This window comes from Mesoplodon mirus (genome assembly GCF_964341445.2).
Source record: "Mesoplodon mirus genome assembly, chromosome: 15".
In the NCBI taxonomy this organism is placed as follows: Eukaryota; Metazoa; Chordata; class Mammalia; order Artiodactyla; family Ziphiidae; genus Mesoplodon; species Mesoplodon mirus.
This window is the reverse complement of record NC_138991.1, coordinates 36,960,939-37,063,914: the sequence shown is the minus strand read 5'-3', so window position 1 is coordinate 37,063,914 and position 102,976 is coordinate 36,960,939. Positions and strand designations below refer to the sequence as shown.

At 48.4% G+C, this 102,976-nt stretch overlaps 3 protein-coding genes across 5 annotated transcripts; 1 reads left to right on the top strand and 2 right to left on the bottom strand.

The window, feature by feature from the left end:
• Nucleotides 1–27,953: 27,953 nt before the first annotated feature.
• RFC2 (replication factor C subunit 2) lies at nucleotides 27,954–49,237 on the top strand (the record flags this gene model as incomplete). The annotated part of the gene is given in 12 exon segments (XM_082645100.1): nucleotides 27,954–27,989; nucleotides 27,991–28,109; nucleotides 30,759–30,828; nucleotides 33,506–33,547; nucleotides 33,858–33,964; nucleotides 37,547–37,648; nucleotides 39,276–39,376; nucleotides 44,348–44,505; nucleotides 44,750–44,815; nucleotides 45,541–45,621; nucleotides 46,832–46,945; nucleotides 48,523–49,237. Coding segments are annotated over 12 exon segments (1,107 nt in total). The 3' UTR covers nucleotides 48,634–49,237.
• Nucleotides 49,238–50,720: 1,483 nt separating this feature from the next.
• Nucleotides 50,721–65,561, bottom strand: LAT2 (linker for activation of T cells family member 2). 2 transcript variants are annotated; one of them, XM_082645102.1, is made up of 13 exons: nucleotides 65,410–65,561; nucleotides 60,936–61,061; nucleotides 60,434–60,473; nucleotides 56,821–56,864; nucleotides 56,585–56,645; nucleotides 56,320–56,357; nucleotides 56,002–56,037; nucleotides 55,891–55,921; nucleotides 55,275–55,330; nucleotides 54,164–54,226; nucleotides 53,803–53,874; nucleotides 53,224–53,344; nucleotides 50,721–50,992 (listed from the first exon to the last, which is right to left on the bottom strand). In XM_082645102.1, exons 2-12 carry the CDS (start codon nucleotides 61,030–61,032, stop codon nucleotides 53,241–53,243), a joined length of 642 nt encoding a protein of 213 aa, XP_082501228.1. In that variant the 5' UTR covers nucleotides 61,033–61,061; nucleotides 65,410–65,561; the 3' UTR covers nucleotides 50,721–50,992; nucleotides 53,224–53,240. The 2 variants fall into 2 exon arrangements, with proteins under 2 accessions (XP_082501228.1, XP_082501227.1); XM_082645101.1 differs by lacking the exons at nucleotides 56,320–56,357; nucleotides 56,585–56,645; nucleotides 56,821–56,864; ... (1 more) ...; nucleotides 60,936–61,061; nucleotides 65,410–65,561 and having other exon boundaries at nucleotides 55,553–55,921; nucleotides 56,002–56,313.
• Nucleotides 65,562–72,100: 6,539 nt separating this feature from the next.
• EIF4H (eukaryotic translation initiation factor 4H) lies at nucleotides 72,101–98,956 on the bottom strand. Of its 2 annotated transcripts, XM_082645098.1 has the most exons (7): nucleotides 98,819–98,955; nucleotides 81,220–81,407; nucleotides 79,120–79,184; nucleotides 78,939–79,035; nucleotides 78,564–78,623; nucleotides 74,123–74,260; nucleotides 72,101–74,032 (listed from the first exon to the last, which is right to left on the bottom strand). In XM_082645098.1, exons 1-7 carry the CDS (start codon nucleotides 98,875–98,877, stop codon nucleotides 73,893–73,895), a joined length of 747 nt encoding a protein of 248 aa, XP_082501224.1. In that variant the 5' UTR covers nucleotides 98,878–98,955; the 3' UTR covers nucleotides 72,101–73,892. The 2 variants fall into 2 exon arrangements, with proteins under 2 accessions (XP_082501224.1, XP_082501225.1); XM_082645099.1 differs by lacking the exon at nucleotides 78,564–78,623 and having other exon boundaries at nucleotides 98,819–98,956.
• Nucleotides 98,957–102,976: the final 4,020 nt, after the last annotated feature.

Sequence of the window (102,976 nt, the reverse complement as noted above, 5' to 3'; positions counted from 1 at the left end):
AGAAATGAATGAGCCTTTTTTTTTTTTTAATTTTTGGCCACACTGCGTGGCATGCAAGATCTTAGTTCCCCGACCAGGGATGGAACCCATGCCCCCTGCAGTGGAAGCGTGGAGTGTTAACAGCTGGACCGCCAGGGAAGTCCTCTTCACCTCTTGAACTGAGTTTCCCCACTGATAAATTGGAGATCGTGTTTCACTTCAGTTCAGCAAATGGGTCATGATATTGATGATGGAGGGTGGGCACTGGACCAGCCCTGAGGAGGTCTCCGCTGGTCAGGGGAGCCAGACCTGGAGACCAAGGTAGGAGGAGGGTGCGGAGTGAGCCCAGTGGAGAGCAGGCTTCTGGAGGAGGTGTCAACAGGGTGGGAAGGGAGTGGAGAGGGCTGAGCTCAGAAAACATGGAGTGAATTGTTCCATGTGGCTGGGATGTACGGTCTTGATACTGAGACATAAGACCCGAGGCAAAGTGCAGTGGTAAGAATCCAGCTCCATCACCTACCAGCTCATGGGCAATCCTCTCTGGGCCTCAGTTTTCCCCATCTATAAAATGGAGCTAGTGACACACTTACCTCCTAGGGCTGTTATCAAGGTTGAATACGTTAATCTAGGTGAAGTGCTAAGAACAAATAGTGCCTGCATTCACGAAATGTGAACTTTGTTTCAAATGGCTAGGTTAGAAAAGAACTTGAGTGCCTATTAGGAGTTTGGATTTTCTCCTGTGAGCAATGAGTTCTAACAGGGACTTCTCTCACCATGGAGAGGAGGAAACACAAAGAGTAAAAGGGCAGGGCTTCTGCAGGTTACTCTCCTCTGAATATTCTGCCTGGGAATTAGTGTGGGGTAGGAAGAGAGCTCAGGATGGTTACAAAGGCCAGGGGGGTCCTGATGACAGAAAGCAGATAGGACTCAGTCGGAAACTACTCAGAAAGTTCTGGGACTTCCCTGGTGGTCCAGTGGTTAAGATTCTGCACTTCCACTACAGGGGCGCAGGTTCGATTCCTGGTCGGGGAAGTTCCACACGCCTTGAGGTGTGGCCAAAAAAAAAAATTATTAAAAAAAAAAAAAAAGGAAAGTTCTCCTGGCAGCCTGTGGGAGCAGGCTGAAGCCCTAAGAGACCAGCTGGGAGGCTGGGAGGCTCCAGGCTAGAGCTGGGGGTCTGGGATTCTGTTGGGGAGGGGAGACAGCACAGAAAACAAAGGGAGAGGCCCAGGCCAGGGGTTCTTATAAGTTTTTAGGGCCACACATGCCTTGGAAACTCTAAAATCCATGGGGACTCTCCCCAGACACATGCAATATGCGTACACACATACACACATGCACACATGTATGCGCACACGTGTGCATGCACACACACACACACACACACACACACGGAGTTTTGCAGACAGCTTCAGGCAGTTCACAGATCCCTGAAGCCCACCTGGTCTGTACACCCAGGTTCTAGGGCAGGAGAGAGAGCTCAGAACAGACAGGGGGTAAGTGGGGTGTAGCAGAAAGTGTGATTTGCCCAAACTGGGGCAGGGCCGGGGAGGGGGGTTGACCCAGATCAAATGGCACCTGGGCCCTGTGGGCACCTCTCCCTTCTTCGACACCTGAGGCTTCTGGAACCAGGAAATTGGATAAAGTTCCCAGGACACCAGCCCATCAGGGATGAACTAAGAAGCTTCCTTGTTGGAAACAAAACCACCATTTAGTACTGGCCCCTCCTTGTACAGGTGGGGAAACTGAGGTCTAAAGAGAGATAGGGATTTACCCAGGTGCTGCTGTGATGCACCTGAGCTCACCTGTGCCACCTGGCAGTTTCAGTCACCCCTCTCCTGCCCTCCTCCCACCCCGGCCCCCACCGGCCCCCCTCCCTCACTGACAGGCCTCCCCCCCGCCAGTTATTCAGAGCAGCAGGGAACACCACAGAGTCCTAGCATCCCCTCACCTGAACGGTGGGCAGAGCTGCAAAGGGGCAACTCACCTGAGAGGTTCTGCCCTTGTTACTGCCAGGCTTTTTCTACGTGAGAGAAGATCCGCTTCTACCTTGCTGAAGCTTGGATTGGGGTTTTCTGCTGTAGATGTGGAGGGTGGAACTGGGCACGAGGCCCTGGGCATCAGGCCTGGGGATGGGGGGGAAGGGGGAGGACTGGGGGAAGGGGCTGTCCCCATAGACCTCTCACCCAGCTCTTTTGTCTCCACAGAAAGTGCTGATTTGGCCATCTTCTTGCTGACACTGGCCATGACTGGCAGCCTCACGGGAGGGGGAGTTTCATGGGAAGAGCATGTTGGGAATAGCTGGGGGGCCACGGCAGCGCTCTCGCGGGGGCCTGCGGTGGGGCGAGAGGCCTGGCTGCCCTGCAGGTTGCTGTCTCCCTGGGATACTTTTTATTGTATAATTGTTTAGGACCAATAGCACATTCACATGATAGAATATTTTATAGCTTCTGAATTGCTATTTACAAGGAATTTGTAATAAATAACACAGGAAACACTCCTGGATTTATGTCAAATGAAAAAAACTGTGCATATGGTACAATCTCAGCCTTGTAAACCGTCAAGGGGGAAAAATGTAACCGTGGTAGCCTTTGGGTGGGGGGAGCCAATGGGATTTTTCTCTTCCCTTTTCTGTGTTTTCCTACAAGCATGTGTTACTTTTAGAACTAACAAAAGAAATGTAAACCCAAACCCGTGTCTGTTCAAATGGTTGTTTGGATGTTGTGTTTCTGTTAAAAACACACAAAACATTGTTTGGATGTTGTTGTGGCCTTGAGCTGGGAGTGACATCACCATGGAGACAGGAGCTGAGGCCACATCACTCTGAAGGCCACACCCTTACTTTCAAACGCAAGGAAGATGCCTGAGCCCAGTTCTTCCTTCCTCAAGAGGAAGCCGTGCCCCCTCCCTCCGCTTGGTACAGGCTTGATACAGCCCGTACCCAGGCTCGCTGAGTGACCCAAAGCTGGCATTTCTGACTACTTATTACAGAGTAGTTATGTGGATTATGGAAATCCACAAAGACCACCCAGCGGAGAACCAGCCAAGGCTGTTTTTTCAGCGCTTTCTCTAGCGAGGGAGTCAGATGCATCACTCGCATTTGGCAAAGACTCACAGGCCAGGAGTGGGAGGGCTTCAGAGAGGACCAGAGGGAAGGTTCGGATGTAGGCTTTGTTTTGTTTTTTTAATAAATTTATTTATTTGTTTTTGGCTGCGTTGGGTCTTCGTTGCTGCACACGGGCTTTCTCTAGTTGTGGCACGCTGGGGCTACTCTTTGTTGCAGTGTGCAGGCTTCTCATTGCGGTGGCTTCTCTTGTTGTGGAGCACGGGCTCTAGGCGCACGGGCTGAGTAGTTGTGGCTCGCGGACTCTAGAGCGCAGGCTCAGTAGTTGTGGCGCACGGGCTTAGTTGCTCTGCGGCATGTGGGATCCTCCCGGACCAGGGCTCGAACCCGTGTCCCCTGCATTGGCAGGCAGATTCTCAACCACTGCACCACCAGGGAAGTCCTCGGGTGTGTTTTGATTGGAGGCTGTTGGCTGGGGAGGCTGGAGGCTGGAGGTTGGGTAACTAGAAAGGGATGAATATCGCCGCTGTGATTGGTGAGGGGAGCACATTTGGCTTTCGGGGATTGGCCCTAAGCAGGAAGGAGAGGCAAAAACTCAGGAAGCTGGCAGTTCTTGATCGAGCCTTGGCCATTCGGGGCCCATTGCTCCGGGGGTTACCATTTGCATTCCTGGACTGGAGGTTTCAGGCTGTGAGTCAGTTGGTTTTTTTTTTTGCGGTATGCGGGCCCCTCACTGCTGTGGCCTCTCCTGTTGCAGAGCACAGGCTCTGGACGCGCAGGCTCAGCAGCCATGGCTCACGGGCCCAGCCGCTCCGCGGCATGTGGGATCTTCCTGGACCGGGGCATGAACCCGTGTCCCCTGCATCTGCAAGCGGACTCTCAACCACTGCGCCACCAGGGAAGCCCAGTCAGTTTTTATATATGGTCTGGCCGTTGTCCATTTGTCTACGCAGTCTGTCAGTATTAACTCCTGTGATCCTCACCAAATATTCTACAGCTGGTGGGCTTACTATATCATTTTATTTTTTATTTTTTTTTTTCTATTCTTTTTGCGGTATGCGGGCCTCTCACTGTTGTGGCCTCTCCCGTTGCGGAGCACAGGCTCCGGATGCGCAGGCCCAGCGGCCGTGGCTCACGGGCCCAGCCGCTCCGCGGCATATGGGATCCTCCCAGACCGGGGCACGAACCCGTATCCCCTGCATCGGCAGGCGGACTCTCAACCACTGCGCCACCAGGGAGGCCCTTACTATATCATTTTAGAGAAAAGGAAACCGAGTCACAGAGAGGTTATGAGACGTGCCCAAGGTCACACAGCTTGTGAGTGCGTGGTTAGCCAGGCCCCTGGGGTTCAGAGCCAGGCTCCCTCCGGCCTGTAAGGAAAGAGCAGGGAGATAGATGCCACCTTAAACTCCAACCTGAGCTCTGTTTGCTGAGCTCCCCGGCTTTATGACCCTGGGCAGGTAACACAGGAATCCTGCCTGCTCCACAGGGCTGCTCGCAAAGTGCCAATTCCAGGCGTACACTTTGAGTGCCTATTGTATATGCTGCATTGATGATTCACTGCATGCCAGGCACCCTTCTAAGCACCTGAGATTCCGTAAGCTCACGTAATCCTCAGGACGCCCCAGGAAGAGGGGCTGTACCTGCCCCATTTACAGGTGAGGTTCTGAATCTCGGCCAGGCTCACAGGCAGGTAGGCAGAAGCACCCTGTGGGATCCAGGCGGCCCAGGGCCAGAGTCCATGTTTTAATCCCTGCATTTCCTGCCTCTCAGATGAAGCAGTGGCTGTGAATACGCATGGGGGGGGGGCACCTGTGACCCTGGGGTGGCACAAGTCCTCCTCTGAGGCCTGATTGGCGGGGGGAGGCACTTCTCCTTGGGCGATTCCTGAATGGGCTCCTTCAACGGGGGGCCTTGGAAATGGGGGACTGTGGAGGGAAGAAGCCACCCCCTGCATGGGTGGACAACACCCACAGTCACTGAGAATTGGGTGACGTGCAGCTAAGGACTTTGCTGCTGCCGTGGTTCCTGCTGGGGTGGAAATCTGCCTCTGTGGGTAGAGGCCTTAGTTACCTGTGCCTGCCACACCCCTGGGGTTACTTCCTCTCTGGGTCCCCAGCTGGGCCACAAGAACCCAGCCTCCTCTCGCCAAGGGAAGCCTCTAGAAGGTGCTGCCTACAGGGCCCCTCTGCAGTCCCTTGCTTTCCAACCAAGGGAAAGAGCCTTCCTTCCCAGCTGCTATTCCTCATCCCTCTCTCCACGTCCCCAAGTTTGCACATCTGTGCATTGCATCATTCGGCCGAGGTGGTAACACACCCTGGAATCATGTTTATTCTGTTTCTGTGAGCCTCTTGCCCGGGGAGACTGCCAGTGTCCTTCTCCCCAGGACGCTGGCTGCTGGCCCCTGCTCCCTCCAGGGCCGCCTGCCCCTCACAGGCTGCACCTTCTCCACAGCCCCCACCTGAGGGGTCATTTCTTTTGGTTTCGGTCTTTTGGGTCCTTCTGAGAAGTCACACCAATCACCAGTCACCCCACCCCACCCCACCAGAAACACAAAACTTGAAACTGACAGAAGGTTACCAGTTTGTGATTTTACCATAAAAAGACGCTGGAAAAAAACAACTGGGCTATCACCATCATTGCCGCGAGAAAGGACATTTTAGCACCAGAAAAAGGTAAGAACGTCATTTTGGAATAAAAGACAACCCTTTGAATTAAGTAAACCTGGCTTTCTGGAAAACTTTCTTCACTTTGCGGCAGATGGAGGTCAAAGTTGGCAGCTATTCCTGGAATGTTTGGGAACCAGTGTCCTAAGGAGGCTCACGCTGGCCCAGGGCAGTGACGTTCCTGGTCCCACCCCTCCTGGGGCTCTCGGCCACCTTGGTTGCCTGACAGAATTGCGCTGCTGCCTAATCTGGCTTTTCTTAGACCAACCCACACACCCTTCCATCCTCCCCACCCTACCTTCTGGCACCCTCTGAGCTTTGGTGTCATTCCACCCCCAGTGTCTGTGAGCCAGATGTTTGGGGAGAAGCTAGGAGGTTATTTGTTCAACCCCTGTTGCTTTTCAGCAGGAAAGATAAAGTGCATTAGACAAAGCATCATTAGGAAAACCACCAGCAGCCTCCTTACTCTACAGCTCACCCCTGCAGCTTCATCATTCTCAAACTGTCCCCTCATCCCACAGATGTGGTCCAGGTGTGCATAACATACAACAGTTAGAGCTCATATTCAAAATGCTAGTGTCCCAGCAACAAAACCCCTCTTACTGCTTTTAAATACTTTCACCACTTTTCTGCCCAGTGTGTGGCTACAAAATTGCTTTGAAAAGATGCAGACACAGTTTCTCAGTATAAAGTGATAAGAGCTCTGATGAAGTTGTGGGCAGAGTGCTTTGGGCCACATCTAATTCTCAATGCATGGAGCCAAGGGCAGCTTCCTGGAGGAGGTGATAGCCCAAATGTGTCTGGAAGGATAAGTGTGGTGCGCAAGCAGAGGGGGCAGCTCAAAAGTGATGTTGGGAGGAAACTTGAAGAGCTCAGCCCACAGAGCACCAGGGAACTGGGACTGAGGTGAGGGTGGAGGGGCAGCCTCAGTCTCCTTGTCTGCAAAATGGGAATGACAGGCTCCACCTCCACCTGCATGGACAGACAGACAGACAGACAGGGTTCAAAGCCTAAGTGCTCTGACGGAGTCATGGTCAGGGTGCTTGGGGCCACGTCTACCTCTCAGTTGCGGAGCTAAGAAGACAGGGAATTTAGGGCAGTGGGGCCATGTCTGTAAAGTATTGCCACGCCTGTCTTTTCCTGTTGGTTGGGCAAGAAGAGGCAGAAGCAGCGATGCTGGTGCAGAGTGGGCAGCTCTGATCAAGATTTAGCAGGGAAGAGAGGAGGAGGGGACCAAAATGAGCATTTTCCGTCTTTGGCAGGAGGGAGGGTGTCTGTGAATGTCATCAGCAAGCTGGTTCCTCTCCTCCTCCAGCATGGAGAGCTGAAAGCAGCTCCTGCACAAACCCTCCATGGGGCTCTGAGAAAGACACCTAAAAGCTTCCTGCCTCAGTTTCCCCACCACACACTGCTGCTGTTTTTTCTCACGGCCAAGCTCCCCCAGCCCTCGCCACAAGGTCCCAGGGCTGGTGCCAGTGCAGGGAGGAGCCCAGGTCCTGCAGCCCCTCCGACGTGCTCCTTTTTCTCTCTGCAACTCCGTCCTCCCACCCAGCGCCCCCAGCTGAAGTGTCCAGAGGCCCCAGGGCAAGTCAGAGGGGCTGTCAGAAGTCAAGAGGGTATCATTTACCAAAGGCTCCCCAGAATTATCCACCAAAGGGCCTCCAACTATCAAATCAGGGGGTGCCCGCCTGCCCACACCCAGCCTGCAGCTGCAGTCTCCCCAAGTTTCTTGTCCACAAGGGTCTCTGTCTGAGGCCCAGTGTGTTGCTCGAGGCCACCCCTCCCCCTCTTGTGCCTGCCAGCTCCCTGCAGATGAGGGTGCACTGGGGACAGATCACCCTCTAGCCCCTTTGCCCCGGGTTTGGGATCAGCACACTGACCCTGGTCTCCTCCCTGGAGCCTCGTGGAAACACAGAGATCAGAGTCACAGCAAGGCCCCTAGACCGGGGTAGGGGTGAGGGGTGGAGGTGGGACTGTCTCTAGATCAGGGTGGGAGTAGGGTGGAGGGTCTCTAGGTAAGCGTGGAGGTGGGGTGAGAGCATCTCTAGATCAGGGTGCAGATGGGTGGGTGGAAAACAATAGAAAAAATATATTGGTCTCTGTCCCTCAGCCCCTGGCACAGAGCTCCTAAAATTCTTGCAATTTCCTAAGTGATAAGAGCACCAGGGGCATCTTTTGTGCTGTTCTTTGGTATTTGACCCCAGTTCCTGACACAGGGCTCCTGAAACCCTTGGAGTTTCCTGGGTGACAAGAGCATCTTCTGTTCTAATGAGCCAGCTCTGGGTGGGCTCCTGGATGGGGGGGCTGGTCACCAGGAAGAACAAACCATGATTAAAGGCTTAGAACTTTCAGCCCCACCCCTGTAATCCTCTAAGAAGGGGAGAGAGGCTGGAAATGGAGTTAATGATCGATGGTGCCTACATGATGAAGCCTCCATAAAAATCCCCGAAGTTCACGGAGCTTCTGGGTGGGCAAACCCATCCACATGCCAGGAGGGTGATGCACCCCAGCTCCATGAGGACAGAAGATTCTGCACTTGCAACCCCTCTGGACCTCGGCTATATGTGTCTCTTCAACTGGTGATTCATCTTTATCTTTTATCATATCCTCTATTATATAATAAACCAGTAAACATAAGTGTTTCCCTGAGTTCTGTGAGCTGTTCCAGCAAATGACTGAACCCAAGGAGGGGTCTTGGGAACGTCAAATTTACAGCCAGTTGATCAAAAGCACAGGTGACAACCTGGACTTGTGACTAGCATCTCGGGGTGGGGGGGGACAGTCTCATGGGTCTCAGCCCTTAACTTATGGGCCCCATGTTTGGGGAGAAGCTAGGAGTGCTAACTCCAGGTAGAGAGCGTCAGAATTGAGTTAAATTGTAGGACCCCCAGGAATTCCCTGGTGGTCCAGTGGTTAGGATTCTGCACTTTCACTGACGAGGGCCCGGGTTCAATCCCTGGCCAGGGAACTAAGATCCTGCAAGCCACGCGGTGTGGAAAAAAAAAAATTTGCAGGACCCCCAGCTGGTGTAGCAGAGAAAATTGCTTGGTGTGGGGATCCCACACATCTGGTATCAGGAGTGCAGTGAAGTATCGGATGGGAATAAAGGAGACACATAGGGTGTTTTGCCTAGAGTAGGGAGTGTGTAGGTCAGGGTGGGGCTGGGGGGGGGTGTCTTTAGATCAGGGTGGGGCTGTAATCTTGCACTCTGCTCCCAACTCCCTGTGTGATTTGGGGGCAGAGTTCTTTTTTTTTTAAATAAATTTATTTATTTTTGGCTACGTTGGGTCTTCGTTGCTGCGAGCCGGCTTTCTTTAGTTGCAGCGAGCAGGGGCTACTCTTCTGTTGCGGTGTGCGGGCTTCTCATTGCGGTGGCTTCTCTTGTTGCCGAGCACAGGCTCTAGGCACACGGGCTTCAGTAGTTGTGGCATACGGGCTCAGTAGTTGCAGCTCACGGGCTCTAGAAGTGCAGGTTCAGTAGTTGTGGCGCATGGGCTTAGTTGCTTCATGGCATGTGGGATCTTCCCGGGCCAGGGCTCGAACCTGTGTCCCCTGTATTGGCAGGCGGATTCTCAGCCACTGCGCCACCAGGGAAGCCCGGGGTCAGATTTCTGCCCCTACCATCCTGGTCCTTGGTTCATAAGATGGGAATAGGGGTGGAGAGGTGGGTGATAAATTGCTTTTGGTTTTGATCATAAAATATCATGCATATAAAGCACACTTGTAGGCATGGCTTAAATATAATAAAAAGAACAGCTATGTTAGGAACCCCTGGCTTAAGAAAGTAATGTTTCCTGGACCTTTGAACCCCCTACACCCGCCTCTCCAGCCCATCCCCTCCCCAAAGGTACCTGCTTTCTTGAATTTGGATTTTCTCCCATTGCTTTTCTTTTCTTTTTATGTATATGCCCCTCAAATGATGCTGTGTTCATTGTTTTTGTTTATTTGTTTGATCATTTATTTGTTTTGCTGCTTTCAGCTCATGTGTAAAAAGAACCATGATGTAGGTATTCGTTTGCGATTTCCCTCGTGCAGCTCAAAACAGTGTTTGGGATCCGTCCACGTGGATGAGGGTGGCCACTGTCCCTCAACACACTCACCTGTTCCCCGGCTGACGGACCATTAGGTTGTGTCCAGTTTGGGGTCTTGTTTAGTTTTGTTCTGGTTTTGCTCATTTGTCCCTGTCTCATGGCATGTGCATTCAGGAGGGAAATTTACAAATTCTTGGAGGACATGTGCCCTCACATTCATACGATGATGTCGGATTGTTTTCCCAATTCGTTGTACCAATTTACATCCTCACAGCAGAATATAAGTTTCTTTGGTCTGGTATTCATGATGACATTTTGTACTGTCAGACCTTTTAGATTTTGCTGTCTTGTAGTTGTAAAAGAAAAAACAAAACCACAAATAAACACAAACAAACGAAAGCTGATTACAGGTGGGGTTGGGCATCTCTCAAAAGTTGGTGGACTGTGTGAGTCTCCTTTTCTGTGAAATAGTTATCCACGCAAATGTCCATTTTCTATGGGATGGTGTGTCATTTATCGTAATGATTTGTAGGATTATTTACACTATTCCTTTATCAGTTGGAAGAATTGTCAAAACCTCTGGTAGTTTGTTGCTTTTCATTTAACTCTGTTTATAATGTCTGTGAATGGATGGAAGTTTTAAATATGAATGTAGTCAGATTTATCATCTTTTTTCTTCATGGTTTAAGTCTCTGGGGGCCTTCTTTAAATCAGAGATTTTCAATTTACGTTTTAGCAACACGCCTCTTTGTTCTACAGAAGCCACATATGGGTCCCAACACTGAATGCCCATCCCCTTCCAGGGCCAACTCTTTCTTTTTCTTTTTTTTTCTTTTTTTTTTTTTTTTTGTGGTAAGCGGGCCTCTCACTGTTGTGGCCTCTCCCGTTGCGGAGCACAGACTCTGGATGCGCAGGCTCAGCGGCCATGGCCCACGGGCCCAGCCGCTCCGCGGCATGTGGGATCTTCCCGGACCGGGGCACGAACCCATGTCCCCTGCATCGGCAGGAGGACTCTCAACCACTGCGCCACCAGGGAAGCCCCTCAACTCTTTCTTTAAAGAAAATTTCTTGGGCAAACTATCATACATCAAAGATCTAATTGCCATGGAGAGTAATGTTACATTTACTCAATAGTTTGTTAACATTTTTCAATAGTTAACAAAATAAACATGTAATGCTCAGTGTCTACATGAATGAATCTTTATAACGACAACAATAACAAAACTCAGAAAGGTAAAGATGAAAGAAATCAATGACACCACTGCAAACACGGCCCAAGGTAGCCCAGGGCATGCTAGCCACCTGGCCACCTACATGCCAAGGTCAGGCTCCAGGATGACTCTCTCCTTCTGCCATTTTTATTTTTTTCCAGATAAAATTAAGTTAATTCATTTTACAAAATTATTCTTTGCTGTGCAAAGTCATTTCAGAGAGTTGGTAAGTAAGGACATTCTCCTGGAGATCTTGAGATGCAAAAAGCCCAGAGCTAGCCTCCAAAAGATGAAGAGCTTCCAGGAAGCAGGAGGGCAGGGGCCGTAAACGAAGCCTCTCCACTCAGATGGGCTTCTCAGACCTGAACGGCTGCATGTCGGGGTGTGGGGGGCTGCAAAACTGATCCCCGCCTTGCTGGCGGGTAGTGCCAGTTCAGCCTGGGACCTGGGCTCCAGCGCCCCTAGCAGGGAGGTGAGGGACCCTGCCAGCCCCACCTGGTCTTCCCTTCCACCTGGGCCCTGTTCCAGCTGTCTGTTAAAATCTAACTATGGCCATTTGTCCTCCAGCTGGATGGTTCAGCCCCCGGTGGTACTGAGGCAGGTGGGCTGGGGTGGAGAGGGCATCGCCCTGGTGCGGGGCCCGCTTTTTGGCCTGGAGGCCCTAACTCAAGGAGCCTGGAACTGGGAAAGAATCCATGGATCCTGTTTCCCCTCCCATGGCTGCAGCCCATTCTCTGGTATATTCCTTCCTACCATCTAACTGGACTGAGGCCACAAACATCTGGGGCCCCTCATCCTCGCTCCCCCCTTTTTGCCTCAGAGAGGAGATCAGATGACACCTTGGACCTAGGTCCCGGGTACTTCCTGGGAAAGGGGACACAGAGGCGGTCCAAGGTGTTTAGACAGAGGCTGCGGGCAGAGGGGTAGGAGGGATGTCCGGGGAGCAACAGCCTCTCTTCAGATCCCAGTCCAGTCACTGACTGTGTGACCCTGGATGATGACCTTCACTGCTCCGTGCCTCAGTTTGCCTCTCTGGGAGAGCAAAATAAGACAGCATTTTCTCCAGGGCTCTGCACACAGCGCCTGGCTCTGGCACCGCTGCAGGTCCTCTGGAAGGGGTAGTAATTATGCTCTCAAGCAGCAGGGGTGCCAGCGATTTGTACCAGCGGCCCAGGAACCCCAGTGGGAGAGAATGACTCCAGTGCCTTGCAAGGGCCCACCCAGCTCCAGCCAGGCAGGCTCTCCACACACCCCCGAGGTTGATTCATCCCCCCACCAGCCCTGGTGTCTGCCCCCACCCACACACTCGCTCCACCCCTCCCCACGGCACTACCTCCCCATTGGCTGGAGGGCTTCCGGTGCTCCTGCCTTTCCCGCTTCTCTCCCGCGCCTGGTGCTTCAGCTCAGATGTGGCCACCCCCTCCCTGACTCCCACCCTCGTGGGAGGGCAGATCCGGCCAAGGGCTGTTTGCAGACTCGAGCCCCTCTCCTCTCCTCTGAGCCCAGGGTGAAGCGCTGCACAGCCTGGCCTCCGGCAGGACTAATTCTAGTAGATTCCCAGATGGTCCATTTAAGCCAGGAATGCTTGACTTCCTGTTTTGTTTTCTGTCAGCAGTTCTAAACCAGAACTTTCTTTCCCACAAGTAGTATTTCCTCAGGTTACTAACATTGTCACCCCACTCTGAAAACGGGGGAAATTTGAGGGACGTTTTATTTGGATCCGAATTAAAATTAAGGCCGTCCAAGGAAGCAGTGAAGGTTTAAAGCCCAGATCTGGACCTTTGACCTGGGTTCAAACCCCACCCCCGCCTGGAGGCACTTGCTGGCTGCCTGGCTTTGGGCTAATTGATCAGGGACTTATTCAGTTCTCTCCTGTATAAAAATAGGAAGGATTTCTCTGCTACAGACTTGTAGAGATTAAATAAAATGTTGAAGGAGATTGATTCTAGCACAGAGCCTGGCGTAGGAAAAACACTCCATGTCCAAAGAAACAAAACTTCTCCCCGACCCACTCCCAACTCAGGTTTTATAGAGAAGTCGGAACCGAGAAAAAGACCACGTGAGAGGCAAAAATTCACGACAAGAAAGGCTGGCAAATAAATTTTTTTTAAAGAGAAGGTATCTGAAAGGCAAGGGAGAAAAATTGCTGAGGCTCAGAGAAGCAAGTCCAGGCACCAACCTGAATCCGTCTCTCTAATTAAGGAAGAATTTTGCATCATTTTCCATGAATTTCCACATCTTTGGAAGGAGCAAAGAATGTGAAATATTCAATCAAACTATAAGATCTCTATTACTCATGAGGAAGTTTCTTTGGGTATTAAAAATATATGTATATATACTGCATATTGCCAAGTGAAAGAACCAGTCTGAAAAGGCTACATACTGTATGATTGCAACTACATGACATTCTGGAAAAGGCAAAACCACCGCGAAAGCAAAAATATTAGTGGTTGCCTGGGACTGGGAGGGAGAGGAAGGGAGGAGGATTGAATAGGTGGAGCACAGGTGATTTTTAGGTACTGAAACTATTCTGTTAGATACTGTAATCGTGAATACATGCATGACATTATGCCTTTGTCAAAATCCATAAAACTGATGAACATAAAGAGTGAACCTTGGGAATTCCCTGGCGGGTTCAGTGTTAGGACTTCATGCTTTCACCGCCCAGGGCCTGGGTTTGATCCCTGGTCAGGGAACTAAGATCCCACAAGCTGTGCAGCACGGTCAAAAAAAAAAAAAAAAAAAAAAATCAAAAACCAAAAACCAAACAAACAAAAAAGAGTGAACCTTAATGTACACTGTGAGCTTTACATAATAATAATGTATCAATGTTGGTTCACTAATTATAAGTAATGCACCACATTAATTCAAGATGTTAATAATAGGGGAAGCTGTGTGCCAGGGAATAGGGTATAGGGGAACTTCTCTTTATTATCTACTTAACTTTCTGTAAATCTGAAACTGTTCTGAAGAATACTGTATTAATGTAAATTTTTTGTACTTGCCGGAAGTGTGATTATCACTGATTCGTTGAATGGCCCTGAGCAAGCTCCTTGCCCTCTGATCCTGTTTCCTCATCTTTAAAATGAGGGCTTTGGGCTAGATTATCTCTAAACAACCCCCTCTGGCTATAACATGCTCAGACTTTAGCATTTCTGAAGGATAAACAAGCGAAAGTCTTGAGTTTCTCAGGGAACAGCCTTATGAAAAAAGTTCGGGTATGTGCACTGAAAGTAGTTTAGTTCCAGGAACCCTCAGACAGTATAGAAACAGCCAAATCTCCCGCCCCGGGTCACCTTGACCGTCCAATTCAAATTGCCTCCAAATACCACGCGGGAGGCGACAGCAACCGAAATGCTAAACTGCCTCTGGTCCCTACCAGCTGGCGGGGGTTCTTCCCTCCTTGGCTCGGCCTGGAAACTCATATTTTATTCATGAAAACTGAGGCCCTGGGAGGCCTCGGCATAAAAAGGATGTAAATATTTGCGGGTGGTTGTGGAGAGGTGGTATTTGATCGGGGACTGTCCAAAGTGGGGACCTCCTGGACAATGCTTACTTGGGACCCGCCCACCACCACCCCACCCCACCACCCCCCCGCCGTCTCCTCTATAGGTTGGGAGTGGGGGGCATGTGCAGGCTCCACCCCTTGATTGGAGACCGGGTTTGGGACTCCAGTGCCCTCCAAGTGAGTCGGGATGCCGCTTAACCTTATGGTGCATCCGGTTCCCCTAGTCCCTGGGTCCCTTCATCCACTCTTCCTCGGTTTGAGACAGGATTGACTTGCTGGCACTCGCAGAAGTGCCTGGCCTCCTCTCCAGCCCCTCACCTGCCCTTCCTGCAGCTGGGCATCCTTTGTCTCAGCTACTTAAGAGTGTCCCTAACAACCGCCCCTCACCTCCCCCGTCATTCCCCAAACTGTACCTTCTCAGGGTTCTGTCCCTTTGTTTTTTCCAATTGCTCCACCTGGTGCGATCTCACCTCTGTGAGCTTCAACTGGTCTCTAAGACACCCCCTCCAGATGTTTGCATGGACTGCACCCTTTCCTGGAACCCAGGGCACCCCATCTCTTGGGCTCCCCCAGGAGGATAACTCCCTCTCAACTATCAGGTCCTGATGCTTCCCCTCCAAATCTGGATTCAGAGTCCCCCTCCCGGCATCCATGGCCTGGGATTTCCCTTATTGTAGCACCTGCAATGCTCAGCTAAAGCTTTTCCTCATCCGTATCCCACACTCTGATAGGGCCCAGACTTTTTGTTCCTGGTTCACTAAATAAATACTTGCTGAATGAATGGATGGATAGATGGATGGATGGCTGAAGAGAACTCAATTACCACCTGTGTCTGTGGCCATCTCTTCTTTTTTTAAAAAAAATAAATTTATTTATTATTTTGGCTGCATTGGGTCTTTGTTGCTGCACGTGGCTCTCTCCAGTTGTGGCGAGTGGGGGCTACTCTTTGTTGCGGTGCGCGGGCTTCTCATTGCGGTGGCTTCTCTTGTTGCAGAGCTCGGGCTCTAGGTGTGCGAGCTTCAGTAGTTGTGGCTCATGGGCTCTAGAGCGCAGGCTCAGTAGTTGTGACGCACGGGCTTAGTTGCTCCACGGCACGTGAGATCTTCCCGGACCAGGGCTTGAACCTGTGTCCCCTGCATTGGCAGGCAGATTCTTAACCACTGCGCCACCAGAGAAGCCCTGTGGCCATTTCTTCTTGCTACCACCCTCAGATGGAACCCTTCACTCCCACGCATCTGCTCCATGGATGTCAGACCCTACTCTTTTAGGGCCTTACACTGTGCACCAGCTTTTCTTGCTGTGTCTCCTCACCGCCTCACCCTTCAGCCTGTGTACTACACATCCCTGCACCCAGGACACTTCCTGGAGCATAAGAAGTTATAGTCTTGGTGGAATCAGGGTACAGAGGACTTTCGCAGTTACACCCTGCACCCAATGGCCTCAGGTATGAAGAAAACATTTCCACCTATGAGACACATCCTTCATGGAACTGACGCCCTTGGGGCTTCCCAAGGAATGTGGTGTGCTTGTGTGAGCATGAGTGGTGGGCATGCTGGGACTAAGCTTTGTTTAAAATGTACATGATGCCTTCTTCAGATGAGACCCATGCTTGGCTATTTCTGGGATTAGGGGAAACATAAAATATACCCCCCAAATTGGAGCACCAGCCAGCTAGACTGGACCAACATGAACCATTCACAGTGGATGTGGTATTGAAATGGTGGACATGACCTCAGATTGAGAAATAATGTCCTGGGGAGACTGTTACTGAAAGAAATGTGAAACTGCTTAGATGATGTTTTTTGAATGCAGTTAATCAACCCCTAACTGATCCTGTGAGGACACACAGTTTTCTTCAGTATAGGCCTTCTTTTTTTTTTTTTTTCCTATTAAAACAATTTTTGGGGGGGCCAGGTGGCTTGTGGGATCTTAGTTCCCTGACCAGGGATTGAACCCGAGCCCTAGGCAGTGAAAGCACAGAGTCCTAACCACTGGATCACCAGGGAATTCCCAGGACTTCTTAAGTGGGTTTCCTGATCTGGCAGTCCAAATATCCCATGCCACAGAGTACCCAACAGGAGGCAAAAAAAAAAAAAAAAAAAAAAAAATACCCCACAGATCAGCCTAAAGAGCCTGCCCTGGTTCTCACGTTCCTGCTGGGAGAATCCCCCCACCCCTACTCACACTGCTTCCCCCTCATTTATTGACGCCTTAGCAGAGGTTCAGCCCAACTGCATGCCCAGGCCCCCAGACCTACTACATCAGAACCTCTGGGGCCTCTGCATTTGTGTAAAACTCTCTAGGTGATTCTCTGCAGCCAGGCTTGAGCAAAAACATGCTGTCTCATTAATCATCCTCATACGTTAAAATGTAGTAATTTTAACATTACCGATAGGCACAGAGTAAAGGGACAGAGTAGGTGATTAAATAGTTAATCCCACTAGGGGATTACAAGTAAAGAAAAAATTATGGGCGACCCTGTAAGTTAATGATCACTCAAGAAAGCAGGTTTGCTTAACCACAAAACCAAGCAGGCTTTCTTAGCAACAAAACCATGCAACAGAAGCATAAGACATTCCCCCAAACAGTAAATGGTGGAATGAGACCCACATCCTGCCCTGTGAGCTCAAGTTAATGTTTTCTAGAACATGCTTCTCGGTGCCCAAGAAAAACAAAAAATATAAGGAAAAGGTGACATTATACTGAAACCTGAGATGATTTACCATATTTTAATATATGTTACTGTCTTTTGGCTCTTTTCCATTGCACCATGACAGTCCCGGCTTGACCACGTAGGGACAAAAAAACTCCCCCACCTGACGTGGAGGCGGAGCTGATGATGGAAGCTTGACGTCTACTCAAGAATGAGGGAGAGGGCTTCCCTGGTGGCGCAGTGGTTGAGAATTCGCCTGCCGATGCAGGGGACATAGGTTCGTGCCCCGGTACAGGGAGATCCCACATGCCGCGGAGCGGCTGGGCCCGTGAGCCATGGCCGTTGGGCCTGCGCGTCCGGAGCCTGTGCTCCGCAACGGGAGAGGCCACAACAGTGAGAGGCCCACGTACCGCAAAAAAAAAAAAAAAAAAAAAAAAAAAAATGAGGGAGAAGGTGGTCTTCTTCCCCTCCCCACTTTTCCTTTGATTATAAAACTACAGCCCACTAAGTTCTCAAGGTGGCACTCCCTGGCCCACCTGCTTGTATCTCTCACAAGTGTCTTATACTAATAAACTCTTCCCTTACTTGTCACTCTGCCTCTCGCTGAATTCTTTCTGCCCTGAGACAGAAGAGCCCACACTCTACTGAGTACTGAGACGCGTTCTGCCGCTTTCGTTACTGGTGGAGAGATTTCTGAGAGCCTGCATTTCTAAACTGCTCTCAGCTGGTGCCCATGATGCTGGACCCTGGACCACACCTGATGTGGCAAGACTTTAGACAGAATAATTTTCATTTGAAATAAGATATTTCAGAAACAAATAGCTCACAGGTAACTCTTGTTGTAGAAGATTACAACTAACAGAAGTCCATGAGAGAAAGAGTTCCTTCTCCAATTCACCAGAAACCCGTCCACACCACTGTCCTCCCCAGAGGGAAACACAGCTAACGTTGGTTGTTTCAGGCTGAGATATAGTTTCTTTTAAAATGCATTGGTTTATGTTTTTCCTGTGAGTTTGTTTTTGGGGGGCGGCACACGGAGATCTTTCCATTTCAGCATACGTAAATGGCCTTCATTTTTAAGTGACTGTACAGCATGAATATACCATAATTTACCTACTCATTCAACTACAGATGGACATTTCTATCATTTTCTGTTTGTTTCCATTCTAAACTGCTGCAATGAGGGAATTCCCCGGCAGTCCACTGGTTAGGGCTCCATGCTCTCACTGCCAATGGCCCGGGTTCAATCCCTGGTCAGAGAACTAAAATCCCATAAGCTGCTCAGTGCGGCCCCAAAAAACAAAACAAAACAAACAAACAAAAAACCGCTGCAATGAATAGCCTAGTGCACATATCTTTGCGAATATGTGTATTTCCTTCAGACAAGTTTCTAGAAGTAAATTCTGGGTCAAAAAAAATGTATAGTTCTAAAGCATCGGGACTTCCCTCGTGGCGCAGTGGTTAAGAATCAGCCTACCAGTGTAGGGGACACAGGTTGGATCCCTGGTCTGGGAAGATCCCACATGCCGCGGAGCCACTAAGCCTGTGAGCCACAACTACTGAGCCTGCACTCTAGAGCCCTAGAGCCACAACTACTGAGCCTGTGTGCCACAACTACTGAAGCCCACGTGCCTAGAGCCCGTGCTCTGCAACAAGAGAAGCCACCACAATGAGAAGCCCACGCACCGCAACGAAGAGTAGCCCCTGCTCGCTGCAACTAGAGAAAGCCCGTGTGCAGCAATGAAGACCCAACGCAGCCAAAATAATAATAATAATAATAATAATAGAAATAAAAAACAAAGCATCCCTAGAAACTGACACATTGCTCTCCAAAAGGGCCTTATAATTTGTACAGAACAGAAAAATGGACAGACAAGTCACAGAAGAGGAAATGTCAAAGGTCAACACACATATTAAAAGGAGCTTATCGGGCCTCCCTGGTGGCGCAGTGGTTGAGAGTCCGCCCGCCGATGCAGGGGATGCGGGTTCGTGCCCCGGTCTGGGAGGATCCCATATGCCGCGGAGCGGCTGGGCCCATGAGCCATGGCCGCTGGGCCTGCGCGTCCAGAGCCTGTGCTCCGCAACGGGAGAGGCCACAACAGTGAGAGGCCCGCATACCGCAAAAAGAAAAAAAAAAAAAAAAAAAAGGAGCTTATCAAGGAACTGAAAACTAGGGAGTTTTCTTGCAGTTCAGTTGTTAGGACTCCACGCTTCCACTGCGGGGGGCTGGGGGCACGGGTTGGATCCTTGGTGGGGGTATCCTGCATGCCTAGCGGCGTGGCCAAAAAAAAAGAAAAGAAAATTAAAATTAAAACAGCAATTATACATACACATATGTTATCATTTACAGATAATATGTATATTACATGTAATATACGTTTGTGTATCTGTATATATATATATATATATATATATATATATATATGCACACCAGATTGGCAAAAAAACAAAAGTACTCTCTCTCATCTCTCATTTGCATAATGTTAAAATGTAGTAATTTTAACATTATTGGTGGAGGGATAGCCGGGATGTAACTGAACGAACTTCATGTTCTGGTCCCCCATCCACTAGCAGATTGAGATGTAGCCACACGGAGGCCAGGGCAGACAGACTGAGAACAGGAAGAAAGGAGAGCTTGGATAAATAAACAAACAGAACAAAATGAGAAGTAAAAAATCCAAAGAGACTAATGATCCGGGCTGTCAAGTATGAGGACAAGTGGTCCAGCACACCCCCCCGCCCCGGGGTCAGCCCCCCAGCACAGCACACAAGTCATGCAGCCTCTGTAGTGAAAACTCTAAGGCACCAGGAAACATTCATCCGCTTTTATTTTAAGAAGGCAAGGAAGTGTGTAAAGCAGTTTTCAAAATTTCCTGATTGTTAAAATGTAACGAAACAGTTAAAATGAAAAATTTACATACAGAAGGCACTGAACTGGAACCACATTTTTTTAGACTAGCTGGTTCTCTGGGAGGGTTTTTAAAGGATTGTTACTCGGGATTTGCCTAAAGCAGGGTGGGCTCTCTGAAATCCCCAGTCCCACCCCCTCTAAAATGCCATTTTTCCTTGTGAGGAAAAATGAAGGTCTTTTAAAGGGTGCATCTTAGGGTCCTGTGTAGCATCTTCCCCCTGCCCCTCAAAATGGAGGTGTCTGGGGGCCTAGGACCCAAGATTTTCCTCTGAGAGGTGTAGACGTTTAAAAATCAGGCCTCCTCTGGACACTCTTGCTCAGGAGCATCGATTTAAACTTGAGCTGTGCTTCCTTTGAAGGCTGAGCTCACAGGTCATCTCCCCGTGGGGCCTGGGCCACTCCAGCCGCAAGTGCTCTCCAGGTGCGAGGACATTCCCATCATGAACTTCTTGTCGGGCTTATTTTTGCATCTCCCACTGTGGTCAGAACAGTGCTCCCAGAACAGAGCTCACACAGGGCCGGTCCTTTGTGGACTGACCATGTGAGACTCACATTCTGGCTCAATAGCTAGGACTGTCCTGGAAAAATGGGCTGCCTTCTCTGGGACGCCTGTGGAGAGAGCTGGCTAGAGGTCACTCCGTGACCTTGTTATCCGGAATGACAGGAGCAGCTCGCAAATTCAGAGACACCAGATTCAGGGAGAGACTCCAGGAGAGACAGAGACAGGCACGGAGGGAGGGACTTTCAGGTGGCCAGTGCACCTTCTCTGCGGGTAGATTGACCTTAATTAACCCCAGGCCATCGAGGCCCCCAGGATGTCACGATGTCCTCAGAGAGGCAGACTGAATCTCAGTGACCCTTGGTTCTCTCATCTGTACTAAAAATAGTACTCAAGCATTGATTAGCACTTAACAAAAATTACCTCCTGGTACTGCGGTAAGAGCTATGCTGGTACACACTGCAGGATACAGTGACAACACCCAGGGGAAATGGGGGTTTTCTGGTGGGCCCTGAGACAACTTCTGTGCACTGAAATTTTATTTGCAAAGTTACTCAAGTTTTTTTTTTTTTTTTTTGGCTGCGTCGGGTCTTCGTTGCTGCGAGCGGGCTTTCTCTAGTTGCGGAGAGTGGGGGCTACTTTTCATTGCAGTGTGTGGGCTTCTCATTGCTGTGGCTTGTCTTTGTGCAGGCTTCAGTAGTTGTGGCACGTGGGCTCAGTAGTTGCGGCTCACCGGCGCTAGAGCTCAGGCTCAGGAGTTGTGGCGCACGGACTCAGTTTCTTTGTGGCATGTGGGATCTTCCCGGACCAGGGCTCGAACCCGTGTTCCCTGTATTGGCAGGCCGATTCTTAACCAGTGTGCCACCAGAGAAGCCCTCTAGCTCTTTTTGACAGTGACTTTTAAAGGTCTTTATAGATACAATATATTTTATCTGTCAAACATTTGGAACTACATTTATAAATTCAACGTATTTGATTCCCTTCTTAAGTATCTCAGTTATCTGACAAACCTTCCAAGTATTTAAATATATCTCATAAATCTAACAATTTAAACCTGCAATATGTGGAATCTCAAGTTCTCTTTTTTTTTAAATTTTATTTATTTATTTATGGCTGTGTTGGGTCTTCGTTTCTGTGTGAGGGCTTCCTCTAGTTGCGGCAAGTGGGGGCCACTCCTCATCACGGTGCGCGGGCCTCTCATTATCGCGGCCTCTCCTGTTGCGGAGCACAGGCTCCAGACGCGCAGGCTCAGTAATTGTGGCTCACGGGGCTAGCTGCTCCGCGGCATGTGGGATCTTCCCAGACCGGGGCTCGAACCCGTGTCCCCTGCATTGGCAGGCAGATTCTCAACCACTGCACCACCAGGGAAGCCCTCAAGTTCTCTTAAATGTCCCAATACTATTTATAAATTTAGTAAGACTTCAACTTAAAATCACGAGTTCAATTTTACCTTTTAGAGTCATAAAGTTCCCCTGTTAGACACTAGTATTCCAAGTTCTCTTAAACTATCAAATATGTAACAATGACGTGCTAGTGCTACAGAAAAGTACTAATGCAAAATTCTCATTGACTTCATCACGTCTGTACTTCTGAAACTCCCTGGGATTATTCATTCATTGGAAACAAAGTGCCAATGTCTGCCAAGCACCACTGGAGGCACTGGTAACAGCAGTGACTGAGATGGAGAGAAATCCTTGCCATCACTAAACATTCTAATGGGGGAAGGGGGTTGCACACACCATACATACATAATACCTATTTACCACCTAGAGTTAGGTTATAGAGAAAAAAGAAAAGCAGGGTAGGGAGGAAAAAAATTGGTGGGAGGAGGGGGGCAGGGAAGCCTTGGTGAGTAGATGACACAGAGCAGAGACCAGAAGGAACCAAGGAAGCAAGTGGACATTGGAGGCAATAGCAAGTGCAAAGGTCCTGAGGTGGATGTGCTTGGCCCTCTTCATCAAGAACTAGGTGGCAAGGGCTTCCCTGGTGGCGCAGTGGTTGAGAGTCCGCCTGCCGATGCAGGGGACACGGGTTCGTGCCCCGGTCCGGGAAGATCCCACATGCCGCGGAGCGGCTGGGCCTGTGAGCCATGGCTGCTGAGCCTGTGCATCCAGAGCCTGTGCTCCACAACGGGAGAGGCCACAGTAGTGAGAGGCCCATGTACCGCAAAAAAAAAAAAAAAAAAAAAAGAACTAGGAGGCCCATGTGTCTGGAATTGAGTATATGAGGGAAGAGTGGTAGAAAGGGAAGTCAGAGAAATGGCTGCATGGAGGTAAGACATATGGGGCCCTACAGGGCTTGGGTTTTTTCTCTAAATATTCTGTGAGGTTTTATCTGGAGGCCTTCTCCAGAAAGTCATTCTAATGACTCTTGTTAAATTAAAGATGCCCTTACCCGGGACCCAGTAGTTCCATTTCTAGGTATCCACCCTAGAGAAACTGTCTCAGAATGGAATACTCTGTGGCAGGAAACAAATTAATTCATTCAGCAAGTTTTCCTGAGCACCTACTCTGTTCCAGGCAGTGAAAAAAAAAAGAGACAACAATTCCACTCTCGGGGAGTTTACATCCTAGAAGAGGAAACAGATCTGTCTAGATAAAGCTCAGAAACATAACGCTAAGTGAGAAAAACAAATTGCAAAGTTATACACAGCATGATACAATTAATGGAATATTTTAAAGCCCCCCAAACAATAGTACATCATGTTAACAGAGAATCTATGCCTTAACCAAGTTTAAAAGCATATAAAACATCCAGGCCCTGGGCTCAGACCACCTGGTCTATAGACTAGATCCAGACTCTACCCACTCCTCATGGAGAGACCTTGGGAACCACAGCTTGACCTCTCTGTGCCTCAGTTTCCTCTTCTGTAAAGTGAAGGTGGAAAAGGGAAGAGGAGAGAACAGGATGGAGTGCTTTGGCTGTATCCATAAGATTTTCTTTCTTTTTTTTTTTAAAAGAAGGCAAAAAAAATTTTTTTATACAAGGTCATTTTATTTTATTTTATTTATTTATTTTTAATAAATTTATGTATTTGTTTGTTTTTCTTTGGGGCTGTGTTGGGTCTTCGTTGCTGTGCGTGGCTTTCTGTAGTTGCAGCGAGCAGGGGCTGCTCTCCATTGCGGTGCGTGGGCTTCTCATTGCAGTGGCTTCTCTTGTCGCAGAGCATGGGCTCTAGGCGTGAAGGCTCCAGTAGTTGTGGCACACGGGCTTAGTAGCTCCGCAGCATGTGGGATCTTCCCGGACCAGGGATTGAACCCGTGTCCCCTGCATTGGCAGGCAGATTCTTAACCACTGTGCCACCAGGGAAGCCCAAGGCAAAATTTTAACATCTGTCTTGGTGGCGAGTACATGAATGTGGATATTATTTTCAGTCTATTTGAAATGTTTTACACTTTAAAATTTAGAAATTGGGACTTCCCTCGTGGCCCAGTGGTTAAGACTCCACGCTTCCACTGCAGGGGGTGCGGGTTCGATCCCTGGTCAGGGAACAAAGATCCTGCAAGCTGCTCAGTGCGGCCAAAAATAAAAAAGTATCATCATTAGAAATTAAAAGATCACAAAAAAACACAAACAGTTCTGCACGCATTTCCTCCACATGCACACTTGCCTCCTTCCAGACCACCTGAGGCACGGTAACCAGAGTGATCGAAACATAAACTGGGTCATGTGGCTTTTACCCAGCCTCCTCCAGGGGCTCCCCACTCTTGTCCTGCATGCTCCGGTCCCTGCAGGCCTCATCTCTCTCCAACCCCAACACCCGCTCATCCCAGATCCATCTGTCCGTCACTCATCTCTCCAGGACAAATGGAGCACCTATGCTGGGCCAGCACAACAGGCAATGGGGAGAAATGATGACCAGGACAGACAGAGTTCCTGTTCTTAACAAGCTGTCATTCTAGGAGGGGAAACAAACAATAAACAAGGCAATAAACCCAGATAACCATGGGTAAGTACAATAAAGAAATAAACAGAATGAGAGGGAAGACAGTCATGGGAGAGAAGGAGGGGGTTAGGAGGTGCCTGCCAGGTAAAGCCAACAGAGATTCAGGGTTCAGATCTCAGGTTAAATGCCTCCTCCACAGCAAAGCCCTTCCTGACCTCCCAGGTGAGGTGGTACCCTAGGACTGACATCCTAACAACCAGTCAGTGCTTTTTCTAACACATAATAATTACAGCTAAGTAAACATATGATTGGCTGCCTGGTGTCCCTTTCCCTCCCTACAAGCTCCTTAGGGACTGAAGCTTGCCCTGTTCATACATCCAGTGCCCATAACAGCGGCTGTAGGCTTTCAATCAATATTGTTAGACAGAAACCAAGAGTCAGGCTAAATGGTTTCCAGCTTCCAAATCCCGCAAATCTAATCAGAGCAATTCCCTAGAACAAATCCTTATACTGTAGATTTGTTTAGGATGTATGCTTTTTCACTACATAATGAGCGTTAGTTCTAATATTGAAAATGCTAATGAGAATGTTAGAAAAACTCTACCGGTGATGGAAGACTGCGGTGCCTGAGGGCAAACAATTATTTCAGTGATAGTATCACTATTAGCTAAAATTCATAAGGAAATCCACTAGAAAACAACAAATGAATTTTTAAAACTTCAGTGTAAACAAAGCAAACAGCATCAAGTAGGTTCAACATTCTGGGCCAATGGAGGCTACTAGTGGGTGGAAAGCTGGGATATCTGGCAGTCCTGGTCCTGAGATGCCACCAGATTTCCAACCCCCCATCCTGCAATGTCACATGAGAAGTGAGCTGTACTTTAATGGTCAAAGTCAAGGTGTCATCTTAACCAAGACTTGCTGCCTGTCCCATTTGATAAATTTGACTGAAAGCTCCTGGCTTTAGGTAAAGGATTTTTTTTCAATTTTATTTCCTTTTGACATCTTTCCTCTTTTCTCTAATTGCCCTCTTGTGATAAGAGTCTGGGAGCTTAGCCTATATGTGAATTCAATTTCCTGGGATTTCACAGATTTGTCAGGAGAGGAGTGGAAGATTTGCTTGGACTTCTCTTGCCCTTTTACAAGAGCCTGTGGTTTCCCCAACACTCCTTGGTCCCCCCATGTGGCTGCTGTGTGGCCCTAGGGGAGTGGCTGGAGCTTTTAAGATCTAAGCTCTGTCTGGGCCCAAGTCCAACAAATCACAGAAGGCTCAGACTAGAAAAAAAGAAAAAAAATGTCCTGATGGTGCAGTTCTGCCTTAAAGGTCATCTCCTTCTGATTCTCCTGGTATTCCAAGCACATCAATGAATGTGGGGTCCTGGGAGCACCAACAAGCCTCTTCTAGAGTGGGGTTTTTGGAGAACCAGGAAAGAGGAAAGAATTATACACCATTTTCTGCATTTACTGAAAATGTTTAGTTTCTAAACTGGGTATGTGGTGGTTGGGACATGTGTGTGTGAGTGACAGATGACTCTAAGGAAAATATGAATATTACCACATGGGAACAATCCCAAGGGAAAAACCACAAAGAGACATTTCAAAAAATGTTTATATTTCAAGAAAATTTGTATTTTCTCCTCCAGAGAAATAAAGGACCTGTGAATAGTGACTCTAAAAATACACAGGATGGCTCTGTTAGTTTAAAGGGGAAAGGATGAGATATAGCCAACTTCAAGTATTTTTTTCCCAAATCATATAAAAGGGGAGAAGAAAAACACTGAGTTAGTTTTGAACCTGGAGACTTAAATAATTACCATCATTAAAACAAACTGCTTCAGAATCTGAGTCATTTGAGGTTCCTGCCCAACGGGCAATAACTTGAAAAGAATGAGGAAGCACATGTTTTCTCCCCAGCTCATAGAACACAATTGTAAATTGTGCCCACTGCCTTGAACTTGCTAGCCTGGCTGCATAACTGGAAGAAGCAATTGGCAGACATCAATTCCATGCCGCTTATATACAAGGGAAGAAAATAGGAATCAAGGGGCAGGTCCCATGTCCTCAAGGAGCTAAATAAACACTCAGGTTGGAAAGATGAAGCACAGAATTTACACATGAAAAATGAATAGAACAGCAATACTGTCTTCCCCAATAAATTTCCATAATGGGCTGGGTTTCCTGAGGGAAAGAAAATTGAAAAATAAGGATAAAAAGAGAAAACAATTACTTGCAGTATATATTCTGTAGTACATATTTATTTGAAAGGCCGATCAACTGCCTAGAAGAGAAGTCTTCTCCCTGTAATATATACATATTTTAACTGATGATGGAAGGAAAACATTCATGGGCTTTAATCAGTTCTCTGATGAAAGCAACCCAGTTCCTCACAGCTGACCCAAGCTGTTCTGGAAACATGGATCCCTACTGTTTTGTTTTTTTGTTTTTTTGGCAGCTTGCAAGATCTTAGTTCCCTGACCAGGGATTGAACCTGGGCCCTCGGCAGTGAAATCACAGAATCCTAACCATTAAAGTCAGATTTCATCCCGAAATTATGATGCAATACGGTATGTGCAATAAAACAGAATTTTATATGAACTGTTTTGGCAACATGGTGGGTTGGCTCCATCACTTACAGCCCAAATGACACTGGACAAATTAGTCATTCTCAAGCCTGTTTCTTCATCTGTAAAAAGAGGATAATGTGAGTATCCACCTCGGGTCTAGTGCATAGTAGAGGATAGTAAATATAGTCACCATTCGTTATTTTTATTAGTTGTTATTATTATGTTAATTAGGCAATGGGAGGAAAGATTAGTTCAACAGGTAGAAAACCAGCCCAAAAGAATACTCAAAGCACTTGTGAATATGCAGTATCTATTTTTCTGGAATGAAACTGAGTCACATTTTACAGAGGGCCAGTTCCTCCTCTGCAAAATGAGAGTAATTCCCATTTTGTAGCATTATGAGAATTTCCTGATAATAAACGTCAAGTTCCAGGGTGCAGGAGCCCACCCAATGGGAGCTAGTGTTCCGCATGGGGACATTCTGAGCAATCGAGAAAAGTGGGCAAGGGCAGGTCCCAGACGTCGGCTCCGGCCTTCCGCCGTCCAGGACCGCTGGACATCAGTCCCTGTCCGTGTCCGCCGTCGGGTCCTGCGTTTGGGCGGAATGTCCACAGGCTCCGGCTTCTCCCTGCACCGGGCAGGATGCTCCTACCCTGCCAGGCCTGCCCGGCGTGCGGCCCCGCCTCCGTGCAGCGGTTCCCCACGGGCCGCACAGAGAGCGCCTCCCGACAAATATCACAAAGACGAAAACCAACGAACGTCCCTTCTTGGAGCGACCAGCCTTCTCGGAAGGCGATGCGGTCCGGTCTCGCCTTCCACTCACTACCCAGACCGGACACCAGGTCTCCCATAGCAACTGCCGTCAATAGCAACTAGCGCCCCCGCCAGGCCAGTGCCCTCTGCGCAGGCGCAGAAAGGGGCGGACAGAAGGCTTCCGCTCGCGCCCAGAGTCCCTCGCAAGCAAGGGGCGGTGCCTGCGTGATGGCGTCATGGGGTGAGGTCTCGGGCGGCGGGAAGAGGCGGCGGGAGAATGGAGGCGCCGGAGAGCGGCGTTGGCAGCGGCGAGTGCGGGGCCCAGGACCCTGACCCGGCCCCCAGCAAGGCCCCCTGCAGTGCTGGCCAGTACGAGCTGCCGTGGTGAGGATCCAGGCCATCAACGATGGGTTCTCTGGACATGTGGGTGGGCGAGTGGTGGGCCGTGTGCCCCGGGGTAACCAGGGGCGGGAGCTCATTTCGGGGTCACCTGAGCGGAGCAGGAGGCCTCGGGGTGGTGTCCAGTAGATTACTATTTGAAGAAGGCAAGGGATGTGGGTGTCTAAGCCCACCTGGGGTGGAGAGTGACCAGTCTGAACTCTGGAAGCTGGGTCTTGGTCAGAACAATGCTAATTGTGATAATAGCCGCCCGCTGCGACCACCCACTGTGCACCAGGCGCTGTGCCAGCCGCGACTCCGATGGTCGCTCGGCGGGAAGTGTCGGACGCAGGTTCGGAATCGGGACGGTGTGAAGGCACCCGCCTGTTTTCCGTGGCTTGCTCACTTTAAATAGCAGCATCCTGGGCAGCTGGGAGGAAAGGTGACTTGGGAAGTCACCTGCCAACTGGCGCAGGTGTAGGGCAGGCTCTCCACTCGGTTTCCACTCCCTGTGCGCACCTCTCGGAACGCTCCACTGGGCGTGGGAATGGTTTCCTCCCTGTCCGCTGCGTATTCCCATCCCTCCAGCCCACCCCTCTTCTTGGCGAGAGCAGATACCTAAATGAAGGGCCGTATAGCTTACTGGAATATCTACGCTGCGCTATCCAGTCCCCCCGCCACTAGCCACATGAGTCTGATGCTAGTCCGAACTGAGATGGGCTTGTAAGTGTACAATACACACCGTATTTCAAGGACTTAGTTTTAAAAAATCTCATTAGTAATTTTTATATTGATTACATGTTGAAAATGATAATATTTTGAATATATTAGGTTCTCTATATTAGTAAAATAACTTCACCCATTTTCTTTTTACCTTTTTAAAGGTGACTACGAGAAAGTTTAAGATTAAATATGTGGTTTGCATTATAATTTTCACACATGACCCTATTTTAGATGCTTAAGATACTTCAGTGTGCAAAACAAATTGTGTTGTTACAGAGCTTACATTTGATAGAGAAAGACAAAGTAAAAAATAAACAAGTAGACATATAATATATTTGATGGTGACAGCTTCTGTGGAGTAAATCGCTATGGTGGTCAGGGAAGGCCTCTGATGAGATGATATTTGAGTAAAGACCAGAATTCAGGGAAGAAGCCACGTGGCCATGGAGGCAGAGAGAGCTTTCAGTCAGGGAGCAGCTATGAAGGTCCTGAAGGAGGAGTATGTTTGCCTTGTTCAAAGTCTAGCTGAGAGGGACTTCCCTGGTGGCGCAGTGGTTAAGAATCTGCCTGCCAATACGGGGGACACGGGTTCGAGCCCTGGTCCAGGAAGAACCCACATGCCGCGGAGCAACTAATCCCGTGCGCCACGACTACTGAGCTTGTGCCCTAGGGCTTGCGAGCCACAACTACTGAGGCCACGTGCCACAACAACTGAAGTCCTGGTGCCTAGAGCCTGTGCTCTGCAACAAGAGAAGCCACCGCAATGAGAAGCCCATGGACCACGACGAAGAGTAGCTCCCGCTCACCGCAACTCTCGAGAAAGCCCGTGCAACGAAGACCCAATGCAGCCAAAAATAAATGAATAAAATAAATTTATTAAAACAGAACAAAATCTAGCTGAGATTTCAGCTCCAAACATTCCCAGGTGGCGATTCCTCCCTCCTCTGGGCTTCCACAGCCCGTGGTTTTCATAAGCAGTTTAGCATTGTAGTGGGATTTGCCAAGCTGTATCTCCCCTCTAGTGGGAAAGCCCTTGAGAGCAAGAACTATGTTTTGCTCACATCTGCACCTTCTACCTTCTTCCTGTTGAGTGTGCTAACTCCTTACACACCGCTTGGCACCTGGAGGGGGCTGAGTATGAAGAATAAATGAGGAGGAACAAGCATGCTCCATCTGCGGACCTTGGAAGAGAGCTGTCTCTTTGTTTTCTGCAGTATGTGGCAAAAAAGCTTTGCATGCATCTCCTTCTGGTGCAAAACCAGTACCTGGAGGGAGTACAATATAAGAGTAAATCAGGGAGTATAATAAAGGCAGAGGAAGTCCTGATGGTCAAATCATTGCAAATCTACTTCCACTACTATTCTCAGAGCCAGAGAAAGTCACTTTCTCTCATAGCATAGCTTGCTTAGTAGAAGAAGTATTGGTCTGAAAAGGCCACCAGGCTGTCAGTCCACACAGCCTAATAGGATCACAGGATAGGCCTGCGGTTTCTGTCTAGCCAGCCATCTGGGCACCTGGCACAAGTCTGCAGACACTAACAGGTAAAGGATGAGAAGGGGCCCAGTTGCATCCATGTCTGTCAGAGCAAATGATGTCAGTGCCGCATGCGCTGGACCTCTGTTGTGATGGGCAGACTGTGTGGCCACACAGTGTCACATTTCTCCAGATGGCCTGCTCTGGCCCTTCTCCAGCACCAGCAGGTGTTTCTCTGCTGTGGCGGGTTTGAAGTCTTTTGTGCACAATTCTCATGCGCTTGACTTTTCACATGGCACTCGGGCATCTCTTTAAATTTAAAACCTGCAACCATTTGATGTATTTTTATTGAATGTATATCATCTTCTGACAAAGCTCCTAGAATTGCCCTTTAGTGCTTTCTTTTGGGTAGCGTGAAAATAGCCGTGTCAACATCTTTATGCATTTTCTTAAAAACAGGGTTGAAAAATATAGACCAGTAAAGCTGAATGAAATTGTCGGGAATGAAGACACAGTGAGCAGGCTGGAGGTGAGTTTTTAAAAGAGGATCTTACATCTCATTATTGTGACTTTGATAAGCTCGAGGCATTTGGAGGAAGACAGCCAACGTAGCGAGCTGGGGGCTGGCCACAAATCCAGAAGAATTAAGGGAATGGGAGACATTCAGTTTGGAGAGGAATCTAGAAGACAGGGTGGGTAACTTCAGCTGTTTGAAGGACTGGCTCATTGGAGAGGGCTTATCAGACTTGTCTTGTATTCTTCAAGAGCAGAGGTCGCAAACTTTGTCTGTAAAAGCCGATGAATAGATATTTTAGGCTTTGCAAACCACATAAAGTCTGTCAAATATTCTCTGTATTTTTTTTTGGCCGTGCCGCGTGTGCAGCTCGTGGGATCTTAGTTCCCCGACCAGGGATTGAACCCGCGCCCCCTGCAGTGGAAGTGCAGTCTTAACTACTGGACCCCCAGGGGAAGTCTATTTTTATTTTTTTTATTTTATTTTTTATTTTATTTTATTTTTTTATTTATTTTATTTTATTTATTTATTTATTTTTTATTTTATTATTTTATTTATTTATTTTTTTTGCGGTACGCGGGCCTCTCACTGTGGTGGCCTCTCCTGTTACGGAGCACAGGCTCCGGACGCGCAGGCTCAGCGGCCATGGCTCACGGGCCCATCCTCTCCGTGGCATGTGGGATCTTCCTGGACCGGGGCACGAACCCGTGTCCCCTGCATCGGCAGACGGACTCTCAGCCACTGCGCCACCAGGGAAGCCCCTGTTTATTCTTTAAACAACCCTTTAAAAATGTGAAAACCGGGCTTCCCTGGTGGCGCAGTGGTTGAGAGTTCGCCTGCCGATGCAGGGGACCCGGGTTCGTATCCCGGTCCGGGAGGATCCCACATGCCGCGGAGCGGCTGGGCCCGTGGGCCATGGCCGCTGGGCCTGCGCGTCCGGGGCCTGTGCTCCGCGACGGGAGAGGCCGCAGCGGTGGGAGGCCCGTGTACCGCAAAAAAAAAAAAAAAAAAAAAAAAGTGAAAACCATTCTTAGCTAGGGAGCTTATAAAAACGGGTCTCAGGGTGGACTACCCCCGCTCCCCCCACCTTCCTCTCCATCATAATTGCTAAACCTTGCCTAAAGTGACTAAGTGACAAGGCAGCAGACTTCAGGATGACATGAACCGGGAGCAAGCAGAAACATTCCGCAGTAGAGGAAGCTTTGAATTCCCAGCCCTAGAGGTCTTTAGGCAGAATCTAGAAGCCCAGCTATTTGAGACATGACAGAGGCGGTCTCTGCAGTAATTGGGGCTTAGACTTCAATAGCTACCAAGGAATTTATTTATTTTACAGACTTATTCATTTGGCAAATATTTGAATATCTTCTCTGGGCTAGTCACGGTGTGGTTTTAGGAACCGTTGATATAATGGTGAACAGACTAGACCTGAGCCCAGCTCTGCGTGGGATTTACAGTCGAACCGGGGTAGCATTAGAGTCGGCAGGCCATGTGATAAGCACTCTGCCAGGGGACGTACAGGGGCTGTGGGGGCATGTGGGTTAGTTCAGGGAAGAGTTAACCTGCTTACAGAGTCCTAATTCCCAAATGGAAGAAGTGACACCAAAGCTAAGTGAGTGGGAGTCAGCCAGACTTGGGGGGTCGGGGGTGGGGAGAGGGGAGGCAGCAGGGACAGCATGTGCAAAGGCCCGGAGATGAGAGAGCACGGCTTATTCTGCGGCGGGGGTGGGGGTGGGGAGTGCCATCTGAGTGGAATACAGAGTAGTGCTTTCCCGACGTGGATGGCATACGAATCGCCTGGGGATGCTGTCAAAATGCAGGTTCTGATCTGGTAGTTCTGGAGTGGGGTCAGAGAGTCTGCATTTCTGACAAGCTCGCAGGAGATGCCGACGCTGCTGGTCTGTGGAGCCCACCAAGTAACGAGGCTGTAGAGCACGTGTACTGGGGGGTGGGAGGGGTGAGCTGGTGAGGTGGGCAGGGCCTCGCGAGCCAGGTTTAAGGGTTTGGGTCATCCAAGAGTTCCAGTCAGGTAAAAATGTTTTCAGAGATGTGTATTTTAGAAAATTGGTTATGTTACCATATGGGAAATGGATTGGAGTGGGGCAGGATTAGAGGCAAGGAGACCAGCCAATGGCCTGTTGAAAGCAATGCAGGCAAGAGGTAATGGGCTAAGAAGAATCTAAAAAAGAGTAGATATATGTATATATATAACTGATTCACTTTGCTGTACACCTGAAACTAACACAACATTGTAAATCAACTATACTCCAATAAAAATGTAAAAAAAAAATAATAATTTTTAAAAAAGAGGTCATGGGCTAAGAAAGTGGCAGTGGGCTGAAGAGAAGGAAGTGGTCACCAGATAAAGGAAAAAGAGGGGCCCAGCCTTTGTCACTGAGGGGCTGCATGGGGTGAGGTAGAAGGCCAGTCAAGGATGACGGTGACGTCCAGGTTCCTGGTGCGGGCGGGAGGGTTGATGCCGTTGACAGTCCATGGAAGGGGAAACATGGGGGGACCTCAGGTTTATAGGGGAAAGTGTTGAATTCAGTTTTGAATGTGTTGACCTGAGTGTTCCACGGGGCATCCACATGGAACAGTTTGTAGCCATGTTTGCTACACGGGCCTGTGTGGTTGGGGAGACCTGGCTCCTCAAGTTTGCGGATGAACCAGTTTTAACGAGCATTTCTTCCTTCAGGTCTTTGCAAGAGAAGGGAATGTGCCCAATATCATCATTGCTGTGAGTACTGGGTCCTGGCCCTGTCGCACATCTTGGAGTCTGGTTTTTGCCCCCTCTTAAGCGCTTTCTCATGTACAGAGCTTCCTCCTCAGAGAAGCCCATGACCACCAGAGCCCATACCATTCCCACCTCCCACTGGTCACGCCTACGGGTTGGTTGCTGTATTGATTTGGTGTGTGCTGTGGGTTGGGGTCGGGTTGGGAGGGCTCTAGGGGGGCGCTGAGCGCAAACAGTGGTGAGCAGTAAATCGGGAGTTCTCGTTACGTTCATTCTGTCAGCTTGAAGCACTTACTGGAGATCTCATTCCTAGGGCCCCCCAGGAACCGGCAAAACTACCAGCATCCTGTGTTTGGCACGAGCCCTGCTGGGCCCGGCCTTCAAGGATGCTGTTTTGGAGCTCAATGCCTCAAATGACAGGTACACCTGGGAGTTAGGCCTGAAGGGTGGCGAGTGTTTTACATTTTGAGCTGTCATAGAAACAACCTTTTTTCAGGTCTCTGTAGCACTTATAGAGCTTGTTTTGCTGGCTTTGTGTTTTCCTTTAATCTTTCCAATGAAAGAGAATGGGGATTGCTGGCTTACTGATGTGGCATCATAAGCACTTGACTAATTGGTTTAGTTTTTTTTTTTTTAATGGAGATTTAAAAATTACTTTTACTTGTGCTGAAATACACATCGCATAAAACTTACTATCTTGGGACTTCCCTGGCAGCGCAGTGGCTAAGAATCCGCCTGCCAATGCAGGGGACACGGGTTCAAGCCCTGGTCCGGGAAGATCCCACATGCCGCTGAGCAACTAAGCCTGTGTGCCACAACTACTGAGTTTGCGCTCTAGAGCCCGCGAGCCACAACTACTGAGCCCACGTGCCACAACTACTGAAACCCGCGCTCCTAGAGCCCGTGCTCTGCAACAAGAGAAGCCACCACAATGAGTAGCCCGTGCACCGCAATGAGAACCCTGCCTGCCGCAACGAAGAGTAGCCCCCGTTCGTTGCAACTAGAGAAAGCCCATGCACAGTGATGAAGATCCAACACAGCCAAAAATAAATAAGTAAAATAAACAAATTTATTTAAAAAAAATTTACCATCTTAGCTATCTTTAAGTGTACAGTTCAGTGGCGTTGGGTACATTCACATTATTGTGCAACAGATCTCCAGAACTGTTTTCTTCTTCCCAAACAGAAACTCTACACCCATTAAACAACAACTCCCCATTCCCCTCCCCCAGCCCTTGGCACCCACCGTGTGACTTTCTGTCTCTATGAATTGACTATTCTAGGAACCGCACACAAGTAGAATCATACAGCATTTGTGCTTTTGTGACTGGCTTATTTCACGCATATTTCAGGTTCCTCCATGTTGTAGCACGTGTCAGAATGTCCCTCCTTTTTCAGGCTGAGTGGTATATACCACCATGTTCTGTTTATCCATTCAGCTGACGATGGATACTTGCGTTGCTTTTATCTTTTGAATGTTATGAACTGTGAATAATACTGCCATGAGCAGGGGTGCACAAATATCTCTTTGAGACCCCGCTTTCAATTCTTTCAGATATAGACTCAGAAATGGAATCACTGGATTATTTGGTAATTCTATGTTTCAATTTTTGAGGGACCACTGTACTGTTTTCCATAGTGGCTGCACCATTTTACATTCCCATCGACAGCACACAAGGGCTCCCTTTTCTTCACATCCTCACCAACACTTGTTATTTTCTGTTGTTGTTAGTAACCATCCTAATGGAGGTGGGCTGCTGGTTTACTTTTTTTTTTTAAATTTATTTTTGGCTGCGTTGGATCTTCATCGCTACACGCCGGCTTTCTCTAGTCACGTCAAGCGGAGGCTACTCTTCGTTGAGGTGCGTGGGCTTCTCACTGCCATGGCTTCTCTTGTTGCAGAGCATGGGCTCTAGAGCGCAGGCTCAGTAGTTGTGGCGCACGGGCTTAGTTGCTCCGCGGCACGTGGGATCTTCCCGGACCAGGGATCGAACCTGTGTCCCCTGCATTGGCAGGCGGATTCTTAACCACTGCGCCACGAGAGAAGTCCCTACTACTTTTATTTTTTTTTAACATTAAATTTACCATCTTAACCTTTTTGTTTTAATTAATTAATTAATTTATTTATTTATTTTCGGCTGCACAGCGTGGCTTGTGGGATTTTATTTCCCCGACCAGGGATTGAACCCCCGCCCATGGCAGTGAGAGAGCCGAGTCCTAACCACTGGACTGCCAGGGAACTCCCCCAGTTTACTTTTTAGACATGGGATAGTAGAGGATTATAAAATGAGGACCTGTTGAATAAAATGTCTGCAAAGTCTGCCTTTGGTTATTCCCTGAGGACGTGGTTCTCTACTCTGCAACGTTTTCCTGGTTTTGATTATGTATACAGACCTGAAACGGGCTCTGTCGTGTGAATGCAACTAACAGCTCATTGGCTGCCATGAACACTCCTGCAGTCGAGCTGTTTTGTAAATGCCGATTCCAGATAGCAGATACCAACAGAAAACTTTGGTGGCTCTTAACTTTGTTGAAGAGAGAATGGCCCAGAATTGCAAATACTTTCAATTTTAGATTTATTAGAGGGATCCATACAATGGCTTTTTTTGGTTCCTTTATCATCTGTTTCCTTCCAGGAACCTTATTATACACACCTGCCTTCAGCTTTTGATCACTTACAAACTGTACCCTGTAAATGTGGGTGTTTGAATATCAAAGATGAATGAATACTGTCACATGTTCTTTTTTTTTTTAATACAGTTATTTATTTATTTATTTATTTATTGACTGTGTTGGGTCTTCGTTGCTGCTCTCGGGCTTTCTCTAGTTGCGGCGAGCGGGGGCTACTCTTCATTGTGGCACTTGGGCTTCTCATTGCAGTGGCTTCTCTTATGGAGCACGGGCTCTAGGCTCACGGGCTTCAGCAGTTGTGGCACGCAGGCTCAGTAGTTGTGTCTTGAGGGCTTAGTTGCTCCACGACTTGTGGGATCTTCCCAGACCAGAGCTCGAACCCGTGTCCCCTGCATTGGCAGGCAGATTCTTAACCATTGCGCCACCAGGGAAGTCCTGTCACATGTTCTTTTAGCAAAACAGGATGGTCCAAGTTCTTGTCACAAGACATTGGGGAGCTAAGTCCTTCCTGTTGAGTGACTAACTGGGTGAAAATATGTTTAGTTTTAGAAATATGTTCACACCTTGATTCTTAAGTTTGAGAAAATTCATGGAGGATTTTGGCATCTGAAGACTCGTAGTCTGAAATTTTGTTTATGTGATCTATTTCACCATCATCATCAGAGTCTAGAATCCTCCTGTCTCTCTGCATCATTTTCTGACTTGTCTTATAATGATGAAACATCTTCCACCATCATTTCTTTTCTCTGTGACATTATGGGTAGAAAATGAAAAATTTTGAATTTTTGGCTGTGGTCAACGAAAGCGTTCAGATGGTGTATCTGAACTACTTTTGTATCTTCCAGAAAGAGAATGTAGTACCTCACGAAACAATAAAGCACCGAAGGATGAGGCAGTCGTAGCGGTGTTTCCGAATATTGCATCGATCTTCTAAGCATTTCCATCATTCTTTCATTTTATTATTTTAGGCTTTGTTAGCATAGTTGGGAATAATTGATGAGTAATGATGAAATAAGTACTAGGATGATGAAGTAGCAAACATTTTAAGATATAAGAAGCGTAAGATTACTGAGACCCCCAAAATGTATCTTAGATTATAAAGAGTCCAATGGACCCGTATGATAATTGCAAGATAAAATGAGTTTCATTCTGTTTTTAAAAAGTAAGTAAATTTTTTCCTTTGTTCTTCTGAAGACCTCCAAGAAGGAATAAAAGTAATGAATGACAATCCTTGTAAATAGTTAGATTGCCCAAAAAGAAACTTAAAAACTAAAGTTGGGTCCATGATGGTGTCCTGAGGGTTAAAAGTCCCCGTGAAGGTGAGTGAATTGGTCTCAGAAGGTGACAGTAATACTGTGGCTCATTGTTGCAGGGGCATTGACGTTGTGAGGAACAAAATCAAAATGTTTGCCCAGCAGAAAGTCACCCTTCCCAAAGGGCGACACAAGATCATCATCCTGGATGAAGCAGACAGGTAGAGTGCTTTGCCAAGAATTTTTTACCTTGACCTCTAAGTCTTTTATCTGGATGTATTAAATCAGGAGGAAAAGCTCTCACCTTCGCACTTCTGTGACAGATTTGCTTATCACATCTTCAAAAGAGATTTAATAGAGGCCTGAGCATTAAACCTGATCTTAATTAAGTAATTTACAAACATTTGTCTAAGACAGTTAATGTGTTTGTTCCAGCATCACTTACATGCATAATTTAAATGTTTTTTTAAATTGTGGTGAAATATATCTAACAGAAAATTTACCATTTCAACCATTTTAAAGTGTACCATTCAGGGCTTCCCTGGTGGCACAGTGGTTGAGAATCTGCCTGCCAATGCAGGGGACACAGGTTCGAGCCCTGGTCTGGGAGGATCCCACATGCCGCGGAGCAACTAGGCCCGTGAGCCACAACTACTGAGCCTGCGCGTCTGGAGCCTGTGCTCCGCAACAAGAGAGGCCGCGATAGTGAGAGGCCCGCGCACCGTGATGAAGAGTGGCCCCCGCTTGCCACAACTAGAGAAAGCCCTCGCACAGAAACGAAGACCCAACACAGCCAAAAATAAATAAATAAATACATTAAAAAAAAATAAAATAAAATAAAGTGCACCATTCAGCGGCATTTAGTACATTCACAACGTTGTGCAATCATTATCAGTATAAATGAAAAAATGTTAAGTGCCATTTAGAAAAGTAACAGTAATTCATGTTCTTTGAAGAAATTTTTAAAGATATTGGTAATTTCTTGCTTTATTTTATCTCCTGTTTTTCTACACTGCGCATTTTTACATAGTTGAGATGATAATAATTATAATTTTTGTATCCTGGTTTTGCCTTTTAACGTGAAAAGCAGAGTTCCATGTTATTATAATCTTGTGAACATAGGTTTGGTTTTTTTTTTTTTTTTTTTTTTTTTTTTGTGGTACTCAGGCCTCTCACTGTTGTGGCCTCTCCCGTTGTGGAGCACAGGCTCCGGATGCGCAGGCTCAGCGGCCATGGCTCACGGACCCAGCCGCTCCACGGCATGTGGGATCTTCCCGGACCGGGGCACGAACCCGCGTCCCCTGCATCAGCAGGCGGACTCTCAACCACTGCGCCACCAGGGAAGCCCTGAACATAGGTTTTACTTGCTGTATTCTGTTCCCTTCTGTTCCGTAGTGGGAATACACCGTAACCATTGCACTGTACCATTAGTTGCAGCAGTAATAGCCGCTGACATTTATCCAGCACGTACGTGTAAGCATTTGTATTATGCTAGGTGCTGTGCTACACACTTTACGTGTTACTGTTTTATTTAATTGTCATAACAACCCTGTGAGGTGGGCAGTAGCATTATCTCCTTATAGGCGATGACATTGAGGCTCAGGTAATTTGCCTAAAGGTCCCACAGGAGTGGATGAAGGAGCTTTGAGGTGAGCCCAGGCAGCCTGCCTGCAGGGCCTCTGCTCTGTCCTTGTGCAGCCTGTCTGCGTGAGACCCTCACGGGGTCCCGGAGAGAGACTGAGCATGCCCAATCAGGAGTGTAGGCTTCCTAGGGTCTGTAGGAGGGGATTTGTGTCCCGTGGACCTTGGGTCCCAGCTGCAAACCACCCCTTGTGTTTTTCTTCTCAGCATGACTGATGGAGCCCAGCAAGCCTTGAGGAGAACCATGGAAATCTACTCCAAAACGACCCGCTTCGCTCTTGCTTGTAATGCTTCAGATAAAATCATAGGTGAGGGTCAGCTCTGCATGGCTCAGGGTCCACGTGCCGTTCACGTTGGCTCTTTAGCAGCAGAAGAGAAGGGGCTTTTTGATCGCCTGCCGTGGGCTGAGCACTGTATAATCCTCTTTCTCATTTAACCTTATATAATTCTATGAAGAGGTATTATTAGCTCCACCTTAGAGATGAAAAAAGCACGGAGCTCAGAGAGGTTGAATAGTTTGCCCAAAGTCTCACAGCAAGCCGAAGAGCTGTGATTGGAACCCCAGGTCTGTCTGACTCTTGCATCACAGGCATGTGTGATGTTTTGGTATCCTGTGCACAGTGTCATGGTCATGGCCCCTGTGCAGATATGCTCTTGTGCTTTCTGTGTGTCCGGAGCACTTGGCATACAGTGTGTCTGCACGCTGGGTTTTGTCGTTACCAGGAGTTGCCTCCCCTGTGAAACCTCACACACTCATCTTCCTGACCTGGTCTTGGTCCTTCCAGCCCCCTCCCTCCCTCCCTCCTTCCCTCCCAGCAGTCTGTCTTCTTCCTCACTGCTTTGAGCCCTCCCGCCTCAGTGTCTCAACTTCCTGCTGGTTTCACATCCTTCCCTTTCTGATACAGACTGTGAGCACGGTCCAGCTTTTTTTCACTCTCTCTCTGACCATTTCTCACAGCTTTCTTGTCCCTCTGTCCTTGCCTCACATCCACCCCGCTAACCCCCAGCCTGTGTAAGCTCAGCCATCCGGCTCCTCCACCCAGACAAGTATGGTACCAACCATGATGCCCCCACAAAGTCATTGTCTCCAGCCCCAGTGGGCTCGTGGCCCTTGACCTTCCCCAGGTCATGAATCTATTCCACAAACATCTACTCTGTTCCTAGTAGGTGTCAGGCACTGGGCTAGTGCAGAGCAGACAGAGTTTAACAAGAAACGTTCTCTACCTTCAAGATGCCTATGGTGCAGTGGAGGAAACTGTGCTAAAAGGTCTTGATTTATGGCCGTGTATGTTGCTTTTCTCCTTACCAGTGGTAGGACAGGTCTGGGAGGGCAGGAGCCGTGTTATATTTAAAGAACTGCCCCCACCCCCCAATGCATTTTTTTTAATTTAAATTTTTATTATAAATTTTACTGTAAAAGTGAAATGAACAATATCCTAGAAGTCAAAATTCTATCTACAGGTAATGGCAAGAGTAGGGAAACTACAGAGTCCAGATCAGCAGCTTAACTGGAAACAACATGAACTTTGTAAGCAAACAGATCTCAAATCAAATTCCTGCTCCCCTAACTAAAAACTTAGTGGTATCAAACAAGGTAGCTGTGCTATCTTTTTTTTTGTTTTCCGGTATGCGGGCCTCTCACTGTTGTGGCCTCTCCCGTTGCGGAGCACAGGCTCCGGACGCGCAGGCTCAGCGGCCATGGCTCACGGGCCCAGCCGCTCCGTGGTATGTGGGATCTTCCCGGACCGGGGCACGAACCCGCGTCCCCTGCATCGGCAGGCGGACTCTAAACCACTGCGCCACCAGGGAAGCCCTATCTTTTTTTTTTTAAACATCTTTATTGGAGTATATAATTGCTTTACAATGCTGTGTTACTTTCTGCTGTATAACAAAGTGAATCAGCTATATGTATACATATATCCCCATATCCCCTCCCTCTTGCATCTCCCTCCCACCCTCCCTATCTCACCTCTCTAGGTGGTCACAAAGCACAGAGCTGATCTCCCTGTGCTATGCAGCTGCTTCCCACTAGCTATGTGTTTTACATTTGGTAGTGTATACATGTCCATGCCACTCTCTCACTTTGTCCCAGCTTACCCCTCCCCCTCCCCGTGTCCTCAAGTCCATTCTCTACGTCTGCATCTTTATTCCTGTCCTGCCCCTAGGTTCGTCAGAACCTTTTTTTTTTTTTTTTTTTTTTTTTTTGCGGTACGCGGGCTTCTCACTGCTGTGGCCTCTCCCGTTGCGGAGCACAGGCTCTGGATGCGCAGGCTCAGCGGCCATGGCTCACGGGCCCAGCCGCTCCGCGGCATGTGGGATCTTCCCAGACCGGGGCACGAACCCACGTCCCCTGCATCGGCAGGCGGACTCGCAACCACTGCGCCACCAGGGAAGCCCCCATTTTTTTTTTTTTTAGATTCCATATATATGTGTTAGCATATGGTATTTGTTTTTCTCTTTCTGACTTACTTCACTCTGTATGACAGACCCTAGGTCCATCCATCTTACTGCAAATAACTCAATTTCGTTTCTTTTTATGGCTGAGTAATATTCCATTGTATATATGTGCCACATCTTTATCCATTCGTCTGTCGATGGACACTTAGGTAGCTTCCATGTCCTGGCTATTGTAAATAGAGCTGCAGTGAACACTGTGGTACACGACTCTTTTTGAATTATGGTTTTCTCAGGGTATATGCCCAGTAGTGGGATTGCTGGGTCGTATGGTAGTTCTATTTTTAGTTTTTTTAGGAACCTCCATACTGTTCTCCGTAGTGGCTGTATCAATTTACATTCCCACCAACAGTGCAAGATGGTTCCCTTTTCTCCACACCCTCTCCAGCGTTTATTGTTTGTAGATTTTTTGATGATAGCCATTCTGACCGGTGTGAGGTGATACCTCATTGTAGTTTTGATTTGCATTTCTCCAATGATTAGTGATGTAGAGCACCCTTTCATGTGTCTGTTGGCAATCTTTATATCTTCTTTGGAGAAAGGTCTATTTAGGTCTTCTGCCCCTTTTTGGATTGGGTTGTTTGTCTTTTTGATATTGAGCTGCATGAGCTACTTGTATATTTTGGAGATTAATCCTTTGTCAGTTGCTTCATTTGCAAATATTTTCTCCCATTCTGAGGGTTGTCTTTTTGTCTTGTTTATGGTTTCCTTTGCTGTGCAAAAGCTTTTAAGTTTCATTAGGTCCCATTTGTTTCTTTTTGTTTTTATTTCCATTTCTCTAGAAGATGGGTCAAAAAGGATCTTGCTGTGATTTATGCCACAGATTGTTCTGCCTATGTTTTCCTCTAAGAGTTTTATAGTGTCTGGCCTTACATTTAGGTCTTTAATCCATTTTGAGTTTATTTTTGTGTATGGTGTTAGGGAGTGTTCTAATTTCATTCTTTTACATGTAGCTGTCCAGTTTCCCAGTGCCACTTACTGAAGAGGCTGTCTTTTCTCCATTGTATATTCTTGCCTCCTTTATCAAAGATAAGGTGACCATATGTGCATGGGTTTATCTCTGGGCTTTCTATCCTGTTCCATTGATCTATATTTCTGTTTTTGTGCCAGTACCATACTGTCTTGATTACTGTAGCTTTGTAGAATAGTCTGAAGTCCAGGAGCCTGATTCCTCCAGCTCCATTTTTCTTTCTCAAGATTGCTTTGGCTATTTGGGGTCTTTTGTGTTTCCATACAAATTGTGAAATTTTTTGTTCTAGTTCTGTGAAAAATGCCATTGGTAGTTTGATAGGGATTGCACTGAATCTGTAGATTGCTTTGGGTAGTATAGTCATTTTCACAATGTTGATTCTTCCAATCCAAGAACATGGTATATCTTTCCATCTGTTTGTATTATCATTAATTTCTTTCATCAGTGTCTTATAGTTTTCTGCATACAGGTCTTTTGTCTCCTTAGGTAGGTTAATTCCTAGGTATTTTATTCTTTTTGTTGCAGTGGTAAATGGGAGTGTTTCCTTAATTTCTCTTTCTGATTTTTCATCATTAGTGTGTAGGAATGCAAGAGATTTCTGTTCATTAATTTTGTATCCTGCTACTCTACCAAATTCTCTTTGGAGAAGTACCAAAAGCTACGAATTCAGATACGTGTCAGAATAAAGCAGCCATAGCCTTCCTCCAAAAAAGCAGAGCTCTCCCTTAACTGGTATAACTCCTGGAGCCGTTCCTACAAACCTCTTCCGTGGCCCTGTCCCAGGGTGTGGGAACGTCCCTGTTGATGCTCACTCCTCTATCCCGGCAAACCTAAGCTCCTTGGAGCCAGGGCCTGGTCGTGGTATTCGTCCACTGCATCCCCGGGGGAGGCAACTGGTTTCTTTAATGCAAATAAACTAACAGGAACATGTTCCTTGAAAGTGTATGTGAGAGCAAAGGAGGGGCGGTCACTTCAGTCTGGGGTGGTCTGGGCCGGCTCCACGAGGAGGAGGGTGGGAGAAGAGCTTTTTCAGTGACGGTTGTGATTTAAGTGGGAAGAAGCTGGGAAAGGACATCCTTGGTGGGAAGAGCTGCCGGGAGAGCACAGGTCGATTTTTCCATGGGAGGCACGCGGGCTTAGGAGAGGAGAGACAGGTGAGGTTTGCGGAAGATTTTATGTAGGAGGGTCAGAGGTGGTCTGTACTGTGACCTTGGTGGGCAGTTGAAGGGTTTGCCTGGGCAGGCAGAGGTGACAGATCAACACATTTTGAGGAAGGCCAGTGGGGCAGCAGAGCAGGATGGATCAGAGAGAGACCCACTCGGGGCGTGGAGATCAAGGAGATGCTGTTGTCGTAGTCTGAACTGAAGGTCAGGGAGAGCATCCAGAATTCGGCATTCATCCATCTGCTGGTTCTCATGTGCGTCAGAATCTCCCGTGGAAGCTTAAAGAAGCCGCGCAGGTGCCCTGTTCTCACCCCAGACTGGCTGGGTCGTGACCTGCCCAGAAGGGCCCAGACGTACCTCGTACACGGTGGTTCAGGAGTCCACCTGGGCGCGCACTGACTCTCCTGTGGGCTGTGGCACGTGGCTGTCTCTATCCTGGAGGATCTTTTCCCCTTCTGGAAGCCCTGGCCAGCCAAGGTCAGCCTGGGCAGTCCTAGCTGAGGCCACTATTGGTTGATATTTTGAAATTGAGCTCTGTTTGCCAAGTCCCTCTTGAGCACTGCTGGGCAGGGGTTGTGGTGCCAGCATGGCCGGGCCACATGGCTCGTGCGGCTGCTTCCGAGTAACTGAAGGACTGACGGGGTCATGCCGTGCTTTGCTGGGGAGCCTGACTCTCCTCCTGTCTCGTCCAGAGCCCATTCAGTCCCGGTGCGCAGTCCTCCGCTACACCAAGCTGACCGACGCCCAGATTCTTGCCAGGCTGCTGAGCGTCATCGAGAAGGAGAAGGTGCTGTACACGGATGATGGCCTGGAAGCCATCCTCTTCACCGCCCAGGGTGACATGAGGCAGGTGCGTGCGCCACCGCTTGGGCGCCGGCCTCCCGGGCTTGCTGCACCCCTCGTTTGGTGGGGGGGTGACCGCTGCCTGGGGATGAGCGTAGCCAGACTGGGGAACGTTGACCCGATACACTGGTGGGGCCTCGGGCCAGTGGGGAGCAGGCCTGCAGGTAGGGGGGTAAGCTCGGATCCCAAGAGGGGAGATGGGGCGGGCAGAGACTGAAAATCACCCTGGCCTTGTTTCTGTTCCTTGGCAGGCATTGAACAACTTGCAGTCCACTTTCTTGGGATTCGGCTTCATCAACAGTGAGAATGTGTTCAAGGTAAAAGCTGGCGTGGGCATCACAGTCGACAGAGCATTGTGTACCTGCCGGGGCCAGCAGAGGAGGGTGGGTGGGCGGTGTTGGGAGGAGGGGCACAGACTCGCCCCTGCGGAGAGCAGGAGGGGCTTGGCTGTGGCATGGTGTGGGTGGCGGACGTGCTCCGCGGCTGCAGCAGGCCCGGGGCTTCCACGTGTGTCCTGTTTGGTCCTCACACATCCCTGCATGCAGATGTTCTCATCATCTTGGGGCTGAGGAAACAGGCCCGAGATCACACTGAGGCTGGGGGCCGTGTCCAGGGCAAGCCTGTTCCTATTCCAGGTGGGAGATTGGCCCCAAAGACCTCCCAGTTCTTAAGTGGGTTCAGAGAGTCCACTGGGCAGGTCATCTTCCCAGTGATGTAAGACAGGTGACTCGTGGCTTTGAAGTTGCCCCTTGAGCGTACATTCCTTATTGGCTCTTGTGAATTCATCTTGTGTGAGAAATCTGTAATGATGATGTCAGAGGCTTTTCCGCACCGCACTAGGTCGACACCGAACTCTATTTGGTGACGACTCTGGTGGTGAGAGAGGCATTCCCAAACCTGGCTCTGTTTGCTGGAGAATTTAATGTAAACAGCAAGTGAAGACGGTGGTTGCCCCTAGGTTGCCCAGACGTGGGTCTGCCAGGGCTCCTCCTCGGATGGTCCCCCTCAGCCCCAGACCGGCCTCTCTTTTCTGTTTGGTCAGGTCTGTGACGAGCCCCACCCCTTGCTGGTGAAGGAGATGATCCAGCACTGTGTGAGCGCCAGTATCGATGAGGCCTACAAGGTGGGTCTCCTCCCCCTTTCCTGACTCGGGGAACCTCTCGCTTCTTGAGCCGGGCGGAGAGGGCGCTCCCTGTGCTGGGGACTTCGCTCCACCTCATTCTTAACTGATGCTAGGAGTTGGGCACCCTCTACAGGTGAGAAAACTGGCTCAGAGTCTAAACTTGTTGCTCTAAATCACACTGCTTAAAAGTAATAGACCTGGAATTCAAAGCCATGCCTTTCTACTCGAATTATATTCTCTGCAAGAGGAATTTGTCCTCCTAGGACATGAGGAAAGAACAGCCCAATTCCTTGCTTTGTAGAGAAAAGCCATCTTTCTCTTTGTGGAGGGGGAGCTGTCCCCCTCTATCTTCCTGAAGAGCCTGGGAATGGGCATCCTGGGACCCAGAGCCTGGTCCTATGAGCAGATTTCAGTGGGCCTCGTTGGGGTGTAGGTGACCCTCAAGTCCACATGGGGGGCACTGGTGTGATCTGAGGCCATCGCTCTGATTGCAGCCGGTTTCCCTCCCCGTGCTGCCACCAAACTAAGCTACAAGCTGAGTGGGTTTAGGGCAGAGCTCGACCTCTCGTGAAACGGGTGTGCAAGGCAGGGAGACCCAGGCACGTGGCCTGAAGGACGCCGTCAGATTTATGGACACGGGGCTTCCCCACCCGCTGCGTTTGCCCCAGGGAGTCAAGGACTCCAGACCCTGCAGTTGGGGTGGGGTGAGCGTTGGAACTGGGGCCTGGCATTGAGAAGGCAGGAGGCTGAGACCACTGTGGTCATCTCTGCCCTGGTCAGGATTTGTTCAGGCCTAATCGTGCTGGGGGTGTTCATTAATAAGAGTGTATTAATGAGAGTGGCAGCTCAGAGAGCATAGCAGACACTCTGGGGTGCTTACTGGGACGACTAAAAAGGCTTTTTAAGAGCCTTGGATAAAGACGTTACAGGGTATGGTGGTAGCCCGTCTTGCAGTATGGTTTAAAACATTTGCGATACTATCTCTCTGCCTGCTGGGAAGATCGATCACCCCACATGACCTAAGGGGTGCGGCCCACCAGCAGGGCCGCTGCGTTGGGCCGAGTCTCAGAAGCACTTGTGCCGTCTCAGATGGCCTGTCTGCTCCCAGCTCTGTGACGGGCCTGAGACTGGTGTGGGTTTGACCTCACTTCCCCCAGTATCCTTGCTGTTCACAGAGTTACACGGCCTCTGTGTGTTTTCTTTTGTCTAGATCCTTGCTCACCTGTGGCATCTTGGCTATTCCCCGGAAGACATCATTGGCAACATTTTTCGAGTGTGTAAAACCTTCCAAATGGCAGAATACTTGAAACTGGAGTTTATTAAGGTTAGTGAGTAGAGCAATGCTTCTCTCGTCAAGAGTGTGGGCCACGCTGAGGTTTTGTTTTACTCACAGGCCAGGTGCCTGGAAGATGCTCAGTCAATGACCGGTCATCCTGGGGGCTGGGGGTCTGTTTAAGTCAGTCCTGCCAGGCACTGACCTAGTGTTCCTTGGAATGACTCTCTTTATGAGAGAGGTATTTATTTGTTTGTTGTTTAAGTGAGATTAACTGAGGTGTAATTTAAATAGAGTAAAATTCAGCCTCTTGGGTGCATTCTGTTGACAAAAGCATTCAGTCTCGTAAACACCACTACAATCAAGATATGAACAGCTCTGTAATCTCCCCAAATGTATGGGCCGCTTTGTAGTCAGCTCGTCCCCCTAGCACCTGGAAACCACTGATGTATTTTCTATTTGGGGGACAGAATTTTCCAGAAGGTCATAATCAAGTGGAATCAAGCAGAACGTAACCTTTTATGTCTGGCTTCTCTCACTTCACTTAATGCATTTTGGATTTGTTCACGCTGTTGCCTATGTTGGTGGGTCCTTTTCATTGCTGAGTCGTGTTCCCTTGTGTGGACATCCCACTGTTGTTCACCAGTTGAAGGACATTTGAGTTTCCAGATTTTGATGACAATGAATAGAACCACTATAAACATTTGTGTGTGTGAACTGGTGTGAGCATGAACCCCAGTTTTCATTTCTCTTGGGTAACTTCCCAGGAGTGAGATTCATTGGTTGAATGGTAATTGAAGGGTTAACTTTATAGGAAACTTCCAAACTTTTCCAAAGTGGCTATAGAATTTTGCCTTTGTATCAGCAATATGTGAGCATTCCAGACGATCCCCCTTCTGGTCTTGAGCACTTGGAATGCTCAGTTGGTCTTTTTTAAGCCATTCTAACAGGTGTATAGTGGTATCTCATTATGGCTTTAATTTGCATTTCCCAATAACTAATGATGTTGAGTACTTTTTCATGTGCTCATTTGACATCCATGATCTTCTTTAAGGAAGTGTCTAAGTCTACCCATTTATTTATTTTTTTTTTTTTGCGATACGCTGGCCTCTCACTGTCGTGGCCTCTCCCATTGTGGAGCACAGGCTCCGGACGCGCAGGCTCAGCGGCCATGGCTCACGGGCCCAGCCGCTCCGTGGCATGTGGGATCCTCCCGGACCGGGGCACGAACCCATGTCCCCTGCATCGGCAGGCGGACTCTCAACCACTGCGCCACTAGGGAAGCCCTACCCATTTTTAAATTGGGTTGTTTGTGTTCTTATTACTGCGTTTTGAGAGTTCTTTATATATTCTGGTTGCAAGTCCTCTGTCAGATATGTGTGTTACAAATGTTTTCTCCCAGTCTGGATTTTTTTTTTTTCTTTTTCATTTTCTTAGCAGTACCTGTCAAAGAAATATCAGCATCCTTTTAGGAAATAAATTGAAGTTCTCAGAGTTCATTTTCCAGCTGGAGTTTGAGTTCACTGCATCAATTTTGAGCAAACCGTTCATTTAGATGTTCAGATTTTAAAAACTAAACTTCTTCCCTCACTATTAACCAGATTTAAATTTGATTTTTTTTTTTTCAGGAAATTGGATACACTCATATGAAAATAGCGGAAGGTGTGAACTCCCTTCTGCAGATGGCAGGGCTCCTGGCTAGGCTGTGTCAGAAGACAATGGCCCCGGTGGCCAGTTAGAGCAGAGAACTCATTCGCTGGGTTATGAGTCCTCGTCACTGAGAGGCAGGAGTCACAGCCTTCTGATTTGGAAAAAGTGCTGCCTTGGCCGGCCCTGGAGTGCATCTTCCTGGCCATCACCTTGCTTCCAGTACGTCTCCCCTGCTCCTGGAGTGTTTACCCTCAGCCTCAGACTCGTGGTGGGGTGACAGCATGGAAAGGCCCCAGAGACCCTCCAGGGCCTAGTACCTGATCTGTGCACGTGTTGGCATTTTAGTAATAAAACCGTACAGCTTTGTCAGCAGAAAGGTGGCAGTGCAGGGCCACAAGGAAAGCTGGCTTCCTGTCTCAGTGTATACGCCCCTAGCATCCTACAGGTAGAAAGGTGATTTCGATAATAGACTGGACAGGCTAATCTCCATTTTTCTAGAAGCCTAGAGGATAGTCCCACAGGGTGAGGCAGGGTTTGGTGTAATTTATCAGCTTCTCAGAACAGCCTGGGGCCCTGAGCCCTTCAGAAAGGACTTGGCAAGAATCACAGAGGAGGATGGTGCAGACAGGCATAGGGGACCCTCCCACCAGGTCGCCTTTTCTGTGCAAACAGCTGTACTCATTTGCTTTAGAATCTCCCAGTGAATTTTGCATTAATTTGTAGAATTGCTTTTTCTTTCTTGGCAAGGTGTTATTTTTTTCCATGTTTAAAAATTATGAAAAATATCAATTGTACATAAAACAGAGAATGATACAGTGAACTTCCACATACTCATCATCCATCTTAGCAATTTTACCAACACGTGGCCAGTCTTGTTTCCTCTGTACCCTACCCCAGCACCAGCATCCTACCCCACTCCCAGATTGTTCTGAAGCAAATCCCAGGCAGGGTTAGACACGTGTCCAGACCATGTGGTTGAATGGATACAGGAAAGGCTCCAAGGTCACTGGTTCTTTGCGGTTAGGGTTTTGATTAAGAGGGGGGAAAAAAAATTAAGGTCCTCAGAAACTGCAGGGTGAAGTTTTACAAAAATACTTTGGCACTTTCTCAATTTTTTTTTTTTTTGGCACACAGCTTGCGGGATCTTAGATCCCCAACCAGGAATCTAAACCAGGCCCCTGCAGTGAACGCGCCGAGTCCTAACCACTGGACCACCAGGGGAATTCCCTACCTTCTCAATCTTATTTTTTGTCTGGAGCCTTGGGATCCTTATGAGGCGAAGGGATGCTTGTACCCATTGTGCAAAGTGAGACCCCAGCTTCCCACACTCAGCGACGGCGGGGCAGGGCCCCCTCCCGCTGGAGCCTCACTGCAGCCCCACCACACCTGTGCTCAGGCCTAAGCTGTCCTCTCCACGTCGTGAGGCCAGGACTGCGGGGTGTGAAGGGACAAGTGGCCAACAGCTGTGTTCTAGATGTTTTTTCTTCTAATTTCCTAACTTGCAGCATTAACTTCGTCTCATAGAATCGGTGCAGCATCTGGAAAGAGGGTTGGACTCAGGGACCAAGTTCTTGTCCCCAGCCTTCTTTCTCTCTAGGCCTCAGGGTCCCTTTCTGAAACAAGAAGCCTGACTTTCATTGCCTTAGAAGGTTCTACGTGAAGCAGGGAAAGCAAACAGGAGAATCACTGCCCTTAAACTGGAACGGTTTATTGAGATGTTTCGGTTGGAGGAGGCATTTTGTTTCCCTGACTCTGGCTTCTCTGACTCAGAAGGTCCCTTGGACCCTGTCCTTCCCATGAGACGGTCAGCTGAGGCTCCAGGCCACTCTACTCCGCCTGCCCCTTCCCCAGAACCGTGACGTGCTCTGTCCACAGCAGACGCTCCTGCTGAAGGGTCATGAAGGTGGCCGTGGCCTCATCTCTGATTCAGTCAACGGAGGCCCAAAGAAAGGAGCGCCAGGGCTCCCTCTAACTCTGCTGAAGTTAAGTACATGTAATGCTTACAGGAGACAAGATAGATACAACCTCTACTCTGAAACGCAGAATATTAAATACAACTCCACCTATATAAATTAACTGTACAAGCTTATCCATCACACACAAAAATCCCAGCAACCAACATTAGTAAGCAATTTGGGATCAAAATCCAAAGCAAAAAAGGACACGAACACCCATGTAGTATGATGTTTTAAATGTGGTTAAGGGGATGAGACTGCCCTGAGTCCTGGGCATCTGACCACAGCGGGAGCTGCCCTCGGCCCCAGGCTCCTGCCTTGCCCGTGGGAGCCGGTCAGAGGGCGGCTCCATGCGTAACTGTCCTTTCCCGGGCTGGGTACCCCGTGGCCAGCTGGCTGGTCCTCAGGGTGCATTGGTGCCCCTCCCAGGAGTAGCTGTAGGGGGTCTAGAAGTTGAGCAGCTCTGGGGAGGCAGTATATGGTTCCCTGGCTCCTGCAATGAAAAGGAAAAATATTTGTTAAAGAGGAAAAGGTTTGCCTGGCCTGACGCTTTGTCCCCTCAGCCCCGGAGCAGCCAGCACGGGTCGAGGAGGATGCACAGTGATGGTCGGTGTCCAGTGAGCAGAGAACCCGCCGTCAAGCAGCCTTAAGCATGTTTCTTATTCCAGGAGCGTCTGCTTTTTGTTTGAAATCCTGACTGCTCGGTTCTGGCTGAGGCCCGAGTTACTCTGACATGCCTTGGGTGCAGGAACACCCTCTGCACAGTAGCTGGCAGCTTTCTGCTGCACGTGTCCTGGGACCAGTACCATTAAGCTGCGTCCTCTCCCCTCGAACCCAGAAAGGACCTGACAGGGATACCGGGCCCTAACTCCACTCTGCCTTCCCCCTTGCCTGGCGGCCCTTCCACCTGCTAGAATATAGGGATTGGGCCTCTGCAGTCTTGTCGAGCTGCTGTGGGCCCCAGCCTGTGGAGTTCAGTCCGTTCTGTGTGTGGGGTCCCGGGTGTAAATTCCAGCCAGCCGTAGCCGACCTAGACTCGAACCTCCAGTATCGTTTGTCAGCGTACAACATACTCTTAGTTTCTTTCGTCTGAAGAACCTGCACAGCCTCTCCACTCCTGCCTCTCCCTGAATCCAGGCGCAGATCTCTAACTGCCCATTTCATACATCCTCCTGCACGGCATCTCCAACTAAACAGGCCCAGAAATAAACCGGCCTTGCCCACAAAACCCGCCCTGCCTGTAGCCTCCCTGATCTCAGTTGCTGGCAGCGACGCCTTCTCATTGCTCAGGCAAACCCCTGCAGGCCTCCTCAAGTCCTCGCTCTACTGGGCAGCCGACACGCCGCGCATCAGTGAGCCCCATCGCTCCGCAAACACTCGCTGGATTCCTGCCTGAGCGCACCGGTCTCCCTGCCTCCACCGCGTCCCTTGTATTCATGTCTCTACGCGGCGGCCCGCGAGCCTTCAGAAACAAGTCATTCTTCTGTTCCAGACCTTCCCCTGCCCCATCTCAGGAAAACCCAGGTGCTGGCCCTGCACGCCTCCCACCGCAGCCCTCCACCTCTGCCGACGCTCCCCCATCATTCTGCCCACACGTCGTCAGACGCAGATTCCTGCTGGGGGTCTTTGCCAGTCCCTCTGCCTGGGTGTCCTTCCCGTCCCCCGAGGGGCGAGGAGGGGAGCTCAGAAAGGTTGCGCTGCCTCCCGGCTTGAATCACGGCACCGCCTCTCCCCGCCCCACGTTGCTCCCCGCCCCTTCCCACCCCTGCAATCCTAACGTGCTGCATTTCTCTCCTCTTCTCTTCCAGCTGGTTATCTGTTTTCTCTCTCCCACCAGGACGGAAGTTCTAAGCGGACAGGGATTGTGTGTCTTCTGTTCATGCCGTGTCCCCAGCCCCCAAGGCAGGACTTGCCCCTGGCAGGGGCCCTCTCGGTACTGGGTGAATGAATGAACCCTGGGCTCTGCCCGTTGGGCTTCAACTGCTGCCACTGATCCTGCTGCTGGTTCTCAATCGGCCCAGGCCGGCCGCCCACTGAGAGGACTGCCCGTGTCCCCCAGATCGGGACTTTGGGCAGCCTTCCGGGGCCCTCGGGTTGACCTGCTCCCCGTGAGGCAGGGCCTGGGCTCCAACATCCGAGCACCTGGGGGACCGTTCCCTCCTCTACTCACTCTAAGTGGGACCTTGGGCAGGTGGCTTGTCCGCTCTGAGCCTTGGGGGCGCCAAGAGATGGTGTGTGTGAGCGCTTGGCACCATTTCCTCCCGATCCCGCCCCGTCCCTGAGTCCAACTGGTCCTGCTTTCCGTGCAGTGCCTTGTGTGTGTTGTCTAAGACACAGGTCCCAGTAGCTCCAGGTTGCAAGCGAGGAAATGGGTCGAGGGAGCTTAAGTCTCTCGCCCAAGGTTGCAGAGGCCCACCCAGAGCCCACCTTCTCATCCCATGACTCACCAGCCTGCCCTGCCTGACACCCCCTGGGCCTGAGACCTGGTGTCCGCCGTGGATCTGTCACCTCCCCACACCAGCCACAGGAGTGGGGGGTAGGCAGGGACTGCTCGGGAGGCCCAGCACCCAGGGCGGCGTCCCAGTGCCCCGAGGAGCCACCCCGTTTCAGCATCCATGGGTGCTGCCCCACGGTCCCTGCTGTGGCTCCTCCAGCCCCAGCTCTCTGCTTCTCCCTTGGAGTGCAGCCCCTTAGCCCTGTGCGGCCCCCCACCCTGGACCGTACCTTCCTCCAGGGCTTCTCTAGGCTTTGGTGGCTGCCACTTCCCCGTTCACATAATCGGGCTCCCCGCCGTCCTCATCTGGACTTCCTACTGGGGAGGGAGGTGCTTCCCTCCGGACCGGCTCTGCGACCCGCAGGCAGATGGTCAGAGGGTTCACACGCACATGCCCAGCCCTGTTCCCACCACCACACAGCCCGCAGGAAAGGCTACACTGGATGGTGTGTCTGTCCCGTCCTCTCTGGGATTTGCCAGAGGTGTGTCCTGCCCAGGAGTAGGGCGAGTGCCATGCTGTCCGTGCAGCTGGATGGGCAGCCGGCCAGGAGGACCAACCTCAGGAGGCCATGGTGCTGCTGAGGGGGGATCCTGGCACAGTTCGAGCCTCTGCAGCCGCTGATGTGCGAGAAGCTTCTCTGTGGAATCAGCTGGACTGGCCGTAGGGGAGCCCACCCGGCCTTGCCCTCCCAGGCCAGATCCCCTAAGCTCCCCTCTCTCCCCCTCCCCTCGACTGTCTGTCCCAGGCCTGGCCCCTCTGAGTCCGCTGAAGGTGACCATTTGGGAGCACCGGGGCCCCGGCCGCATACCCACGACTCTCCTGGACTCCCGCCACTGCTGGATGTACGCCGAGTTCTGATAATCCTCAGACCCCTCGTCCCCTGCAGGGAGAACACCGGGAGAGGGGCTGGCAGAGGGTCAGCCACCATGGCCAGTCCTTAGGCCAGAGATGTGCCACGTCCACCCCTCCAGAGGGGCAGCCTGCGTCCTCGTGCTGGGCAGCCCCCTCGAGGGAGGGAGGGAGAGCCCAGGACTGATGGAGACTCCTCCCGGGACACAGGGTCTGATAATGGTGAACCGTGCCGCGGGGGACTTCAGAGCTCAGCGGGGCAGGCGGGCCTGGCCTAGGAGGCCCGCCTTCCTGCCCTGCTCCGGGGAGGGCAGCCTCACCTGATTCGGTTTTCTTTGGCTCACAGATGAGCACGTTCTCATAGGAATTGGTGTCATCATCATCTGCCAGGGAGAGAGGAGAGGGCACAGGATGCTGGTGGTCCCTGCCCGACAGGCCTGGCCCTTCCTCTCTCCCTGTGTCTCATCAAGCCCCCAGCCCTCTGGGTTCCCCGGGGCCTCGAGCATTCTCCTGGACAAGCTTCTTAAGGGGCGCTGGCCTGGCTCCAGCAGCCTCCACCCTGGGCTCCTTCTCTGTCTTCCCCTGAATGCCCTGGGGAGGGGAGATTCGGGGGTGGGGCTTCAATCAGGCCCACGAGGGACAGTCAGAGAAGGGAGGCCCATCTCTATGGGGCAAAGAGGGGCAGGGAGAGCCGCTGGGGGCCCAGAAGACAGGAAACTGCCTAACCCTTCAGGCAGTGGGGTGGGCTGAGGATCCTTTGTCCGGGGCCTAGGCTGATTGTGGCATATCAGAGCCTGGTACCCCGGCATTCCCCCCCACCCCCCAACGGGGAAGCTGAGCTCTAAACACCACCCCACCCTGCGTCCATCTGTGTCGAAGAGGCTCTGAGAAGTGAGGGCCTCTCCCCAGTTTAGAAATGCAGTGGGGAGAAAAGGACACCCCCTCTCATCCCAGCCCGGCCCCGGCAGGAGCCCAGCCCTGTGCACCTCTCAGCAGGCACTGCCCACCCTCAGTTCTCAGTTTCTGTAGAGGAAAGGTGTTAGGAGCACCTTTGCTCTTAACAAAGGGTGCCAGCATCCTCGGAGCCTGCAGGGCTCAGCGTTTGTCAACAAGGCTGACCGGTCCAGGGCCTTCCTTCAAGGTCCCCTGTGTGCCCAGCCTTGAGAGGGACCTGGATGACAAGGGGACCAGCCTGCCCCCTGCTCCTGCCCTCAGCTCCCCTTCTGGCCCCCCTACCCCTTCTTCCCGCCCATCCCTTCCCTCCTCTGCACCTTGGCTCCTGCGCACAGGGCCAGCCTCCCCCAGGTCCCCCCACCCAGCCTCCTCCAGCCACCTAAACCTCCACCTCTGGCCCCGCCCCAGGGGTGTGACTTCTGAAGCTGCGCTCCCAGGCCACCTCCTCCCTCTCGCCTTCATCGACCTTTGCCTCACCTTCCGGGGGCTTCTGGAACTGCCCATAATCGAAATAGTCCGTGGCGAAGGGGTGTCTGGCAAGAAAACATAGACACAGCACCAACTGCTGGGCAGGCCCATGGTCGGGCCAGGAGCTTCATGAGCGGGCAGCGAGGCCAGGGCTGCTCCGGCCGTCACTGCCCCTGGAGCCTGCGGGGGCCCTGCCAACGTCTCCCCCGATCCTCCCACCCTGCTTCCCTGCACCCCTGAGCCGCCCTGGCTCCAGCCACCTCACCGTGTGGCCTTATGCAAGTTACCTCCTGCCCTGGGCCTCAGTTTGCCCAACTGTGAGATGAGGAGACGTCCTGGGGGCCCTTCCTATCTGAGGGTCGGTGGAACTCGTCTTTGACTGGGTGGTGCAGGATGAGGTCCCCCGATGGCCTCCCACACCCCCAAACAGAGCAGGGCTCCTTCCTGTCCCTGTCCTCAGCCCCCGCAAAGCTACGGTCATGAGGGAAACAGTGCTATGGAGAGCCTGCCTGGGCCAGCGGGTTCCAGGGCAGGAGGGCTTTCTCACGTAAGGAGGCTGCGGGCAGGGCAGGCAGGGCGGGCCGTGGGGCGAGGGGGTGGCCAGGGCCCGGAGAAGCCCGCTCACATGTAGGCTGCATCTGATCTGCATCTACTTCCTGCAGGAGGAGGCAAGAATCAGGCCTGAGCGCGGGCTGTATGCCCCACTGCGGCCCCCTCCTCCGCGGAGCCCACCTACCTTTGCTGAAGTTCTGGTACCTGGAGGATGAAGAATCTGGAAGAAAGGCCAGGCCCGTTGGCTCAATGCTGGTTCCCCAGGCCCCGCCCCCTCCCAGCTGTGACCACCGGAAGAAACCTAGGTGTTTCCAATCTTCACACACTCACACCTGCTCTCCGTCCCCTCTCGCTGCTGGGCCAGCCCCGTCAGGCCTCCCAGCCCAGCTCACAGCGTCTCTCCTCTGGGAAGGCCTCCTGCTCAGTACCTGTCCCACCAGGTACTCACCTGTCTCGGTCCCACCTCGCCCCTGCCCCCAACCCTGTGTCCCAGGGCACTCACCCTCGAGGCTGGGGGAGAACTGCAGCAGCTTGTCCTTCCTGCACGGGAGTGGGGCAGGGGCTGAGGAGGGGCTGGGAGAAGGCCCCGGGTTTCCTGGGGGTCTGGAGGCCACAGTCCCACAGCCCCCCGGTAGGGCCCTCAGAATCAGAACTGGGGCTCTGAGGTCCGAGGAAGGAGCAAGGTCTTGGCCTGGGCTCAGCCAGGTGGGGACCCCGGGGCCCACCTCATCGCCTCCCGTGGGGCTGGGATAGGAGCTCCTTCCTACCTTGCTGATGCCGCGTTGGAGGCCGTGTCCACCAGGGGCCCTGGCCAGGCCTCCCTGACCACTGCAAAGGTTGACGGGGTGTTGGCTGGGCCCCCAGGCCAGCTGGCCAGCACAGCCCCATCACCCCACTAGATCAGGCCTGGCCACAGCCTCAGAACAATGGGGACGAAAGGGACTTTGATGTGGACACTCCCAATCCCGAGCCCAGCCCTGGACCCTTCTGTCTGGGGACTCACAGGTATAGGTCCGGGCCACTGCAAAGTTCTGCTGATTTTCTTGCCTGGAAACACATGAAGCTGCGCTGAGCCAGGGCCTGGCCTCCCACAGCCCCAGGGACAGAGGGGCAGGACAGACGGACAGGGAGGGACAGACCAGGGCGAGAGTGAGGAGGGGCTGCCAGCCCCCCAGGACTCAGATCCAGGGCTTCCTGATGTACCCCTTCTCTAGAGTGCTTCCCTGCCTGCCCACCGCGTGCCCACACTTCTCACATGGCCCTGGGCTGGAGCCAGCTGCCAGCCAGACATATGCCCCCACAGAGCCTCCCCAGGACCCCCGGAGATGCCCAGAAGAGTCTGTGGGCAGGGCTGGGGCAGCTGCTCAGGGACCTGGCAGTGACCAGCCAGGAGCAACAAAGAGGCGGCTCCCAACACCTACCATCCCAGGCGGGTTTAACATTCCTAACAGAGCGAGGTCCTCTTGAGTTGTTCACACACGCCATTTACTCCCCAGTAACTGATGAGGCAACTTCAAGGCTTAGCAGACACAGCCAGGTATCTAACCATCACCTTCTTTCTTTGAAACAGAACCCTGATTTTTATTTAGACAGCCACATGCCCATCCAAAGGACTGTATTTCCCAATAAATGGGACTACATCAAACTAGAAACCTTCTGCTCAACAAAGGAAATCATCGACAAAACAAAAAGACAACCTACCGATTGGGAGAAGGTATTTGCAAATGATATATCCAATACAGGGTTAATATCCCTTATAATATAATACATAATTAACTCAACTCAACAACAAAAAAACAACCTGATTAAAAAATGGGCAGAGGAACTGAATAGACACTTTTCCAAAGAAGACAAACAGATGGCCAACAGACACATGAAAAGCTGTTCAACATCACTAATTATGAGGGAAATAAATGCAAATCAAAACCATGTTGAAGTAACACCTCACACCTGTTAGAATGACTATTATCAAAAAGACAAGAAGTAACAAGGGTTGGCGAGGATGTGGAGAAAAGGAAACCCTTGGGCACTGTTGAGGGGAATGTAAATTGGTGCAGCCACTATAAACACAGTATAGAGAGAGATTCCTCAAAAAACTAAGAATAGAGCTACCATATGAGCCAGCAATCCCACTTCTGGGTATTTATCTAAAGAATACAAAATAACTAATTTGAAAAGATATATGCACCCGTAGGTTCATTGCAGCACTATTTACAATAGCCAAGACATGGAAACCACCTAAGTGCCCATCAACAGATGAATGGATAAAGAGGATGTGGTATATATACACACTGGAATACTATTCAGCCATAAAAAAGATGAAACCTTGCCATTTGTGACAACATGGATGGACCTTGAGGGAATTATGCTAAGTAAAATAAGTCAAACAGAGAAAGAAAAATTCTGTATGATTTCATTCATATGTGGAATATAAAAAACAAACAAAAAACCCAAAATAAATGAACAAACCAAACAAAAACAAACACATAGATACAGAGAACAGAATAGTGGTTATCTGTGGTTACCAGGGGTGGGGGAGAGCAAAATGGGTAAAGGGGATCAACTGCATGATGATAGATTGAAACTAAATTTTTGTTGGTGAGCTCGATGTAGGGTATACAGAAGTAGAAATATAATGTCGTACACATGAAACTTATATAATGTTATAAACTAGTGTTACCTCAATTTTTTTAAAAAGGCTATATTTCCCAGCCTCCCTTGCATTTATGTGTGACCATATAATTCTGGTTAATGAAATGCAAAGCCAAGGTTGTTGGGCTTTCAGGAAAACTCCTTTAAGGAGGCACTGCTAACTGGGATGCCCCATTTCTGTCCTTCTCCTTCATTCTTACTACTGCCTGGAAGGCAGAGATGAGGGCTGGAGCTCTAGCTGCCACTTTGGACCATGAAATGACCTTGGGAATGAAAGCCACTGCTAAGGATAGTGGATCAGATTAGCTAATCATTAAACCATTTTGGGTTCCTCCCCTGGACCAGAATGGTGACATGCCCCAGCCTTCCAGCCTTGGGGGCTGGGGGTCAGAGTGATCTGATTTAGGAATGATGCCCTAAATCCACAGAAGAGAGTCAGGCATGGCTTCCCAGAGGAAATGATGCAGGAGCTGGGCCTGGCACACACGGGCTGATAGAACTGAACCCAAGTGAGGTGGGGAGAGCCCAAGTCTCCCCTCCCACCTCCTCCCACTTAGGCCTAGTTTTCCCACCTCCCACGTGAGGAGGTTTAACTTGCGCCTCTGACTATCTTCAGTTCTAAGATTAATCAGAGGCCTGGAGTGGGCAGGGACTAAGGGAGGAGGGTAGAGGGAAGATACTGAGGAACTTGCCCTGGGGCAGGGGTGTGGGTGGGCACTAGGGGAGCCCAGCCCAGCCCTGGTGGAGGTTATGGGCTGGCGAGCCAGAGGACCAAGTGGCCCCAAAAGCCTGGGAAGGTCCAGCCCTGGCCCCAGGAGTAGGCATGGATGGGAAAATTCTATTTTCAAATCTCACTGTGGTTTTTCAGTTGCAAAAGGAAATGAGAGAGGGTGTGTGTGTGAGTTTGTATGTGAGTGCTTGCCCAGGCGTGCAAGCAAGTGCCATGAGTGTGAGAAGTGCACGCATGAGCGAGTGCTGGGGGAGCCTGTGGGTGCAAGTGGGCGTGCAGGCCCGTGCACGTGTGTGCACGCAGGTCTCAGAGCCCTCCACCAGGCACTGTAAGGACACCACTGGCTGCTGCTCTCCTGCCTCGAGTTGTTCTTGGGTCGCCCCCCGATCCACAGCGCCCAGCACTGCTGACCCTCCCAGGGCTCACAGAACGGCCAGCCTGTCCCCAAGGTGCCTGGAACTCCCTCCTGCCCAGGTCCTGCAACTCTGCCTGGGGTCAGTGGCCCCGTTTCATCTCACCCCCACTGCCCTGCTTCCAGCTCTCCCGTGGCTCCCTTTGGCCCTTAGGACAAAGGCCAAGGCCTCTCTCCACAGTCAAGACTCTTCTTCCTCCGCATTCAGCTGATCTCTCTCAAGACACACTCACAGCAACCACCTCATCCCCAAGACAGTGTCCACCCCGGCCCGACATCGGCAAATGCCCACACCATTCCCTCTCTCTCTGGATGTCCCCTTTCGCCTTCTTTCTCTCTTAAAATCCCTCTCGCCTCCTCCAGGAGGCCTTCCCTGGTCCCCCAAATTTCACACCCATATCCTCCCCAGAGGTCCTTTAGTGTTTTCCAGGGGAGACTCAGACACAGCGCCCGGTCTCTGTCCCCTCCACTGCCCCGGGAGGGTGGGATTCCTCTGTCGACCTCCAGCACCGGCACAGTGCGCTCCCCAGGGCTGGGGTCACCATGGGGATTTCTGGAGATGCTCCTGGGCTAGCTGGAGTGTGGCATCCCTTCCTCCCCTCCTGTGGCATCCCCAGCCCTCCCCATCAAGGGCCGGGTCTGGACAGCCCCTGGGCATCCCCTCACCTCCCCTAACTGCTTAGAACCCACTAGAGCCCGGCATGGAGGAGGTATGAGTGAAGGGTTAGGGGTGGGGTGTGGCGGTGCCCGAGGGGATGCCCACATGGACACCCACGCCCAGGGCACACAGCGTCACCGGGCTGGGGACACTGAGACACTCACAGGCTCCTCTGCTCATAGATTTTCTCGGACCTCTTCGCACCTGCAAGAACAGGACCAGATTAGCAAGCGTCCTGGGGCCGGGTGGGAACTGAGATCTGAGGCCCAACCATCTTGTCTCCCCTGTGCCCTGTGCAGGCCTCAGACCGGACGTGCGGGCTAAGCCACCAATCACAGGGGGCCACCTGACACTGGCGGGGGTTGCTCACCATTTATTTAGGAACACGGAGCATGGAGAAGGCGGACGCAGGCAGCCCAGCCCCCCTCCCCACGCTTGTCCAGTGCAGTCCATCGGCCCCAGACACATGCCCTTGACACAGCAGAACCGAAGCCCCCAGTGAGCCAGACCCATTGTCTTCAGAGGAGAAACCCAGGCCCCCGGGGTTCACTTCTGCCTCCTGAGGCTTATCTGACTGCCCTTTCCGACTGCAGCCAGGTCTGGGCCTGAGTGGCTCGCTGGGTACACCGCCCGCCCCTCCCTCGCACCCATGATCCCAGCCTTTACCTGGGCGGGAGCAGCGCACACACAGGCCGGCCGCCGCCCACAGCAGCAGCAGCAGTAGGGCCGCCCCCGGCCACAGCAGCTCCGTGCCCGCGCTCATGTCCACTCCTGGCCACTCTTCCTGCAGGGCTGCGACGTGGGGGCACTGTGAGCCGGGGTGGAGGCTGCAGGGCCGCCCCCTCCAGGAACCCCAGGTTTCTGGCCCCCACTGTCCCCTGCCAACCCCACAGCTGAGCCCAGCATCACCTCCCCTCCCTGCTCTGGGACCAGGGGGCGACAGAACCAGCCCTGTTCCCCCATCTGACCCCCGACCCGCACCCCGGGCTCCCAGGGCCATCATCAACTCTTGGTAAGTGCTGGAAGGTTCTGGAGACCTGCCAGACAGCACCACATGTATTTGCACACTCCCACACACGTCTTCGCTTAGTCCTCCCAACTGCCCTTTGAGGGAGAGGCTCGAGCCATTTCACAAACAGAAAAACGGAAGCCAGAGATCCCACAGTTGCTAAGGGGAAAAACAGGATTTGAACTCCAGCCTCCAGACCCTAACGCTGGCTCCGCCCACTGCATCCTGTTGCCTCCTGCCAACTCAGCTTTATTCCCCCACCTCAGAGTCCATGGCCCCTTCTGCCTGGGAGCCCCTGGCAGCCCCCATCGACCCTTGGGTGGTTCTCCGCTCCTACCCATGGCCTCTGGGGAAGCTGGGGGTGGGATTCCCATTCCTAAAACACCCATCTGCCCAGATTCCTCCTGCCCTGGGTGCCGGAAGGAGGGAGGTCAGGAAGGCTTCCTGGAGGAGGTGGGCCTGAGACCAGGAGGGGAAGAAGGGCGCCTGGGCAGATGGACCTTGGTGGCTGGTGGTGGGATGTGCTGGGAGGTGGGGCTAAAAGGCTGCTTCTTGGTCAGTGGCCGGTCCCAGCCTCGGGGCCCCGCTGTGACTGCCAGGCCTCAGCAAAGCCACAGGCACCCACACAGGAGGGCCTGGTGAGTACAGCCCACTTGAGGGGCTCTCTAAGGAGAATCGTTACGACTATAAAGAGACTCAGCCCCCCCTTGCAAATGCCAGTGACAGAGCTGAGGGCAGCCGGGGGTCCTGAGGGGGCGGTACCCCGTGGTGGGCACGTGGAGCCCACGCTACTGAGTGTCCCCTCCGTGAACACCTGTTCCTCCTGCCTCGGCCACCTGGGAGGAGGCTTCTCCCTGCTTCCCAGCTGGGGAGGGCAAGGCTTGGGGAGACCTGAGCTTTGTGCTGCCCGCCTCCTGCTCCGGGCTCCCCAGAGGGCTGCACTGTACCCAGCCGTCCCCCTCACCACTCTGAGCTTCCTGAATCCCTGTGGCAAATATGACAAGGAATCTCTGTGCAGGGCCGAGCCCCGGTCAGGGGCCCGTCATGAAGAAGTCACCTCTCCTTCCCCCAAACTCCAAGTGAGTCAGCGGAAACATGACCATTCCCAAACCTCATGACCCGGCGGCCTCCACATGAGGAGAGAGGATGGCCTGGTCACCCCAGGAGGCTGTCTGAGGGGATCTACGAGCCTGGGCACTGCCCTCCCAGGCCGCATAACCTCCTCCCTCCCCCCCACCTCGTTCTGCCCCGGGGCTGCCTCCCTGCCGGGCCTCCAGCCAAGGCCCAAGTCCATCTCAGGCTGGTGAGGTTGGGAGCACCTGGCCTTGAATCGGGGAAGCCTGCCTGTGCCTCAGGGTCTCTTGGCCTCAGTTTTCTCATCTATAAGACTGGGATCAACCCAGGCCCTTCCTCAAAGAGTCGTTGGGAGGACAAACACGTCCAGCCTGGATCACAGTTGGGGCTTCCGGAAGAGAAACTTGCTGAGGATCTTATTTCCAGTTGGCTGGTTTAGACAGGTCCCTTGAGCTCCCACCCTTGACATCTTTGTCCTTTGGTCAAAACAGAGACTCTTTCTGCCCCAGAGGAAGTTCAGGCACAGACACATGGGAGGGTTCCCCCCTGGGACAAGGGTCCAGCACTGGTCACCGCCGGGGTCTGCTTAAGACCCCAGGAGCAAGTCCACACTCTCAGCTTGGCATTCAAGGCCCTGGGACCTGGGCTGCTGACCTCTGCTGCCCTCCCTCCCAGAGGACCCCAACCATCAGAAAGCCCTCTTGCTTCCTGGCCCTGCTGTTTTGGAATGAGCAGCACGCTCGGATGCCCCCAGCCCTGGTCCATCTCCACCTGCCTGGCACTGGGTGAGGGAAGGGAGGGGAACATGAGAACACAAATTCTGCCCCAGCTGCTGAATCCCAGTGTCACCGGCCTTCGGTCACCCCTCTGTTAAATGAGAGAAAGAATGACACTCAACACTCAGGTTTGTCATCTGAGGCCCAGCACTGAGAGGACACCTGTAAGGTGCTAGTGCCGGACGGTGGGGCACGGTTGGCTGTGACCACCGTGACTTGCCATCATCACGGTCCCTGTGGGATGGGAAGAGACAGCCGCCTCCTGTCGGGGCCAGAGCTGGCTGGATGGCCTGCACTGAGCAGTGTGGGTCAACCCTACCTGAAGCCCTCCTTGTCGGGTCCCCCAGACATGCAGGCCTGAGCCCCCGCTCTACTGCACCATGCAGGGAGTCGTGGTGGGACCCTGGGAGGGGCTGGGATCTGAAGGAGAGCAGCGCTGTTGTCCCAGCCCTTCGGTTGTCACAGACGCAGGTAGCATCACCTTGGAGATGCCAGCTCCTTTCTTCCAAGGGAGGAGAGGGAGGCCCAGAGAGGTGAGTATTCTCCCCAAGGTCACACAGCAGACCAGTCACAGAACCAAGATCTATACCCAGGGCAGGCTGACTCCAAGACCTACACTCCTTTACGTAAATCCTTTCTTATATTACATTTTTAAGAATCACACAATATTTTTTAAAAGAAAGGCTCATTTGGGGAAAACTCTGTGGCTGCCCCCCAGACTGAATCCATCTGTCCTCTCTCCTTGCTTTCCCAACCAGGCTTGAGAACAAGTGGGGTACGGGAGGGCGGAGGGAGAGGAGCTGGGCCCCTGGTGGAGGCAGGCCCGGCAGCCCCAGGAGGGCCCCAAGGGGCCAGGCAGGGCTGAGTCGGGTGGGGAGGGGAGGGGAGGCCGCCACAGCCCGTGGCCTGCAGGCCAAAATAGCAGAAAGGGAAGTGGGCAGTTTTCATATGAACAAGTTTTGCAACAAGCTGACGGCGGAAAAGCTCTCAGGGCTGGGCTGAGCAAGCCTCTGCACCCAGCCTCTCACCCTGAAAGGCCCTTGGCAACCCTCCTGCTCAGCCTCCCAGCCCTCATGTAGTACATGGGGAAACTGAGGCCCACCAGGGCCGAAGGTCAGGCTGCGGGGGTAGGGGTGGACCCAGAGGTCCCCGTCCGGCTCCTGGAAAGACTTATCCGCTGGGCTCTGCTCCGTTTTCCCAAATAACCTTGGCCTTCAGATGAGGCTGACCGAGAGTTCTCTAATGGAGGCTCTTAATGCACAGGCGGCTGGGGTAGGGACCCGGGCAGCCCTTGTTCCGGGCACGGGTGGGGGATGGTGAAGGTCAGGGCCACCCGTAGGCAGAGCAGGGCACCAAGAGCACCCCAGGTCATTTGTAGAGACGTGGATGCATCTAGAGACTGTCATACAGAGCGAAGTAAGTCAGAAAGAGAAAAACAAATATCGTATATTAACGCATATATGCAGAACCTAGAAAAATAGTACAGATGAACCGGTTTGCAGGGCAGAAATTGAGACACAGATGTAGAGAACAAACGTATGGACACCAAGGGGGGAAAGCGGTGGGGGTGGTGATGGTGGGATGAATTGGGAGATTGGGATTGACCTGTATACACTGATGTGGATAAAATGGATAACTAATAAGAACCTGCTGTATAAAAAAATAAATAAAATAAAATTTTTAAAAAACAAAGAGCACCCAAGGGCCTACAGTTTCTCAGCCCCCCAGCAGAGAGCTGGTGGCCAGCCTGGGGGTTGGGCGGGGTGGCCGGGACAGCTTCTTCCTCCCGGCCAGGGGCAGGACCTGGCTCTGCTTGTCTGTAGCATCTCTCCCATCCTCCCACAGCCCTGGGGCAGGGTTGTTACAGCCCCGTTCTACAGATGAAGAAACCAAGGCTCACAGGTCTGGGCCTGGGGAGCTGCTATCCTCGACTCTCACCGGACTCTGAAAGTGATGGAACCCGCCCTGGGGGGCTTCCCAGGGCTGTGCAGGCTGGGCTGGGGAAGGCGGGGCGGGAGAGGGGCCAAAGCCCCAGAATCAGCTGCCCCTCTAGTGCCACAGGGCCTGGGGCGAGGGCTTCCTAGCTGGGGGCACCAGGACAGGCCTGGGGCCAAGGGAGGGAGTGCCGGGCATCCCGGCTTCTTCCCAGCCCACCCGACGGGCAGCCAAGCACTCCTGCTGGGCCAGCAGGGCCACTCCCAACCCCGTGGGGTGTCGGGGGGACAGCCTCAGGACCCCTGCCTTGGGGGCCAGGCTCCAGGCACCCCTGGAAAAGGCTTACCTGAGAGAGGGGGGCTCCTCACTGCGGCCACCTCATCCTGAGCCCACACACCTGCCTGATCTGATGCCAATGCCACAGACACTGGCAGGCAGGATGCAAGGCGGCGGGCTTCCTGTCAGCCAGTGAATCATCCCTCATACATCCGCTGCTCTGCCGGACAGGCTCTGCTCTTAACAGACAGAGGCAGAGAGACAAACAGAGACAGAGACAGAGAGACAGAGAGACACACAAACAGGCACAGAGAGAACAGAAAGACATGGACACACAAACACACACAAAATTCACACTAAATACACACACACAAACACATGTCTCACAAAGAGGAAGAGACACACACTGCGGGACAGGGACAAAGGGAACGAAATGGGGGAGCACACACAGACGCACATGGGCAGCGAGAGAGTAGGAAGACACGGAGAGACACACTGAAAACATACACACACACAGATATACGTGCAGGGAGAGAATGAGAAACACAGATACACACACACACAACATGGGACGTGGGTGGATGGGCACAGAGAGACATATCAGGGCAGACATCACAAACGAACGGGCAGAGACAAAGACAGATGGACAGAGGAGTGGACAGTCCCTGGCAGCAGAGGAAGGGACCAAGCTGAAGGACAGAAGGAAGGACAACCATGACTCCTCTGCCGGGCCTGGGAGCCTCCGCACACCCATTTTCCAGATGAGGCTCACAGAGGCGTGGAGCCAGCCTTGGGCAGGGCGGCTAGAGCTCAGCCCCCACTCTCTCCACCTGCTGCCCTGGTGCCTGGGCCCTTCCCTCAGAGGTGAGGATGGCGCTACAGACAGGTGCCCCGCACGCACGCAGCAAGTGTTCCCCAGTGCCTCCCATTACTGGTCATTAAATAACTTGCCCAAGGCCGCTGAACTCTTAGTAGCGCCCCATCCGCTAGAGACCAGGAAGCCCACAGGGGTCACCCCAACCGCCACCTGTCTGGCATCTCAGAGCCTGGGGTCCCCAGCTCTGGGCCCCTCTCTGCTGGGACAAGGTTCTTCTTTCAGCCCCAGTCCAGGGTCCACAGGCTTCCCAGACCCGGCCAGGCGACAGTGGAAGTGCCGCCAGGAGGCCCAGCGGCAACCAAAAGAGAAATGCAAGGGCTGGGCGCCCGCTGCTGCCCCCCCGCGGGGGAGAAGGGTGGCGCAGGGACTGGAGCTTATGGGAGAGCCCGTGGGCCCTGAGCATCAGCAGTCATCCTCATCCCCGCAAGTGGTGGCACCCGAACTAAAGCCAACATCACCTGACTCCCAAGCCTGAGAATCACTGCTGCCTCCCTCATCCCACGTGGGGCAGTGGTACGTTTAAGTCCCACGGCAACTCTTGGAGGGTGACCTTACTTTTCTTATACAGGTGAGCTGACTGAGGCTCAGAGGCTACGCTGGATTTGAACCCAGACTCCAAAGCCTCCAAAGCCTGTCGTCTTTTCACCACCCTTGAGCGCAGGTCCTCTCTGGGATGGCCTGCCTGGCTCCTCCTCACCCACTGGGACAAGCCTGTGTTGGTTTCCATCCATACCTGGACTATGTACCTGCCCAGGGTTTCCTGCCCGCGGAGACGGACAGAAGCTCCAACATGTCCAGTGGGAATGGCGCTCTGTTCTACATGCTGGCTTCTGTTGCAGCCTTAGCGATGGCAGATGCTGGAGAAGTGACCGCCAACCACCGGCAAAGTCTCAGGGCCCATCTACAGTGGCACCTAGTAGCCCTCTTGCACCCTCTCTGAGCCCAGTTTCCATCTATAAAGACGGGGGCCTGTCAACCTAAAGACCCTTTTTGGACTTGAGTGGAAGGAGGATCCTGCCCCCTTTTGGGCAATTCTCAAATTCCTCCAAGTTCTATTTCATTTATAGGCCAGTTTTTTTCCAAAAAAAAAAACCAAACCAAAAACCCAAATGAGATATTTCGTGTCCGGTTGTGTAAATGCTAGTGCACTTGGGTTTTGTTTTGTGCTCGTGGCATGTGGAATCCTAGTTCCCTGACCAGGGATCAAATCTGCACACACCCTGCGCCTTGGAAGTGTGGAGTCTTAACCACTGGACCACAAGGGAAGTCCCGGGTTTTTTTTATTGTTTATTTTTTTGTTTTCAATTCAATGGTTGCTGGCATATTACATTTTAAAAAGTTGTAACAAAATATATAACACAAAAGTTACCACTCTAGCCACTTTTGTGTGCAATTCAGTGGCATTAATTATTCACGTTGTACAACCATCACCAGTCTATTTTCAAAGTTTTCATCACTCCAAACAGGGCTAATTGGCTTTTCAGCTCACAGTTGAGTGTCAGTTGTGTACACGTTACAGAAGCAAGATATCTAGGTAGTAATGCAGCAGTTCTAAGAACTCAACAACTCCAAGGCTGAGAATCTTCTGGCGTCATACATCCCTTAAAGGCTAGTGGGAAGTGAGGGATTTTCTTCAGAAAAATGCACCTTGAGAAGCGTACACAACATTCTAGAAGCCCCTGGAGCCTGTCTATAAAGCTGTCTGCCACCCTCAACTCTCAAGGTACAGACAAGCATCATTCCTGTCCCTCATCTCCAGCCATTTATGCCATTTATCTTTGGTCATGACCTCACTACCCAACGGAACCTAGAATATCCTCCCAATTCTTCTGCCTCCCCCCGACCTATGTGACTTTTTTGTCATCTATGTGTATTTCTAAAGTGTCTTTTATGTATAAAATTATCATGCTGCGTGGCTGTTATTTCTCTTGGGTACATATCTGGGAGGTGAACCGCTGGGCTAGAGTGTGAGAACATTCAATTTTCAGGTTAATGCTAATTTCAAATTAATTCCCACAGTGGCTGTACTCAGTCTCATTTGTAACATGTTGAGAGACCCACAAACTTGCCAGCAACTGGTTTGTCAGGCTTCTTGCCATTTGGAGGGGGTAAAATAGTATTTTCTTTGTAGTCTTGATTTACAACTCCTTGATTGCTAATGAGGCTGACCATTTTGGGGCCATATTTCCTCTCCTGTGAAATGCCTGTTCATGTGTTGCTTAGTTTTCTATTGGGTTGCTTTTCTCTTACAGATCTGCAGGAAATCATCACATACCCTTCATGTATTTTTAGTCTGTAATACCTCCGTTTTATTTATATTTTGATACATTACTTTAAAAAAATCTAGTGAGCCTATTTTTAATTTCAAGAGTATAATGCATGTGAGAGACTTCTACCAGTTCCGAGGAGTCTTGGTGCTATTTACAGAACCTCTGGGCTACCTGGAAAGCTTCTCTGATCTCCCTCCCTCCCAATCCCGTTTGGAAAGATAAGCTTCTAGGCCAGTAATTTTATTACCATTTACCTTGTCTCCCACAGTGAACGAAAGAACAGGTACAGGAAACAGATTTTTTCTAAGTGCCTGAACTGAAAACCAAAGAGCCTGCCGCTGCAAAGGAGTGCGTTTCTGTTTGTATATTTAATATTTTACAGTTAGAGTGTGGTTACAGATGGGGGAAGAGATTAGTAGCAGGCTATAATTAAGTACATAGCTTTCATTATTTTGGCTCTTTTTCATGACAAAAAACTGCAAAAGGAAAACTCTCAGATACTAGATGTTTATAAGCCTGTGAATCTCTCCCAAGCGAGAAAGTAACTCAAACATCTCAATGTTGTTAGACTGGCCAAGAAAATGCAAAAGACAGAGCAAAGCTCCTCACCAACAAGGGCAGATGTGGCCAGGCCCAGGCCAGCTGTTCCTGGAAAGAAGCACAAGGGGCCCAGCCTGCCGTCCACACAGCCTCCCTTCAGGGGGACCTTTTAGGATGGTTCACTACCCTACATGCCAGGCAAACTGTCTGGGGAGAGTGGGGAGAACCAGGAGATGGCCATCTGTGACACGCGCCACAGACTTCGGTATGGATGATCCTTCAGAAAGTTCAGGACGTGACCCATCTCCCTCCCCAATTTCCCTACAAGAACAGTGGGGAGAAATCCCACTGTGCAGACATCAAGCAGCAGCTGAACTGCATACAGGCCACTGACCCCATCCTCCACGGGACCAAGTAGCCCCACAGACAGCACTGGGCCCCCTCAGGACCTACTGAGGTTGCCATTCCAAAGAGTGAAACTTGTCACGGTACTAGTGACCCCGCATGACCTCAACAGCCATTTGGAATTTGAGAAGAGGACTGAGAGGAAGCAAAAGTGTATCTGAAGCATAACTCGTGAAGAGATTATAATAAGGTTGTTTAAAAAATCAGGCACAAGAATCTCTAGAGGCTGCATTGCACCATCTCATGACATAGCAAAGAAACGCTGTTTCTAACGCATCTCAAGCCAGAGTGGCTTTAACAAACTCAAGTGAATCAGCTTTTGTGTTTTTTTTTTGCGGTACTGCGGGCCTCTCACTGTTGTGGCCTCTCCCGTTGCGGAGCACAGGTTCTGGATGCGCAGGCTCGGCGGCCATGGCTCACAGGCCCAGCCGCTCCGCGGCATGTGGGATCTTCCTGGACCGGGGCAAGAACCCGCGACCCCTGCATCGGCAGGCGGACTCTCAACCACTGCGCCACCAGGGAATCCCCCTGTGAATAAGTGTTTCTTCTTCTAGACTTGATCTCTACCAAGTAACTTTCTTCACTGAGAAAACCAGGCTACTTCTAAGCAATCACGAATTGAAAGGGGATGCTAGGTAACAATTTCAACACCTTCCTTCCTCACCCGAACATACACCCCTCCTGACTACTTCCCCCTTTCTGCCTCGAGCTCACTAAGACCTCCCTGAAGAAACAAGACATTTGAGTCATGATGGGAAACCCAGGCTTCTGGAAGCCTGCTGTGGAAACTTGTCCTCTCCCGGGACCTGGAGAAACAATCTGGCTTCGGACAAAATGGACTCCGAGGAAAGAACATTCTTAGAAACCTGAACCCCTTATTAAAAGGGCCTCACTTGGCACTCCACTAAAATGTTTCTCTGAAACCAGTTCAAGAATAGCAGAGAGAAACCAGATGTCAACTATCTGTCTAAACCTATCTCTGGAACACTCACATAGGTGGTACAAACTTTTATGAAAATGACCCTATTTATTTAGGTGCTTATTTGGAGAAAGACATACCTTCCCATCTCAGTTCAGTTACTTATGGATGAGACACAGGTGCTAAAACACTTTCTGTGATGTCTTAATATTACAAAAGTATTACAGGCCAAGGGAAGAGGTGCTTGTGAGAAGCAACCACTGCACAGTAACAGCAACATCTGGGGGAGGCAGAAAGGCAGCTGCAGTCTCATTTCAATCATAAGAAACCTCTGAATTACTGGGAGACCTAGATGACCCTTCCAAGGGTCTGAACATTCCACAGGCCCTTAAAGATGGAATCCAAAGAACCTTTGGAAAAAAGGCTCATAAAAGTTGGATTTCAAGCCTCTGGCCACCAGCCCCAGGAAATCCCTCCAGGAGACCAAGTTCCAACTCCCTAACTTTGGGCAGAGGGTTTCCAGTCTCAGGAATGCTCCCACTCTTTTAAGGAAACACCAGTCGGCATCAAGTCCTCTCCTCCAAGCCCTCTCGGCTGAGGAGCAGCTGCAGTAAACAGTCCCTCACGCACTTGGCCGGAAGAGCACCCATCCTCCCCGCCTTGTTTGTCCAGATTGAGCTGCAGTCAGGCTCTGACCGCAAGGTAAGCAACTTTTGCACCCTCCCCACCAGCCTGGCCTCTCCCACACGTAGTTCAAAGCCCTGCCCCTTGCCCACCGGGTCATAAAATCACTCAACTACACAGCAGCGCCTCCTCAAACACACGACCTGCTTGCCACGAAGTAGCACCCATCATGCACATGAGGAGCACCTAGGATTTCTTCTCAAACAAGCAGTTATTATTTTGTTTGTTTTGTTTTTTTGCAGTACGTGGGCCTCTCACTGTTGTGGCCTCTCCCATTGCGGAGCACAGGCTCCGGACGCGCAGGCTCAGCAGCCAAGGCTCACGGGCCTAGCCGCTCTGCAGCATGTGGGATCTTCCCAGACCGGGGCACGAACCCGTGTCGCCTGCATCGGCAGGCGGACTCTCAACCACTGCGCCACCAGGGAAGCCCACAAGCAGTTATTTTTAAAAGTTCCTTTACCCAACCAAAAACTATGACCACATCATGTAACATTTGTTAGAAAAATTAGTTTCGGGACTTCCCTGGTGGCGCAGTGGCTAAGAATCCACCTGCCAATGCAGGGGACACAGGTTCAAGCCCTGGTCTGGGAAGATCCCACATGCTGCAGAGAAGCTAAGCCCGTGTGCCACAACTACTGAGCCTGTGCTCTAGAGCCTGCGAGCCACAACTACTGAAGCCCGCGCGCCTAGAGCCTGTGCTCCGCAACGAGAAGCCACCACAATGAAAACCCCATGCACCGCAACGAGTAGCCCCCGCTCGCCCCAACTAGAGAAAGCCCGTGTGCAGCAATGAAGACCCAACGCAGCCAAAAATAAATTTTAAAAAATCCCCCCACCCAAAAAAGAAAAATTAGTTTGGGGGGAAAAAAAACAAAACAGGAAAAAAGTTGGCATCCCATCTCTGATCACCAGCTTTTAAAATAATTTCACAAATCTTGTAACTTCCAAAAGCAAGACGCTTTGCTCACTCTGCATAACATTCCACTAAATTTGGACACTACTTTCCAAATTTAAAATTGTTAACTTCACAAGCAGCTAAAAAACAACTCAAAAATAAAGACAAGCATTAAATATTACGTAAGGTTTTCTTTTATTTAAAAGATCATTCACAAAATACCATATCCATAGATTTACTTTCTGTCATATAGCTGAATGTGTTAAGTGTTTGGAATTCCATTCTTACATTTAAAAGTCAACTGGATTGCCCAGAAGTTTAGATGAATTTGTTTTGTTCTTAATCTTTTCCACACTGAAGATGTAAGTAGGTCATCTGAAAGCATCAGGTTTGATTACAACCACATAATGCATGTCTTTCTTAAGGTAAGTATTGGTGTTACACAAATGGTTCTTATTTCAGAAGCAAACATGACAGGTGTAAGGAAGGAAAGGAGGGAGAGTTCTGTAAATTGCTGAGACCTGGTGACAAAGACAAAGTAAGAGAAGCCGAGGATGGCAGCTAGTGAGGAGCTCCTTTCTAAGCACACTGCGTAGGCCAGCCTGCCCCCGGCCCTCCAGTCATGCTGGTGAGGGTCTCTCTTTGCCGGGGCTCTAGCTGACCCCGAACTGCTCCCAATTGGATGAAGTGGGACTCGGGTGCTAAAGAATTTGTTCACACAGAGGTGTTCAAGCTCAAAAGCTGCTGCCTAGGCTGGGTGAGCACTGAACACTGTATGTGGGAGTGAACGTCCTAAAGCTGAGAACTAGTGACCTCAAGCCACCTACCAGTTATCTGACAGCTCTGCCTAGTCAAATTCTCAATTCATCAAGTGAAAGAGAGTAAAATGCCAGATTCTAGGCCCATTCTTTCACTCTAAAATTAAGGGATGGTGGGAAGGGCAGTATCTCATTATTACTTGTATCAGGGAACAGATAAACACAGGGCGTGATGCAGAACACACGACAACAGGGGTTTGAGAGGAAGCAGCGTCCGCACTAGGAAGTGAGCCCAGCACCGCGCTACCACCTGCAGTGCCCAAAGCACCTCTGCAGCCAGCAGTAAGGAAACTAGACAGCAGTTTGTCACATCCAGCCACAGAGGAGCCTCTAAAACGGCCGGTGAAAGAAGGGAACCGGTTTGGACACAGTGTTGAAAGAGCAATAAAGCATGTGAACACAGCAGTGTATTCAATTTATCTCCTATGTGCACACCCCACCAGCAGTTCACATTATCCTTTTAGGTTTTGCTGTTTGAAATGTGAGCCTATTCTCCCATCTGGGGAGGGAGTAATGGAGTCAGGACTATCTATAAATAGTTACAGGAAGGAATTTGCAAAGATCAACAGATATTTTATCCTTGTTTTGAAAGCAAGGTGTCCCAAATTCTGTATGTTGATAACAGCTGAATAAAAACAAGATTCTATCCAATTTGTGACTTTTTTTTTTCTTGGAAGCCACAGCAATACAGAACTCAACATGCAGGTTGCTGAGAAAAATCAAAGGAAACGCCCAGGGTGGCTAAAGGAAAAACAGAAAAGCAAAGGAGAGAAATGAAGCAGCACTTCAATATAAAGAACTCCCGCATGGCAGCTGCCTTTGTCCCTCTAGAGAAACTCATGTGCTGGAAGGAAACAAGGAGCGAGAAGGAAAAAGGACAGAAGGAAAATAGGAAAGGAGTGGCAGGAAGGAAAAAAAAAAAAAAGCACAAAACAGGCACTAGGTAGATACAGCAAAGCCAAGAATGTACTAAAAACCACTTGTTAACTGCTGACATGCACTCACAAGCTCTGTGTTTCCATTGTAAGAAAGGAGGACAAAGGTCAGGCGCAGGAATGGTAACTGCAGGACTGCCGGCCTGGGGGGCAGCCAGGCTGTGGTCTCGCTCGAACCCCCCCACATCCCATTCCCTCCCAACCGCAAGCTCATTCTTGTTCCTTGTGAACGACTTCCTCTCTGGGCCTGGCTCCCCCGAAGATAGCAGAGTTGGGGTTGGCTACTTGATTGAGGGGCGTTGCAACTGTTCGAGGTTTAAGCTGGAGCCGTGGTCTCTGTGCTCTTTCCTCTGGGGGAGGGAAACACAACATGGCTTACAAATGTGTCACGAAAAGACACCCTCCAGAGCTCCATTTACACGTTCACGTTATTGTCATACCTTCTGTTGGTTCTCTGAAATCCATATTGGACCCTCGAAGGGGAGGGCCATCTCTGAAACGACTTCCCATCGGGGGGCCTGTTCGCCGGTCACCTGGGCGACTCCCTCCCCTGCCTCCTAAGAAGTCATCCCTGAAGCCTGAAGGAGGAAGATGACACTGAGTTATCTTTTAAACTACCGGCTCAAAGCTGAAAACATAGCTTGTGTGAATTAAGTTTAATTTTAAATTCTTTAGTTTGTCCAGCATCAAAAGTGCATACAAAATGAGTCCAAACGTGAATCTGTTGGGTAATTTCAATGCTAACAGACTTCTAAAATAAAAAAGGAATCTTAGGAGAGAAAAATAAAACGAGCTGTAAATTCTTAGCTTGCAGGAAAAGTCCATAATATTCTAATATGGCTTAAAACAAAAATGCTCAAAGCACATTTTATTGTTTTCTAATACAATCTATAGTTATTAAAAAAGACAAACCTGAAATTTAGAAGTTACAATTTAGAACATAAAATCAAAAGAAAAAAGCTAGATATGAAGACAAAATAAAAATACAAAGTCACCTCTGGGTGACATTCCCCATTTTTCTGTTTCTGCTGCGATTCGGGTGTGGATCAGTCTAAAAGCAAAGCACCTGTGTGTAAACAAAGCTGTGATCAGGCCCACTCCCTTCCCAGAGAGGGCGCCAGAGAGCAGGAACCGCAGACCCAACCCACACCTCCTCTGGCTGCAAAGGTTCCCCCCCCCCCATTCATTTGTGCACCGCTAAAATAATTACCAACAGAAGTAAAACTGCATCTCATTTAGAATTAAAAGTAAGTTGCAATTTGGACTTCCCTGGTGGCGCAGTGGTTAAGAATCCTCCTGCCAATGCAGGAGACACGGGTTCGAGCCCTGGTCCGGGAAGATCCCACATGCCACAGAGCACCTAAGCCCGTGCACCACAACTACTGAGCCTGCGCTCAAGAGCCCACGAGCCACAACTACTGAAGCCCGCGCGCCCAGAGCCCGTGCTCTGCAACAAGAGAAGCCACCGCAACGAGAAGCCCACGCACCGCAATGAAGAGAAGCCCCCGCTCACCACAACTAGAGAAAACCCACGCGCAGCAACAAAGACCCAACACAGCCAAAATTAAGTAAATTTATATTAAAAAAAAGTAAGTTGCAATTCTCATCAGTGTGAAGAATATTTTCTCAATGGACTTTAAGAACCTTAAGCCTTATTTAGTTTTGTATTTAACTGAAAGTCATGGGGGGAGGTTAAGATAATTAACCTTTTAACAGTATAACCTATTTAACTTTCAGTAAAAATTTAAGAAATAAGACTGTAATTAAACAAATGAGCTTGCCCCCTGTTTAAGCTCCTGAAGGTGACTGTTTTTACTCACTCTAAGGATAGTGCCATTGCTCAAAGCTTTGTAAGAACTTATCCTTGAAGAAGGATCCTGAGCTTGAGAAATATTCTTCTACTAAATAGTTGATTCCCATTATTCATAGATTTCACGTTTGCAAATTTGTCTACTCACTAAAATTTATTTGTAACCCCGAAATCAATACCTGGGGCCTTTTGCTGTCATTCAGACATGCACAGAGCAGTGAAACATCTGTCACCTGACACATACATTCCCAGCTGAGGTTGAATGAGCCAACATTCTGCCTTGTCTCAGCTCAAATGGTAAACAAGCGTCCTTTTCACAATCTATTTAGTGCCAGGCTTTCTGCTCTTTTGTGTTTTGTTAGTGATTTTGCTGTTAAAATAAAACAGCACCCAAACATCATGCTGAAGTGCTGTCTAGTACTCCTAAGTGCAAGGCTGGGATGTGCCTTGTTAGAGAAGCCTCACGCAGGCATGAGTTACAGTGCTGTTGGCCATGAGTTCATTGTTAATCAATCAACTATATATATTAAACAAGGCGTCTTTAAACACAAACACATAAAGCAAGGTTATGTATTGAATGGCTGACAAAAATATGACCAGAGGCTCACAGGAGCCTATGTATTTCCTCTATGAGTGATGGCTCCGTGTCCGCCAATTTGGTGTTTGCAGTGGTTTTAAAGAACCTAACTACTGTGAATATGGAGAATCAACTATCTGCAATGGTGGGGTTTATTTGTTCTTTAAGGGCAGCAAGGAATTTTTAAATTGATCAAGTTATCTGAAACTCAGTTCAGAGACTAAATCGAACAATTTCAATTTTAACAAAACAAGTAATGAAAACAATTCTAAGAAGGTTTAGACCAACAGGAGCACTGCTTTGGGGGAAAACCCATTTTGGAAGCATATAATCAAGTATAAGTTTCTTTACAAAATCTTTTCTATCAACCAGAGAGGATACACCATTCATTAAACAAGCTTAATTAGTATTCAAACATTTAACCTGACATTTCCCCAAAACTAAACTGTATGTACGGGTACCTTTCCACGTTGATTATGAAAGTAAAGTTACTTCCCTTTTAATGAGATTAATTTTTGCTACTAGTGTTTAGCATAAAACAAATCAGCTCACACCCACACTGACAAGGCACATAAACACAACTGCTACTTTGTCCAGGTTCATGAGACAAAGTATAGTGGGGGAAAAAAAAACCCAAACCCAGTGTACATTAACATTAAGTGACCACCTCATTTCAAAACTCTTATGAGCGATGGGAAGATTATGAGGGGGGAAAAAAAGCAAGGTTTGACGCTAACAATTATCTTTTCATCACGTTTGATGACAGATTTCTAGGAGGCGCACTATTCATGAAAATCTTCTGAGCTTTCTTTACGAAGTTTAGTTTAACACACTGCCTAGGGACTTCCCTGGTGGTCCAGTGGTTAAGACTCCGCGCTTCCACTGCAGGGGGTGCAGGTTCGATCCCTAGTGGGAAACTAAGATCCTGCATGCTGCATGGCACGGCCAAAAAAAAAAAAGATAAAAAATAAATAAAAACACACTGCCTATTTCTGGTTGACAGGGACTTTCTTATTTTTCTTCTTTGTATTTTTTTTGTACTCCTTGAAAAAAAATTTTTTTTTACAATGAGAGTATGTCATCTAAAAAAAGGCATTATTCTAAACAGTAAAAAAGGTCTACCTATACAAATAATGTATATAGGCCGTACCCCACCATGTGTGCACTGCTGGTTTTAGATTATCACCAAAACACTGTAGTTTACACTGGTTGGTGGCAAGGTAGTTTCTCTGGCTATGTTCACTGTATGTTTTGCTTCAGAGTAAAAAAGCCCAAGCTAAGCCAGTAGTAGAAAGACATCAGTTCCTTTGGCAACCTCCAAAGCTGTGAGCTCACTGTGCTATTTCTACAGTACTAGGAAATGCAAAACTGGCAGATTGGAGACCACCACTCATCAAGTCACTAACTACTACACCTGAGGTGGCTTTGAGATGACATCTGTTGCATTTTTCAATCAGAGACTAGCTTATACATAAAATTACAGGTTTACTGGATTATACTGTACTTTTATGAATAAGCTCATTTCTGATTGGCTATAGGACTTATAGGAATTAAATTATTCAACAGATATAAGCAGTAATCTGTTTAGCTAACGCAGTACTGGAATGAACTTTTAAAAAATTTCGACTCACAAGACCAGTTCCTCCCATACTTACCAGTTACTTTCTACTGATTTTTGTTTTGATTGCGGGGGTGGGGGTGGGGGTGATGGGGGGGCGGGCACTAATGAGCTCATCTTATGTGGTGGCAAATGCAGAGATAATCTCAAGTTTATAGGAAAGAAAACAGACTTGTTTTTCATTCTCTACCTTATGGTTACAATGGATATTTTTACCGTATGAATTACCTTCATAATTTAAAAAAAAACAAGAGATGAAGAAATGTTTAGGAGATCAACCCTTCAAAGCCTGGCATGCAAACTGACCTCTTGAGTTGACACAAGGAGGCACCCACTGGTACGCTTTGATGAGTTAAGAAAAGCAATGATAAAGTGGATTATGTCCACTTAAGGGATAGGGGCTCCATGCCCTTTAAGAAACAAAGAGGTCATCAGGACTACCTATTAGCATCTAAGAGGGAGCCACCAGGAACCATTAGTATGAGGCTTTCTGTAAGCTTCTAGAACCTTCAGACTTCTAGAAATAATAGTACTTCTATTCATGCCATACACACAAGCACCATCAAGGGGCTCCCCTGGGCTAAACCCGGAGAAAGACTCAGCATGAGACACAGGCACATATAAGAACAGTAGACTAAGAAAAGGTAACAAAATAAGGCGGATCAGTTCAACTTGCCCACGATGTGGAAGCTTTCAAGTCCTACCCCAAACATTGAGGTTCTAACAGAGGCTTATTGCATGCCTGGGTACCTTTTAGGAAAGTTTCATTTGTGAAAGGAACTAAAGTAGTCCGGCCAGGCGGGCTACTCACAAGAAATGTACAACAGCAGCAAGGCCACTGAAAAGGGTAAGTGGTGATACTTTAAATACTGATACCGGAATTGAAGTCATCCCGGGAATCCCATCCACCTCTAGATTCTTGAGAGCCACCCATTCCTGAGGATACACAAAAAAGATAAAGTTGAGGTCGTATCATTACCTTGCTGCACAAACATGGAAAAATTCATTGGGAAGACGTACAACTCATGTGATGGGAAGTTCAATGAAATTATGAGTTTTTGCTGCCAACAGGAAGGAAAAAAACCCAGGCTTGCAGAAGCATCATCCATTCTTTCTAAGATTTTACACATTTTTAAAAGCTCATAAACACCTATCAGACCTACGAGATAAGAGTTCTTCTGGTAACCTTCAAGAGCTGTAATCAGTGGGCATACAGCAAGTTTTATGTTCAGTTGTAGAAGAACCAATCACCTCTGTCATCTGGTCCACCTTTCCTGAATCCAAAGCCGCCTTTATCTTGTTTTCTGCCTTCTGCAATGTCCACACGAAGTGACCGGTCACCCAAGAGCTAATAAGTGGAAAACACTGTTAAGTACTGTCAAGAAAAAAAACTCAACTACTAACACCACAGAGAAAACCTGAATATACTTACTGCACCATCGTATGTCAAGGCTTCCTTAAGGGAATCCACTTCATCAAATTCTACATAGCAGAATCCTGTAAGAGAAAACAAACCCCGATTTCCTCAAGGAATTCCGGGTTAAAGATAAGGTGGGATCCCTGTCTGTACCATTTCCCTACATCATAACTACCACTTCTGTTGCATCTAGATGGCAGCAGACTTGCAGAACCTGAAAGAGCATATTTTACTTTCTAATAAATAGAACTTGACTGGTATTCCTCCCTCTTAATTATATTTTTTCCCCTCTTGATTATATTCTATCAGAAAGTGCTAATCAAATAGGTACTGAAATAGTAGCTGTGTTTTTATAAAGCTTTATGTTTTAACCATAATATTAAAACCTTCCTTGGGTCACTGAAGAGCTGTTAGTTCTGACTTCTGAATGACTTTAATATAACCTAACAAGGGCTTTAAGACACAGACTTCAAATTCAATACCAAACATGCTTTGATGGAACAGGCTGAGGGTGCCATTACTTCCTACTCAGGTAGTTGGTATAAAATTTGTTTTACAAAGCTAAAAAACATACCCTCGGCCACAAGCGTATCCTCCTCAGGATGCTAATTAATTAAAGACAGCTGGCCTCGGTGTAGCATGCTTTATTGACAACTTGAGTCTCTAACGCTAGATTCTGACACAGGCCTGTAAGCAGAGGACACTCCAGGCAGAAGAAACCACACCCTCTCTCTCACCTCCAACCTCTGAATAAGCTTCTCCTTCTACCTGCAATACTCTTGTCCATGCCGTCTCGGTTAAATCTGGGTTAAGCACTCCCTCTGCCCCGTATGCTCACACCGCATCCTGTATTACCACCCTCCCACCCCCATCCTGTATGATGATTACACTTCACCTTCAGAGCCCACTAGACTGCAAGTGCTTCTAAAGCCTGGGTCCAAACTTTTCCTGTTCACCATTTGCTTACACAAAGAATGTACTGCTTGGCTGTAGAGTTCCCCGTCCTCCACCCCCAACCATACTCCACCTCCACAACCATGCCTTTTCCCCTAAGTGGATTCAATGCTTAGAAGAACTGAGAAAACCACATGCAAGTTCAAAGAGGCAACAAGAGCCTAGTCACTCCAGAGCTCCCACTCATCTCACACTACAGAGCTGCCGAAACGAAAGATGCCCTTCTATGAGACCATCTCTGCTGCTAATGACTCAGCCCAAAGCCTGGCTTCACCCACACATTTTTACCTTAAATTTGAATTCCTAATGCTTCCTAGCAGTGGGACTTACTGCTCCAAGCTTAAATGATACATTCTTTTTCACTGTTTGATCACTTACTATAACAAGGCTCCAGGTTCTTAAGTCAGAAAGCTTTCAGAACGACAGAACTACGGAACCGCTCTGCTGAGCAGCACCCCTGCTTCTTCTACAGCCCCACAGCCTCTGTGTGCCTTTCAAGGATGTACTTCTGGGTAAATAAAGCAAACCAAATGCCCTTGTATCTGGCATCACGCACTTAAATACAGGGCACATTTCCCTTCAGGAAGCCTTGGAAGTTGGATGATAATGCCCATCTGGTTCCTCATGCTCACTCCTCTGCTCAAGAACCCGAAAGACTAACCTACAGACACAACTTTATCTGAAATTTGAGCCAATCATTTCCCTAAACACATGCTCTGAAGTCACAAATGTACAGTGACAACGAGTACTGGGTTACCTTTTAGACTTCATAATAAACTAGATTACAGTAAAACTACCCCCTAAAAATGCATGAGTCGGCCAAGGTGATAGGCACCTGAAGAGTCCTGAGTTTTATCTGTTCATTTCTTTCCTGGTAACTCCCTTTCTGGCAGAGACAGGACTGCTATATAGGTCAGGAAAATGCCAGATTTACTTGGGCATATGCCACATATTTCTACAAACTAGATTATGTATAAAACATCCCCCCCTCAAATAGAACTGAAGGCCTATGCGTTAAAGCGCTAATAAATGTTTATTTCAACTACTTGGACTGGGCAAACGTTCGGAACACTTTCATCGAAACACTTTCATAATTAGAGCCCTCTGGTTTAGACCCTCCTCCCCTTACAATAATGCACAGTAAAAATCCCCCAAACTCACCTTTAAATTTGTCTGTGTCTTTGTCTCTGACTAGCCGTACACTCCTTATGCTGAGATCCTTAAAGATAGCGTCTATGTCGCCCTGCACCGTATTAAAAGGTAGATTTCCTACATATGCTGTGTAGGGGGGCTCTGTGGGCAGCTCCTTCTGGCTACGGGAACCATGGCCACCAGCACTGCCACGGGACCTAGGAGGGGAAACAGACAGGATTCAACTCTGCCCATGTGTTCTTGCCCCAGAGGGCCAAGGAAAATGTCTCCCACTCAGCCACACCACCCAGGCAAAATAATCCTATATAATGTATACAGTAACATCTCCTTGAAATAATAGTATTCCAAAATATTTATGAAAAACATGCCTATTTCTGGATGACAGAAATGTCCACAGAAACACAGAATCTCTGTGAACGTATATTTCCCTGGAGAATCAAATCCCAACATAATATCCTCCTACAAACAAGTGGTTCTCTCCTATTCACTAAGAATAGGAGAAAAGAACCTAAGCCAATGCCCTCCTTCACACCCGATAATACTAACACACACAGAAATGGAGTGTCCACTTATTACCCTGAAGCTGAAGTTTAACTCATTCACAATACAATTGTTTCTTGCTGATTATAGATAATATGTTCTAATAAGAATTTTAGATTTTGTGCAGCAAGTACCATGTATTGTACATACTACTCTCCACTCCCCCATGCACTACCTCACTGGGTCCTCAAATACAAGGTGCATATTACTAATTCATTTAAACGTCAATGCCATTTCCTCAGCTAAGTCAAGAGGTGTTTAGCTTGTCCACGGTTACAGAGCTTAAAAGTGGCAGGACCCTGACTCCACCATGTGATGGCTAATCTGCATAGGCACTGGTTTAAATCCGAGCTCTACCACATACTTACTCCACCATATAATCTTGAGGAGTAACTCAATTTCTCTAAGCCTTATTTGGAAAACTGGGTTAATACTAAGAGAGACCTTGAATTATTGAGAAATAACATTTGGTGCGTCATATACTGCCTGTCACATAGTACACATGTGTAGAGTAACAATGACCATAATAACTGCCATCTAAGACCTGAGGTTTACCATGTTTTATAGATAATTTAAAAACAAATGGGATCAGCTTCCCTGGTGGCACAGTGGCTGGGAATCCTCCTGCCAATTCAGGGGACATGGGTTCGAGCCCTGGTCTGGGAAGATCCCACATGCCACGGAACAACTAAGTCTGTGCGCCACAACTGCTGAGCCTGCGCTCTAGAGCCTGTGAGTCACAACTATTGAGCCCACGTGCCGCAACTACTGAGCCCACACGCCTAGAGCCCGTGCTCCGCAACAAGAGAAGCCACTGCAATGACAAGCCCGCACACCGCAGCAAAGAGTAGCCCCTGCTTGCCGCAACTAGAGAAGGCCCACGCACAGTAACGAAGACCCAACTCGGGCAAAAAAAAACACACCAAAACACACACACAACAAACAAACAAACAAACAAACAAATGGGGCCACGGGACTTCCCCCTGGTGGCCCAGTGGTTAAGACTCCGCGCTCCCAACGCAGGGGGCCCAGGTTTGATCCCTGGTCAGGGAACTAGATCCCACATAATGCAACTAAGAGCCTGCATGACGCAACTGAGGATCCCGTGTGCCTCAACTAAGACCCGCTGCAGCCAAATAAATAAATATTTTTTAAAACAAACAAAAAAATAAATGGGGCCATTATACATTTGTCAAAACCCATAGAACAGAATGGACAACACCAAGAGTGAACACTAATGTTAACTATGGACACTGGGTGATAATGACATTGTCAATGTAGATTCATTGATTGGAACAAATGTACTACTCTGGTGCAGATGTTGACAGCAGGGGAAGCTGTGCCCCTGTGCATTTGTGAGGGCAGGGGGCATATGGGAACTCTATACTTTCTGATCAATTCTGCTCTGAACCTACATTGCTCTAATAGATAGTCTACTAAATTAATGAATGGGAAGGGGAGCTCTTCTTTACATCAATAAGGCTGTCAGCTAAAAAATGTAGGAGGAATCATGTAATTAGAAAACCACTACTCTGCAACCACCAATGTAGTAGTGACTGATTCAGGCAAGGCTCAAAGGATGCCAAAACACTGATAAAATGAATCTGCCAGTCACTACTGCAACCAGGTAACTGAACTTAGTATCACTAATAATGGGAGAAATTTAAATGTGCCTTCTATTTTGGCACAGATTCTTCAAATGTGTAAAAGTCATGAAAGACAAAAAAAGCAGGGGAACTAACGAAATGATAACCAATGCTACATGTGATCTTTGGATCCTGGAACACACAGCCATAAAAGAAAAAGCAGATGGAGAAATCTGAATCTGGTGAGTATAAATATTATTGTTAGCATTAAATTTCTTAGGAGTGATTAATTGGTAATGAAGTTAGTAGGATGCCTCTGTTCTCAGGAGAGACAAAGTACTTAGGAGTGAAGTGTCAGGACAGCCATTTATTTTCAAAGGGTTCAGCATAAACCCATGTGTGCATGCACGAATATATAAAGATAAAGTGAGTGTGAAAACTCGTTACATCCACCAGTGTCCATCGTATTGCATTCTTTCAACTTTACTGAAGACTTGAAAAATTTCAAAATAAAATGTTTGCAGAACACAGGAGGAAAAAAATTTAAAAGGGGGAGGTGTTTTTCTTTAAGAGACATTTAAAGCAAAAGAGTCTCCTCACATCGTCAAAAATCTGCTTAAAGTCAACCTTCCTTTCTTTTGGCAGAATATATGTTAATACCAGGTCTTCAAAAGTAACTTGATTTTTAAAATTCATATATTGCTAGAAATATCATGAAAGAGATTCCACATCTTGCCTGACACAAATTCCAGATATCTCAAATATTTGATAATAAATACCAATCCTTACGACAACGCTTTTTTTTTTTTAGCAGATGAACCAGGCTATGAAGTAATTCTTAGATGACTAAAAATTTTAAGTTTAATTAACTCAGAACTGCTGCTTCCCAATAGAAAAATCCTGCATTCTGTCCTAATACCAGAAAAATAGGCTTACAAGTGAATGTGACTTATTTTGCATTTCAATAACCATAAAACTGGGACTTCCCTAGTGGCGCAGTGATTAAGAATCCTCCTGCCAGTGCAGGGGACTAGGGTTCGAGCCCTGGCCAGGGAAGATCCCACATGCCGCGGAGCAACTAAGCCATGCGCCACAACTACTGAGCCTGCGTGCCACAACTACTGAAGCCCGCACGCCTAGAGCCTGTGCTCTGCAACAAGAGAAACCACTGCAACGAAGAGTAGCCCCCGCTCGCCACAACTAGAGAAAGCCCGCGCACAGCAACAAAGACGCAATGCAGCCAAAAAAAAAAAAAAACCCCAAAAACCACCACCAACAAAAAAACCCCCCATAAAACCTAAAATATTTTCAGTAAGATACTCTTTGGGACTGGGTACTGAACATATAAAATACAGTATAAACACTTGGAAAACTGTCAAAACAGGGGACCAACTATAATTAAAAACACTTTAAATTCATCTACTCAACATTTATTAAACATCTAGTGGAAAACAGCCCCTTGTCCTGGAGTAGCTTACACCTGAGTAGCACATATAAAACATAAATAACTGTAAATGCATACATGCATGTTTGTGTATATGTTTACATAGATATGTAAAAAAGCAAAGGGCTACAATGATTTTTTAAAAATTCAACATGAAGGTGAGGATGAAGAAATGATAAATTTGGCAGGTGTCTATTTGATGAATCAAGAAAATGGAGGTAGGAAGCCTTGCTAAAAGGGCACATGAGAACTTCTGTGGGGTGCTGGACAGAGGACTGAAAAGACAGGGTCAACCGACCTCTGACTGAGTACAGAAAGCCATGTAAGCAAGCCTTGATAAGGACCGCTGCCCAGGTGAATGCTACTGAGGGGGGGCACTAGCAAGAATGCAGTAGGATCAGAAGCCAGCTCTGGCTTTGCAAAGATAGAAGAATCCTGCTTCAGGCAAGCAGTACTTTAAGAGCTGGAGATGTGGAAAGAACTAACCCAAGCCCATCAACTTGCTCATTTCACCCTAGCCTCACAAAACTGCCAGTGGCTTAACACTCCAGATTTTTTCAAGACTAACAGATGCAGTCCTAAATACTGCCCTACCTGATGTGGTCAGTTCTACAGAACTTGAGTGGTTTTTAGCTTTTCGTTGAGTAGTTCACTGAAGACATTACAATGCAGTGGGACTGGGGCCAGCCGGGTAGATTTCAATTTATTCACTCTATGAAGAGTCTACAGTGTGCCAGCAACTTGAGAGACAAGGGTGAAGAAGACAAACCCCAGAGAATGCATATGACGTAATAAAATGATACATTCTGTCATCAATCAAAAAAAAATGTCAAATGTCAGAAGTTCTTTGAGCTAAAATTCTTACAAGATACTTCTGACACTAAGTTAAGTTTAGAGGGGACTATTACCTAAATAAGCTATGTTACATGAAAGCACTTTCTAAAACAGGTTAAAAACACAGAAGACTCACCTGGCACCTTACTTAGCTTGGTGTAGGACCTCTTCCAAATCACCTCTGTACCTCGGTTTTCTCATCTATTACTTTATAAATATTTCAAATTTCTATGTTATAAAGGAGTTTGAAATTGACCATAAAAACACTTCATAGAGACTGATTGCTTTATAAAAGTTTAACAACAATTCTAAAGTGTTATGGGTAAATTAAACACGCTACAGAATACACTGCTCATACAGAAGGAGGCTGACTAACAAGCCATGGATGTAAAGCAGGCAACAGATGAGGCAAAGCTGCAAGCCTGGGCACACACCCCCACCTCCCCACCACCTTGCAATTCAGAATAGGGACCTGAAGGGCTGTGCTGCAAACTCCCAGGCCATATCGCTCCCACTGAGCAATGGGCTTGCCCGCTCATTACTGTTGCACATAGGGACAGTCTATTGATTAAAAATAAAATACGAAAGTTTTTTTGTTTTTGTTTTTCCTTTTGCGGTACGCGGGCCTCTCACTGTTGTGGCCTCTCCCGTTGCAGAGCACAGGCTCCGGATGCGCAGGCTCAGAGGCCATGGCTCATGGGCCTAGCCGCTCCGCGGCATGTGGGATCTTCCCTGACCGGGGCACGAACCCATGTCCCCTGCATCGGCAGGCGGACTCTCAACCACTGCGCCACCAGGGAAGCCCCAAATACAAAAGTTTTAAAGTAATAATTACATCCTCAGTCATTTAGGAAATTCAACTTTCAACTCCAGGTGTGACCAAAATCACACCTGGAGTTACAGACAAATCACGTTTCTTCACTCAAATCAACGAAGTATCTGAATGTCTATTAAATACAGAGCACCATATTGAGGGCACAAACCTAAGACTTGTTCCTACCCTCAAGGAGCTGATAATTCAGCTAAAGGGGTCCAGGCATCTAGAAAGGAGAAATCACATCCCAAGTAAAAGACTGCAGAAAATTCAGGAGACAGCAACGAGCACTGTCTCTGCAGGGTGGAGCAAAAGGCACTTGGACTCTATTTTCCAGGCAGCAGACAAAACACTGAACTCTTAAGATGATAATGTGTGAATAAGCAAAGATATATAGGAGTGAGAGGAGACTGGAGGAAGGGCAACTATAAGAAAAAAGAAGAGAAGAGATTATTAGGGCTGGGATTAGAGTCAGTAAGTGGATGAAACAAAATTAAGTGCTCAAGACTTGCTTCCGAAGTGTAAAAGATAAAAAATGAAGGCCACATGCTATTATTTCTGGACAAGAATTTTACGAAGATTTCTAGGTGCATTAGACACTATACAGAATTTAAGTACTGTTGCTGTCATTCTTAAAACTTTAAGACCAGTACCAAGATACCATGACTATAGAGTATTAACCTCTCTTTGGTATTTGGAATATTAGGTGCTCTCCCTCTATTACTTCTAGGTGATAACTGAGTTAGTTTCATTGGGGCTGATCAACAACTTTGGTCTTTCATGTGCCACCCAGAAACGCTTATTAGCATGTATCACGTGGCTTGAGACACTATCCTAGATCCTACATAAAATTACAGTAAGACTGCCTTTATGAGAATAAAATGCAAGTAAGCAACAAAGACAAAATCCTCTGAGCATGCAGAAAGATCAAAATGTGTAACCTACTTGGTTTCTAGACAATAATCAAAAAAGGTTAGGCTCTCAAAAGCCAAGCCCTTATTTCACAAACACCCTTTTACACTACCTATTAACATCTTACATTAGTAAGATACACTGGTTACAATCACAGAACCAATATCAATACATTACTAACTAATTCATTACTAACTAGTTCAGTTTATTCAGATTTTCTTAGCTTTCACCTAATGTCCTTTTCCTGTCCTAGGATCCTATTCAAGATACCACATTACATTTTAGTTTTAACTTAGGTTTTAAAAAACTAGCCCAATGGAACTTGGATTAAAGACCCTTCAGTTCCAAGTAGATCTTCCTCTAAGTGTATGTATTTTCCAAGGCCTTCAATTAGCACTCAAAATTAAATCCCTTTATCTTGACAACTGTCATTACTACAGGATGTGCATGAAAGCCTCTGAAAGTTTCTGGTAAACACTGGGGCTGGGGAGGGAGCAGTGTCTATGGTGAATTCTTCAATGAGCCCTATTTCAAGGAGCTCTTTTCTGCTGTGAAGGGGAACTTAATCATTCAATCACATCTGTAAGATATAAAAAGCAATGCAGAGAAATGCAAAGTTGTTCTGAGGCAGGAACTCTTGTCTTGTTCACTGCTTGATCTCCAGAACTATTACAGTATCTGAGACTTAGGGTGGAAGGAATGAAGCCACAGGCCTACCAACTACTTTAGGGTTGCCAGTAACTTCTTCACCAATGTGGGTACGCTTATTTGGAAAAAAATTTAGATTATAAGAGAGGGTTACATGTATTCAGAAGACATCCCCAATTATGTACTTAAGTATTTTTCAAAAAATTTTCAGGCTGTGTACAACAACAAGAAATACATTTTACATCACAACTTAATACATGCATACATTCCTGCATGTTAACTACACAAATTAATTTTAAAAAGCTTTGCCAACAGTACTAACTCATAGTATAATGCACACTATTCTCTATTCTATTTCACCTTAAAAGATGCTTACCAGGACCCATACTAAGTTGATTTCATAATCTCCCAACAGGACACAACAGGCAGTTTGAAAGCCTTGTTTTAGATGAATAGTGAACATGAAAAGAACTTCTGGTTTACACAGTCTTTTAGGGAACTTTTCTTACTGGGAAAAGGTATTTATCATAATGAACTAAAATTTTGGACTCCCACACATGAAAGGAAAGAAATGGGCTTAGTAATTTAATAACTTCATATGGGTGAAAAAGGTTACTCAATCCAAAAGTTCCAGATTTGGGACTTCCCTGGTGGCGCATTGGTTAAGAATCTGCCTGCCAATGCAGGGGACACGGGTTTGAGCCCTGGTCCTGGAAGATCCCACATGCCACAGAGCAACTAAGCCCGCGTGCCACAACTACTGAGCCTGCGCTCTAGAGCCCGCGTGCCATAACTACTGAAGCCCGCGCCTAGAGCCCATGCTCCACAACGAGAAGCCACCGCAATGGGAAGGCTGCACACCACAACAAAGAGTAGCCCCCACTTGCTGCAACTAGAGAAAGCCTGCTGCAGTAACACAGACCCAATGCAGCCAAAAAAAGTACCAGATTTTTCAGAGAAAATGAAATCTTAAATCTCAAGCTATTTATTGGTCCTCAGAAATACTGTCACAAAAGAAATCTGTCTTAAAGGTATGGTGTAAACTTTCTATGGATTAGTTTTGAACTTCATAGGTTCTTTTCTTCCAAAATAGAAGACTTACTATTTGAGATTTGACATTCCACATACTACCAGCTCCATTTCATTTTACATGAAACCACATTTTCAGGCAATGTTGAATTTGATATGATCCACAAGTAACTTACAACTATACAATTTATTTTAAAACGTAAATTATTTTAGGTAACTACAAACTGCCGCAGAGAGACTACCATTTAAAACATAGAATTCAAAAGCATTCAGTCAGAGCTAACAGTTCTCTTCATTTAATATTTGAAAAGTCATAAGAACCCAAGTAACCTGTACTAAAACACATATATGCATTAAAATAAAATAATACTTAATAATTGTTTAACGATATCAAATTTTAACTTGCTGCTACTTCACATGATAGTTATCAGAATTAAGTATATTAAAAGTACCTGCAAAAAAGCTACACATCCTTTCAAACAGCCTTTAAAAACAAACAGTCAAGAGACAAAAAGAGGAGGACCCTATTAATTAAGAGATTTAGTAGACACAACAACCAAATAAACGTGCAAACCTTGTCTGGCTCTGATTTAAGTGAACCAGCTGTACATCAAAATGTATGAGATAATTACGAGAACTCAAAATATTTACTGGGCTATTTAAGTTTTCAGATGTGATGATATTGTGGTCATATATTTTTTTAAGTTTTTACCTTTGAAACTCATACTGAAGTACTTCCAAATGAAATGACAGTGACATCTAAGACTTGTTTTAAAATAATCCAGAAGTGTGTGGGAGGAGAGTAAAGCAAGGAGGTACAGATGAAATAGGAGTGGTCACTTTAAAAAAACAGTGGGTGGGCTTCCCTGGTGGCGCAGTGGTTGAGAATCTGCCTGCTAATGCGGGGGACGCGGGTTCGGGCCCTGGTCTGGGAGGATCCCACATGCCGCGGAGCGACTGGGCCCGTGGGCCGCAACTGCTGAGCCTGCGCGTCTGGAGCCTGTGCTCCTGCAACAAGAGAGGCCGCAATAGTGAGAGGCCTGCGCACCGCGATGAAGAGTGGCCCCCACTTGCCGCAGCTGGAGAAAGCCCTCGCACAGAAACGAAGACCCAACACAGCAAAAATAAATAAATTAATTAATAAATTCCTACCAACAACATCTTCTTTAAAAAACAAAACAAAACAAAAACAGTGGGTTCCCTCAAGGAGCTTAAGGTCTAGATGGCTGCTAGAGGTATGATGAAAAAAATTAAAAAGCACATAGCTGAAACCATACATCAAACACTTGGAACGACAGTTTGTTAATTATAACATGTTAGAATTAAAAGACATCAGAGAAGTTCTAGTCAAAAAAACGAGCATACGTAAACAGGAAAAAGGAACATATTCTCTGTAAGGAGCAATTCATGAGTAAAAGCTTGACTACAAAAAAAAAAAGTGGTATGTCAAATATTCTATAATAACCTACATGGGAAAAGAATCTGAAAAAATGGATATATGCGTATGGATAACTGAATCACTTTGCTTTACACCTGAAACTAACACAACATTGTAAATCAACCATACTCCAATATAAAACTTAAATTAAAACAAAACAAAACAAAAACAGTGGGCAATAGGTACATGGGGCAGGTCGTTACCCTAGACTCTGCTGTAAAATATTCATTTCCCTCCCCACAATGGGGAAGATAGATGAAACAGAAAAAAGCAAAAATGTTTATAAAATTAAAACTGTGAAATAAATGGAGCCTTGCTTAATGGGTAGAGTTTCTGTTTGGAATGATGAAAAAGTTCTGGAAATAGTGATTACTGAATTGTAATCATTGTGAACTTTAGTACCACTGAATTGTACACTTAGAAATGGTTAAAATGGTAAATTTTGGCTGTGCCACGTGGCATGCAGGATCATCTTAGTTCCCTGACCAGGGACGGAATCTGTGCCCCTGCAGTGGAAGCCCAGGGTCTTAACCACTAGACCGCCAGGGAAGTCCTATAAAATGGTAAATTTTATGTTATGCATATTTTACCACAATAAGAAAAAAAACTGAGTAATGGCTACATGGGGGTCTGATATATTAGACTTGACTGCTTATGCATAAAAATATTCAGACTAATCTTTAAGTATGGGATTTCCCTGGTGGCGCAGTTGTTAAGAATCCGCCTGCCAATGCAGGAGACACGGGTTGGAGCCCTGGTCCAGGAAGATCTCACATGCTGCGGAGCAACTAAGCCCGTGCGCCACAACTACTGAGCCTGCGCTCTAGAGCCCACGAGCCGCAACTACCGAAGCCCGCGCGTCTAGAGCCCGTGCTCTGCATCAAGAGAAGCCACTGCAATGAGAAGCCCGCGCACCGCAACGAAGAGTCGCCCCCGCTCACCGCGACTAGAGAAAACCTGTGCGCAGCAACGAAGACCCAACGCAAACAAAAATAAAAATATAAAAAATAATAAATACATTTATTTTAAAAATCTTTAAGTATTAGGAAAAATGAGCAACTGGTAAATTCCAGCTCAATCTAGACCATACTGAGGTTCCTCAATTAACAGAAAATCAGTTAAAGTAACAATTCTTTGCACTTTCAGACGGCCTCTAAAAGAGCACCAAAACGTACTTCCTTTGGTTCTGGCTCTGTCTCCCCAGAGCCAAACCTTTCTGGCTGTAATATCCCTGTTAAGTCAAAGAGAGCAAACATGTACACCAATCATGCCATTGATTCGCATGAATCAGGCCGGGGCACCAAACTGCACTATTACTCATGCATTTGCAGTATTAAAAAAAAGGGGGGAGGGGGTGGATTCCCTGGTGGTCCAGTGGTTAGCAGTCCACGCTTTCACTCAGGTTCTATCCCTGGTGGAGGAACTAAGATCCTACAGGCCTGGTGGCGCAGCCACAAAAAAAAAAGCCACCTTCTGCAAAGAATGTTTTTGATAAAGTGGTAAAAATGATTAATTTTATTAAATACTGACCCACAGGTGGTTCCGTTGCGCAATGGATAGTGCATTGGACTTCTAAATACTGACCCACTTTTAAAATATTCCCTGTCACGAAATGGGAATGAAGCACTTCTGCTGCTTACAGAAGTACGTGATTATCTCCAGGAAAGGCACTCCTGCAAGTGAGTTACAAGCTGAACTAGCTATTCTTTTCACGGAACACCATTTTTACCTGAAAGAACTGACAAACTATGGTTCAGACTCGGATGCTACGTAGACATTTTCTTGTAAATGAAGTGAGTCTGTCACTTCAAGGAAAACAACAGTACTATCTGCTGCGAATGACAAAACGCAGGCTTTCAAGCAAAACCCAGAATTTTAGAAAACTTTTCTATTGATATAAGCTTGACAGTCTCCCAATACCTGAAATTTTTCTGATGAAACTGATGGGGACATTAATGAACATGATTTTTGACACTGTATAGTGAAATGCTTCAACATTTGGAAGAGCTACATAACTCAGTGAACTGGTATTTTCCAAATGACCAAAGTATCATGTTACAAAAAAAAAAAAAAAAAATGTACAGCTGGGCTTCCCTGGTGGCGCAGTGGTTAAGAATCTGCCTGCCAATGCAAGGGACACAGGTTTGAGCCCTGGCCGGGGAAGATCCCACATGCCGCGGAGCAACTAAGCCCGTGCACCACAACTACTGAGCCTGCGCTCTAGAGCCCGCGACCCACAACTACTGAAGCCCGCACGCCTAGAGCCCGCGCACCACAACGAAGAGTAGCCCCTGCTCACCGCAACTAGAGAAAGCTTGTGCACAGCAACAAAGACCCAATACAGTCAAAAAAAAAAAAAGCACAGTAAAAGATCCACTCAAAATATAAGATAGATCTATGGATTTTAATGTAAGAGTGTGAAAAGTTTATTGTTACAACTAACCTTTATGGAAATTACCACCTGACAAGTTTTGGTACAGTCACAAATAAGAGTATCTACAATTATCTGAAAAGGCTATTAAAACAGTCCTCCCACTTCCAACTACTTACCTATGTAAGGCTGGATTTTCTTCATATATGTCAACCAAACAACCTACCTCAAGAGTGAATACAGAAGCAGCTATGAGAAATGAGCTGTCTTCTACTCAGCCAGATATTCAAAAGGCTCCAGGGAATTCCCTGGAGGTCCAGTTGTTAGGACTCCTTGCTTTCACTGCCAAGGGCCCAGGTTCAATTCCTAGTCAGGGGAACTAAGATCCCAGAAGCCGCGCGGTGCGGCCAAAAAAAAAAGGGGGTGGGGGTGGGGTGGCTCCAAAAATGCAACCGATTATTTCAATTAGAGAACAGTGTGCAGAGCGAGGGAGATCACCAGCTACATCTATCCTATACTGGAGTGCAATGAAGGTACTATGTTTTCAGTAGAGTATCAACATACTGAAGCACATCCAGAGGGTCCTATCAAGAAAAACATTTAAAAAACCATCATATGGTTGGCAAACTTAAAAAAAATAGGATGTTCAATTATTTAAAAAGACAACTTAGACATTACAGCTGCTAAGTGCAATCAAAATCAAGTGGTTGCTTACTTCGTGCCCTGAGTGTGCAGGTCTAACCAGCTGCACAAATGATGAAAAGGCAGAGACACATGGCATGGTCTTCTGCCCAACACTCTTCCGTTTCTAGCGGAAGCTGGAAACTGGAAGGTGGATTTGATCTAGGACTGACTCCCCCCATGCCCCCCCACACCCCCAGCCAAACATTCTGCTTTGTATGTTCCAAGTTTCTGGGAAGACTTCTTGAATTTGTGTAAAGTCTTTCCAGAACACTAAGGTTAATTTCAAACAGAAATATAAATTTTGAAAGTATGCGAAAAAAAATTTTTTTTAGAAATCTCAGAAGCATTTAAATATTCCAAGCATGAATTCTGCTACAAACCAATAATGTACAAGAATGAAATACTTGGGACTTCCCTGGTGGCGCAGTGGTTAAGAAGCCGCCTGCCAATGCAGGAGACTCGCGTTTGAGCCCTGGTCCGGTAAGATCCCACCAGCCATGGAGGAACTGAGCCCATGCGCCTGCACTCTAGAGCCCACGAGCCACAACTACTGAGCTGGAGTGCCACAACTACTGAAGCCCATGCACCTAGAGCCCATGCCCCGCAACAAGCTACCGCAATGAGAAGCCCGCGCACTGCAATGAAAGAGAAAGCCTGTGTGCAGCAACTAAGACCCAAAGCAGCCAATAAATAAATGAATACAAAGAATGAATTACTTGGTACTAATTTACCATACTTACGGTATTACATTATAAATGCTTTATGCCTATAAAATGAATAGCTTTCCCTTTATTGGCTTTAGAAATATAGACAGGAAAATAAAAACTCACTCCATCTAACCCTCAACAGAAATTTTCCCACTCTAACTCCAAAGGAATTATTTTAAGAATTAAAAAATTATAAATTGGACTTCCCTCGTGGTGCAGTGGTTAAGAATCTGCCTGCCAATGCAGGGGACACAGGTTTGAGCCCTGGTCTGGGAAGGTCCCACATGCCGCGGAGCAACTAAGCCCATGTGCCACAACTACTGAGCCTGTGCTCTAGAGCCTGCAAGCCACAACTACTGAGCCCGTGTGCCACAACTACTGAACCTGCAACCTAGAGCCTGTGCTCCACAACGAGAAGCCCACGCACCGCAACAAAGAGTAGCCCCCACTCGCCGCAACCAGAGAAAGCCCGTGCGCAGCAATGAAGACCCAACACAGCCAAAAATAAATAAATAAATAAAAATTATAAATCAACAGCTATCATATATTAAGCATTTTTAATGTACCAGATACTGTGCTGAACAGTTTAACATCTCATTTAATACTCCCCAACAGCCCTATAGAGGAGTTTCTATCTTATATGCAGGGAAAGTGAGGCTCAGAGAGGTAAAGAAACTTGTCCAGATCATACTGCTAATACACAGCCAAGAGGACACTTAAGCTCTGGTCTGCCTGATTCTAAAGCCAGGGCTGCTGCCTGAACATCTGACATCTCAAAGATCTCTTGGTAAAACCAAGTATTTGTGGTAACAACACTTCTCAAAGAGGACAGTGACTTGGAATCAAGCACTGGGAGACTGAGTGGAGAGAAGGATGACAATAAACCCAAACAACTTGCCATTTGACAGGTAAACAGGATTTTAGAATATGCCTTTCAACACCTTTACAGATCCTGTTATAAGTGAAACTAGCTAGCTTTTATACACTTTCTTCCCCATTTTAAGGCTTAAAATATACTTAGAAATTTAGACAGAGATGCCAAGCTTAAATCCTATAAGACTCAAAGATTAGAATTCTAAATCCTCTAACTGGAACCTAGTAAAGAATATTTAACTTTGTAGCTTAATCAATTTTTAGCAGGTACAATTTCAGCAATATCAATTCTTGCTAATTCCAAGTTCCAATCTAATTCTCAGGATTGATGCTACTTTTAGGTTAAGCACTCAGAAGGCCTTTTGCAGTTAAAAATGTAAAATCAGTGTTACTCTCCACTTTACTGTCAATAGCAAATGAAAAACTGGAACCCCACAAAGATAATTTAGCAAAGTGCAAAACCAAATACATTCAAGATATGGTACAATCAACTCCTGATAATTTGGAATTCTGCTTTGACTTGCTTTCTGAGCAACAGTGCAGTCCCTGGTTCTCTCCTCTGCTGCAGGGGACCATGCCTCTGTAGGCTGGGGAAATAAAGCAGTTGTTCAATATTGCTTCCTGACAACCGTACTGGTTATTACACACAACTACAAAATAAACTTACGGGGAGTGTATAATTATTAAAACCCAAGTTCTTGGTTTTTGTTTTTTTTAATGAGAAGAACCTTCTTTAAAAAAAATAATTAATTAATTTGTTTTTATTTATTTTTTGGCTGCATTGGGTCTTCGCTGCTGCACACGGGCTTTCTCTAGTTGCGGCGATCAGGGGCTACCTTCCTTGCAGTGCGCAGGCTTCTCACTACGGTGGCTTCTCTTGCTGTGGAGCACAGGCTCTAGGCGCATGGGCTTCAGTAGTTATGGCTCGCAGGCTCTAGAGCGCAGGCTAAGTAGTTGTGGCCCACGGGCTTAGTTGCTCCGCAGCATGTGGGATCTTCCTGGGCCAGGGCTCGAACCCGTGTCCCCTGCATTGGCAGGCGGATTCTTAACCACTGCAGGGAAGCCCCTTGACTCTATATTTCAAACCCGCCATTCCTTTTACCTGTGACCCAAGTTGCTTAGAGTTGAGACATCTTATCTAGCTAAGGTGTTTTAGACTAGAGAGAAGTTGCCTTACAAAAGTACCAAACAGGGACTTCCCTGGTGGCACAGTGGTTAAGAATCCGCCTGCCAATGCAGGGGACATGGGTTCGAGCCCTGGGCTGGGAAGATCCCACATGCCACAGAGCAACTAAGCCCATGCGCCACAACTACGGAGCCTGCACTCTAGAGCCCTAGAGCTACAACTACTGGGCCTATGTGCCACAACTACTGAAGCCCACGTGCCTAGAGCCCGTGCACCGCAACGAAGAGCAGCCCCCGCTCGCCGCAACCACAGAAAGACCGCTCGCAGCAACGAAGACCCAACGCAGCCAAAAATAAATAAATTAAATAAAATAAATTAAAAAAAAAAGTACCAAACAAAGCAATACAAGACCAGCTTTCCATAGATGGTAATCGTCTATAATGCTTAAGCTTCTATCTGAACATAAACAGCACTGAGACATGTACTGATGTGAACATAATTCAAAACTCAAAATTATCATTGAAGAATATCTGGTCAACTATCCTATAACCTTGCTAAATTTCAAAGATTCCAATAACCGATAACTTTCGACCTGATGAAGTTAAAATAACATTAACTATCTGAAATAGGAAAGCTGTGGCACAGATCGCACCACTACATGTCTAGTCCTCTGTGAACTTTCCTGACTCACCTGTGACGCCTAAAAGAACACACATGTTCACCAACAGGGTTTAAAAACTACTGTTAGGCAATCTGAGCAGTATTTCCTTTGTACTTTTACATGAAGATGAAGTGGAAAATTCTGAGAAGATGCAGAAGGTGCTTAATAGTAAGGGGATTTTTTATTAGGAAGCTTAGGAGATGTATCATGCCAGCTACTATTCTCTTATACAAGTTTTTGGAGTACATCTGGGTAAATGGTTAGCAGTGTCCTCGTCTTTTGATATTCTGATAAATAAATGGCATCTTAAAAGAGAATTTTACTTTTGATCAACTTCTATTGTTCAAGGCACTCCAACTGTCAAAATTTGATATCCAAAAAAAGTCTAACTTGAACACCTCTAGTCACCAGAACAGCTGGTAAATTTGTCAAAAGGCAGAATTAAAAAATAATCATAAAAAAAATTCCCCAGGCTCTGTATAATATGACTAACACTGTAGTTCCAAACCAACTAAAATTCCTTGGAGCTGCCTTAATCTGAACTACTCTGTTTAAGAGTTTTCCTGGGTACTTTCAAATGCTTTTGGAAACTAGGAAAAAAAATCTTAGTTATTAAATTTCGAGATGACTGAAGCACAAATTTGATGTCTAGAAACCTACCCCCAAAGCAGTAACTTTACATGTAATCCAACATCTATTTCTTTTTTATTAGTAAATATAGTATTCTTTGAAGTAACAGGTGGCTCCACCTCCCCCAACTTCCATGTCCCCAACTTTCATGAATGATACTGGGTACACTCCCGCACCCAAACAAGCTTTTATTTGAGCCATTCCCAAACCAAGGTATTAAAAGATCATTCTTCACCAAACAAAGATACTTTTAGGAGTGAAACCCAGGAGACTGGACACCTCAGTAGGTACTATTGTGGTGTTATCCTGGGAAAGTAATCCTTTCTGTAAATCACACAAAGGCCAAGTGTGCCCTTGACAAACAACAAGATGTTTATAGCCTATCTTCTAAATTCTGTATGAGGTAACTTGTGTCTAAAAAGAAATAATCTAGGGCGGGTTCCTGGAATTGAACACCATAAGCTTTTTCTTCACTAGTCAGGGATCTTTCTTTTAAACAAGGTGCCTCAATTACATATAGTCTGTGTATGACCAGAATCAGAACGAAGCTAAATGCGATTCCTTCTCCAGGTCTGGAGAAACCAGGGAGAATAACATTTTCTGCCAGTAGGCAAGTAGCACTTGTCAACAAGGCACTCTGATCTCAGAAAGGACAAATACAATGCTACGATGTGTATGTCCTGGTTGGTCTCCCCCGACTCCGGGGTGAACTGAACTATTCCAGGGCTCCAGCTGCCAAATCCCAGCCTCACACCCGTAAAGGGATGGGAATCGCCCCTCTCTCGGCCTTCCGATCATACCAAGCCCGCTGATCTCCTGGCGAAAGGGGCCAGGGGGCCTGCAGCGCAGGCTGACAACAGGAAGCCGCGGCCGGGACCGGGACTGGAGCGGGGCAGGCCGCGGCCCCCACCCCCACGCTGCAGCACAGCCCCGCGCTGGCCCCGCCGTACTGGGGGATGGGGCTGGAAGCGGGAGCTCGTCCTGCCAGGCACTCAGCGCCGCTGCAGCCTGGCGCTGCGACCGAGGCAGAGGAAAGACACGTCGTAGGCGGCGGGGGTGGGGTGGGGTGGCGGCACAGAGAGGGATCTGTCCCGCGAGCAAAACCCGGGGAGCCTAACCACCGCCGCACCCTCCCCGAGCGCGCCATTTCCAGACCCCACTCCTCCCGGCGCCTCTACGAGGCCTCAGTCGGCCCAGCCGGGCCCCTACCGCTCGCCGCCCCTGCTGTGCGCGCGGGAAGGCCGCGGCCCAGGGGCCCCTGACTCCGCCCGCCTCCCGCGCCCGGCCGGGGCCCGCGCACGCCCGCCTCACCCTCTGCCGCCGCCGAAGCTGCTGTAGGCCCGATCGTCGTAGGTATCGAAGTCCGCCATTTGCCGTCTCCGCTCCGAGAGGAACCAGTGTGAGCGAGGAAGGACCCCGCAATATAACTCCCCCCGCCCCGCCGCCGGGGCTGTCCGCCGCGCCGCCTGATCGCAAATCGCACGCACGCACGCTCGCGTGCGCGCACGTATGCCGCGCCGCGCCGCGCCGCGCCCGGCCTGGGCTGGTTGGCCTCTGGCGGCCCGGCGCGTTTTGCGGGCCACGTGGTGTGGCGGCGCGTTGGCTCGGTTCCTGCCCTCGCGCTCCGGCCCATTGTGTGCTAGCTCTGAGGTTTTATCCGCGTCCGCCTCCTGCCCCTGCCCCGCCCCACCCTTGGACGTGAGCCTTGCCCTACCTGCCGAACCTCCGTTAGCTCCCTCCGCGCGCTGCGAAGGCCCCGCCCCGGGCTGGCCTTGGAATCTAAACCGGGCCTGCGGTGTTTTCTGTCGCCTAGCTTCCGAACTCCAGACCTGGCAGGGACCCCAGAGGTCTCCTCCGCTTGGTCGGGGTGGGGGGGTCCCACTCCGACACCTACACGGCCAGGGCATCGCTTGCTAACACCAAAGAAAGGGCCACCTCCCCCAGGACGGAGACCCCGCAGAGCTAAGGATTTGTTGAGAATGCACAGGGGGCGAAGGGCCTGGAAGGGTGAGATTGGGGTCAGCATCTGAGCGTGCGAGGCAATGGGGATGCCCTTTTGAATCCTGCCTTCAAGGATCTACTTGCCGCGTGGGTATTGGTGGTGGGGAAGGGGTGTTGAGATTGGAGTATAGCTTGTCGTTGAACCTGCGAGTGAGTTGGTGCATCTTGCTTTTGGAAGAAAATTCTATCCTGACGTGAAGTCCATCTAGCAATAGCAAAGAATGGATATGCAATGAGAATTCATTACACTGGTAATTTCTCCAGTTTGTGATTGAGATTGTGGTAATATTGGATGCTCCAAACCCTTCCGTGTCTAGCAAGAATTTAGAAGAACCTCAGAATTTTTGCAACGTATGCCCAGTACTGTTATATTTAAGCATTTCTGCTACTTTATCCCAGTGCTGGCATTGACAGGGCAGCTATTCACTCAGTTTTTGCTTTTCTGTCTCTATCTTTGTTAAGTATTTATAATAAAACCACTTTACTATCCAATAGACCCAAAGTAATCTGGACCCTGCCTCTTACTAGTTGTGTGACCTCAAGCAAGTTACTTAACCTCTTTAATGTCTCAATTTTATGATCATTTTATCATAAGAGGAGGATATCACCCACCTCCTCAGATTGTAAAGATTAAATGAGAAGCAAAGTCTCCCAGTCCAAAGTCACCCCAAGGTGAGATTCTGGAGGATAGGAACCCGTGTTGAGAGAGGTCTGTCATCTCCCACAGGGCCCTGCGTGAGGGAGAAGAGAGTGATTTATCATGAATGAAGTAAAAGGAGGGAAGACTAATAGGAAGGCGTATGTCTGGGCCTTTCCCAGCACCAGGCCCATCCATGGGCCCTCCCCTCCCACCAGGCTTAATGGCCTTTTCTCTACTTGGGCAACACCCGGGGCCAGTCTCAGGCCACACTCTTAAGCCTTACTATCCATAGGCCCTTTCCCCTTCTGTTGATCTCTAGCACACAACCTGTGTCCCACACAGGATCCAGAGGATTGAGACCAACCCTAGAAAGTTCCATAAATATGCTGACTGCCTCCATGGCAAAGCTAGATGCCCAACCTCTCCTGAGATTGTCCTCATGAGCTTTGATCCTAATTTGTTCCCTAACTCCTTCCCAAGAGTGGATATCCCAGCCTTTACCAGTTCCCTTTAATCCTGGGAGTTGGGGGTGTAACCTGCTAGAGGACCCATCTCAGATGCCACTTTCCTTGAGATACCTATAGTGTAGTGAAGCTTGTGGGTTGCATTTCAAACTGCCTGTGTTTAAATCCTGGCCAACCCACTTAACTACTAGCTGTGTGACCTCAAACAAATTGTTTAATCTGTCAATTCTTTGCCTATAAAAGAATGATAGTCCTTGTGATAACAGTTTTCAGTATTCAGCTGTTTTTAAGTTTCGAAACGATGTTTTGTTGGTGAAATGCTGTTAACCTATCTAAAATAACCTCAAATATGAATCACTTTTATGTTGAGATTAAGATCAATGACTTAGTCAATTTATGTGAAAAGACATACTGATACTCTACAAATCTGCGCAGATCTGGCCCTGCGTGAATCTCAGTAAGCATCTATATTGAGCTACTGCAAAGCTTCTGTTACAAGCACGTGTTACCCTAGGTCAAAGGCTTTCCAAACAAGTGAATGTGAATATGAGAAAAATTAAAAATGAAATCTCTATCTATACATGATGAAAATAAAGAAGAAAAAGAGTACTGAATATGCTTTCTTTGTAACCAAAACTATAGCTTACTAGCACTAAAACTGTGCAGACTTTGGGAAGTAACTCAAAAAACTGTTTAAAAAGATCTCAAATATATCAAATAAGCAGTGAAACTATTTGGAGAAGAAGGATGCTTCAACTCTGCCCCCTTGGTCCATTTTTCACAAAGCAGTCATAGTGTTTTTTCTAAACCCTAAATCAGGGCATGTCATTTTCTCTGCTCCAACCCTCCCATCTTCTTGGGTAGGAGCCAGTGCCCTTACTATGGCCTAAAGGCCCTATTCTGTCCCCTCCCAGCCCCTCCTCCCTGTCTCTCCCGTCACTTGTCCGCCCAGCCACCCTGTTTTCTTTCCTCTTCCTCTAGCACCCTGATCACTTCACCACTTCAAGCCTTTGCTTTGCCTGTCCCCCTGATACCCACATGGCACGCACCTTTGCTTCCTTTGGGCTTCTGCTTAAAGGAGCCTTCCTAACTGCTCTGTTCGAAATAGCAACAGCCTCCAGTTTTCTCTTTCCTGCCCCTGGTGGTTCTTTCTTCCAGCACTTGTCGCACCTGACTTCTTATCTATTTATTGTTTTCGTATTTAAAGTCCATCTTCCCTGAGAGCAGGGTATTTGTTTTGCTGGCTGATGAAGTCTTGGCACCTAAAGCAGGGACTGTCTCATAGAGGAAGTTCAATAAATACTGGTTGCTTCTATGAAAACTGGGAATCAGATGAAAATATTTGGAGTTTGATTAAAACCCTTTCTTCATCATCCCATTTCCTCCCATCCCTCAACTTGGGTAGCATTGCAAAGAGCTTCCGCAGCCACTGGTGCTCTGTGGACAAAAAGACCCTGTGGTTCAACAATGGCACCATTCATGTGCTTCATTAGTAATATTTTTAATAGTTTTCTTGAGATATAATTCACATACCATGCCATTCACCCATTTAAAGTGTATAATTCAGTGGTTTGTAGGATAATCACAGAATTGTGCAACCATCAACACTATCAATTCAGAACAGTTTCAATACCCAGAAGAAACTCTGCTCCCCTTAGCCTAACTCCCCAACCCCCATATGCTCTCCCAGAGTCGGAGACCAACTAATCTACTGTCTATAGAGTTGTGCATTCTGGACATTCCCTGTAAATGGAATCATACAATATGTGATCCTTTGTGACTGGCTTCTTTCATTTAGCATAATATTTTCAAGGTCCATGCTGTATCATGTAGTACATCCATGCAGTACTTCATTCTTTTTTATTGTGAAATAAAATTCCATTGTGTGGGTATGCCGTATTTTATTTATCCATTCATCAGCTGATGGACATTTGCATTGTTTCCATTTGGGGTCAGTATGAATAATGCTGCTATGAATATTGTGTACAAGTTTTTGTGTGTCTTCCCTTCTCTTGGGTATATGCCTGGAAGTGAAAATGGTGGATCATATGGTTAACTCTACGTTTAACTACTTGAGGAACTTGTGGACTGTTTTCCAAAGTGGCTGCACCATTTCACATTCTTACCAGCAGTATATAAGGGTTCCGATGTCTCCCCTTCCTCCCCAACACTTATCTTTTTGATTATGACCATCTTGTGGTTATGAAGTGGTATCTCGTTGTTGTTTTGATTTGCATTTTCCTGATGGCTATGAACATCTTTTCATGTGCTTATTGGTCATTTATATATCTTATTTGGAGAAATGTGTAATCAGAGCCATTGTTTTTAAATTGAATTATTGGTCTTGTTATTATTGAGCTGTAA

Coding starts and splice junctions, on each gene's coding strand:
- LAT2 (XM_082645101.1), bottom strand. CDS start 55,914: ATGCAGATCAGATGCAGCCTACATGTGAGCGGGCTTCTCCGGGCCCTG. Junction 55,331..55,552: donor ACTGAGGCCCAGGGCAGGAG/GTAACTTGCATA, acceptor TTTTCTTGCCAG/ACACCCCTTCGCCACGGACT. Junction 53,345..53,802: donor GGAGTCCAGGAGAGTCGTGG/GTATGCGGCCGG, acceptor TGCGGGTCGCAG/AGCCGGTCCGGAGGGAAGCA.
- EIF4H (XM_082645098.1), bottom strand. CDS start 98,877: ATGGCGGACTTCGATACCTACGACGATCGGGCCTACAGCAGCTTCGGC. Junction 81,408..98,818: donor AGCTTCGGCGGCGGCAGAGG/GTGAGGCGGGCG, acceptor TTCCCCTCCTAG/GTCCCGTGGCAGTGCTGGTG. Junction 79,036..79,119: donor CCTTGACATACGATGGTGCA/GTAAGTATATTC, acceptor TCCACTTATTAG/CTCTTGGGTGACCGGTCACT.